Below are 144,179 nucleotides of genomic sequence, written 5' to 3' on the forward strand. Positions count from 1 at the left end.
GGAACCTGCAGGCCTTCCTGCTCTTACTTGTGTAATAAGTTCTTAATAACTTCATTCAGGGATGAAAAATGATGCCTTGCAAGTATCACCCATAATCTTGATGAAATGGTTTATTTGGAGATAGAAGAAGAGCAGCACCTACAAGAAACTTTGCAATGTAATTTGCTTGGCCCTTCCTATTTCAGTACCACATAATAGACCAAACTTCCACTCTCTTCTCCCCCCCACGCCCCCAACAATCTTACAGCTGCTTCTTTCCACCCTGAATAAAAAGAAAAACCTTACAGTCAAATTCTTACTCTCTCCCTATTCCCTCAGCAGCATTCTTTACGCCCACGCTTGTTTTCCTTATTCTTCCACATTGAAAATGCAGTGATATCGCAATAACAGATTTTCAACAGCACATTATTGAAACAGCTGCGTCTACATGCATGTCTCCCACTTGTAACTAAGGTGCTTCCTTGTTGTACACAATTTCAAAGGCTTACTAGAGAAGCTCTGCCTGACTGTTGTTTGGGTGCTCAGCCAATACCTTGCCAATAGCGCATTGAAAGCACATCTGAAAGGGCCTGCACAATAAAAATCTATCAGATTGCAATTCAAATCTTTGATCAGAAAACAATGGATTTTAACTCTGTTAAAAAGATTATGTAATACTGATTCTAGAGTGTCTCAAAATGTCAATTTCAACAGCATAACTGCTTCAGGATTCCTCCTGCAGTTATAAGTATTTGGAAGTGCCTGGCTTTCTCTCACCAAGGGCTTGTTCCCAAAGATTTCCATTGACTGTAATCAATACAAGCTTAAGCACTAGCTGAGGTCCTGGCAGAGCACACATGTCACATGCTTTGCTCAAATTGTGCAGAGGACAATCTCCCTCAATATCTATTGTGGACACAATCATGGTGGTCTTTATTTCTTGTTGGGTCAATGTCCAGTAAATGTACTCCAATTTCAGGGAATGGTAGAAACTGCAGGTCCTGACGGTGAACTTGCAAAGTTCTTTCACTACCACATCTTTCAATTAGTTGAAGAGCATCAGCAACGTGTAAAAAGTCTGGCAAATCCTTTCTGATGTGAATGTCTGAAACTATTACTATGCATACCTAGGTAATCTGAAGCTTGGAAGAAATTGCACTGTTTGAAATAACTTGCATTTATGTAGCACCATTCAGATTTCTAGGATGTCTTTACAGGAGATAAATTAGTGTTGCATTGACAAATATGACCATTTTTTTAATATGCGACCAAAGATTTCACCTTTACATGTTTTTCCCTCACTTCCAGGCAGGGGGTCGGTTGCATTGCATTAAAAGTTGATGTTTTAATTACTCATCTTCCTTTTTGAGCTTTAAATGACAATATGACTTCACCTACCCAGTATCTGTATTCCGCACCTTTCTTTAATAGTCGCAAAGCACACAATGCTCATCATTCTATTCCCTCTCATTTCAACAGACACAAGAGCCAATGCAAGTAATTAAAGTAAAAATTGTGTTTGATGCATCCGTGAATAATAAAACTTCAAAGCAAAGGGGTATGCTGTGTGATCACCTTTATTAATTCATGGAATTTTCAAGTCACAAGGGCAGCATTTATTTACCATCCCTTGTACAACCGAAGGCCATTTCAAAGACCAGTTAACCTCATTGCTGTGGGTCGGGAGACATATCTAGGCCAAACCAGGATGGCACAATGTCACCGTGGTGAGCACTGTTGCCTCACAGCGCCAGGAACCCGTAGTTGATTCCCAGCTTGAGTCACTGCCTGTGCGGAGTCTGCACATTCTGCCCGTATCTGTGTGGGTTTCCTCTGGGTGCTCCAGTTTCCATCCACATTCCAAAAGACATGCTGGTTAGGTGCATTGGCCATGCTATTCTCCCCCTGTGTACTCGAACAGGCATCGGAGTGCAGCGGCTAGGGTATTTTCACAGTAACTTCATTGCAGTGTTAATGTAAGCCTACTTGTGACATGATAAATAAATAAACTTTTATATATGGCAGATTTTCTTACCTCAAGGACGTTAGTGAATTGTATGGGTTTTTATGACAATTCAGTAATTTACTATGTGATTCCAGACCCACATCAATGTGGTTTATTCTTAGCTGCCCTGTGGAATAGTCTAATAAACTGCAGACATTTCATCACTACCTTCTCAAAGGAAGTTAAGAATGGACACTGAATGATTGCCTTGCCTGTGACAACCATATCCTGTGAATAAACAAATAAATCAAGTGTGTCATTCAAATACTGTGAGCAATGCCACAGCATTGTATGTGCCGAATGTTACAATTTTTAAAAATAGCGAAATAATGGCACTCAATTAATGCTGGGTGGTGTTAACTTACAATTTGAAACTTGGAGACCATTTCCAATCTGCAAATTCCCTGATCGCACAAGTAAAACTCAATTGACTGGGCCTGCATTTAGCTAACAAATTGACTTCGCTAATTTGAGAGGTTTAGCTCCATCATAAATGGAGAATAATTTATTATTAATGACATGATGTAACATTCTCAAGCTTATAAAACTGTGAACTGCATCATGACCTTTGTTGATTTAGTTTTATTTTTGTGGACTTTAAATTGAGAAATTAAATTATAATTGTTACCATTCTGAGTTTGTAATTTTTTTAAGTCACAATTTTACTCACCTCTATTCTTTAATTTTAGGGTATCAATGGAACTTCATCAGCACCCCGCCTTTGTCACTCGCACAGGCACTGCAACAGTTAGGGTCCTGGACTTTGGGCAGTCAGGTTTGCTAAATCCCAATCCAGTTATCAAAGATGAAACTGATTTCCTTATTGAAGAATATCTTTCTCCATCCAAATTGGTGAGACATTTTTTTAAAAAATTACAGAAGCAATTCTGTCTAAAGATTTTCAAAATCATAAAGCATACTTAGGTTACAGATTCCACTGAGAAGAATTTATTCTTTTAAAGGTTGTTTTGGACTTGTTCAGATGTTTTTTAGATGCTATGCTAAAATGTTATAGATAGTAGTCTGATGTTGTTGATGTAATCAAAGCATGTCCCAACTATGACAATGGGTCTTCAGCCCTGGCTATCTACCTCAAGAAGCTTAAAACTAAGTGAATGTTGTACTAACCAGTTTTTCCTGTTCCAATTTTCTTGAGCCTAGTGATTCTTAGTACTATCCATTGAATCCTTATGATGCAGAAGGAGACCATTCGGCCCATAGGGCCTTCACCAATCTCCAAAAGAGCATCATACCCAGGCCCATCCCACCCTATCTATGTAATCTTGAGCATTTGCTATAGTCCACCTAACCTACACATTTTTGGACATCAAGGAGCAATTTAACATAGGTAATCTACCTAACCTGTACATCTTTGGACTTTGTCTCAGTGATAGATTATTGCTGAACTAGAACTCCAAATCCATTAGTGTGGGTAACATGAGATATCTATAAATGCATATGATTCTAATTTATTATAGAATTATAGAAAAACTACAGCACAAACAGGCCCTTGTTGCGCCGATCATATCTCTACCTATAACCCTCAATCCCATTAAATCCCATGTACTCATCCAGAAGTCTCTTAAAAGACCCTATCGAATTTGCCTCCACCACCACCAACGGCAGCCGACTCCACTCACCCACCACCCTCTGAGTGAAAAACTTACCCCTGATATCTCCTCTGTACCTACTCCCCAGCACCTTAAACCTTAAACCTGTGTCCTCTTGTGGCAGCCATTTCAGCCCTGGGAAAAAGCCTCTGAGAATCCACCCGATCAATACCTCTCATCATCTTATACACCTCTATCATTATTATTATTATTATGTGGCCCACAATACAGCAAATGTGTAAACTTAAGTGCATCACTAAGCTTGGCTACCCGTGGTGTAATCTAATTGTGACACTAATGATGACTATTAGAAATGTTATGGCATTTAAACATATAACAAATGAAGCTGAAACGTTTGATGTTAAGATCACTGTTGCCCAAACCTATAGTAACAAGGTGCATATGCTTTGCAACAAAAGGTTGTGAATGTAGCTCAATCCATCACGCAAACCAGCCTCCCATCCTTTGATTCTGTCTACACTTCCCACTGCCTCGGCAAAGCAACCAGCATAATTAAGGACTCCACGGACCCCAGACATTCTCTGTTCCACCTTCTTCCTACAAAAAGATACAAATGTCGGAGGTCACGTAGCAACCGACTCAAGAACAGATTTTTCCCTGCTGCTGTCAGACTTTTGAATGGACTTGCCTTGCATTAAGTTGATCTTCCTCTACACCGTAGCTATGGCTGCACGTAACACTACATTCTGCACTGTCTCCTTTCCTTCTCTATGAACAGTATGCATTGTCTGTATAGCGCTCAAGAAACAATAGTTTTCACTGTATGTTAATACATGTGACAACAAAACAAATCAAACCAAATTATATGAAAGATTATTGACTTAGAGAAACAAAGGTTAAGGAGCGATTTAATAGAGGTCTTCAAAATCATAATACTTTTGATAGAATAGATTGGGAAGAATTGTTTCCAGTTGTTGAGAGCTGGTTATGGTAACTATAGAGGTTGTGAATTTAAGGTAATTGGCAAAAGAACATGAAGCTACATGAGGAGAAAAGAAAAGAACATTTATATGGTGAGTTGTTATGACCTAGACCGCATTGCTTGAAAAGATGGTGGCCACAGATCCAATTATAATTTTCAAAAATAAACTAGATATATACTTAAAAAGGAAATAAAAAAGCAGGTCTAATGGGATTATCTGGCTGAATCAGCACAGGTATGTTAGACTGAATGATCCTATGTACTGTATTTTTCTATGGTTCTATTTCAAAAGAATGAAAGGGAAAGAAAAGCGTTCTTTGCACAGTGGAAATTCTGCACTACAGTTGGTTGAAATAGAATCCATAAGGTTTTTTTTAATGAGATTGGAAAGTTGTATCTGTAAGAGAGACATCAAGTATTATGGGTTAGGGTTAGTGGAGCAGGATTCCTGTCAATGGCCCCTGGAGTACAGTAGGCTTGATGGAGCACATGTGCTTTATGTGCAATTCTAAACCTATGCAATTTACCTTGTAACAACATGAACAATTTGGTTTTATATTGTGCTTTTAATGTAGTAACATGCTCTAAGGTATTTCACAGTTGTTATCTGAAACAAAGTTTGACACCAAGTCACATTGGAGTATTTTTTTAAATTCATTTACCAAATGTGGCCATCCCTGGCTAGGCCGACATTTATTACTCATCACTAATTGCCCTTGAGAAGATGGTGACAATCTGCTTCTTGAATCGCTCCAGTCCCAGTGGTGCAGATACATCCACAGAGCTGTTTGGAAAGGAGTTCCAGGAATTTGACCCAGCAACATTGGAGGAACAGTAATGTATTTCCAAGTCTGGGTGGGGGGAACTTCCAGGTGGTGATGTTCTCATGTGTCTTCAGCCCATGTTCATGAGTTTGGAAGGTGCTTTCAAAGGAGCCACAGTAGGTGATGCACACTGCTGCCACTGTGCATGTGATGGGGGGAGTGCATGTTTGTGGAAGGAGTGCTAATCAAGCAGGCTTCCTTGTCATGGGTTGTGTCATGCTTCTTGAGTGTTGTTGGAGTTTCATTCATCCAGGCAAGTGGAGAATATTCCATTACATTCCTGACTTGTGCCTTGTGGACAGGCTTTGGGGAGTCAGGAAATGAGTGACTCGTCACAGGATTCCTAGTCTCTGACCTGCTCTTTTAGCCACAGTATTTACATGGATAGACCACTTCAGTTTCTGGTCAATGGTAATCCCCACGATATTGATAGTGGAGGATTTAACAATTGTAACGCCATTGAATGTCAAAGGTGATGGTCATTGCCTGGCACTAGTGTGGCACAAATGTTACTTGCCACTTGTCAGCCCAAGCCAGGATATTGTTCAGGTCCTGCTGCATTTTGCTGCATCCTGCTTCAGTATCTGAGGAGTCCTGAATGTGCAATCATCAGTTAATATCCCCACTTCTGACCTACCTGGATAGAATGCCATTGATGAAGCAGCTGAAGATAGTTGGGCCTAGGACACTACCCTGAGGAATTCCTGCAGTGGTGTCCTAGAACTGAGAGGACCAACCACAGCCATCTTCCTTTGTCCTGGATGTGAGTCTGACCAGTGGAAACTTTTCCCCTTAATCCTGTGGACTCCAGTTTTACTAGGACTCCGTAATGCTGTACTGGGTCACATGTTGCCTTGATGTCAAGGGCAGTCACTGTGCCCGCACTCTGGAATTCAGCTCTTTTGTCCATGCTTGAACCAAAGTTGTAATGGAGTCAGGAGCTGAGTGATCCTGGTAGAACTCAAACTGAACATCAGTGAACAGATTATTTCTAAGCAAGAGTCACTTGATAGCACTGTTGATGTCTCCTTCCATCACTTTACTGATGATCGACAGAAGACTGATGGGGCGGTGATTAGCCAGGTTGAATTTGTCCTAGTAGTTATGTACAGGCCTGACCTGGGCAATTTCCCATATTGCTAGGTAGATGCCAGTATTGTATCTGAACTGGAACAGCTTAACTAGGGGATTGGAAATTTCTGGAGTACAAGTCTGCAGTACTATTGATGGAATTTTGTCAGGGCCCATTGCCTTTGCAGTACGCAATGCCTTCAGCCATTTCTTGCTATCACATGGAGCTAATCAAATTGGCTGCAAACGGGCATCTGTGATGAATTGCTATTGAGTTGCTATTCAATTCTAGTAAACTGTAGTTTATTTCAGAAGCAAACTAATTTCAGGAAAGCAGGGAGAATGGGGATTGCAAATGTCTGTAAAACTGACACCAATGCAATTAATGAAATCACAATTGATTCCAGGGTTTTCGCTTCCACCACTTAATTCTCCATAGAATCCCTGCAGTGCAGAAAGAGGCCATTTGGCTCATCGAGTCTGCACTAACCACAATCCCACCCAGGCCCTACCCCTACATCCACCCGCTAATCCCTCTAACTTACGCATCTCAGGACACTAAGGGGCAATTTTAGCATCATCAATCAACCTAACCCGCACACCTTTGGACTGTGGGAGAAAACCAAAGCACCCGGAGGAAATCCACGCAGTCACGAGGAGAATGTGCAAACTCCACACAGACAGTAACCCAAGCCAGGAATCGAACCCAGGTCCCTGGAGCTGTGAAGCAGCAGTGCTAACCACTATGCTACCGTGCCACCCATTTTCATCTCTACCTCGCAGCTGCAGTGGAAGCTTGACTGGGAGACCTGCCGAGGAGCTACTTAACTACAAATTTGTTTCAATCTTTAGAATCTGAATCCAGGGCAATCACCTAAATCAGGATTACTGGAAATGATCACAAGGCACCTTTCTACCCAACTTTGTTCCTTCATGTGGCTGAACTCCAAGCTTTTGTGTTCCTTTCTCCTCAACCCCTATACCACATCGCTGCATTGATGTTTCTTAAATGATTCCAGGGTTTTCGCTTCCACCACATTATAGAGTCCAACTGTTGAACACACTCTGTATGGAGGAGAATCTTATATCTATTAGTTTGAATCTGTGCTGCTTGTACTACTCATTCCAGTTACTTTAAAGTAGTGTTTTGTACTAATCTTTCTATGCCAGTGAATACTTCATCTTTTTATAAAGATCTACTCTATTCTTCCAGAGGCTAGGAGCCTAAATTTCTCCCCTCATCTCAAAACTCAGACCCCATGGATTGAAGTTGTGACTCTGCTCTGCACTATCTTCAGCACACGACTATCTCTCTTCTGTCTTAGTGACCTGATCTGCACTCTATATTCAAAGTCTAAGCCTAAGGAGATCCCTATCCAGTTTGATCAATTTATTGCACAGCTCTGGCTGTGTAAATCAACTTGTATCGATTTTATTAATTATGATCAGCAGTGATTGGGGTAATCCAGAAATAGAGGTCACAGTTAGAAAATAAGGGGCAAACCTTTTGGGACTGAGATGAGGAGAAATTTCTTTACCCAGAGAGTGATGAATATGTGGAATTCACTACCATGGAAAGTAGTTGAGGTCAAAACGTTGTCTGATTTCAAGAAGAAATTAGAAATAGCTCTTGGGGTTAAAGGGATCAAGGCATATGAGTTTGATCAGTCATGATCAAACTGAATAGCTCAAAGGACCAAATGGCTATTCTATTTTCTAAATTTCTATCTTGGATGTTGAGTTTACTAAGACTCAAAAACTGCTTTTAACCCCTTTCTTTGTTATTGAAAGTTCATTCATTGAGCATGTCTGTCATTTATTAACTGTACTTCCTCTATTTTCCTATCAAAATGATAAACATTTTGGACTATCTATATTTCCAGAGAAAAGATATTTTAAATCCATTGACAAGTTTCCTATTTTAGAATTGAGCCAGTAAAATGCATTTCAAGTACCATAATTTCTTTTGGTACTTCTGGAGAAGCACTTTTCTCAAACTGCATTGATGATAGTTGAGGATATCCTTCCATTGTTATGTGTTTGTGTGTTCATTTCTTGCTTCTACAGGAAACGACCAATTTGCTTCACTTAAAAAAAAAACTTCAACGGTACATTGTCATCTCTTTGCAGATATGCATTTAATTTAAAATGGTACCTAGAAGCGTCTATCCTTTGGCGATGATAGCACTGAACTGTCTACACAATCCTTGGATCTTGTTTTAATAAATTACTGAAAAATATCAATTGTGGAGAAAGAAATAGAAGAATCCTCAAGTTGATCATAAAATGATGGAGCACATAGGAGACCATTTAGCCCATTCTGCCTGAGTAGGCTCTTTGAAATGCTATTGAATTCGCCTCTCTACTATCTCTCTCCGCATGATCTTTCTTCATAGCGCTGTAATTTTATTTCCTTTTCAAATATCTGTTCAATTCTCTTTTGAATTTACTACTGAATTCCACCACCCTTTCAGATAGGCATTCCAGATCACAGCAACTCACTATCTAAGTAAAAAAAAACCTCCTCATCTCCCCTCTAGTTCTTTTTCCAGTTATCTTAGATCTGTATCCTCAGGTTACTGGTCCACCTGTCCCTGGAAACAATGTGTTCTTATTTACTCCATGAAACCCCTTCATAATTTTTAACAATGCTATTGGACTCCCTTCAACTTTCTTTATCTGCTTTAAGGGGAACAACCTCAGCTTCTCCAGGCTTTCCATTTTTGGCAAATAACTTTACAACGAATGTCCTGGTAGATGATTGATTGAATGAATAATATCCTAGATTATAATCATCAGTTTTATAGATCTGTTCATAAACTATTCCAACGGCCCACTTCCCACCCCCCCAATTCCACCCCCCCCCCACCCCCATCCCACCCCGTCTATCCGAGGCATTGTAACTGCATCTGTTTTGTCCACATTTGGCATATGTAAAAAAAAACAAAAATGTGCTGAAATGTAGGACATGCAGCACTGAGAAATTAGCCAGTAGGAATAAAAACTGTCCGCTGCTAATTTCAAAATAAAATCATGAATAATGCAACAGTGACCAATTATAAAGGAGACATACCAGTCAAATCGCTTTAATATTCCTTGTAGAAGCTTTAAAATGTGCCTGGAGTTTTTCACTGGAGATCTGTGGCATTTTATCCCAGTGCCAGCAGCTTGCCTATAGATAGGACATTGTACATAGTAAAATAGCTCATGTGCTTAACAAGCAATATCGATAAAAACACTGATCCACAGAATGAGGTTAAGGACAGGTGCCCCAAAGCTTGATTCAGGTTATAGGCTTTATCTTAAAGGAGAAGGAAGAGATATAAAGATAGAGATTTAGGATGGAATTCTAGAGCATTTGAGGCTTAACTGGAAGCAAAACTAGAACCAGAGGGCACAACCTCAGGTTTAATACAGAGATGAGGAATTTCTTCAGCCAGAGTGTGGTAAGTCTGTGGAACTCTTTGCTGCAGAAGGCTTTGGAGGCCAGGTCATTGAGTGTCTTTAAGACAGAGATAGAGAGTTCTTGATTAGTAAGGGGATCAGGGATTATGGGGAAAAGGCAGGAGGATGGGGATGAGAAAAATATCAGCCTTGATTGAATGCAGACTCAATGGGCTGAGTGGCTGAATTCTGCTCCTATGTCATATGGTCTAAATGCTGCCAATGGAGGACGAGTGAGATCAGGTTTAAGCAGAAACTGCAGAGATCTGAAATGCTTGTAGCATTCAAGGAAATTACAACTAAAAGTGCTGGCAGTGGAGGCCCCAAAACGTGGGAATCAACCCTGCTTTAGTGGTCAGTGGGACCTGTTCATGCAGGCAGGTGGCACTTTTGCCGTGAGGTTGACCATTACTGTTGGAGCCACCTTCATGCCTAAATAAGAGGACCTCGAATCTGCTGGGAGGCTGGCAGATTTACCTGGTGGTCTCTCCATCCCCTCATCCATTTTTACATGCCAATGTAGCAGGAAGAGGCCCCTAATTGGTCACTTAAGTGGCTGATTGTTTCTGGACATGAAGGCTGTTTGCCACTGGCAAAAGGGCATAGCGATGGGATGACGGAAGGAATGCTACTAAATTGGCCAATCTTCCCTCTTTTACTGACCTTTCCACATAATACCCAAAAACCTGGTGCATCCAGCCAATGAATGGGCAATTTGAAAACAAAGGTAGGGATTTTAAAATTTAGGTGATCTGGGATCTGGAGCAAATGAAGTTGGTGTGTTGAAGGCTGCAAAATAGTTTGAGAAGCATGAGGAGGGGTAATTTATCCCATTCAGTCACAGAGAATGTAATGTGTGATTTTGACCGGGGCTATTTCAGTACAGTAGCTGGGCTGAAAACCTGATGGTAATAATTTGTGGTAAAATGGATATTGGTTTTCGTAATGCTATCAATAAATGAAAGAGTCATTGTGGTTATCGCAGGCTAGACCAGCATTTATGGCCCATCCCTGATTGCCCTTGAGAAAGTGGTAATGAGCTGCCTTCTTGAACTGCTGCAGTCCTTGTGTCCCTGTGGTGCAGGTACACCCACAGTGCTATGGGGAGGGAATTCCAGGATTTTGACCCAGCAACTGTGAAGGAATGGTGATATATTTCCAAGGCAGAATGGTGAGAATGGTGAGTGACTTGGAGGGGAACTTCCAGGTGGTCGTGTTCCTACATGTCAGCTGCCCTTGTCCTTCTGGATGGTAGTGTGTTTGGAAGGTGCTGCTTCAGGAGCCTTGGTGAGTTCCTGCATTGCATGTTGTAGATAGTACAAATTGCTGCCACTGTGCGTTGGTGGTGAAAGAAGTGTGTTTGTGGAAGGGGTGCCAATGCTCTGGATGGTGCCAAATTTGTTGAGTGTTGTTGAAGCTGCTCTCATCGAGGAAAATAGGCATATAAAATTCACAGCGGTAGGAAAAATGGCAATCAGTTTGAACTCAGCAAGGTACCAAGGTTGGTTTGGGGATAAATATTAGCCAGGACATCCAGGAGTACTCCCTGCTCTTTTTTGAAAGTGTCTGGGATTTTGTATGCTCGCTTGAGAGGTAGAGAGAGTCTTTGTTAATGTATCATCTGAAAGAAGACACCTCCAACAGTGTAACACTCCCTCAGTATCAGACCCAAGGGTCAGCCTAGATCACGTGCTGAAGTTTTTAAATTGACTGAGTTGAAGCTGACACATTCAATGTGATTATTAGCAGGTAATTTGCTTAACAAGTGTGAGGAACACCAGCTATAGCAGAATTGAGTTTGGGTTTTATCATAAGGCTTCAAAACAAGACACAGCAAGATACTTTTTGATGCAGGTTATTGACAAGAAAACCTTTTAATTGGCTTTTTTTTGTAGAAAGAGGGGTTCAAAGGTAGTGAACCAAAGTGCTTAAGAGCAGTGCAGGAAAGCACGGAAAAGAGACAGAAAGACATAACTGCAGAGAAAAAAATGAAGAAGTAGTGTATGGGGAGGCTTTTTAAAATTAAGAGCTCTAAAAAAGTAATTTTCTGTTGTAGACACTTCACAAATTCAAGATGTTGTATTAAGGCCAGAAAAAAAGGTCAAAGCCCGTTTTAATGAGCTGCATATGCTATATGCCCATGATCTGTCTGTGAAGCACGTAGTCTGTTTTGGTTAACTTGACAAAAAAAAAGTAATCTTTAGAAAACAATTCTCTTACCTTGGGGATGTCACAAAGTGCTTTACACTGTACACTTACAACATTGTCTTGCAATAAGGGAAACATGGGCTGACTTACGAATGACCACCTAAAACATTTCTTCACCGAAGAGATTGATGAAGACAGCACACTAGAACTTTTAAGACATGTTGCTTATTAAAATTGCCATTTCATGGTAATATAGTCCCAGTATTGTGAAACAGCATGTCCTCTGATTAGACCAAAAAGAGGATTCACTCCAGAGCAAAATATAAATGAATACTTCCACTATCTATTTAATTGGAATTCAAATGTGGAGCGATTCTGTGCTTTCCATTCCATTATTCCCATCACAAGCATGTTATCAGGATAGTTCAGCAGCAAGTCATTGAGAAACGATACTCCATTGTCTGTTGTCTGTACTGAGAGCTTTTCCACTCTGATGCAGTGTAAATGGGAATGCCTCCATACATGGTCAGGTGTGTGTCAGTGTAGTTCAGTTTGTAGCATGCTTACCTCTGAGTCAGAAAGATGTGGATTTGAGCACAAAAATTGAAGCTGATACTCTATTGCTGCATTGATGGGAGTGTTGCACTAATGGATGCTGTCTTTTGCATAAAATAAGAACTGAGCACCATTTGTCCTGCCTGGTGGACATACAAGATCCCACAACACTATTTCAAAAGAGAACAGGAGAATTTTGCCAACGTTCTGAGGTCAGTGTTCATCCTTCAATCAGCATCACAGAAACAGATTGGTTTGTCCTTGTTGCTTTTTTGTGAGAGCTTGCTATGTGCAAATTGGCTGCCACATTCCTACATTACAACAGTGACTGCATTCCAAAAATAGTTCATTGGCTATAAAGCATTTTGAGATGCCCGCTGATTATGAAAAACATAGAAATGCACATTTTTCTTATTTTCTTTCAAACAAAATGGAATTTATTTGCTTGTTTTTGATATTAAGTATAAATATAGTTATCAGATTCAGGCTCTTGGTTTCTCCCAGTTTATATGGAAAGTCTTGTTTTATTTTAATGCCCAACAAGGCTGTGATCTCAGCCTCTTATTCTACTTCTTCCATCCAATGACTTGCCAAGTTCCCTTCCAACTCGGTTTTCAAGTTTGCGGATGACACCACCGTAATGGGTAGGATGTCAAAGAATGATGAGATGGAGTACAGAAAAGAGATAGAGAATCTGGTAATTAGTGCGATGACAATAATCTCTCCTTCAATGTCAGTAAAACGAAGGAGATAGTCATCGACTTCAGGAAGCATAGTGGAGGACATTTCCCTGTCTACCTCAACGAGGATGAAGTGGAAATGGTCGTGAGCTTGGTTTCCAGATCATCAGCAACCTGCCCCGGTCCCTCCACGCAATGCTATAGTTAAGAAAGACCACCAATGCCTCTATTTCCTCAGGAGGATAAGGAAATTCAGCATGTCTGCTACGACTTCCACTAACTTCTACAGATGCACCATAGAAAACATCCTTTCTGATTATGTCATGGCTTGATATGGCTCCTGCTATGTTCAAGACTGCAAGAAACTACGAAGGATCGTGAATGAAGTCCAATTCATCACACAAACCAACCTCCCATCCGTTGATTTTGTCTACACTTCCTGTTGCCTTGGAAAAAAATCCTGCATAATCAAGGCCCTCGCAGACCCTGGACATTCTCTCTTCCACCTCCTTCTGTCGGGGAAAAGATACAAATATCTGAGATTATGTACCAACCAGCTCAACAGCTTCTTCCCTGCTGCCATCAACTTTTTAATGAACATACCTTATATTAAGTTGATCTTCCTCAACACCCTAGCTATGACTATAAAACTACATTCTGCACTCTGTCCTTTCCTTCTTTGTCTGTACAGAGTGCAAGAAACAATACTCTTCACTATTTACTAATACATGTGACAAATCAAATTTGTTTATTTTCTATATTCTAAAGTGGTTATGTAAAAAGGCATTCGTAATAGCTATTAAAATACTTGACAAGCACAGTACTGATGTGAAAGACTACTGCGTGTCTGTGTGCTACATAGGCAGTTGCTTTGAAGAGGTGATTGTTACTATTGCTATGGTGATGGAGAGCAGAATATGATGTAGTTGGTGGGGTCTCTTACATTGATTGCAGTGGAGAAGAAACTATCATTGTTGACCTGTATGTTGTTCTGTGCATGTGGTTATTTCTGAATCGTAAGAGCATAAAAAAACTTCAATTTTAAAATTCTCGTTCACATGTTCAAGTACTTCCATATCCTCAACCCCTGTCTATTTCTGTAACCATGAATGTGGAGATGCCAGCGTAGGCACCATAAGGAGTCCCACAACACCAGGTCACCTGATGAAGGAGCAGTGGTCCGAAAGCTTGTGATTCCAAACAAACCTGTTGGACTTTAACCCGGTGTTGTGAGACTTCTTACAATTTCTGTAATCTCCTCCAATCCATTGAGAAATCTACATTTCTCCAATTCTGGCCTCTAGTACATCTGGTTTTCATTCCAGCACCATTCATGGCTGTGCTTTTAGCTGCCTAGATCCTAAGCTCTGGAGTTCTCTCCCTCAATCTCTTCACCATTCTATCACTTTCTCTTTACTTAAGATGATCCTAAAACCTATCTCTTTAATCATAATTTCAGTCACTTGTCAATATCTCATTGTGTGGCTTGGTGACAAGTCTATTTTGTTAATTGCTTAGGTGGAGTGTCTTACACAATTGTTTTACTATACTAAAAGAGCGATAGGAATGCAAATTTTTATTGCTGACCGTACAAATTGAATTGTACTATACAGGAGGAGACCATTTCACCCATTGGGGTTGAACTGACACTTTGAAAGAGCCACCTATTTAGCCTCAAGCTCCTGCTATTTCTCCATTGTCGTGCAAATATTTCCCTTTAAAACATTTAGCCAATTCCTATTTGAATCTCCTTCCATTCCTTTCAGGCAGTGCATTCCGGATTATTACTTGCTGTGTGTAAAAAGAAATTCTTCAGTTTCTCTTCTCTTTGCCAACTATCTTAAAATCTGAGTCCTGTGATGCACAGGCCCATCAGCCAGTGGAAACAATTTATTCTTAGTTGCTCTATCAGAAACCATCATAACTTTGAACTAATCAATTAAATTTCCCTTTAACTTTCTCTGCTCCAAGGAATTAGAGTTCTTAAAAGATAATCATCATAATTTCCTACTCCTGCTGCTTTATCTAGTGAGGAGCTGGGCCATGCAGAGCAGGAAGATATTGGGTACGTTCCCTTAGTTCTTGCTGAATTTGTTGATCTGTCTCAGAATGGGAGGGGTGCCATGTTTAATTTGGTTTAGCAATGCTATAGTGCAGTGAAATAAAATCAGCTAGGCTTTCTCCTTGGGACAGAGAAGGTTAAGGAGAGATTTGGTGGATTGTTTAAAATCAAGAAGAAATCTGACAGAGTAAATTAGAACAAAATGGATGGGACAGTGGTTAGCGCTGTAGCCTCACAGTGCCAGGGGTCCGCGTTCGATTCTGGCCTTGGCTGACTGTCTGTGTGAAGTTTGCATGTGTTCCTGCATCTGGGTGTTCTGGTGTCCTCCCACTGTCCAAAGATGTGATGGTTAGGTGGATTGGTCATGCTAAATTGTCCAAAGGTGTATAGGTTAGGTCAGTTAGCCATGGTAAATGAGCAGGGTTGTGGGGTTGGAGGTGGCGGGCCTCAGTAAGATGCTTTTCTGGAGAGTTGGTGCAGACTTGATGGACCAAATGGCCTCCTTCTGCACTGTAAGGATTCTATGGTTCTAATATATTTCCACTGGCAGAGTGTCTTCCTTTCTATGATTGTATGGTTCCTATTCCTGACAGTGAGGGACAGAAATGCCTGAATTTCGATAGCTCCTTTCAAGACTTCAAAGCATTACAAAACAGCTGGTTAAGTATTTTTGAAGTGTAATGACTGCTTTAATAAATGAAATGCAAGTGCACATGTGCACTGCAAGCTCCCACAAACAGCAAAGACATAATGATAATTTGTTTTAGTGATGTTGATTGAGCAATGAATATTGGCCTAGACAGCAGGGATAACATGCCTGCCCTTCAAAATAGTTCCATGGGCTCTTTCACATCCACCTGAAGAAGAGGCTGATGGGGCCTCAGTTTAACTTCTGTCCAGAAAGCTAACACCTCTGCAGAGTACAGTGCTCCCTGGACCACTGGACAGTTGTTGAATAATGTCTAGCAAAAAATAACACCTTGAGGATGGAATGAAGAAGAGAAGCTTAGCAAATTAAGATACATTCCTTCTTGGTGAAGTATCTTAACTTGCCCTCCCATCTGGAACTGTATTTTGTAGCTGTAATAGCTATTAAATTACTCAAATTGAACATGTAGTAATCAACAATTGTTGCAGAGGAGAGACGATAAAGCATGGCTCCCTCTTTTCCTTCCTCTTAACTGAATGACGATGGATGTGTTTTAAAAGCCAAAGTATTTTAACCCCCAAGTGCTGTAACTATCAAGAACAGACAAATAATAGGTTTTCTCGTAAGTTTTAAAAAGAAAGATAAATGTTTATTATTCAACACCTGAATGTGACCACATCAACTCTCACACTCATACACATATTCAATGAAAGATTATGATTACAAAAGGTAGCATACACTTGGTTTTCCAAAGTTTGAAAGTTCTCAGTTGCACTTGCTTTTCCCAAGATGAGGTCTTGAAATGTTGCAAGCCTGTAATTGTTTTGCTCCGCTGAATAATAAAATCTGGCATTTTTGGTCTACTAATTTGCTGCAGTTTATTGCTTGCAGTAGCAATTTCTCTTGCTCTGCTCCAGTTGAGGTGCAATCAAAACTCTGTAATGAAAACCTGGTTTTAGTTCCTCAGATAAAGACATAAAGGCCGACCCAGAATTCTCCGCCTACTGATAATTCTTAATCAGATTCCTGTTCCTTTGTTGGTCTGGATCTTTCTTTTAAATGTCCTTAACTGAAATGTGGCTTCTGTCATATGACTAGAGTGTTTCTGTCTATTGTCCTCACAAATAGTTTCTGACATCTAGACCATTGTTCAACAATGGGGCCCAAGTGTAACTCATTCACATAATGTGACGAGAGAGTTTCTTCACAACAACCATTCACTGGAACTTCACTAAAGTTGAAAAGTCTGTAAGCAGTATTGTGAAACAGTTTTTTAATTATTTGGAGATGGGCAGCCATTAACCACAGGAAAGGTCTGTTGCATTTTAATGACTTCTCAAAGATATGTTTTGGAATTTCATTTGCATTTGAATGGCAAGTGTGATGGTTAGCCCAGGGGTCTTGTGTAGTTCTATGTTTAGTTTGGAAAGAAAACGTCACTCGGCCCCACATTCCACTTTATTTTAAATGCAAGATCAATTTTGAATTTATACACCATTAATCTATTTTGCATGAGAGTGATGACACAATACAACAGCAACAATTTGTGCTAGGGGAAATTCTCTTGCCTTCTGATACTTTTGTATTTGTACACTATTTTTGTATTTGTACTCTTACGGACAGCACAGTGGTTAGTGCTGCTGCCTCACGGTGCCAGAGACCCGGGTTCAATTCCTGACTTGGGTCACTGTGTGGAGTTTGCACATTGTCCCCTTTCCTCCCACAGTCTGAAGGACATGCTGGTTAGGTGCATTGACTTGAACAGACACTGAAATGTGGCGACTAGGGGAATTTCACAGTAACTTCATTGCAGTGTTAATGTAAGTCTTATTTGTGACTAATATACTTTACTATTGTATCGATGAATTGTTTTATTCTGGAAACCATCAAAAGTATTGGTAGTTTCAGCCTCCACTGACAGCTACACAAACATGGGGTCTCTAACTATTAATCTGGAATGAACAAACAGATCAACCAGTTGGTATAATTCAGTATGCTGTCACCTATAGTGAGTGTAGTGCTTGTGGGAGGAGTGGTGACTTTGAACCTCCAGTTCCCAAGGCCATCTCCACTGGGGTTCTTTTCTCTCCTCGTGTCTGGATGTTGTAGAAAGAATACAGAACAGAAGGAGGCCATTCAGCCCATCAAATCTGCACCAACAACAATCCCACCCAGGCCTTATCCCTGCAACCCGACATATTTACCCTGCTAATACCTCTAACCTACACATTCCTGGAGACTAAGGGACAATTTAACATGGCCAATCAACCTAACCCTAGATACAATTAACTAGATTTAATTTATAGAGATTGATTGTTGTGACTAGTCAACAACTCTATTATCATTAGATCATGTGACTTCTGGGCCTGTAGAATAGGAATACAATGGATCTTTTTGGGTCCAGCAATGCCTGTGTTATTGGTGCCAGTGTAGTGTGGTAGATCAGAGCTCTAACTAGACTCATTTTATATTTTGAGTCAATTTTTAAGGTGGCTTATATTATTGGAAAATGGAAAGGCAATGTTTTCAGTTACAAAAGCCATAGTTTGACTATATTTATCATTTTTATTGTTCTTTTATTATATTTACATTTTTGAAAGCGATCTAATCAGAACTGCAGTCGCTTTCATTGGATTAAAATAGAAATTGACGTTTTTAACATAACATTTAATCTTGGAAATGGAGACACAGTCTGGGTTGTCATAACGGAAATTAGATCTGTACATTGATATTATCATGCAACGCAGAGTTTCAGTTATTTCCTGGCTTTTCCTTTTGACATATTGCCAGGATTTATAAAAGCTAAACATATGACATTCAGACTGGATTTCACAGTGTCATCTGATCTTACAACAATAAAAGGTTCCTTTACAATTTCATGCTGTCACTAGCATTACAGAGCCCAAATAATGCTGTAAGTGGTACTTTTTTCTCACAGACTAGAAGAAATTGACCAAGTCATGCATGTGTTTGGTATATTGTTGACAACAGAATATATAATACCCTTTTTGAAACTAGAATATTAACCTATCATTTCAAGTATATGTGACTTGCTTCAAAAAAACTTAATCAGGCAGATTTTGATAAATTAGCATATTTCTTGTGGGCAAAACAAGTCAAATGTGCATAGTTTTCAAATTTTACTTGTCACATTAGGATATGTTTTAGTAATTTTACTTCTGGAGTAAATTAGATAATTGGAGACAGCAATTTGCAAATCATTTCTCCTGTCTGTAATGCAATTTCTCTTAATATGGAGGTTGGAACATTCAGGGCTGTGAATCTGTACATGGCAATGCTGAACATTGACTTTTTATTAACCTGCAGGATTTCTGCTTCTGTGGGGCACACAAGGTCTTGCTTGTGACAGTTTCACCCTAAAATAGCAAAACAGCAAACTTCTACCAGTAGTTAAACTTGGAACCCTGACGAGGACAGTACTTAACCTGATTTGTGGGCTTGGCGTTTGATGCTTTTTTAATTTGATTTAATATTGTCACATGTATTAGTATACTGTGAAAAGTATTGTTTTTTGCATGCTATACAGAAAAGGCATACTGTCCACAGAGAAGGAAAGAAGAGAATGCAGAATGTAGTGTTACCGTCATAGCTAAGGTGTAGAGAAAGATCAACTTAATGCATGGTAGCTCCATTCAGACATCTGATAGCATCACAGGAGAAGCTGTTCCTGAGTCAGTTGGTACGTGACCTCAGACTTTTGTATCCTTTTCCTGAAGGAAGAAGGTGGAAGAGAGAATGTCTGGAGTGCGTGGGGTCCTTGATTATGCTGGCTGCTTTTCCGAGGCAGTGGGAAGTGTAGACAGAGTCAATGGATGGGAGGCTGGTTTGTATGATTCACCGGGCTTCATTCACAACCCATTGTAGTATCTTGCGGTCTTGGGTAGAGCAGGTGCCATAGCAAGCTGTGATATAACCAGAAAGAATGCTTTCTATGGCGCATCCATAAAAGTTGGTGAGAGTCATAGCGGACATGGCAAATGTCCTTAGTCATTTGAGAAAATAAAAGCATTGGTGAGCTTTCTGTAGTGTTGGCACAGGGGGACCAGGTATTGGTAGTCTGGACACCTAAAAACTCAAAGCTCTTGACCATTTCTACCTCATCCCCATTGATGTAGATGGGCATGTTCTCCACTATATTTCCTGAAGTCGATGAATATCTCCTTCATTGGTTGACATTGAGGGAGAGATTATTGTTATTGCACCAGTTCACCAGATTCTCTATCTCATTCCTGTACTCCATCTCATTGAGATCCGACCCACTATGGTGGTGTCATCAGCAAACTTGAAAATTGAGTTGGAGGGGAACTAAGGATTCCTGGGTCAGTGAGAGATCTCATTTATCAGTGACAAAGCAATCCGTGTCCACAATCGGCTTACTAGAAAATGAATTGGCTCCAATTGCACGTATGTACAGGACGTCTGGCACAAAATGCACACACAGCAAACTGACCTGTTTATTCCTGCCTTGTGTGATCATACATTGTACTACAGTGAGAATTTGCCCAATGAGAAAATGGGGAAAAAAGATCAGGCAATCTTTAGGAACCATTTTTGGTGACCTATTTTTCAACTTTCTGTGAGTTGCGACTCCCACTTTGAAAAATGCTAGATTAGAGGTACATCTGAGATTTCTGCAGGAGTTCTCCATGGCAGGAGTTCGATAGAACCATTGAAGAAACAGTGTAAACAACTGTGTCTAATGTGTACTGAGGCTTTCCGTCAAACTTCTATTAAAGCACAGATTCAGGGGCTTTTTAAAAAATAGAACGTGGATTTCTATAATCTTTCACAATCTCAGGATGTAACAAAGTACTTTCCAGCCATTGAAGGACTTTTTTTTTATATATTGTAGTATTGTTACTGTTGTAAAGTAGGAAATGTCTAATGACCAGATAATCTGTTTCGGTGATACTTGTTTGAGGGATAAATTTTGACCAGGCACCGGGGAAAAGCTTCCTTTCTTCTTCAAAATAGTGCTGTAGGATTTTTTAGTGTCTATATGAGAGGGCTTTTGGGTCCTAGGTTTAATGCTTCATCCAAAAGATGGCACCTTTGGGAGTGCAGTGCTTCCTTATACTGTACTGAATGTTTAAGCCTGGATTGTGTGCTCCAGTCTCTTGAGTGGGCCTTGAAATCACAATCTAAGCCTGTTACATTGACACTGCAGCTTCTGCTGATTGGGCTACGAGGTTACTGGACATGCAATAAATTCCAAAGTACATACAAACTTTGCAAATGTTAATCAATCTAGAATACATTTCTGATTAAATGACATGCTTCAATGTGTATCTGTAAACTTAAGATGAGGTAGTATTTATGTGATTGACTTAAAGTGTAAGTTTATATGTCAGGTGTTGAAATTGCAGTAGTATTGATAGGAACTTTGCATTTCCTGTGCACTGAAGCTGTTTGCCTGTTGCTGTTTCTTTCCCTTTATTATTTTTAATATTTTACGAGCAACATTTCATGCTGCAGAATCATTCACTCCAGGGGATGCAGACTTGGAACTAATATGGCGCACAACTATGGTTTAGCCATTCACTACCAGATTTGGCTGAACCATGTAAAGCACTATGGGATCTTGCACTCATAAACTAACCCCAGCTTCTCTTCTCTACTGCAAGTCATCTTCTTAAGCTCTTTGTCTCCTCCCCCTTGCTCCAATGACAAATGCAAGCTTCTCATAGGTTTCTTTGCCACAGCTATTGAGGCCATGTCGTCAACTGCCTCAGTCACTTCCTTTCCTTTTTCTGGCCCATCCAACCAAACTGCCTCTAAGGTTCCCCATATATTAGCCCTGAACTGGTTTTCTTCTCTTGTTTCTCTCCCATCTCTCCATATGCCTTCTCTCGGCTTTTCTTGACCATTAAATCCACCTACTGCTCCTCAATTCTATTTCCAATAAACTATTGGCCACCTTTCTGTCCTAGCTCACATGTTGACTGACATTGTTAATGGTTCTCTCTCCTTAAACTCTGCCATCATCAGTCCTGTCCCCAAAAACTAATCATTAGCCCCTGGGCCTTAAATTGAGGAATTCCCTTCCTAAACCTATCTATCGCTCTATCTCACTTTCTTTTTATAAGACACTCCTTAAACCTACCTCTTTGACTAAAGTTTTGATAATCCCTAATTTTTTTTTATGTGACTTGGTTTTGTTTTGTAATGCCTTTATGAATGGCCTGAGATATTTCATTATGTCAATACAAATAGTTGAATGTACATCTGTCTTTGTTTATCCTTGCAGCGAGCCCTGACTGAGACAGAGGACCTACAACAGGTGAAAGTTCTGGAGATGTGCGTAGATACACAGGATAACAGTCTTGGAAACTTTGGTAGGAAATCTGTTTAACATGGATTTATTTAACCCAGCTCTTTATTCAAAGGGTCTTCTGGTTTGATGCTTTATTTTTTGTTGTGTCTTGGCATGTGTGAATTGCTGTTGCTTAGAGATTAATTTTAGGTATGTGAAGAATGTAACTACAAAACAGTTGACTGTGCAAAAGTTTTTAAATACATGCCCTTTTTCTCACAAAATTGATGCAATTAATTAATCCTAATGAGGACTGCAGTAACAAAGTGAATTGAATAAAACCCAGCCAAGCAATCCCAGTAATGTTAGATTGAGGAACACAAAGCTTATGTCCAAACTCAGAAAAAAATCCTCCTCTTAAGGAGGCAGAGATTTAAGGTGAAGGGGGGAAAGTTTAGGGGAGATGTGTGGGGGAAGTTTTTCACGTAGAGAGTGGTGGGTGCCTGGTATGCATTGCCTGAGGTGGTGATGGACGCAGGCACATTAGCAACACTTAAGAGGCATTTGGATGGATCCATGAATAGGGAAGGAATAGAGGGATAAGGACTGAGTAAGGGCAAAAGGTTTTTGAAAATTTAGTTTGGGCAGCATGATCAGCACAGGCTTGGAGGGCTGAAGGGCCTGATCCTGTGCTGTACTTTTCTTTTTCTTTGTTCTCTACATTTTTGTTATGTATTTAACTATTTCAAAATTTTTTTGGCCATCTTCCCATCTTCCACCCTTGTAAATTTCAACTCATCCAGAATTCAGTGCCCATGTTCCATTACAACAAGTCCTGTTCGCTCATTACTCTCTGCTTGCTTACCTACATTAACTTCCAGTCCAGTAGCACCTTGAATTTAAAATTCTCACTATTGTGTTCAAATCTGTCCATGGCCTCATCAATCCCTATTTCTGTAACTATCTCCAGCGCCACAACCCTATAAGAACTTTCCATCCCTCCAATTTTTACTTCTTGTATGTCTCCAATTTCCTTCATCCCATCATTGGCGGCTATTCCTTCAGTTTACCAGGCTGTAACCCCTGGAATCGTCTTCCTAAATATCTCCACCCTCTGCCTTCTTTACAATGTTTCTTAAAACTTATACCTTTGACTAAGCCCTGGAATAGGAAAATGCATTTTAGTGTCAAAATGTGTTTGATAATGCTCCTGTGAAGTGCCTTGGACTGTTTTATTACTTTAAAGTTATTGACTGACATTTCCCCTGGACTCTCCATGGTTGATGAGTTTCTCTTACATCAGATCTGACTTTGAGACAAATGAGAGTGATCTGAAAACAAGTAAAAGTTATTCCACCCCATAGAAACACACTTTCTGAAGAATGATCCTGACCATCATGACCAATGACAACCCAAATAATTTGCCCACTTGCCTTAAAGCTGGTATACTGTAATAGCAGTGAGGTATTAATCAAAGCAAGTGTTAGTGAGCGTTAGTTGATTTAACTGTTATCAGGAATTCTCTGGGACACTTCTGATGTATACCCAATGTAGAAGAGCTACATTGCAAGCCTTGAATACCCAGATAGATTTCTGAACACCAGGCAGTGATGTGAGAGGTGCCATTTGGGCAGATGTTCCTTGTAGAGGAAGAAGAGCAAGTGGGTAAGGGTAATGGAAATGCCAACCAGGGTGATGTGGAGATATCAGCCATTGGAGAGAAGGGGAAGATGTGTTTTGTGGTGGGATGCGTGAGGCCCTGATTCACGTGTCCATCTTTCCTTATCACCAGCCATTCTTCTAATATCTTCCTATGCTGGTGATCAGAGACATCAAATGCACATTTGTTGAGCACTTAGTTGAACATCTCCAATCTGCGTGAGATTACAATCTCAAACTCCCTATTGCTTGTCACTTCACTTCTTTGCTTTGATCCAATTCTGAGCTTTTTGTCTTTGACCTTCTGCACTGTTCTAATGAAGCTCAATTAAGCTGGGGAAATAACACCTCATCTTTGTACTGGAATTTTTTCCTGGATACCGTTGAATAAATTCAGACCTGAATGATAGTTCCTATTCTCTCTTTGCAAGTATGTGCTGGTGATGAAGGATGGGTGTGCTGCCTTTTGGAGATGGGAGAAGGGAACTAATTGGTGCTTGGGCAGAGATTCCACTGTGTGAACATTGTGCTAGCAAGATAGTCTGAATCTTTGGTGTTGATCTACTTTATCTTTCAACCACAGCTCTACACCCCTGGAAGGACCCTGTTCCATTTTGCCAGTTTTTCATACTTCCTGTTTTACTTGCCTCTTCAGCTCTTCTCATGTGATGTATCTTGTATATGTTTCTTATTTCTTTGATTTATTCCATTTATTTCCTGCCCAGCTATCACATCTGCCATTTAACCATTTCCTATTTCTCACTGAGGCACTTTACTGGTTATTCTACTTCCTTTCCTCTGTGAGTGGGTGGTCATTGTGTGTATTTTATCCCTCAACATTCTTCTCATTTCAGTTTTTAAAATGCTGTCAACCTATAATTCCTTGCTGTTCTAGGGAAGGGTCTATCTGAACTGTCAACTGTCTTGTGTCTGCCCTGTTTTTCATAACTTCAGATTTCAGCATCAACTTCCTTATCACCTACTTCTGTCTGGTTCATGTTTTAGATGTTGCTGTTCTTATGGGTGTTCTTTTTCATCAAAACCACTATACATAGAGACTGCATTTCTAGCAAAATGCATTTGCTATAAGCACATGGTCTGCTCCATGCCATGGTCCTTGACAGCTGTAGACACTCACCCAGCTCTTCCTTCTTGTGGATGTGAGAGTCTGAGAGCCCATTCCACACTTCCAGCAGAGAATTGTGATTACAGGGTGAGATAATCAGTGCTGTGGTAATGTAGTCCTGTTTCCAAGTTTTTAATACAGTGCTCAGTAAACCCGAGACTCAAAAAATTGCAGTTAGTTTGAGTTGCTATGGATTGCCTCTGTTCTGTTTCAAAATAGAAAATCTAAAATCCGAAATCCTACTAAATTGAGCTTGGTCGAAAGAATTGTTCCCCTTTTGCTTTGTGCGTTTTTGACTTTTTTTGCAAGTTTTCTTTAACTGATTGTTGCATCAGTATTTTGGGCCTCCACCCTGGCCAATTGTAGTGTGCTAGAATGGCTATAATTCAACACACCGCGAAGCTCAAAACTTGAAATTTGCTGCTACAGAAAGACAAGAGGCTGGCATTTGTTTTGCAATGAGAGAAGGAAAATTGAAAGTCTAATCATCTTGAACAGCACTTACTCAGCAAAAGAAAAACACTGACAGAAGTAGAAGCAGATGCTAGGAATACTGCAGTGAGTAACTCACCTCCTGACTCCCTAAAACCTGTCCACCATCTACAAGGCACAAGTCAGGAGTGTGATGCAATACTCCCCACTTGTCTGGATGGGTGCAGCTCCAACAACACTCAAGAAGCTTGACACCATCCAGGACTGAGCAGCCCTCTTGATTGGCACCACATCTACAAACATTCACTCTCTCCACCACCAACGCTCAATAACAGCAGTGTGTACTATCTACAAGACGCACTGCAGCAATTCACCAAAATCCTTAGACAGCCACGTTCCAAAACCACAACCACTTTCATCTAGAAGGACAATAGCAGTACATACATGAGAACACTACCACCGGCAAGTTTCCCTCCAAGCCACTCACCATCCTGACTTGGAAATATATTGCCGTTCCTTTGCATTTGCTGGGTCAAAATGCTAGAATTCCCTCCCTAACGGCATCATGGGTCAACCCACTGTACATGGACTGCAGTGATCCGGGAAGATGGCTCACCACCACCTTCTCAATGGCAATTAAGGATAGGCAATAAATACTGGCCAGCCATCAACGCCCATGTCCCACGAATGAATAACATAAAACTCTTTCATCCTGATGGGAAAAAAGACAAATCAATGTAATGCAGTAAAGAAGCACAGTTCTTCATTAAACATGGAAGCTGTATTAACTTAGCCTTTCCCTCTTATTCCTGCTCCTTTTTCATCATGACTAGACTGAAAACATGCCTAGAATTGTATTGTGTTCAGGAAATAGAAGAAATAGAAAAATGAACAGAAATGAGGTTTAAGTAAGTCTGCTTGCTGCATGTATTGCTATTTCATAAGTCACTATTTTGGTGCAAAATGGTTACACATGTGGACAAACTGGGCAAGTTAAACAAGTGAAATAAAACTTTGGAGTTTTCAATAAAATTCCTTCTGTTGTCCCTGAGTTGAACAAAGTTTTGTTCCAGTTCTGTCCTGTACAGTCCCTCAGTATGATTAAAAAAAGTCCTTTTTTTGTGGAGCTTCTGAAATTTTATCTCTGGGGTTTTCAAAGTCTTTTCATCTTTTTGTTTGAACTATACATTTTACTCAGTGGTATAGTGACAACAGCATGTGAAAACTTGCCATCAATTGCATAGTTTAGAATACCGAGTTATGAGATCAGCATTCGTAAGGAAATTGATCCCAAAATCTCTCTGAATGTATTGTTTGTTATTCTTATTATATGTGGGCTCAATGTGTGTAACTGTGACTGATTTAATGAACTTCAGGAGGAGGCCTCAGAAATAGCTCAATTTATTCACTGGTGACCAAGTCATGTTGGCATTCAGAGAATGCCATGGATCTTTGCCATTTTAAACTTGTGACTTTTTAAAACTTTAGACACATTCTCTCATTATGAATTAATACAGTAAGCCCTATCTATTTACAGGTGCTCATTTACCCAGTTTGGTTCAACTGAAGCTGAATAGTAGTTTTATTGCATCGGTAAGGTAGGTAACCAACTTTGTCATGAAATAATGAAAATTCAAGCTGCTCCTTTTCTGTGCCTCTGAATGAACCTAGATTAGTAGCAGATTTTATTCATGCTAATGCTTGCACTTTTTTTTTCTGTCTGCCCAGTTTGTTTGACTTATATTAGCAAAACATCTTCATTTATCATAAAACTAAGTACACTTCTCACTTTTCCTTTTCATATTTTGCACATTATTATTATATTTTATGCAGCTTTACAGAACCACAAGTTGGGATCAGCTGAGAAAGGTTCTTGGATCCATTTTTAAAAATCACACCCTTCCTTCCACAATTGACCCCTATAGTCTTCCCATTACTCTGTCCAGCTGTTTCATAAATGAATCCAGTGTCACTGCCTTAACCGTGGCAACCAATTCCAGCTGTTCAATAGCCTTTGTGCAAAGAAATACTTACTGGCATCTATCCATCCCTTGCATTTGATACCCACTGACCTTCCTACAAAAGAACACATGGAAGCTTTGATTGTTGAAAGACTTTTGAAAGTCTGGATATACTACATCCCTATAGTTTTTCCCACATGTCAGTTTGAAATCTGGCTGCCTCAAATATGCCTGAGGTTAGCTAGAGAAAATCAACCCTTTTTGAAGCCATTAGGTTATTATCATTGTCATAATTGAGGTCAGAAACTCCAAAAGTGTTTTATGAAGCCCGCCTGGATCACAAGTTTTACACTTTGAATGTGGCTAGGATAAGCAAAATATGTTTCATCTCTGGTATAATTCAATTGACCCACTGGGGAGCTTTTATCAAACAAGGTTTATCTAAGAATATAGTTAATGTGTGGAAATAAAATTAGCAATATGTTTTATCAATTATAAACAAAACAACCATGATAATGTATCTAAAATGTTCCAACCAAACAAAACTTCCCATAGACAATAAAACACTTTCCACAAGTTTAACATAGCAAAGACTAATGCTCATGTGATACTGGGACTGTGTATCCTTTGATGAATGTGCAGTTCTCTTGAGACAAACATAGACAAGCTTGGAGTCAGAGCAGTTTCCCAGAGCACCAGAGACCAATTCTGGTTGAACCACCAACAGCAGATTTTCTACTTCAGGAAGGCAAGAAACGTTGCTTTCAGGTATCCAGCAGAATTTCCAAAACCACAGAGAGAGAGAAATACTTCTTTTCAGTTTGATGTCCCTTCTAAAACTCAAACTGTTGCCAGCCAAACAAAAAATGCAACCTTAAATTCACTACAAAGGAAAGAACTATCCAAAAACACATGGTCTTCCTCCTGACAATGCAGGGTCATAAAAGATCCCAGAGTAAAAACACACAAATCCCATTTAAGTAGCAATAAAATGACTTCTACAGACAGCTTAGCAACAATGAGAGCTGCAGAGAACATGATCTTTTTAAAAAGTTACTTGAAGGTACACTATCATTAAAACATTCTTTGCATTTTGTTTCTGATGATGGATTTAATTTTTTTCTGATGTTAGCTTAATAGATTTGTAGTTAGCATGCATAGTCCTGCTAATGTATTTGTACTCACTATCTTTGGTTCTGTTAAAGTTCTGTTGGTGTCAAATTTGTGTCTTTTGTTACCCTTGAATTTGAAAACTACATTTGCCTATTAGCAAATCTGTCTGCTGGAATTTTTTTAGAATGTCGGCTCGGATGCTCTTCAAATAGTACCACATGTCTTTTTGATCAGGCAAATATGGTTACCTTTTAACATTGTGTCTGAAAGTGTGTACCTTCAACAAAGTAGCATTCTCTTGGAACTGCACTGAAGCATGTAGCTGTCTGCACTTCACTTTCATTTTTAACTCTTGTACAATTTCCTCTGTGAGCATCTTCTTACTGTTACAATATTGAAATAACTTTTTGCCATTGAATTTTGCATCTAAAGCTGTATTCCTCATCAGCTTTGTCTTGTAACCTGAAAGTTCTTTGTCTTGTATTTATCTCTCATTGAACTTCAAGCACACAGGAGGATGTGGTGGATATGAAACACACAAGCACACTTGGATTTTAGCCCCCAGTTACTCTCCAAAGCAGGAACTTAATTGTAGCAGCCAGAGGCCACTAACTAATATTTATCCTTTAGCTACATAACTAAAACAAGTTATCTAATCACCATCATATTACTGTTTGTGGGAGCTTGCTATACACAAGTTCATTGCTACATTACAGAAGTGACAACACTTCAACAGTAATTAATTGGTTCTGGAATATTTTGGGATGTTCTGAAGGATTGTGAAAGATGCTGCAGAAATGCAGTTCTCTTTTTCTTATTTTGACTGGCCTAACTAAAGGAAGGCTTGTTACCAAGAAGGTAAATTCTGGGAAAGTGGCTTTGGAAAACTTTTGTTGCAGGAGTGGTAGTTGGTAGAACAAAGTGGCTAAGTTGAAAAGGAGCATGGTGATGGTGGTGGTGAGGTGAAATGTGGGTTGGGGTGGTTAGGTGAAAGAGATTGAAGTTGAGAAGGTGAGTGGTGGCTATTTCCATATTAAGGGCTTTTCGTTCTGCTCTTCCTTACAGGTGAAAACATATTTTATGGCCCATCCTTCTGATCTTTCCCACTGCCAGTACATGACTGTAAAACCTGCTTCAGAAATGAGGGAGGCACCCATTAGACATTTTTCTTATTTCCTTTCCTTTCCCTCCACCCCAGTATAGTCTGGCCAATGCTGGTCAAACGCACACTTGAGACAGAAATATGAATCTCCAAGCTGCAGTTCAGGAGCAGTGATAATCATTTTTTAAAAAAGTTTTGGGAAAGGAAATTATTATATTGGATGATTATTAACTTGCGAGGAATGAGACAGGGGATGGGGAGGAAAGTAGCATTTATTGGGCTGGTCAATTCAATCAAAGCAAATCTGATTTGATCATTTTGGTCTGTAATAGTTCTGTGCAATGTCTCAAACACTTGCCTCACATGTGGTCTAGACTGTTGCCTCTCTAAGGCCTAGTTATTTGAACAGTAGGAACTTGCTGTCTGAAAACTATCCACCTGCTGAGTTCATAATTTCTGTTACAAGAAAAATATTCTTGGAGTCTGAAGTTCTCTGTATCCATCTACATTGTTTTTTTTGATGTTACTGTTTACACAAGTGAAAATGCAATGGAGCACAGCCTAGTTATATGAGTTGTGTAATAATAAAGAGCTCAAGTGTATGTAAGGCTGCGAATGAGCGATTTCTTTTGCAACCAACTTGAATCATTGTCAAACTGTTTCTTAGTGCAGCTGTAAGGGTGGGATAATCAAGGCTGTGAGGTTCTGCAGGGCCCCCTGTGGATAATGCTCCTTGCTGTCAGCTAATGGTTCAGTTCAAGCAGAAAAGCTAGGTCACATTAATCAGTTCTCTTTTTCTCCGCCCATCACCTTTAAAGCTGGAAGTAGGCTAGTTTTTACACTGCACACTTGATTACTCCAGCTTGGAGTGTGACTTGACAACTGACAGTACCCAGCCAATTGAAATAAATGTTGTTTCAGTGAGAGAGGGCTCTTGCAACATTCTTGTTGGAAGTCAAACACACACCCAATTGCCTGTTTGAGCAATGGGACTTCCTGTTTTTTTAAGTGAGATGAAGTATTACCTCTGCCTTTAAGATCAGAGTGTTTTTGCATGCTGTGGGCATGCTAACTCTACATTAGATTGCCTGTTTTACTACTTTGTGCAGAATGAATATAACATTTACTACCTTTCCAGCATTTTTTTTTGCAGTTCCAAAAGTTCTAAGAACATAAGAACATAAGAAATAGGAGCAGGAGTAGGCCATCTAGCCCTTCAAGCCTGCCCCGCCATTCAATAAGATCATGGCTGATCTGTCGTGGCTCAGTTCCACTTTCCCGCCCTCTCCCCATAACCCTTAATCCCCTCGCTTATCAAAAACCCATCAACCCGCTTCTTAAAAATATTTAGCGAGGCAGCCTCCACCACTTCAACGGGCAGAGAATTCCAGAGATTCACCACCCTTTGAGTGAAGAAGTTCTTCCTCAACTCCGTTCTAAACCGCCCCCCCTTTATCTTGAGGCTGTGCCCCCTAGTCCTACTATCCTTTCTGAGCGGGAAGAGTCTCTCCACCTCTATCCTATCCATCCCATTCATCATCTTATATGTCTCAATGAGATCTCCCCTTATTCTTCTAAACTCTAACGAGTACAAGCCTAGTTTATTCAGCCTCTCCTCATAGCTCAACCCCCTCAACTCCGTTATCAGCCGAGTAAACCTCCTCTGCACTCCCTCCAAGGTCAAAATATCCTTGCGTAAGTGCGGCGATCAAAACTGCACACAGTACTCCAGCTGTGGCCTCACCAGTGCCCTATACAGCTGCAGCAAGACCTCCCTACTTTTATATTCAATCCCCCTCGCTATGAAGGCCAGCATCCCATTAGCCTTCCTGACCACCTGCTGCACCTGCAAGCTGGGTTTTTGCGACTCATGCACAAGGACCCCGAGGTCCCTCTGCACCGTCGCCTGCTGCAGTTTTTCGCCACGTAAGTAATAGTCATTCCTACCATTATTCCTACCAAAGTGGACCACCTCGCACTTGCCAACATTAAATTCCATTTGCCAGTTCCTGGCCCATTTGCCCAGCCTATCTAGATCCTTCTGCAGACTCTCCACACCCTCCACGCAATTTGCCGTTCCACTAATCTTGGTGTCATCAGCAAATTTCGACACAATACACTCAGTTCCCTCCTCCAGATCATCTGTGTAATCTGCCCCTTGTGTAGTACTATCATTCATAATTGATGGTAATTGACAGACTCCTGGAGCTTGCTCTTGCCACTGATATGGTTCTGTTTCAGGGGAGCTTTACACAAGCTGATGATGTGCAGTTTTGAAGCAATCCCTTTTATGTTTATCAGTTTTCTTTCAAGTCTCTATGAGTGATCTCCCACAGGTATTAACAATCCAAATAGTTGCCAGTGCCTTACAGATGTATAATTGCAGTGAAGTCTCAGATATTCTCCTGAATGGAGCTATGTTATCTGTGTCTGATTAATTTGGTTTAAAATCTGGTGTACAAGATGATCAGACTTTACATGATGAACTGTTTTGAAGTATGGAAAATACAAACAGAAGCTCATTCCAGTTTACTTTTATTTCAACCCAAATTAGACTGTTTAATCTGGATGTTTTAAATAAATATATAAATGTGTAATTTATGAATTAAAATTTCTTCTTAATAATAAAGAATCACAGTTTATAGGACAGAATGAGGCCATTCAGTTGCTAATGCATTAGCAAGATGGCGCCAGAGTGAGGCAACTTCATGCAAACTGTGCCCAACATTCCTTCTAATTCTTTTACTCTCGTTCTATGCTTCTAAAACTTCATTCTAACTCTTTTAAACTTTCTAACCATGCTCATTAAGTTGATCTTTCTCTACACCCTAGCTATGACTGTAACACTACATTCTGCATTCTCTCCTTTCCTTCCCTATGAACAGTATGCTTTGTCTGTATAACGCACAAGAAACAATACTTTTCACTGTGTGCTAATACATGTGACACTATATCAAATCAAATAATGCCTTTCAACTGTTAGCTAGAGAATTTGCAAATTAAACCCACTGGTCTGCCTTCTGCATGGCCCTGTATCTTCCTCCATTTTAATCCTTATCTGGTGTTCGCCGAAAAGTCAGCAAGGTCAGCATTCTTTCTTCTAAGTTGATGAACATGCAGCAAATCAAATTCGTTTTGATGTACTTTTGCTGATGGCTATGGAGTCCAGCCTCTGAGAGGAAGGTTCTTCCACAACTGCCACATACAATGTAATTATTAGACATTACTGTTTCGATTTTGGTGCCTATAGTGGAACTGCTGTAGCAATGGATCTTCCTGGTGCACACCGACCCATAGGGGTCTGTTGCCATTTCCCTCTGTTTTTGGTTTGTGTCTTCTGAGTGTGAAAATCAATGTTCAGGGCACTTATGCCATGCTTGCAAATATCCCTAAATAGAGACAAAGCTATTTATCCCGGTCTCTATCCATAATAATGCTATTAATGATCCTGCAACTCTTGTAAATAAATTTCTTCAAAATGCTCTTCTCATGTCATTTAATGACAGTTAAATTGATAGCCTCTCATTACCATCACCAGTTATTATGTTGTATGTTGGTGAATGACACGAGGGAGAGTGGACAGTTTAAAAAATGGAGCTTTATTTAAAGGTGTGTACTCAGTTATATGGCTGCTTCTTCTTTGCCTGTTTCCTGTGCTGGGATTTCTGGTGAATACATTAATACAGTAGAGCTTAGTAAGCCAACAAGAATTAATACAAATTTATAACAATTCACCTGCCCTTAAATAGATCACCCCAACAAGTCAAAATGAACATAAGTGAGACAGTCTGGAGGTCTCGCTCTTGAAGTTGTTGGTGACAAACCTTTGGCATCTTCTTCTTTATGTTGGTGGTAACCTTGGCGTTTTTGTCTTATCAAAAATTTCATCGGTGGTGGATTTAACCAGCATTAACATAGGAGCAAGAGGTTGTCTCTCAGTAGATGAAGTGTTGCTTTCCTCAACAGTGTCTGTTGGGGTAGTAGGATGCTTCAGGCCAGCACTTTGTACTGTAGAATCTGGATTCCCAGCATGTTTCAATTCTGGCAAACCTGGTCTCCCAACCAACAGCTGGTCCACCTGTTTCCTCCAGATAATGTAATCTGTGGTCTGGACAGCATAACAGGTCCAGTTTGTGGAAAGACTGTGGCAGAAGCCCATTTCTCTCCTGTGGAGTAATTCCTAGCCAAAGCTCCTTATCCTTGGTGGAAAATTCTATTTCCCACTGCCCTTGTTGTTGCTGTTCTATGATCTCTTTAGTTTTCTGAGATTTTAACAGTTGGAAGACTGATTGTGGTTGTCTCTTTGTTAATGATACAGGTGAGGTCCTGGTGTGGAATCCTGTCCATCAGCCAACTTTTAATTAATGCTACCTCCACACCATACACCTACATTTTGTAATGAGGTTTTTTTATAGTGACTATGTATCTTGAGAAAACACATTGTATCCACCTCAAGTCCTTTATTGACCTAATCAACTTCTGCTGAATTATTTATTATTACACAATTTATGTAACCGTGCCATGTACTTTTGTTGATAGTAAATTGAAAACATTAGCATTTAGCAATTGAATGCTGACTTTTCTTGATAACCCCAAGTGTTTCTAAATGCTTATGAATTTAGGCTCAAATTTTGGATTAAATTTTTTTCCTTTTTTTTGAACAAGGATGTTTTGTTAGCTAGTTTCCAATCTCACGGTACAATTTGCATTGAAAATTGTGGTCAAAGCCTCTGCTATCGCCCCTTCGACTTTCAAAAGCAAAGGGTACAGCCTCAGAGCGGAGTAATTAATCCACCTCCAAGTTTGTTCCTGTTTTCAGAACAAATTCCTGGTCCCCATTAGTCCTAATAACTGCTTTACCTCTACCGCTAATTCACATACATTTTCATTTAAAATCATGTAGTGCTGAAGGGGGCTAATCTCTACCTATCTCATCTTTGCCAATTTTTTTTGCTGGAGCTATTCAGTTAGTCCCACTCCCCACTTGCCTCACAGTCCAAAGATTTATTTTTCCCTCCCAGTATTTATCTAATTCCTTCTTGAAAGTTATCGATCTGCTTCCACAACCCTTTCTGTTCCAGATAATCAGACTTGCTGGATATATTTTTTTCCTTGAGTTGCCTCTGGCTCCTTTGATGATCACCTCAAAGATTTCCTTTGATATCTACCATGGCAACGTTTCCCCTTCCCTTATCAATCTGAATTTCATGTCATAGAAACATAGAAGATAGGAGCAGGATGAGGCCATTTGGCCCCTCAAACCCGGTCCACCATTCATTACGATCATGGCCGATCATCCAACTCAATAGCCTAATCCTGATTTTTCTCCATAACCTTTGATCCCATTTGCCCCAAATGCAAATGGGATCCAGTCACCTCTTGAATACATTCAATGTTTTGGCATTAACTACTTTTTTTGGTAACGATTTCCATAGGCTCACCACTCTTTGGGTGAAGAAATGTCTTCTAACCTCCATCCTAAATGGTCTACCCTGTTTCCCAGACTGTGACCCCTGGTTCTGGACTCCCCCACCATTGGCAATATCCTTCCTGCATCTACCCTGTCTAGTCCTGTTAGAACTTTATAAGTCTCTATGAGATCCCCGCTCCTTAGTCTGAACTCCAGTGAAAACAATCTTAATCTAGTCAATCTCTCCTCCTACATCAGTCCCGCCATCCCCAGAATTAGCTTGCTAAATCTTTGCTGCACTCCCATGAGAGCAAGAACATCCTTCCTCAGAAAAGGAGATCAAAACTGTAGACAATTCTCTAGGTGTGGCCTCACCAGGCCTTGTATAATTGCAACAACACATCCCTGCTCCTGTACTTAAAACCTCTCACAATGAAGGCCAACATGCCATTTGCCTTATTTATCACCTGCTGCACCTGAATGCTTGCCTTCAGCGACTGGTGCACAAGGGCACCCAGGTCCCGCTGCACACTCTCCTCTCCCAATTTACAGCCATTCAGGTAGTAATCTTTCTTGTTTTTGTTTCCAAAGCGAATAACCTCACATTTATCCAAATTATACTGTATCTGCCATTGATTTGCCCACTCACCAAACTTGTTCAGATCATTCTGAAGGTTCCCTGCATCCTTGTCACAGTTCATCCTCCCATCCAACTTGATATCATCTGCAAACTTTGAGACGTTACATTTTGTTCCCTCATCCAAATCATTCATATATATTGTGAATAGCACTGATCCTGTGGCACCCTACTAGTTACTGCCTGCCAATTTGAAAAGCACCCATTAATCCCTACTCTTTGTTTCCTCTTTGCCAACCAGTTTTCTATGCATCTCAATACACTTCCCCCAATCCCTTGCACATGTCACCTGCAGACTTTGAAATTATGCCTTGTGTACCCAAATCCAGGTCACCAGTGTATATCAAAGGGAAATCCTACCAACAATCACTAGGGCAAACGCTACATATTTCACTCCAGTTTGAAAAACAGCCATTTGCCACTATTCTCTGATTTTTATCTCTCAGCCAATTTAGTAACCACGTGCCACTGACCCTTTAATCCCTAATAGCAGCTCTATTATGTGGTACTTTATCAAGCGTGTTTTGTGATGCATATACAAACAACATCAGCCATTTCCATTGCTTCATTGACGAACTCAGTCAAGTTAGTCAAATGTGTTAAGTCTTTAACAAATCTGTGCTACCTTACTTTTCCAGATTATTATCCCTGAAAGTTTCTTCACAACCAACATTATGTTTAACCTTCTTCACCAATATCTGTAAAAGCTCACATGATTTTTTTAAAATTCTAAGTAACTTTATCTTCTGCATCTAGATTTCCTATCCCCTTAATCCCCCAGCAATTCCATTCCCTCTTTGCCTGTTATAATCTGTGCTAATAAAAGCCTTGACTAAGTTATTTTATATTATTGTTAGCTCTGTGTCAGGTACCCTTTACAATTCTAAGCTTTTTCACTGTCTTCATTTAGGTATTGTAAACTGAATTCTCTTCCTCCTCCTTAATTCTGGGTATGAATTGTGTTTTAACGCAATCCCTTAGGTTCTAACACTGGGATCAAATCCTTTACCAACATAATCACTGTACCATTTGTGTTGCCTTCACTATCTCTCCTGAAAAAGTGAGCATATTATGTTCCCAGTCCTGTCTGATATTTTGTAACTATTATGTTACATCCTTCCATAATTACTAATGCTCCTATCTTAAAACATTGTGAAAATACTATAATCCCTTGTACTTATACTCCAGTCTGATAAACTATATCTCATCTTCGAGACACTGAATATCTGTGGTGATTTGACCACCCTCCCAGCACAGTTTCACTGGAATCCATTGGGTAAGCATTTTACAGCTGGTGTAACTGACCCATGTTTCTGGGGATTCTTCTGGTCTCATTTTTTTAAGTGGTTTACTTCGCCATGTACCATATGTCTGGGGCAGCTTATGTTGACTTTCACCTAAATCGTCATTGTCAGAAGGCGACTCAAACCCAAAAGTTATGTCCTTGTTTCGGAGATTTAAGTTTATAAATTTAGGTTGCCACTTCTCTTCAGTGTATGGCTGGATGAGGTGCATTCTTTCAGAGGTAGAGATTTAAACTGGTCCTGTCTCTTAACGGGACTGAAAGGATCCCATGGAACTATTTGAAAATAAAGTTCTTATTCCTCAAACAGATTATGCAGTAATTTAGTTGCTGTTTATGAGATAGTGCTGTGACCCTTTTCCTTTTATCTTCACATAGAACATAGGAATTAGGAGCGAGAGTAGGCAAATCGGCCCTTTGAGCCTGCCCCACTATTCTGTATAGATTCATGGAGTTTTACAGCATGGAAACTGGTTCTTCAGCCAACTCGTCCATGCCGCTCAGTTTTTAACCACTAAGCTAGTCCCAATTGTCAGCATTTGCTCTGTATCCCTCTGTACCCGATTTACCCATATAACTGTCTAAATGCTTTTTAAAAGACAAAATTGTACCTGACTCTACTACTACATCTGGCAGCTCATTCCAGACACTCACCACCCTCTGGACACTCTGAAAAAATTGCCCCTCTGGACACTTTTATATCTCTCCCCTCTCACCTTAAACCTCTAGTTTTAGACTCCCTTACCTTTGGGAAAAGATGTTGACTATTTAGTTGATCTATGCCTCTCATTATTTTATAGACCTTTATAAGATCACACCTAAGCCTCCTACGCTCCAGGGGAAAAAAGTCCCAATCTATCTAGCCTTTCCTCATAACTCAAACCATCAAGTCCTGGTAGCATCCTAGTAAATCTTTTCTATACTTTTCCTAGTTTAATAATATCCTTTCTATAATAGAACTGTACACTATATTCTATGTGTGGCCTTACCAATTTCTTGTACAACTTCAACAAGACATCCCAAATCCTGTATTCAGTGTTCTGACCAATGAAATCAAGAATGCCAATTGCCTTCTTCACCACCCGATCCATCTTGACTCCACTTTCAAGGAGCTATGAACCTGTATCCCTAGATCTCTTTGTTCTATTACTCTCCCTAACACCCTACCATTAACTGAGTAGGTCCTGCCCCAATTCAATCTGCCAAAACGTATCATCTCACGTTTAAGAACATAAGAACATAAGAACATAAGAAATAGGAGCAGGAGTAGGCCATCTGGCCCTTCGAGCCTGCCCCGCCATTCAATAAGATCATGGCTGATCTGTCGTGGCTCAGTTCCACTTTCCCGCCCTCTCCCCATAACCCTTAATCCCCTCTCTTATCAAAAACCCATCAACCCGCTTCTTAAAAATATTTAGCGAGGCAGCCTCCACCACTTCAACGGGCAGAGAATTCCAGAGATTCACCACCCTTTGAGTGAAGAAGTTCCTCCTCAACTCCGTTCTGAACTGCCCCCCCTTTATCTTGAGGCTGTGCCCCCTAGTCCTACTGTCTTTTTTGAGCGGGAAGAGTCTTTCCACCTCTATCCTATCCATCCCATTCATCATCTTATACGTCTCAATGAGATCTCCCCTCATTCTTCTAAACTCTAACGAGTACAAGCCTAGTTTATTCAGCCTCTCCTCATAGCTCAACCCCCTCAACTCCGGTATCAGCCTAGTAAACCTCCTCTGCACTCCCTCCAAGGCCAAATTAAATGCCATCTGTTATTCATCGACCCACCGGTCCAATTGATCAAGATCCCATTACAATCCTAGATTAACTTCTTCGCTGTCCACTATGTCACCAATCTTGGTGTCATCTGCAAACTTACTAACCATGCCTACTAAATTTTCATCCAAATCATTAATATAAATAACAAATAACAGCGGACCCACCACCAATCCCTGAGGCACACCGCTGGCCACAGGCCTTCAGTTTGAAAAACAACTGTCTACAACCACCTTCTGTCATCTGTTGGCAAGCCAATTTTGTATCCATTTAGCTTCCTCATACTGGACACCGTGAGACTTAACCTTGTGCAACAACCTACCGTGTGGTACCTTGCAAAGGCCTTGCTAAAGTCCATGTGGATAATGTCGACTGCACTACCCTCCTCTAACATCTTGGTTACCCCTTCAGAAAACTCAATCAAATTTGTGAGACATGACTTTCCACTCACAAAGCCATGCTGATTCTCCCTAATCAGTCTTTGCCTCTCTAAATGCCTGTAGATCCTGTCTCTCAGAATAGCTTCTAACAACTTATCCACTACAGACATTAGGCTCACAGGTCTGTAGTTCCCAGGCTTTTCCCTGCAGCCCTTTTTAAACAAAGGCACAACATTTGCTACCCTCCAATTTTCAGGCACCTCACCTGTGGTTGTCCATGATTCAAATATCTCTGTTGGGGGCCCGCAGTTTCCTCCCACTGGTTTGGTTAGTAAGTTTGCGAACGACACAAAGGTTGGTGGATTTGCAGATAGCGATGAGAACCATCAGAGGATACAGTAGGGTACAGATCAGTTGGAGACTTGGGCAGAGAGATGGCAGATGGAGTTTAATCTGGACAAATGTGAAGTAATGCATTTTGGAAGGTCTAATACAGATAGGAAATATACATTAAATGGCAGAACCTTTGAAAGTATTGATAGGAAAGGGATCTGGGTGTACAGGTACACAGGGTCACTGAAAGTGGCAATGTAGGTGGAGAAGGTAGCCAAGAAGGCATATGACATGCCTCCCTTCATTGACCGGGGGCATTGTGTTTAAAAATTGGCAAGTCATGTCGCTGCTTTATACAACCTCAGTGAGGCCGCACTTGGAATATAGTGTTCAATTCTGGTCGCCACACTACCAGAACATAAGAACATAAGAACATAAGAAATAGGAGCAGGAGTAGGCCATCTGGCCCTTCGAGCCTGCCCCGCCATTCAATAAGATCATGGCTGATCTGTCGTGGCTCAGTTCCACTTTCCCGCCCTCTCCCCATAACCCTTAATCCCCTCTCTTATCAAAAACCCATCAACCCGCTTCTTAAAAATATTTAGCGAGGCAGCCTCCACCACTTCAACGGGCAGAGAATTCCAGAGATTCACCACCCTTTGAGTGAAGAAGTTCCTCCTCAACTCCGTTCTGAACTGCCCCCCCTTTATCTTGAGGCTGTGCCCCCTAGTCCTACTGTCTTTTTTGAGCGGGAAGAGTCTTTCCACCTCTATCCTATCCATCCCATTCATCATCTTATACGTCTCAATGAGATCTCCCCTCATTCTTCTAAACTCTAACGAGTACAAGCCTAGTTTATTCAGCCTCTCCTCATAGCTCAACCCCCTCAACTCCGGTATCAGCCTAGTAAACCTCCTCTGCACTCCCTCCAAGGCCAAAATATCCTTGCGCAGGTGCGGCGCCCAAAACTGCACACAGTACTCCAGCTGCGGCCTCACCAATGCCCTATACAGCTGCAGCAAGACCTCCCTACTTTTATATTCAATCCCCCTCGCTATGAAGGCCAGCATCCCATTCGCCTTCCTGACCACCTGCTGCACCTGCAGGCTGGGTTTTTGCGACTCATGCACAAGGACCCCGAGGTCCCTCTGCACCGTCGCCTGCTGCAGTTTTTCGCCCCGTAAGTAATAGTCCTTCCTACCATTCTTCCTACCAAAGTGGACCACCTCACACTTGCCAACATTAAATTCCATTTGCCATTTCCTGGCCCATTCGCCCAGCCTATCTAGATCCTTCTGCAGACTCTCCACACCCTCCGCACAATTTGCCTTTCCCCCAATCTTGGTGTCATCAGCAAATTTCGACACCCTACACTCGGTTCCCTCCTCCAGATCATCTATATAAATGGTAAATAGCTGAGGCCCCAGCACCGACCCCTGGGGCACCCCACTAGTCACCAACCGCCAATCCGAATAGCACCCATTGACCCCCACTCTCTGCCTCCTATTTGACAACCAATCCTCTATCCACGCTAACACCCTACCCCCAACTCCATGTCCTCTGACCTTCTGCAGTAACCTCTTGTGAGGTACCTTATCAAAGAAGGATGCGGAGGCTTTAGAGAGGGTACACAAAAGAATTACCAGGATGTTGCCTGGTATGGAGAGCATTATCTATGAGGAGAGGTTGGAGAAACTTGGTTTGTTCTCACTAGAACGACAGAGGTTGAGGGGCGACCCTGATAGAAGTCAACGAGATAATGAGAGGCATGAACAGAGCTTCTTCCCGGGGTGGAAGAATCAATTACTAGGGGGCACAGATTTAAGGTGTGAGGTGCAAGGTTTAAAGCAGATGTACGAAGCAGATTTTTTATATAGAGGGTGGTGCATGCTTGGAACTCATTGCCGGGGGAGGTAGTGGAAGCAGATATGTTGGTGATTTTTAAGGGGTGTCTTGACAAATACATGAATAGGATGGGAATAAAGGGATATGGTCCCCAGAAGGATCGATAGTTTTAGTTCGGTCAGGCAGCATAGTCGGTGCAGGTTTGGAGGGCCAATGGGCCTCTTCCTATGCTGTAATTTTCTTTGTTCTTTGTTTGTTCTATCTTTAATTGCCCTTGAAAGGGTAGTGGCATGGTGCTGCCTTGAACCTAATCCTCATTAGGAAGAGGATATCAGGATTTTGACCTGGCAACAATGATGCCATGTCAATATAATTCCAAGTCACAATGGTATGTGTCTTGATAGAGATTTTGCAGTTGGTAGTGTTCCCAGGCATCTGCTACCCTTGACCTTGGTGGTAGAAGTTTTGGATTTTGAATGTGCTGTTGAAGGAGACTTTGTGAGTTGCTCACAGTTACGTTAAATAATGCTTAGGATCATATTCTGGTTTTGGCATAGTTTTGACAAAATATTCTCCGCCTGCTGACCATGCGTGATGCTGACATCATGTGCAGATAGTGAAAACTTTCCTCTCTCAGAGCTTTCATCTGTCATAATGCATTGTAGATTGGGCTTAATTTGCCTTCAATAGAAATCCTTAGAAATGACTTAGCATCATAGATGTTTAAAGAATGGAAGCAGGATCTTCGGTCCAACTTGTCCATGCCGCCCTTTTTTTTAACCCCAAAGCTAGCCCCAAATGCCTGCATTTGGCCCATTTACCATTTATATAGATGATCTGGAGGAGGGAACCGAGTGCAGGGTGTCGAAATTTGCTGATGACACCAAGATTGGGGGAAAGGCAAATTGTGCGGAGGGTGTGGAGAGTCTGCAGAAGGATCTAGATAGGCTGGGCGAATGGGCCAGGAAATGGCAAATGGAATTTAATGTTGGCAAGTGTGAGGTGGTCCACTTTGGTAGGAAGAATGGTAGGAAGGACTATTACTTACGTGGCGAAAAACTGCAGCAGGCGACGGTGCAGAGGGACCTCGGGGTCCTTGTGCATGAGTCGCAAAAACCCAGCTTGCAGGTGCAGCAGGTGGTCAGGAAGGCAAATGGGATGCTGGCCTTCATAGCGAGGGGGATTGAATATAAAAGTAGGGAGGTCTTGCTGCAGCTGTATAGGGCATTGGTGAGGCCGCAGCTGGAGTACTGTGTGCAGTTTTGGGCGCCGCACCTGCGCAAGGATATTTTGGCCCTGGAGGGAGTGCAGAGGAGGTTTACTAGGCTGATACCGGAGTTGAGGGGATTGAGCTATGAGGAGAGGCTGAATAAACTAGGCTTGTACTCGTTAGAGTTTAGAAGAATGAGGTGAGATCTCATTGAGACGTATAAGATGATGAATGGGATGGATAGGATAGAGGTGGAGAGACTCTTCCCGCTCAAAAAAGACAGTAGGACTAGGGGGCACAGCCTCAAGATAAAGGGGAGGCGGTTTAGAACGGAGTTGAGGAGGAACTTCTTCACTCAAAGGGTGGTGAATCTCTGGAATTCTCTGCCCGTTGAAGTGGTGGAGGCTGCCTCGCTAAATATTTTTAAGAAGCGGGTTGATGGGTTCTTGATAAGAGAGGGGATTAAGGGTTATGGGGAGAGGGCGGGAAAGTGGAACTGAGCCACAACAGATCAGCCATGATCTTATTGAATGGCGGGGCAGGCTCGAAGGGCTAGATGGCCTACTCCTGCTCCTATTTCTTATGTTCTTATGTTTCTTATGTACCCATCTTATCCATGTAACTGTCTAAATGCTTTTTACCCACCTCTACTACCACCTCTGGCAGCTTGTTACAGAGACTCACCACCCCCTGAGTGAAAAAAGTGTCCCTATGGACACTTCTGCATCTCTGCCCTGTCACCTTAAGCCTATGCCCTCTAGTTTTAGACTCCCCTACCTTTGGGAAAAGATATTGACTATCTTAGCTGATTTATGTCCCTCAATATTTTATAGACCTCTATAAGATCACCCCTTACCCTCCTACGCTCCAGAGAAAAAAGTCCCAGTCTAGCCAGCCTCTCCTTATAACTCGAACCATCAATTCCTGGTAGCATCCTAGTAAAACTTTTCTGCAATCTTTCTAATTTAATAATATCCTTTCTATTATAGGGTGACCATAACTGTACACAGTATTCCAGGTGTGACCGTACCAATGTCTTATACAACTTCAACAAGACATCCCAACTCTTGTATTCAATGTTCTGACCAATGAAATCAAGCATGCTGAATGCCTTCTTCACCACTCTGTCCACCTGTGATTCCACTCTCAAGGAGCTATGAACATGTACCCCTATATCTCTTTGTTCTGTAACTTGCCCCAACACCCTACCACTAACTGACTCAGTCCTGCCCTGGTTCAATCTACCAAAATGCATCACCTTGCATTTGTCTAAATTAAACTCCATCCGCCATTCGTCAGCCCACTTGCCCAATTGATCAAGATCCCGTTGCAATCTGAGATAATCTTCTTCACTGTCCACTATGTGACCAATCTTGGTGTCATCTGCAAACTTACTAACCATGCCTCCTATATTCTCATCCAAATCATTGATATAAATGACAAATAACAGTGGAGCCAGCGGTGATCCCTAAGGCACACCACTGGTCACAGGCCTCCAGTTTGGAAAACAACCCTCTGCAACCATCCTCTGGCTTCTTAGACACATTTTGTTTTTGCAAAGTTTTAACACAATTTTATAATTTTGCATATTATGTGAGAAAGGAATTAATCTTCAATATGAAATGCAAATCAACTTGTTTGTTCTGGACAATTTTAAATCCCAAGTTGGCAGCTGTCTTGTTTTTTTTGGAAAGCATGAAATTAGAATTTATATTTTGCATTTGGTTTCTCAGGTTATGTGTGGTGTAGTTTTGCAGTGGCCATGATACTGAATTAGCAAACAAGGCTGATTATTTCCTACCATGGCAAGCAGGCCACCCAGTTCCTGCTAGAAAATGGGGACCAACAATGACTCCTTTGCCTTGTGGAGAGGGTTACATCACCAGAACCATTTCCTTCCACCCCCAAGGAAGTGCTACTAGAAACAGATTTGTGGGCATCACTCAGGATGCACAATAAATACCAGCCTTGTCAGTAATGTCCAGATGTCCAGATCAAATATTGCCTATATGTTGTAAGCAAACCTTGTTAGAAATGCTGGTCAATTTCCCATGACACAGAATATCAAACCCATTACAGTCTTCTTGAATTGGGTACATTGTGGGCTTAGGAGAACATTAGGATGCCAAAGAGTGGAACATAGTGAGGGGGGAGTGGAAAGAATTTGAGCAAGTTGGAGGTTGCTGGAGTAATGTTGGAGGTTACAGGTAGATGGTAAAGGAGATTTAAAGATCATTGCAGAGGGAGGAGAGTAAAAGAGGATTAGTAAGGGTAAACTGGGGAAGAAAGTGAAAAATACTCATTGGGATAAGAGATCAAAGCACCAGATGTAAGGGGGAAAGGATAGAAGGGGTGAGAGGAGAAGTTCTAATCTTCCTATTTGTAAAATGCCAGTCATTAGGATGTGTTCTGTATGGAGTATCTAGCATTGATTGAGGGGAGGGGGCACCAGGTAGGAGACCCTTGCAAATTGTTTCTGGAATACTGGGTTGGAAGAGTGAGGTGGAAACACTCATAGACATCAAGACAGCCACATGGTTATGGGAAAAAGAGCCTACAAAATCTTTGAGGCCTGAGTAGACAAAGTATCAGTAGGTGTGGCCTCACCCAGAGGCCCAAAAGATTAATCTGTGAGACTGGGCAGAAATTCTTTTGCCTTGAATCTGAATGGATGGAGTAGGAAATAGTGACTCAAGTGAAGCAAGTTAAATTATTTTTAGAAATTATATCTGTAAAATGTTTTCAAGGCTCCATCATCTTCCCCTCTTGCACAGTAGAAAGCTAACATGGTGGCCATTCAGGACTGGGAGCAGACAGCAATCGGTGGTACAATATCTCCTCGTGGTCAGGGTCTGTAGTTGTGGTACAATTGACTTGTACCACAGATTAACACATTAATGGGGAAATCCTGAGATAACATGACCAAAATGGTGCCCCCAGATGTATAACATGTGTGGGTGTATTCAACATTGAAACGCATTGGAGCTAACCTAAAGACTTCAGAATGGAAAAATGAATCATCTACTGTAGACTTTTGGAGCAAGGAAGGGGACCATTTGGCCGATCATGTCTGTACCAGTCCTTTGAAAGAGCTTTCCAATTAGTCCTATTTTCCTACTCTTCCGACAACCCTTACAAATCTTACCCCTTCAAGTATTTGTCTAAATCCATTTTGAAAGTTATTATTAAATCAGTTTCCATGCATTCGGACTGCAAAATAATAACCATTCCAATATTATTCTGGAAGGCCTTGATAATAAGTGCAATGCTGCACACAAATGTATCTTTTTAAAAATATTTTATGACTTGGATTCAGCAACTTTGTAAAATACCTGAACTTGTGGTTGAATTACAGTGGACCCTTACTAGAATATCCTTGATGTCTTGTGACCTTGAATATAATCCATTTGTTCCTCAGTCATTGCCAGTCATCCAATTTCTATCTGATAGGACTATAGTCAAGTATCTTTATGTTGCTTCTGTGTTTTTATCTTTAATGCATTTGAATAATTACATCAGCTTCAAGTGTGTCACCCATGACCACATTGGCTACAACTAAACAGATGTATTGTTTTTCCTATTTTGCTCCTCAGACCTATGCATGTGCAGTTAGGAGAAAAAGCTCCGAAAGTTACGCTCTTCATAGGATCTTGCTGTGTGCAAGTGAACTGACATGTTTACGTACAGAACTGCAATAACTTTTGGAACTCTCCGGCTCTTTTTCTTAAAGTATTGTATATTTTCCCATATGCTTAGCAGGCGGCTCTAGCTGTTATAGTTGGCACGGGAGGTACAGTTATGGAAAGAGCTTCTGACTTGCTGCTACTACATCACCACTAACTGTTTGCTGCCATTCTAAATGTTTACATTGGCAGTTTTGATTAATGTATCTTCACACACACACACACTTTTTTGCCATTGGTAAATAGTGGGAAATGGTGGAAAGATTCCTGAGCTGATTGTCAGCCTGTTGAACCACGTTACAAACTCATCTTCTGCGGCCAATAGACTTGAACCTGGAGCTCTGGTCCAGAAATAGACCACCATGCCATAAGATCTTCTGGCAGTTTCTACGCTGAAAAGTTCACAAGTGTGATCACAAATCATTGACAACAGGAGGTAAAAATAGACATGAAACTTGTCATTTCTGTTCCACTGTCCCTGACAATGGTTTATTTCCATAACCCTGTACTTCCCATGTAATTGTCAAGTATAACAGCTTGTTAGGCATATAGGAAACTTTACAATACAGTAAGAAGTATAAAAGTACTATTCCCATAAGATATTCTGGCAAAGCTAAATGACCTGGAAAGCAATTTTTGCAGCGTTTGTACAGTTTTGAGGACATATTTAAGCTGCATCCCAAAACTAACAGCATTATTTGATTTTGTTGCAACCTTGTTATGTCTGAATGCACCTTGTGAAATTGTGTAACATGAATTGGTTTCTTTTTACGTTTTTCCAGTCTCCAATATCTAAAGAAATTTTCGATATTGCCAGTGTCACCAATGATTAACGATGGTCTATCATCTCCTCTTGCTCACCATTCATGAAATTGGGAGTGAGGAAGAGAGCACGATTTTTTTCTGTCTCTCCTGGCTGCCTTTCTGAATGGTGCACATCAAAGCAATAGTGTAAAATGTCAAAATTAGTAGTGAAATGGCAATGCAGGTATCAGTACATTTGAGTGTTTAACTTTTCCTAGATTTCAGTTGTACTGCAGGTTTAGATATTTTATTAACTTCCTACTGTACCTTAGCATCTGTGATTTCAAGTGGTCATTTCAAGCGTCATTTCTGAGACTGGAGTACAAAATCTACAATGACATTTCAGTACAGTTCTGAGGGAATGTGTATTGTCAGAGGCGCTATCTTTCAGTTGTGATGTTAAACTGCTCAGTCAGGAAGAGTTGAACAATCTCATGACGCTATTTGAAGAGCTGGGAGTTCTGGTGCCCTGCCTTGTCTTTATCCCTCAAGCAACACCACCAAAACTGTATAATTTATCCATTTGCTCTACGTGGGATCTTGTTCTGTACAAGTTGGCTGACATGTTTACCTACAAAACTGCAATAACTTTTGGAACTCTCCAGCTCTTTTTCTCCATTTAAAACTATTTCACAGCATTTCTTTAACAAACTTTTGTTTATCTCCAAATTTCTCCCTTCTAGCTTGTTCTCAAATTTGTGAAATCCATTTATGTTTTTCCTTATACTAAAGAAGTTATATGAATGAAACCTGTTAGTATTATTGTTGGCCACACTTCAAAAGTAACGTATTGGCTGCAAAGCACTTTGGGGTCACCTGAAACTATAAATGCCTCTGTATAAATTTTCATTTGTTTATTACTTACTGGCCCTAAGTAAGGCATTACATTGGTATGAACTGTCCTGGATTGTTTCCAATAATTATTCTAACAGAATAAAAAGTTGAGAGTTTTTTCTGTAACTTATCAAAACAATATTTAAGTTTCAATGGCTTAGATATTTCTTAGTAGAAATAATTGCTTTTCCACTTTCTCCAAATGAATATCCAGGGATCTTGGGACATCATTAACAAAATTAGAGGTGCTTTGGATGGCTCGCTGTGGTCTGACAGACTTGGATGGAATTCCCTCCTTCTGTTCTTTAAAGGTAATTGATTTGTGAAATTATTCTTAAGAGAGCAGTTGAGTGGGGTGATACAATAACTACTCAGGGCCACAAATTATTTATGTCTGTGTTTAAGGCATGGGAACTAAAAGCATTGAGCAATGAAGAAATATTAGCTATCTTGGGATTATGCTGTCTTAAAAATCTAAAGCTTAGGGGTGATTTCATAAACATATTAAGGTTATTTCTGTGTGGGTTTCCTCCGGGTGCTCCGTTTCCTTCCACAGACCAAAGATGTGCAGGTTAGGTGAATTGACCATGCTAAGCTGTCTATTTGTATCCCAGAATGTCTAGGTTAAATGTATTAGTCATGATAAATGTGTGGGGTTACGGGGGATAGGGAGGCAGAAAGGGTCCAGCAAGATCCAGTCGGAGAGTTGATGCAGACTTGATGAACCAAATGGCCTCCTTCTCACTGTAGGTATTCTTTGAATGTCTGTGAATGAATTATGCAGCAGCTCACCAAGCCTTACCAGCACCTCCACAGCCACATGGGACAGAACAAGTTCAGGTTAGCAAATCGGCTTCTGAGTATTACATTTGGAATTTGTAAATCAATTAAGTTTACAACAGGAAGGAGGCTAATTATGCCTTTATGTCCTGCCAACTCTTTACTAGTACAATCCAAAACTAATACTCTCCCCATATAACTGTATCAATCCTTGAGGTGGTACGGCAGCACAGTGATTAGCACTGCCACCTCATAACGCCAGGGACCTGAGTTTGATTTCTGGCTTAGGTTTTCACATTCTCCCCATGTCTGCATGGGTTTCCTCCAGGTGCTCCAATTTCCTCCCACAATCCAAAGATGTGCAGGTTAGGTGGATTGGTCATGCAAAATTGTCCGTTAGTGTCAGGGGGCTAGCTAGGGTAAATGCACAGGGTTATGGGGATAGGGTCTGGGTGGGATTGTGGTCGCTGCAGACTCAACAGCCCGAATGGCCTCTTTCTGCACTGTGGTGGGATTCTATGATTATTAACTAATTCTACTGCTTTGCATTCTCCCCCACAGCCCTATATCAATCCCAATCTAAGCTTGTTTCCCTGCTGTCTCTGTAACCCTGTTTCCATCCCAAACTAATCCCACTATCCTGCTCTCTATCTAGCCCTGTACAAATCCCAAACAGACCCACTGTCCTGTTTTCTCCCCACATACCTTGATATCAATTCCATACTAAATCACAATGTCCTATGCACATTCTCTCTCTCTCTCTCTCTATCCAAAGATCTGTGTATCAATCCCAAACTAATCCCACTGGCCACTCGCTCTCCATATTCCTTTATCAGTCTCAATGAAATCCCACTTGCCATGCACTCTACCCATAGCTCCATCAATCCAGAAATAATCCCACCCTTTGGTTTTCCTCTTCAAATATTTATCCAGTTTTCAGTTAAAAGGTGCAATGGATTTTGCCTCAATCACTGCCTGTGGAAAACATTCTATGTTCCTGAGTCCCCTGTGTAAAGCAAATCCTTCACACTTTTGCCTTCACTCGCTTTTAGTGACAATTTAACTTTGTCAATGACGTCTCATCCAAAGGAAATATTTTCCTTTACTCTGAATGTAGGCAATCAGTAAGTGGTTTATATATTTTATGGAGGTATTATTTAGTTAATAGGAGCACAAATGAAAAAATATGTGACGGGGAACTGGAAAATTATCGTACTTGAATTGTATTTGTGAAAAGGGGTAGGGATTTATTTGTAAGTCTGTTCTTCTTCCAATCGTTTTTCGATTGTGTATGTAATTTATATTAGAACCACAGAATCCCTCCTGTTCAGGAGTCTGCATCGACTCTCTGAAAGAACATCTTACTCAGGCACCCCCCCGCCCCCCCCCCGCCCGCCGACATTACTACATAATGTAATATTTTGTTATGTTGTCAAGTTCAAAATAACTGAGATAAATTAATCAATCAGCAAAGTGGGTGTAACCAGGAGCCAAGTGTTTAGGCATCCAGCCTTCTGTGTCACACGCTACTGGGACATGGGACGTTGTTGAGGCCACTTTCATAGTTTGTGATATGTTGCCATACACTAAAACAAAGGGACAGCGTTAACTCAAAAGCAAAATACCGCAGATGCTAAATATCTGAAAAAAAAACAGAGAATGCCTGAAATATTTAGCAGATCAGGCAACATGCATAGAGAGAAACAGGAGTTAATGTTTCGGTTTGACAATCTGAGTTTTGACAAAAGGACCTGAAACGTTAATCCTGTTTCTCTGTTCCCTGAACAATAAATTGTTATTGGTGTTTTCTGTTTTCCAACTGGTATGTATGTGTTACTCTTACATTTGCATGCACAGTAATAATTCTAGAATGCCCAAGTCCAATAAAGAAAAACATTTTAGTTAGGATTTTCAAATCACTGTTCCCTAGATAGTTTTTGTTTTTCAAGTTCATTGTGCAAAGAATAACAAGTGTCTATGATTGTTACAATCCAGGAACACTTCCTGAATCAGGAGACCAAAGGCCTTAGTAGTTTATAAGCCTGAAGTTAATACCTAGTTTAAGTCCAACTGATTTATTTGATAGTAAACTCACAAGCTTTCGAGGTTAAACTCTTCGTCAGGTGAATGGAGAGTTCTGGCCTCAGACAGAGCGCATAAAGCACAGACAGTTTACAGATTACTGATTTAGAATGCAAATCTTTACACCTAACCTGCTATTCAAGTCTTAAAGTGGCCAACAATGTGAGTGGAAGGAGCACTGATCACAGGTTAAAGAGATGTGTATTGTAGACAGTCGGTACAGTAAGTGAGGCTTTGCAAACCCAGGCAAGTCTCGGGGGTTACAGATAGTGCGACATGAACCCAAGATCCCTGTTGAGACCGTCCTCATGTGTGTGGAACTTGGCTATCAGTCTCTGCTCGGCAACTCTGCGCTGTCGTGTGTCATGAAGGCCGCCTTGGAGAATGCTTACCTGAAGGTCAGAGGCTGAATGCCCGTGACCACTGAAGTGTTCGCCAAGAGGAAGGGAACAGTCTTGCCTGGTGATTGTCGAGCGATGTTCATTCATCCGTTGTTGTAGCGTCTGCATGGTCTCCCCAATGTACCATGCTTCAGGACATCCCTTCTTGCAACATATCAGGTAGACAACGTTGGCCGAGTTGCAAGAGTATTTACCGTGTACCTGGTGGATGGTATTCTCACGTGTGATGATGTCATCCATGTCGATGATCCGGCATGTCTTGCAGAGGTTGCTGTGGCAGGGTTGTGTGGTATTGTGGTCACTGTTCTCCTGAAGGCTGGGTAGTTTGCTGCGAACAATGGTCTGTTTGAGGTTGCGTGGTTGTCTGAAGGCAAGAAGTGGGGGTGTGGGGACGACTCACTTTCTTGGACACACGCATCTCCATCAAGGACGGTCACCTCAGCACCTCACTGTACCGCAAGCCCACAGACAACCTCACAATGCTCCACTTCTCCAGCTTCCACCCTAAACATGTTAAAGAAGCCATCCCCTATGGACAAGCCCTCCGTATACACAGGATTTGCTCAGTTGAGGAGGATCATGACAGACACCTCCAGACGCTGAAAGATGCCCTCCTAAGAACAGGATATGGCGCTCGACTCATCGATCGACAGTTCCGATGCGCCACAGCAAAAAACCACACCGACCTCCTCAAAAGACAAACACGGGACACAGTGGACAGAGTACCCTTCGTCATCCAGTACTTTCCCGGAGCAGAGAAGCTACGACATCTTCTCCAGAGTCTTCAACATATCATTGATGAAGACGAACATCTCGCCAGGGCCATCCCCACACCCCCACTTCTTGCCTTCAGACAACCACGCAACCTCAAACAGATCATTGTTTGCAGCAAACTACCCAGCCTTCAGGAGAACAGTGACCACAGTACCACACAACCCTGCCACAGCAACCTCTGCAAGACATGCCGGATCGTCGACATGTTTGACATCATCACACGTGAGAATACCATCCACCAGGTACACGATAAATACTCTTGCAACTCGGCCAACGTTGTCTACCTGATACGTTGCAAGAAGGGATGTCCCGAAGCATGGTACGTTGGGGAGACCGTGCAGACGCTACGACAACGGATGAATGAACATCGCTCGACAATCACCAGACAAGACTGTTCCCTTCCTGTTGGTGAACACTTTAGTGGTCATGGGCATTCAGCCTCTGACCTTCGGGTAAGCATTCTCCAAGGCGGCCTTCATGACACACGACAGCACAGAGTTGCTGAGCAGAGACTGATAGCCAAGTTCCGCACACATGAGGACGGTCTCAACAGGGCTCTTGGGTTCATGTCGCACTATCTGTAACCCCCGAGACTTGCCTGGGTTTGCAAAACCTCACTTACTGTACTGTCTGGAGACAATACACATCTCTTTAACCTGTGATCAGTGCTCCTTCCACTCACATTGTCGGCCACTTTAGGACTTGAATAGCAGGTTAGGTGTAAAGATTTGCATTCTAAATCAGTAATCTGTAAACTGTCTGTGCTTTATATGCTCTGTCTGAGGCCAGAACTCTCCATTCACCTGACGAAGAGTTTAACCTCGAAAGCTTGTGAGTTTACTGTCAAATAAATCAGCTGGACTTAAACCTGGTGTTGTCAGACTTCTTACTGTGTTTACCCCAGTCCAGCGCCAGCATCTCCACACCCTTAATACCTAGTTCACCATAGCTTAGAACGCTGAGCTACATTTTAACAATTAAGATTTAAAATTTTTCGTGTATGCATGTTTACAGTTGTTTTGCTACAGAATGAGGTCTAGATTTAGTCACCACTCTTGAAAGGTTTTCCTTCCTGTCATTACTATGGTTGCTGAGTTTTATTTTTTCTGCTACTTTGTAGAATTTTGCAGAGGAATAGGTTGTTTCACTGAATTCTGTTACTCAAGTAATGCCATAATGGAGTGACATGACTAGGTTAGAGGCAGGAAAGTAAAATCCTGGGATGTGTTTGGGCATAACAAATGAGACCCGTTCGTAGAATGATTGAAATGTACAGGACTAAAGGTGGCCGTTTAGCCCATCATGCTTGTGCTGGCTTTTTGAAAGAGCTATCCAATTAGTGTTATTCTCCTGCAGCTCTGCATGTTTTGACTTTTCAAATGTTTATCCAATTCACTTTTGAACTTTTCCATTGAAGCTGTCTCCACCATCCTTTTGGGCAGTCTTTCCTGATCATTAGTATACAGATTGAAGTGCAATTTACTTGAGGTTTTTAAGATCGTGTTTCTGTATTTATTCATGGGATTATGAGTGTTGTCCATATGTAAGGCAGCATCTCCACAGGTGTTGCCTGATCTGTTGAATATTTCTAGCGTTCATTTGTTTTTGTTTCAGATATTCAGCACCTGCAATATTTTGCTTTTACGTTAATGGATCCCTTTGTTTAAATGTGTGCCAGCATATTGGTACAGTGGCATAGTGGTTAGCACTGAGGCCTCACAGGACCAAGGACACGGGTTCAGTTCCAGCCTCGGGTGACTGTCGATGTGGAATTTGCACATTCTCCACGTGTTTGCATGGTTTCCTCTGGGTGCTCCGGTTTCCTCCCACAGTCTGAAAGATGTGCGGGTTAGGTGGATTGGCCATGCTAAATTGCCCCTGAGTGCCAAGGGGATCTCCACATCATGCCAAGGGGATTAGCAGGGTAAATATGTGAGGTTACGGGGATAAGGCCTGGGTGGAATTGTTGAGGGTGCAGCCTCGATGGGCCAATTGGCTGCTTCCTTCCTGTAGGGATTCTATGATTCTATCTCACAAACTTATGAAAGTGACCTCAACAGTATTCCATTTTCCACTAACAAGGTGGCACAGACTACTAAATGCCTAACCACCCAGTTCCTGATCATACCCACCTAGCTGATTGATTGATTAATTTATTTTAATTATTTTAAACTTGAAAAGATCAACATTTATTGTCCATCCCAAATTGCCATCGGAAGGATGGCGTTAAGCTACCTCACATGCACTGCTGCTATCTGTGTAGTGCAGATAAATCCACGGTGCTTGCTTGGTAGGTAGTTCCAGAATTGTTACCAATAATCTGTGAAGGAACTGCAATATAGTTCCAAATCAGGATGATGTGTGTTTTAAGAGCAATCGGAAGTTGGGTGGTGTTCCTCTGCATCTGTTGCCCTTGTCCTTGAAGTTGGAGGAGGTAGTGGATTTTGGAAGATGCTGTTGAAGGAGCCTTGACAAATTGCTGTAGTGCATCTTGTAGTTAGTGTGCACAGCTGCCTGCCCCTGTAGGGAAGTGAATGTTTAAGCTGATGGATGGGGTGTTGAGTAATCAGGCTGCTTTGTTCTAGATGGTATTGAACATTTTGTGTGTTTTTGGTGCTGCACTTATTCAGGCAAATGGAGAGAATTCCACCACATTCCTGACTTGTGCCATGTAGATGCTGGACTGTTAAAGGAGATGGTTTGATTCCCTCTTTTGAAGGTGGTCATTGTCAGGTTCTGTGTGGTGTGAATGTTACTTGCCACTCCAGATTTGAAAGTTGTTATAGGGAATTGATGGGAGTAAATAGAATAAAACTTTTATCTGAAGATGGGACTCCAGTGCAAAGTTACATAACATGAAAAATAGAGCTAGGCACCGATGATCTGCATAAGTGGAGTTGAAATACAAATCAGTCATGATCTTGTTGGAAGGCAGCACAAGCCTGTGGGGTTGAATGGTTTACTTTGTTCCGATGTTACATTTTCTAATCTTTTCTGTAGGAGCTGTACATGGCATATAACAGTATTTCAGATGTCAGTCCGGTGAGCATGCTGGAACAACTGGAAGTACTAGACCTGGAAGGGAACAACATTGATGATATTGTGCAGATCCATTATGTAGCTCTGTGCAGCAAGCTGAACACACTCACACTGGAGGGGAACCCTTTCTGCTTGCAACAAAACCCAGGGTCCCCAGAGGTAAAAAAATGTAAATCCATGTTTTTGCTGTGTATGCTGTCATGATGCTTTCCATTTGACTTTATATTTCACCAACAAAATAATCTTGTAAAACGGTTCATATCTGCAAAGGAACAGAATATTGTATAACTCAAACATTTTTGCTCTGTGATTTTTGTTTGAGTTTTTATAAATTGTGAGATAATTTGAAAGACGGTAAGTACTTGATCTGTAGCCTCTCATGATGGGTGAAACCTTTTCACAGGGGAGTTTTGTGTGTTTGAGGAAATGTTGGACCTAACACTGTTTTATTCGCAGCTTCTCATTTTGCAGTAGTTTTGCATAATGCAATTTGCAAGAATGCCTGCAAACTTTAGAATAAGATCAGCAGGAGCCATGAAAGATATTTGCAAATAGGCCCTAATTAATTCTAACTAATTCAAAAGGAATTTTCTAATTTGATCAGCAAGCTTAACAAATCCAGATAAAGTGGGACACACCCTCATCACACTGCCTTACCTGTGGTCATTTCACCTATTAATTTTGGCCTTTTCATAACACACACTGGTGGCTACTGGCTTCTGATCATTTTCCTTTCTACAACAAAGCAGAAAATGAAGCTGCATACTGTCATTAGATCCAACCAGGCAGCTTGCAGTGTCACAAATGATTTATTGATTTTATGTTCTGTTTTAATGGGATGAATTTACCAGGCAAGAAGTGGGCAATAATTCTTCTCTGCCTCTTTTCTATTACCATAAGTTGAATATTAAAATGGTGAAGTGAAAATAAATAAATTATTGATGTAACTGAAAATGTTGACCATGCTGACGGTGACCTCTGTAGCACAGCAGTCCTGTGGAGGACTGAGGGCAGGCTGGATCGCTTGCCTTTCTGTGGAAGTGGGAGAGTGTTGATCATGATATGTTGCTCATACCAGAGACCACCATGACTCAAACCTGCAACGCCAGAATAGTCAGATAAGTATTAAAGTCTAACAAAAGTGAAGGATCTTTGACCTTCCTCCTAGGTGACCTGTGGTGTGCCTCAGGAGTCAGTGCTGGGACCACAACTTTTCACAATATATTATCAACGATTTGGAGGAAGGAACTGAAGGCATTGTTGCTAAGTTTGCTGATGATACAAAGATATGTAGAGGGACAGGTCGTATTGAGGAAGCAGGGGGGCTGCAGAAGGACATGGACAGGTTAGGAGAGTGGGCAAAGAAGTGGCAGTTGGAATACAATGTGGAAAAGTGTGAGGTTATGCAATTTGAAAGGAGGAATGGAGGCATAGACTATTTTCTAAATGGGGAAATGCATAGGAAATCAGAAGCACAATGGGACTTGGGAGTCATTGTTCAAGATCTGCTTAAGGTTAACATACAGGTTCAGTTAGCAGCTAGAAAGTCAAATACAATGTTAGCATTCATGTCGAGAGGGCTAGAGTACAAGAGCAGGAATGTACTCCTGAGGTTGTATAAGGCTCTGGTCAGACCCCATTTGGAGTATTGTGAGCAGCTTTGGGTCCCATATCTAAGAAAGGATGTGCTGGCCTTGGAAAGGGTCTAGAGGAGGTTCACAAGAATGATCTTGCTGTATGAGGAACGGTTGAGGACTCTGGGTCTGTATTCGTTGGAGTTTAGAAAGCTAAGGGGGAATCTTATTGACACTTACAGATATTGCGAGGCCTGGATAAAGTGAACGTGGAGAGGATGTTTCCACTTGTAGGAAAAACTAGAACCAGAGGCACAAGCGCAGGCTAAAAAGACGATCCTTTAAAACAGAGGTGAGGAGGAATTTCTTCAGCCAGAGAGTGGTGAATCTGTTGAACTTTTTGCTGTGGAGACCAGGTCATTGAGTGTCTTTAAGACAAAAGATAAATAAGTTCTTGATTAATAAGGGATCAGGGGTTATGGGGAAAAGGCAATGAGAAAAATATCAGCCATGATTGAATAGCGGAGCAGACTCAATGGGCCGAGTGACGTAATTCTGCTCCTATGTCTTATGGTCTTATGGCTCCTGTGTTTGGTTCAGACTAATTTTCCCTGACTTTGCATCTGGACACAAGCAATTCCCAAATGCAGAACAAAGATAAATTAATCATGTTGTGGTTGTTATTGCTCCTTTTTATCTGTGTTAATATCAAGGCCTGGGGAGCGTGTGTGAAAAAAGTACAAGTCACCTCAACTCCGCTTTTTCTTGGATAGGCATAGTGAGCAATCAGGAGATACCTTTTTATAATTTCTTTATATTCTCAGCAATTTGATCGTCTCTGCTCTGCTCTCTAACTGGGTAAACAGTCTGTGAGGGCACTGGTTCTCCTCCAGTGCTTGACCTGAGCAATTACTTCATATCCCTGAGCTTCCTTGGGAGTGTAATTGAAGAATTTTCTCTTATAGCCTCTTTTTTAATCTTTAAGTGATTATAATCCTCAGCCTAGACCCACCACCTTATTGGTTTAAAGTCCTGTACAGAGTCCTATTTATCCTTCTGCTAAGGTGTTACTGTGGTTCAGGTGGAGCCTCTTGCTGTCCCAGTATTGGCTCCAGTATCCCATGAAGTGGAATGCTTCTCACTCCAGTCTTGCAGTCATGCATTCCCTTCCCTGGTCTGATGGAGGAATGATGGAGGTTTTAGATTCTGGCATTCAAAGCCAGAAATCAGTGAATGGTAAACCAGTGGGAGGAAATTGAGACACCAAGAGTGCTCTCTCATGCTTCAACACATCTGCATGCCTACTGTTGGTACAGTTCCTGCTGTTCCTCAGGAAAAGGCAAAGGAGATAGAAGGACAGTGCATTTTGCTTTACCTTCCTGGACCCAAAGAATTAATGTATCTCGAGGCTTGATTGGCTTTTTAAAAAACGTTTTTTGAGGGATTTCTCTCTAGTTGTGAAACTTTCTCTAATCCAGTTCTTAATGTTGGACAGGCACTTAGAGAGCAGCCATGAACTTAGCTGATTGAGGTGGTAAGAGGGAGATATGGGTATCATTGGCATATGTGTTCAGTCTGATCCAAAACTTCCAGCTAATTGTTGCTATGATTTAGCATGTAAATGAAAAAGAGGCCGAGACCTTGGGGGAAGGCAGAGGCGACTGTCCAGACCCCGATGTGGGAGCTGTTGGAAGGATAAATTTTGGAAGATCAGTGCTACTGATCAAGTTTTGCACAAATCCAGTATTGGGTTGAAAGTAATAGGTACATTTGCTTGGAAAAAATTAATTCTACGTATATTGCAATGAAATATAAAGCTGGATTGATGACAACAGCTGTTAGAGGAAGATGAAAGCAGAATTTGAGGAGGACAAGGGACAATAAGTCAGGATCAACAGCAGGGTGTTTGTGACTTGAACCAGTGCAGGCAAAAGGTGGCTCTCTCCTCTTCCTCCTTGGATGGAACCATAGAAACAGAATATTGGTCCAAACAGCTCCATGCATTATAGGAACCTGCTCTCACATCTCTTCATCTCACTCTCATGTTTATCTCGCTTCCCCTTTAACAAATTGTTATTTTCCTCAATTGTTTCTAATGGTAATAAATTCCAAATTCTAACTATTTTCAGGGTAAAGGTGTTTCTCCTGAATTCCTCTTTGGATTTATTGTTGACTTTTATATATTTATGATCTAATTTTGGACTCCCTGCAATTTGAAGCACATTTTCTACATCTACCCCATTGAACCCTTTCATTATCTTAAAGGTCTGCCAGGTCACCCCGTGTTCTCTTTTCTGAAGAAGAGTCCAAGATTTCTTTTCCTTCTACTTTCACAGTCTCTAGCTCTCCATCATGTCATGGAGGAGAAGTATTACAAGTTGGCTGAGTTGAATACAAGCAGCCATAATAGCAATGCTGACAAGCCATCTTCAACGAAACCTAGAAAATAAAGATAATTGGCAATTCAATGTTGACATGGTGACGAACATGGCTGCTCACTATTGAGAATTGTGTAGGCCATGATTGATGGGATTCATTGAAGGTCAAGCACTGCAGAATGTCTGCTATTAAAAGGATAGATATTTATACCCAGAGGAAGCAATGTGATAAAATTCTGAAGCTCCATTGAAGTTCACAGAGCCAGCAGGATTGGCGGCATCAGGAAGGAATTATCTGATAAAATCTCACGTGAAGCTAAGATAGCCTGAAACTGCTTCAATGCAGACTCCAAACTTTCTTGTTTTGAAGCATTTACATTTTTAGTGCCAATCAGGATGTGACAATGGCATTTCTTTTTGTCAATGACAGCAATGGGGAAAAAGTCAAGATAATATTTCCCTTCCCTATTTTGCCTTCTTTAAGTGGAGGGAGGTTTGAACCATGCTTTGCCATCCCTGTCAGTTCCCATTCATGTAACTACAAGTAGGGAAGAAAATTGAAAAGGAAGAACTGGAGGAATCTCAGCCCTTGCGCTTGTCCAAAGGGTTCAAGGTTCTTGTGCATATGTGAGCGAGAACAGGGACTGCAAATGTCATGAGCAAACTGACCATAGCATCCTGGTGCAGGGAACTATTCAAATAAGGGAGGTAAAAATGAATGTGGCAGTAGTAGAAGACAGTATAGTTTGAGGGTATAGATATTGTTCTCTACAGCCAAGGGCATGAGTCCTAAAACTGTGTTACCTGCCCTTTGCCAAGGCTGAAGAGGAACTTGGATTGGGAGGTTAAGAAACCAGTTTTCGTGTTCCACGTGGTTATCGATGACATAAGTAGGACTGAGGAAAGCTGTTCTGCTGGGGCGGATTTCAAATGCGGACCAGTGTCCTGGCGAACTGAATAGTAGAGAGAGTTTTAAACCGAAAGAATGGGGGAAGCTTCATTTGAGAGGAGTTTTAGAAAGTTAATGAGAAAGGACAAGGCAATAATGTAAAGTGATGATATGGGTAATGAGAACCAGAGTGTGCCAGGAAGATACAGATGCAGAGCATGTAAACGTAAGAGCGGTACCAGGAAATGGTAAAAATAGAGAATTAAAGGATCTTTATCTTAATGCATGCAGCATTCATGGTCAGATGTACAAATTGAAAGCACAAATAGAAATAAATGGATATGATCGATAGCCATTACACAGACATAGTTCCAAAGTGACCAAGGCTGGGAAATTAATATTCAAGAGTACTTAACATTTTGAGAGGATGGGAGGAATGGAAAACTGTATTGCCAAATTATCTTGTCTTGGAAGGCCAGGATGTTGGAGAAAATTGGCACAGACATGATCGGCCAAATGATGACTGTATGTGCTGTAATCATTCTCTGTAGAATTTGTTTGGTTGGAGATAAAAGTTAGCTCTATGGGGATTGTAACGTTAAAAAGAAAAGATCCCACACATAGCCAAAAGAAACAGGAGTTCACTTTATCAGTTCTACTGTATCAAACCAACTAAAATCAACATAATTCAAATATAGAACACAGAACACTACAGCACAAACAGGCCCTTCGGCCCACAAGTTGCGCCAATCACATTTATACCTACCAAGCCATAGAACTATCTGTAACTCCCAATCCCATTAGATCCCATATACTCATCCAGAAGTCTTTTAAAAGACCCCAGCGAGTTTGCCTCTACCACCACCGACAGCAGCCGATTCCACTCATTTACCACCCTCTGAGTGAAAAACTTATCCCTAACATCTCCTCTGTACTTGCTTCCCAGCACCTTAAATCTGTGTCCTCTCGTAGCAACGATTTCAGCCCTGGGAAATAGCCTCCGAGAATCCACCCTATCTATTCCTCTCAACATTTTATAAACCTCTATCAGGTCGCCTCTCAACCTTCGTCTCTCCAGGGAGAAGAGACCTAACTCCCTCAACTTATCTTCATGCCTCCTAATCCAGGCAACATCCTTGTAAATCTCCTCTGTACCCTCTCAATAGCTTCCACATCCTTCCTGTACCGAGGCGACCAAAACTGTGCACAGAACTCCAAGTGGGGTCTGACAAGGGTCTTATAAAGTTGCAGCATTACCTCCCGACTCCTAAACTCAATCCCTTGATTAGTGAAGGCCAGTACACCATACGCCTTCTTGACCACATGTGAGGCCAATTTAAGAGTCCTATGGACCCAGACCCCAAGACCCTTCTGCTCTTCAACACAGCTAAGACTCCTACCCTTGATATTGTACTCCTGCATCCCATTGGTCCTGCCAGTATGGACCACTACACATTTATCCGCATTGAAGTCCATCTGCCACTTCTCTGTCCAGTCTTGCATCCTATCTATGTCACGCTGCAACTTCTGACTTTCCTCCAGACTATCCATAACACCACCAACCTTCGTATCAGTAAACTTACTAACCCATCCCTCCACTTCCTCATCCAGGTCATTTATGAAAATGACAAACAGCAAGGGTCCTAGAACAGATCCCTGGGGCACTCCACTGGTGACCAACCTCCATGCAGAAAAAGACCCATCCACAACCACTCTCTGCCTTCTGCAGGCAAGCCAGTTCTGGATCCACAAGGCCAAAGCCCCTTGGATACCATGCCCTCTCACCTTCTCAAGATATTCTCTTAATATCAATTAACAAGCAAAGAATATTTCAAATAAAAAGCCAAATTTCAGTTTCAATAGTTTATACAACAAAGATACATGCACCCCATGTAGTTCCATGCGCTTTCATTACTCCCCATAAAAATATGCCATCACATTCCATCTCTCCGTCTTCCTAACTTGGTGTCTGCTATGCAAAATCTTTCACTTCTCTCTAAATTATTTTGGCCTCAGTTTGCATTTACCAACAGGTATATTCCATCTGACATCCCCTGGACCTGGTTATGCTTGACAAGGAGCATGTCTACGAACCCTTGTCGCTGTGGTCATAACAGTCCTGATGGCGCAGAATCCCCAGAAATTTGCTTCTCCAACAACTTTAAATGGTCTAATGAGCTTTGGCATCACTGAAACAGCAGCAATGGGTCTTGTCCTATTGACAAGCCCTTACCCTTCCTGCCTTCAATGAACTGATTTTTCCAACTGTATAACACACACTTACTGCTCTATTCTCAGAGACCTACTTCCACACATATATTTGTTTAAAGACTGCCAAACAGAAAACCATTCTATTTGTAGAGAATCTTTTCACCTTTTACATAGATTGTCAGTACATTCTGAACTGCTAAACAAAAAAACACAGGCTGATCTAACCCCACAGCAATTAGCTTTATATTTACTCTTTGCTTCGTGGCTGTTCATCCCCATGGCAACTATGAGCATTTCTTGGAACCTAATGATGTCATAATCAGGAAACCAATTAAATCCATTTCACATTAATCCTCAATTCACCATAGTCTTAAAGGGACATCAATAAAAGAAAATTCAGGCTTTTCCAGCACATGGATAATTAAAGTAAGAATAGCAAGAGAAATAAGTCACTGGTGGGAATAATTTATAAGCCCCCTATCTGTAGCTACACTGTAGGACAGAGTATAAATCATGATTTATATGAAGTAATGGTGCTTTTTAAGAAAGATACTGAAATAATCATTGGCAATTTTAGTCTTTAAATAGCCTGGACAAATCAAATTGGAAAAGGCAGCCTGAAACAAGAATTCAGATATATTTGAGGCAGTTTCTTAGAACAATATCAACCCAGGTTTCAGGCTATTTTAGACCTGGTCACGTGCAATGAGATAGGATTAATTGATAATATCATAGTAAAGGAATGTCTAGGCAAGAAAGATTGTAACATGCTAGAATTTCACATTCAGCTTGAGGGTGAGAAACTTTTGTCTGAAACTTGTGTTTCAAACTTAAATAAAGGTACTTACAAAGATATGAAGATCAATTTGACTAAAGTAAACTTGGAAAATAGGTTAAAGGGTAAAACAGTGGATGTGCAGTGACAAACAATTTTCAACAAAGGTATATTTCATTGAAAAAAAATGATAGGATGAATCATCTGATTAACTAAAAGTTATGGATGGTATCAAATTGAAAGGAAATGAATACAATGCTACAAAGATTCATGATAGGCCAGAGGATTGGGAACAATTTAGAAACTAGCAAAGGATGACTAAATGGCTTAGATCAGTGTCTGTGCAGAGTTTGCATGTTCTCCCCATGTCTGCATGGGTTTCCTCCAGGTGCTCCAGTTTCCTCCCACAATACAAAAGAATGCTGGTTAGGTGCATTGGTCAGGCTAAATTCTCCCTCAGTTTACCCGAACTGCAGACTCCATCTCCCTGGCCCAACATACAACCCTGGAACACCTGGATAACGAAGACATCTATGTCAGACTCCTGTTTGTTAACGACAGCTCAGTCTTCAACACTATTATTCCACAAAAGTCATCTTCAAACTCCATAACCTGAGGCTCGGCTCCTCCCTCTGTGACTGGATTCTAGACTTCCTTACACACAGACCGCAATAATAAGGATAGGCAACAACATCTCCTCCACAATCATCCTCAACACTGGTGTCTCACAAGGCTGTGTCCTCAGTCCCTTACTATACTCTTTATATACCTATGATTGCATGGCCAAATTCCCGTCAACTTGATTTTCAAGTTTGCTGATGACAGCACCAAAACGGATCGGATCGCAAACAATGATGAGACAGAGTACAGAAAAGAGCTGGAGAATATGGTACGACAACAATAATTTCTCCCTCAATGTCAACAAAACAAAGGACCCAATCTTTGACTTCAGGAAGCGTAGTAGAGATCATGCATGCCCATCTACCTCAACAGGAACAAAGTAGAAAACGTTGTGAACTTTAAATTTCTAGATGTCCAGATCACCAACAACCTGACCTGGTTCCTCCATGCTGCACTATAGTTAAGAACGCCTCTACAACGCCTCTACTTTCTCAGGAGGCTAAGGAAATTTGGCACGTTTGCTGCAACTCTCACCAACTTTTATAGATGCACCATAGAAAACATTCTTTCTGTTTGTATCACAGTTTGGTATGTCTGCTGCTTTGTCCAAGACTGCATGAAATTACAAACGGTCGTGAACAAAGCCCAGTCCATTACGCAAACCAGCCTCCCATCCATTGACACAGTTTACACTATCCGCTACCTAGGAAAAGCAGCCTGCATAATCAAGACCCCACGCACCCAAGACATACTCACTTCAACCTTTTTCCATCAGGAAAAAATACACAAGTCTGAGGACACATACCAATTGCCTCAAGAACAGCTTCTTTCCTGCTGCCATAAGACTTTTGAATGGACCTACCTCATATTAAGTTGATCTTTCTCTACATCCTAGCTATGGTTGTAACAATGTGTATATACACAATGCACTCCCCATACCTTCTCTATAGTAAGTAGTCTCACAACACCAGGTTAAAGTCCAACAGGTTGGACTTTAAACCTGTTGGACTTTAATTTGGTGTTGTGAGACTACTTATTGTGCCTACCCCAGTCCAATGCCGACAACTCCACATCATTCCTTCTCAATGTATGGTATGCTTTGTCTGCATAGAGCGCAATAAACAATACTTCTCACTGTATACTAATAATGTGACAATAATAAATCAAATCAAAGAAGAGTAGGAAACAACTTGATGAAAACTTTAAGATTCTGAGCATTGTTGACAGGGTAGATGTGGAGAGGATGTTTCTTCTTGTCAGAGAATCTAGCTCTAGGGATCACTTATTAAAAATAAGGGATAACTGATTTAAGACAGAGGTGAGGAGAATTTTTTTCTCCGAGGGTTGAGAGTTTCTGGAACTCTGTTCCATAAAAGGCAGTGGAAGCAGTGTCTTTGTACATTTTCAAAACAGAGCTAGATAGATTCTTGATTAACAAGGTGACCGGGGTTGACAGGAATGTGGGGTTGAAGTTACTGGAGGATCAGCTGTAATCTTGTTGATTGGTAGAGTAGGTTCTAGGGGCCAAATGACCTACTCCTGCTATTCGTTTTTTGTTTGTACCTGCTGTCGGCTGGCATCTTGGAGAATGATGTGGAGCTGCCGGCGTTGGACTGGGGTAAGCACAATAAGCAGTCTCACAACACCAGGTTAAAGTCCAACAAGTTTATCTCGTAGCACAAGCCACAAGCTTTCAGAGCGCTGCTCCTTCATCAGGCGAGTCACCTGATTAAGGAGCAGCAGTCTGAAAGTTAGTGGTTTTTGCTACCAAATAAACCTGCTTGACTTCAACCTGGTATTGTGAGACTTCTTACTGATCTTGGAGAATAAGCAGGACTAAGATCAGATCAGCAATATTTTGCAATTACCTGTGGCTTTCAGAAGTTGGGTGAATACGATCTTCCATCATAAATAGCTTAAACAGTTTTGAATAAGTCAACCTCTGCAGCAGTCCAAATTCAACATGTTGAAGTACACCAATTATCACTAGAATGCGGACTGTATCTTCGACAGCACCTTCCAACTCATAATCTCCACTACCTAGCATTAAAAGGGCTAGCAGATGCATGTTGTTATGACCAGCTCCAGGTGAAGTTCCCCAAAAGTTGCTGATCCAGTAGAGACTCCTCAATTTGTCATCGTCCGACTGGGATACCCCAGATTGTTACAAGCCCAGGTGAAGATGGGTGACCAGCTCTGTGTCTTTATTCAACCTACTCTCTGCTGGTCACAACAAGGTTTAATCTTTCAAAGTTACCTTTTCTTGGATGCTTTTTCCAGACCCAATTGTTATGTTTAAAAAGGAGACAAATTAACTAGGCTTTCTTGAGTTAAGATAGTGTAAGTTTATTAATTACTAAAAAGGTAATGAGAAATGGTTAAACACAAGCATCTACATCCATATGGATTAGAAGTAAGAATTCAGTCTAATAGTAAATAAATATAAATAAAAAATTATGCAGAACAGTACTTGAGTTGAAAGGAGTAGATGTTGAAGCGTTGTGGCCATTGCGATTCCAGTATAGTTGACTTCTACAGGTGAGTAGATGATTCTTTGATTCAGGTTTTCAGTGGTTTGGTAGAGATATGTGAGTGCTTTTTTTCTAGCTGTGATCCTTCTTTGCTGGCTGGTTGGCTACCACAGTCAGAGAGAGAGGTTTTTAGATATTCCTGCAAGTTCACATAGTTCCAAGGGCACTTCTTCTGGTACTGTATCACACATCTTCAGTGTGGAAAATTTCCAGCTGCTTTTCCTTGCAGCACACACAAGCACACACACTAGCAGAACTGATGTAGGCAAGCAAGCAAGCTTTTTAAATCCCTTGTTTGTGTTTTCCAACAGATCCACAATCCACTCGTCAGCCTAGGTAGGCAATTATACTCAGGGACGTTTAAGTGAGATAGCCATTACGCTCCTTTGTCTTTATTGGAGATGTAATCTGTCTTTCAATGCTTTTAGAAATCCTTGTCTGAAAACACAGGGAAGAGTTCCAATGTCCCTTCAAGAAATACACTGCAGCTATTCCTGTTGGTGCCTAACTGTATATTGTCACCCATTTTACGTGGAAATATATTGTTGTCTATTCACTGTCACTAGGTCAAAAACCTGGAAATCCCTCCCTCACAGCACTGTGGGTGTACACCACATGGACTGCAGCAGTCCAGATAGGTAGCTCACTAGCACCTTTTCAAGGACAATTAGGGGTGGGCAATAAAGCTGTACTTGCTAACAAAGCCAACATCCTGTGAATGAATTTAAAAATTCTCCCCTCACTAAGAGAAATGTGTAATGGAGAAGGGAAACAGTTCTGCTATCACTTTGTGCACTTTGTCCACCTGCTGGAATGATTAGACCCATTACTGAAATAGGACAGGACTATAGAATCTCCTAGCTGCCCTATTCTCAGTTGTCCACCCTCTCCTGCACTGTTACTGGCTGTCTGTTTCCTATTTGCTGAAGGTAAATACTGTGGGATTGTGGGGCCTGGCCTTCCACCTTATGTTCCCACCTCCTGCAATATTGTTAGCATTGTTTCCAAAGACAGCGTGGTAAATGTGGTGTTAGCGGTGACCAACAGTGAACCTGGTCCTGATGGACTCCAATGGAGGAAAGGGCCTTAGTAGGGACAGGAGTAGACAATGTGGCCCTTTAAGCCTGCTCCACCATTCAGTACGATCACGGCTGATCTTGGGCATTGACTCCACTTCCTTGTCCTTTCCCCATATCCCTTAATTGCCTGAGGGACCACAATCTATTCCAGCCTTAAATGTATTCAATGATGAAGCATCCACAATCCTCTAGGGCAGATAATTATAAGATTCAAAATCCTTTCAGTGAAATAATTTCTCCTTTTCCCAGTTGTAAATGATCAGCCACTTATCCGAAGACTGTGATCCTGTGTTTTGGATTCCCCAGTGAAAACAATTTCTCAGCATTTACCCTCTCAAACCTTTCAGCATTTTGTATGTTTCAATGAAATTTCCTGTCATTTTTCTAAACTACAAAGAAAATAGACCCAATTTGTTCAGCCTCTCAGTGTAGACCAATTCCCTCTTCCCATGGACCAATTTAGTGACCCTTTGCTATCCTTTCTCCCATGCAAGGATATATGTTCTTAAATGTGGAGACCAAAACTGCTGACAGTATTCCAGATATGGTCCCACCAAAACCCAGTACAATTGCAGAAAAATGAAGTCCAATTCATTAGCAGTAAAGGCCAACATTCCATTTGCCTTATTGATTGCTGTACCTGTGTTATCTTTTGCATTCCTTGTACAAGCGCATCCAAATCTCTCTGAGCATCCACATGTAGAGGCTTTCACCTTTCAAAAAATATTCAGTCCTTTTATTCTTTAACCAAAATTAATAACTTCACACTTCCCTACAATATAATACATCCACTATCTGTTGCCCACTCACTTAACTTGTCTATATCTCTTTTAAGCTTCTGTGCCCCCCCCCACAGCTTACCTTTCTATCTAATTTTGGATCATCATCAAACTTAAATACGTTACTCTCCATCTCTTCATCCAAGTCATTAATATAAATTTTAAGTAGCTGAGGTTTCAGCACTTGTGGTTCTCCATTTTTCTGTACCTGCCAACTTGAAAAAGTCCCGTTTATGCTGACTCTCTGCTTCCTATCCGTTAACAAATCCTCTATGCATACTAATTTATGATCTCCAATTCCACTTATCTTGCTAATCAATCTCTTGTGTGGCACCTTATTGAAAGGCATCTTCCTCCAATCCTGTTCTCATATGCTTACCTGCCGCAGTTTCTGTTTTATTAAAGGCTTTCCTTCCCCTTTTAAGATCCATAACACTGTCTTTTGGTGCTGCAGTGGCATTCTTTCTGCGAAATCCACTTCTTTCCCTCTTCAGCACAGGTAGACTCCACCTTAATGGTGGAAATTTCATCTGGAATCTGCCCTTTAAATAACACTAGGGAAGATCATCCAATTGTGTGAATTACGAAATAAGTATCCTCTCCCTCCATGGCCTGTGGTTAACATAACTGTATGTAGGAGAGGGCTGTTGGACTGGCTGATCACTCCTGTCCTTCACTTTTATCTGTTTGTATAACATGTAAAGACATTTCCTGGCACCGTGCCAAAATCAGCGTTAGCAGCTGACTATGATTATGGATTTGCGTTTCTTGTCTACTTGGGGAATCTGCAAAACACAAATGGAGCTTTAACTACAAGCCAGTAATTTCTCGCTGAAGCACCAGAGTTTGCTTGTGATTCATCATGACCAATATCTGTTCTTGTAAATAGAGTTTGCTGCAGCATTGATGAGAAATGGAATACATCCCTCCTGGGGATGACCGTAACTCACTTGCAGCTTCATTACTTGTGAGTTATGACGAGCCTGACTTGTGCAGCAAAGTATCCAGACAGCTATAGATCAAATCTTAGACAAAATTGGCTTGTGCCATATTACTTCTCAACAGTGTCTTGATTGTGTACTGACCGTAGTAATCCATGTTCAGTGCTTCCAGGAAATCTGCTGAGGTTTTGTTTGGACAAGAACAACACCACTATTTACTGATCTTTTGTAAAACATTATTTATGGGTTTTTATGTCAAATTTGCATTTGTGTAAAACAATTCCACAGTTGCATTCAAAGAATTCTGTAACCTTAGTGAAGCACAAAACATTAACAATATTGTTTGAGTTTATTCTAGATTTATGCCATGAGTACTAACATATGAATGTTCAGGCTTCTGAAATTCCACCTCTTCTGAAGTGTTAATCACTTTAACTACCTGAGTTAACACCTCTGCTAATATGCAGCAGTGAGGAATTCCAGATTAATCATTAAGTATGGTGATGTCCCACAGAGTAAATTGGAGCATTTCTTTTGATAAAAGCAATGAGCTATGACAAATACTGTACTTATACTCTCCTAGTAAAATAAGTACAGTAAATTCTTAACTTTCTGTTATCAGCCACTTTGAGTGACCACATTGCTATCTAACAGAATGACCTTCCCACCTTCCCTCCCTCCCTCCCTCCCTCTTATGTCAGAGAAAGTCATAGAATCCCTACAATGCAGAAGGAGGCCATTCAGCCCATCGAGGCTGCACCGACCACAATCCTACCCATGCCCTATTCCCGTAACCCCACATATTTACCCTGCTAATCCCCCTGACACAAGGGTCAATTTAACGTGGCCAGTCAACTTAACCTGCGCACCTTTGGACTGTGGGAGGAAACCGGAGCATCCAGAGGAAACCACAGCACCTGGAGGAAACCCACGCAGACACGGGGAGAATGTGCAAACTCCACACGGCCAGTGACCCAAGGCCGAATTGAACCCGGGTCCCTGGCACTGAAGCGCAGCGGTGCTAATCACTCTGCCATCGTGCCTCCCGAAGTGTGTGCCCCATGTGTGTTTGACAAGATCCAGTTAGGGACCAATACGTGTTATTTAAAGTAGCTAAAGTTTGCAATTCGAGACATTTACTAAGTGACAAAAGCCACAAGATTCTATAGGATTTAAACAAAATCAAATTGACTACATAAGGTTAGAAAGTCAAATAATTCATAATATCTAGCTTGTACTCTAACATTTTGGGTTAATATGAGGTACATATGACACAACAGGTAAAACAGGTTGAACATCCCACAATTCACAATTAGCTAATGATATGAGGACTAGGGGACACAGATGTAAAGTTTTGGACAACAGGTGGTGAGGGATGCAAGGAAGAATTTTTTAACGCATCGAGTTATTGTCTGCTACATTGTGCCCACGAGTGGTGAAAGTGAAGAAAATCAATGAAAGAAAATTGATTGGGGCACTTGAAGGAAATAAACTTGAAAGTTATTTGGATTGAGAATGGAAGTGAATCATTTGCCCTACAGAGAGTTGTTGTTGAATGGATAGGCCGAGTGACCGCCATCTGTGCCACAAATGACTCAATGACTGCAAGTTCCCACAACTGCAAATGAATGACCAGTTAATTGTTTTGTGTGGTGATGATTGAGGGAGAAAAGCTGCTCACTGGAAGAACTCTCCTGTCCTTTTTAGATCAGTGCCAAAGAAGATATTTTAACCACATTCAAATTCAGGCTTCACTGTCCAGATGGTTTAAGGCTAATTTCAATATTGTTTTTTCTCGTCATTTTTCCTATTCACTCTGTTTGTTATTGATAACATTGATAACCAGGCGGTGGCACAAAAAACATTAATGGTTTCTAAAAGGAATTAGACAGGTTCTGGTCAACAAAACAAATTTGCCAGTTATTGGAGATGCACCAAGAAAACACTGGAAGGAGATGTCTTCTGCCTCAAGCTGTTATTATGTGAACACCTGACATTAAATGTGGAAATGATCAAGAGTTTCAGATTTCTAGGTATTCAGATCACCAACAACCCTGTTGTGGTCCCTCCACACTGATGCTATAGTTCAGAAAGCCCATTAATGCCTCTACTTTCTCAAGAAGCTAAGGAAATTCAGTATGTCTGCTATGACTCTCACCAATGCTTACAGATGCACCATAGAAAGCACCCTTTCCAGATGTATGGCAGCTTGGTATTGCTCCTGCTCTGACCAAGACTGCAAGAAATTACAAAGAGTTGTGAACGTAGCCCAGTCCATCACACAACCAGCCACCCATCCATTGACTCCATCTACATTTCCTGCTGCCTCGGCAAAGCAGATAGCATAATCATGCCGGTGCAAGAAACGTTACTTTTCACTGTATCCCAATAAATGTGACAATAATAAATCAAATCATTGCTATTTATCATTCTTAGTTAGATTATAAATGCATAAAAATACTTTTGAAACATTAGGTGTTAATTTTCTTTCTCTTCATGTTGTCCATGACATATTATCATCAGAGCAAATGCCAACATATCTTCTCCAACCCCTTTTCAAGCTTATTCCTTTGGTATAGGTAAATATACCACCTCACAATTTAATCTCTTAGCTGTGCTTGCACTTAATGTAGGTTACGTGACCCCACACAGTATTTATCTCTGAAGTCTGTTAGCATGTCAGTACTGAGCATAAATGGCTGATTGAAAGCTGTTTTCTAACCAACAGCAGGGTATTGTCTGACATTGATTTCTCAAGACCAGCTGGGATGCTTCATTAGCGTTGGAGGGTTTGAATATAGTTCTTTATTTCTCCTATTGGAAAAGTGCCAAGATCCATTGAGTAGGATACTAGCAAAATAGAACAGAGTAGATATGAAGATCAGGTAATCATGACTTTTATTCTTGCATAGCTTGTAGGCAAGATTGACATTTATTGCCTCTTCCTAATTGCACTTGAGAAGATGGTGGTGTGCAAATGATTGAACTGCTGTAGTTCATTATGGTGAAGGTTCTTCCACATTGGTGTTAAGTTGATTGCCCGCCAACAATCACAACCATTCTCCTTTGTGTTAAGTTTGATTCCAAACAATGGAGATCTTTCATCTGATTCTCACTGATTTCAACTGTACTCATACTCTTTGATGCCACACAGCCAAATACTCCTTAGTCAAGTGTAATCACTCACTTCACCTCTGGAATTCAGACGTTTGTCTATACTTGGACCAAACCTTTTTGGAACCCAAATTTAACATCAGCGAGCAGATTATTGGTGAGTGGATACCACTTATCGGCACAGTTTATGATCTTTCCCATCAATTTGTTGCTGAGGATAGACTCAGTGGTAATTGGCTAGAATGGAGCTAACCTGCCTTTTATGGACAGGATATACTTGGATAATTTTCCACTTTGCCAGCTAGATACCAATGTTGTAGCTGTACTGGAACACTTAGCTAGATACACAGTTAGTTATAGAGCACAGACTTTCAGCACTATAGGAAGGCACATAGCCTTTGCTGTATCCAATGCACTCAGCCATTTCTTGATATCACATGGAGTGAAGGCAACCTCCAGCATGTCAATGCAAAAGACCTGAGATCCATATTCAGTGCTATACACTGGGCAGTCAATATATGTACACACTCGAACTCATTCCCCAGCAGCACTGACTCACCCTATCTCAGGGTGGCATTGCTGCATCACAGCGCCAGGAACCTGGGTTCGATTCCTGGCTTGAGTCACTGTCTGTGCGGAGTCTACATCTTCTCCCTGTGTGTGGGTTTCCTCCAGGTGCTCCGGTTTCCTCCCACAGTCCAAAAGACAAGCTGCTTCGGTGCATTGGCCATGCTAAATTCTCCCTCAAATGTCCCCGAACAGGCACAGGAATGTGTTGACTAGGGGATTTTCAAGTAATTTCATTGCAGTGTTAAAGTAAGCCTACTTGTGACACTAATAAATAAACTAAACTAACTCAAAGCTGTCCTTGTCCTCAGTTCCATTTCATTCTTCATCTCATCCAGAAGCTTAACAAGAAGCTTTCTCTCTTCCTTTCAGTTGATTAAGAATGCAAGCTCCAATAACTTGCTGATACCAATGCCCATCTGAGACTCACCACACCTTTCCATCTCTCTGACTCCATTACTACTTCTAATTCCAGCCCTTATTGTGTATTCCTTATACCCTCTGACCTGCTCCTTTCTGATGCTGAACATTCTGTATTCAGCAAAGGACTCAGTTTCATCCTGTTAGTTCTCAACTCAGTGAATTTTGGGCACAAAATGATGCTGAACTCTTCTTCCGTTGCTTTCATCTCCATGGTCACTTCTTTGGGCCAGGGTTTCAAAGGATCTTATCGCTCATTCCTGTCTTCTCCTTTTACCTGGACTTCTCCCTCTGACCTCCTTCCAGCTCTTGATTTTTTGTTTAGAATTATCGGCACAGCATCGGACTTCTCAATTTTTCTGCTCCTCTCACCCACTCCAACCCGTCTCCTTCTGACCTTGCTGCATTCCATTCTGTCAAGTCTAAGCCTGACTTTGTTATCAAACCTGCTAACCAGGGTAGTGCCGTTGATGGCTGGCATACTGACCTCTACCTCGCAGATGTTAAGTGCCAACTCTCAGACAGTTCATCCTACCTTCCCCTGGACCATGACCCCACCATCAAACATCAAGCCATTGTTTCCAGAATGTCACTGAATTGTTGCCTCTGGAGATCTTTACTCCACAATTTCCAATCTCTTAGGCCTCCAACTCTACACAACCTGTTCTTCGTCCTTCCCAAAATCCACAAACAGGACTGTCCTAGTAAACCCATCAGCGTAACCTGTTCCCACCCCACAGAACTAATCTTTTCCTATTTTGATTCTGTTCTTTCTCCCTTTGTCCCTTTCCCACCTATATTCACAATTCCTCTGATGCGCTACAGTATCAACAATTTCCAGTTTTCTGGCCCTGACTGCCTCACTATGGACACCTTCTAGACCTCCATCCCCCATCAGTAGGGTCTGAGAGCCTTCCATTTCTTCCTAGAGCTGAAGTCTGACAATCTCCATCGGCCACCACTCTCCTACACCTAGCTGCACTTTTCTGTAATTCAATAATTTCTCCTTTATGCAAATAAAAGGTTTGGCTATGGGGATCAATATGGACCCCAGTTTGCTTGTCTCTTTTTGGGGTAATTGGAACATTTCTTCAAGTTCTCCCCCAATTCTTTTTCCATTACGTCAATCACTGTATCAGTGTGGCTTCATGCTCCCATCTGGACCTGGAAAAATTTATTGTTTTTTTTTTGTTTTCTTTCAATTTCTGACCCTCTCTCATCTTCATATGGTCCATCCATGACTCTTCCCTTCCCTGACTTCTCTGGCTCCATTTCCGGTGATTGACTGACCACCAATATTCATCATCAGCCCAGCAACTCCCACTGCTACCTCAACTGCGGCTTCTCACACCACATTTCCTGTAATGATTCCATTCCATTATCCCAGTTTTTCCACTTCTGTCTCATCTGTTCTGAAGATGCTACCTTTGAAAACAGTGTTCTGACATGTCTGCTTTTTTCCTTAACGGAGGTTCTCCACTCCACAATGTGATTGATGGTGCAATCAGCCATGTCCAACCCAGCTCCCATACCTCTGCCCTTGCCGCTTCCCCATTTTTCTCCTCTTCCCATTTTGGCATAAGTCCCTGGATGATAATGAGGTAGAAATGGCAGGTCAACTGGGCTGGGTGTGCTTTTATCATGTCCGGATCTGATACCTCATGATGCTGGCTGGTCAGTCTGGCTTTATTTTTATTGTACCAAAAACAGAATGCTGGAAAATCTCAGCAGGTCTGACAACATCTGTAGGGAGAGAATAGAGCCAACGTTTTGAGTCTAGATGACCCTTCGTCAGAGCCAAATTTATTTTTATTACATTTTGTTGTGGATTACTAGTCCAGTAACATAACCCATTGTACTTGGGCCTGGAACATGGTGATTTTGCCAATTTGGTTAAAATCATTTAGAGATGGAAATACAGTCTTGAAATTTTCCCAGCTTGACTGTTTGCAAACATTTCCAGTATTTGTTGCATCTTTATGAGCTTCCTTTATAAATAAATTGATGTTGAATTTTTATTTGTGCAATGGTTTGTACTATTTCGGTGACTGACCTTTTCTGATTCATTAATCTGACTGTTCTGATAGCCTTGATTTTTATTGCCAGCTGTAATAAGGAGAAAAGGGTTTTATTGTTCACAAGGGAATAAATAGCTAGTTACTGATCTTCACTTGGTATTCAGTGTACAGCAAAAAGCTGATCACCTTAAACATATAAATGATTAAGAGATATATATCACATACATAAAGTTAATAAATATAGTAAAATATATATGGTGTGAATATTTACTTATACATTAATATTAAATTGGCTAAACTTATTACTTCGAACCTATAAATAAAGAGTTTCTAGTGCTATGGGAAAGAGTTGGGGGGAGGGGGTAAGACAGTTTTGATCACAGAGTTTGCACAGGCACAATGCTCCGACCACCTTATGTGCATAATTTTACTGTGATGGTACTATGATATTGAAAAGACAGAACAGTTTTACTTCAGCAGGTTTCAAATGATCAGGCGCCAGATGTATTTATCTAATATCAAGCAACAAAATGAGCTAGTACTAGTCTGTCAGGCATCCAACCTTAGGGAAGATACAGCAATAACAATATTTACAGTATGTAGTTCCTTTAACACAAAATCTCTAACATCCTTACTGTAACATTATCAGCCAAAGTTTACGCTGACCTACTTAAGGAAATATTAGGGCAGATGACAGAAAGGTCAAAGCAATACATTTTAAGAAACTTCTTTAAAGTGGGTTGCGAGGTAGAGAGGTTTAGAGGGAATTTCATTGTTTAGCTCCTTGTCAGCTGAAAGCACAGCCACCAATGTTGGAGCAATCAAAATCGGGATTCTCGTGACATCAGATTTGGAGAAGTGCAGAGATGGGAGCACAGTGGCACAATGGTTAGCAGTGCTACCTCAGCACCAGGGACCCGGGTTCAATTCCAGCCTTGTTTATAGAGTTTGCACAGTCTCCCTGTGTCTGCATGGGTTTCCTCTGGGTTAGGTGTATTGGTGATGCCAAATTTCCCCTTAATGTGTAGTTTAGAGGGATTAACGGGGTAAATTTGCGGGGTGATGGGGATAAGAGAGAGGTTTGGGCCTGGATAAGATATTCTGTCGGAGAATAGGTGCTGACTCGGGCCAAGTGGCCTCCTTTTGCACTGTAGCATTTCTATGATTCTATTCTATGATTCCATGATATGTTGCAGGGCTAGAGAATAGATGGGGAGGCACAAAACCATGTAGGAATTTGAAAACAAGGATGAGAATTTTAAAATTGAGGCATTACTGGAATGGGAGCATTCCCATTCCAGCAATGCCTCAATTTTAAAATTCTGTAGGTTGGCACGCATAGGGTTGATGAGTGAACAGGACTTGATGCAGCTATGAATATGGGTTGCAGAATTTTAGATGAACTCAAGTTTATGGCATGAGTCCAAAGAGTTGGCTTCTTGGGTCAGTATAGAGGTTCCTGTTGTACATAGATGTGAATGCAGGGTTGTCCCTGGTGCTGTTATGTTTCTGTCTGCTGCAGCTGGCAATGCTTCAGTCTGAACTTGTTTCAACTGTCAAAGCCTTTATACTGTAACTGTTTGAATAAGTAGCATAGTTCTTGGATGCCTCATTTTCAATGACTGTGATCGCCAGTTCACTTCCTGTGGAGTAGACGTGTGAGCAAACTCTACTGGAAGAATACTAATCCTGTTTTTAAATTATGCGTATTAACTTAATCCAAACTCAAAGAAAGCAACTTGACTTCTTTCTTTTATTATGTTGAGGCTGCATTGCAGAACTAACTCAGAGCTAATTTTTGTCCCTTTAAAAACCCTGACATTGTCTTCACTTTATCTAATACTGCAATTTCATATTTGCTTTCCTTATTCAATCCGCACAGTCTGTCTCAGACAAAGGGGGATACACTGGGGGCGATTCTCCCAAAAAAATTCTAAGTATTAAGTTCATGTAAAAACTGGAGTAAATCGCGCTTGTTTTTTCGGTGGGCATTTCAAAATGAATCTCCCACACTCTGTGCACTGCAGAGGCCACGAGCGTGAATCACGCTAAAAATCCGGGGTGGGGCCTATGCCTGTTGAAGAGGCTGAAATCAGCGAGCTGAGTGGGCCCCTGCACATGTACAAATCTCTGGGAGATTACAGAACATACAGATTATAGACGTTGCTGGCCTCAACACTGGCCTCTCACTCCCCCACGGACATTGCTGGTCTCATCGCTGAATCTCATTTCCTCCCCCCATGGATATTACTGGTCTCTCACCAGCCCCCCACTTCCCCCCACCAAAAAATCACTGGCCTCCCTGCCTCTCCATCCCCCAGTGACCTAGACGTTGCTGGCCTCCCCATCCCCCAATGACCTGGACCTCACTAGCCTCCCCATCCCACAGTGACCTGGACATCACTGTTCTCCACATCCCCGCAAGGAACCACAAAAGGTTGTGAACGTAGCCCCAACCATCACGCAAACCAGCCTCCCTAGTGAACTGGACCTTGCTGGCCTCCCCATCACCCAGTGACCTGGACCTTGCTGGCCTCCACATCCCCAGTGACCTGGACCTTGCTGGCCTCCACATCCCCAGTGATCCGGACCTTGCTGGCCTCTCTATCCCCCAGTGACCCTGGCCTTGCTGGCTTCCCCATCCCCCTGTGTCTTGGACATCGCTGCCCTCCACATCCCCCGGTGACCTGGACATCACTGGCCTCCTTGAGTGCATCTGACGTGCACTCAGATCCTGTGCAGATCAGCTGACGGAGGTATTCACAGACATCTTCAACCTCTCTTTGTCAGGTAGGTGGGAGTTCTGATCCAGATGAATGAACACCGCTCGACAATCACCAGGCAAGACTGTTCTCTTCCTGTTGGGGAACATGTCAGAGGTTACAGGCATTTGACTTCTGATCTTTGGGTAAATGTTCTCCATGACACAAGACAATGCAGAGTCGCTAAGCAGAGACTGACAGCCAAGTTCTGCACACATGAGGACGGCCTCAACCAGGATCTTGGGTTCATGTCACACTATCTGTAACCCCCACAAACTGCCTGGACTTGCAAAATCTCACTAACTTCCTTGGAAACAATACACATCTTTTTAACCTGTGCTTAATGCTCTCTCCACTCACATTGTCTGTACCTTTAAGACTTGATTAGCTTTAAAGATTCACATTCCAATCATTATTCTGTAAATGGAGTTTGTGTTTTTATATGCCCTGTTAGTGATCAGAACTCCCACCCACCTGACAAAAGAACAGCCAGTTCCGAAAGCTAGTGGCATTTGCTACAAATGAACCTGTTGGACTTTAACCTGGTGTTGTGAGACTTCTTACCGTGTTTATCCCAATCCAGTGCCAGCTTTTCCACATCACGCTTACTGGCTCAAGCCAGGGATTAATCGTTTCTGAACTCAAGTTTCACTACATTGTGTTATTTCCTGTACTGAGACTTTAACTTAAAAGTTTGTAGCCACAGTGTTTACATAGCTAGTTCAGTTAAATTTTAGATCGATTGTAGCTGCCAGGATGTTGATACTGGGGGTTCTAATCCTTAGAACTCATGTATTTCTGGAAGCTGATCTTCAAATTTCTAACAATCATAGAATCCTTACAGTGCAGAAGGAGACTATTCAGCCTATCGTGCCTCTGTCAAGAACGATCCTAATGTGGGTATGCCGGCGTTGGACTGGCGTAAACACAGTAAAAAGTCTGACAACACCAGGTTTTAGTCCAACCTATTTATTTGATAATATACTCACAAGCTTTCGGGGTTCAGTGACTCTGCGCCCCAAAAGCTTGTGAGTATATTATCAAAGAACGATCCTACCCATACTCTATCCCTGTTACTCCATATAGTTACCCTACTAATCTCCCTAATACTAATGGACAACTTATTATGGCCAATCCACCTAACTCGCACATCTTTGGACTGTGGGAGGAAGCCGCAGCACCTGTAGGAAACTCATGCAAACATGGGGAGAATGTGCAAACTCCACACAGACAGTGACTGAAGCTGGGAATCGAACGCGGGTCCCTGGCGCTGAGAGGCAGCAGTGCTAACCATTATGCCACCATGCTGTCCAATGTTCAGCTATTAGAATTTGTCACATTTATTGATATTAAATATTAATATTCAAGAGAGTGTTAGATACAGGGAAAGTCCCAGTGCCCTGGAACAAGTCAACATTGTATCTGTTTTACAAAGGAAGATAAAAGAAAATGGAGCAACTACAAACCCATTCACCTCTCACCAATACTGAGCAAAATAATAGAACTGTATATTGGAATGCACCTGAGGATGGCTTGTCTGTAAGTAGCATTTTGATTTCAGAGAGGAATGAATCTTTTTCAACATCAGTGACATTATTTGAGATGGTGCTACCCTGTGAAGTGCAGAATCCATGATTCCATTGAGATTTGGATTTTATTACAACAATTCATATTTATACAGTGCCTTTAAAAACAAACCTACTTGCAATTATTTAGGACTTTTCACAATCGCCCAGTTGGACAACGGTGGAGGAGGATGGTGCATCATCTGTGTCAAAACATCAGACAGAAGGAAATGTTTACCTTTGTCGCAGTCACATTGATCCCTTTAGTAGGTCATGAATTCAGATTGTCAAAGGTGGTGTTATATACCTACAGTCTCAAGCACAAAGTATATACATTTATCTAATTCAGAACCAAAAATATGATTCAATTTTTACAGAAATAGCCTGCACAAATGCATACAAAGAATAGATAATTGATAAAATGAAAACAACATGTTTTTTTAAATTATAATGGGTTAAAATGGATCCAAAGATGTATGGGTTAGGTTGATTGGCTTTGCTAAATTGACCCTAGTGTCAGGGGGATTAACAGGGTAAATATATGAGGTTATGGGGATAGGGCCCAGGTGGAATTGTGGTCGGTGCAGACTCGATGGGCCGAATGGCCTCCTGCACTGTAGGGATTTTACGATTGTATGAAAATAAACAGTGAATGATGCTCATATTGAAATCAAAACATAACACAGACTTGCTCAAGATGGTCTTAACATTTGCAGGTCAAGACATTTTTTCTTACTGTGAAATTGGAAACAAAATCCAATTGCCTTTTCTTGAAAACGAAACATCCCACCTATTTCTCTGTTAGGAGTCTTTGTAACTTCTGAAAAAATAAAATATTGCAGAAACAAAAACAGAAAATGCTGGAAAATCTCAGCAGGTCTGAATGCATCTGTGGAGAGAGAATAGAGCCAATGTTTCAAGTCTGGGTGACCCTTCACCAGAGCTGAGCATCAATCAGGTCTGAATGCAAGTGTGCTGAATTAGAACCTTCAACACTGGATATGACCATGCAGACCCCACCTGACTCCACCAAATGCAACTGCATTGAACTTGTTCAGTCAACAGTGAATGGAACCATGTGAACTGGATTTTTCCACACTGAGTTATAAATGGGCTTGTGAATACAGGATATAACTGTGTTTAAAATCCTAAAGGGCTTAGATAGACTAATAAAAGAAACTGATTGCACTGCTTGAAGGATCTGTAACCAGAGGCCATGGATTTAAGGGATGAGAAAGAGCACCAGAGGCAACATAGAAACAGCTTTTTACTCAACAACTGTTAGGATTTGTAATGCACTGCCTGATAAGGTGGTGGAAGGTTGACTTTCAAGGGAGAACTGCATAGGTCTTTGGGAGAAGAAACAGCGCAGAGATATGGAGAAAGAATGGGGGAAGCAAGACTCACCAGATTGTGCTTCAAAAGAGCTAACATAGATTTGATGGGCTGAATGGCCTTGTTCTGTACAGTTATATGATTTTACGATATCCCATGAACAGGAGGGGGCTACTTGGTGCATCATATCTGTGCTGGCCAGCATTCATTCCATGCCAGATTTGTTCATTCTAATTTAATGATTCACTTGTACATGACGAAGGGTCATCCTGACTGGAAACGTTGGCTCTATTTACTCTTCACAGATGTGGTCAGACCTGCTGAGATTTTCCAGCATTTTCTGTTTTTGTTTCAGATTCCAACATCCACAGTATTTTGCCTTTACCTGAGTAAACATTTTTGTGGGTTCTGAAGTGCTTTGACACCCAAGATGATTTACTGAGAGTTTTGCTGGTACTTGCTATGAAAAACTCCAATAATCCACATATAAGCCAGGGTGAGTATAGGGCAATCAGCTCAATCCTTCATGGCTCTGGCCAATCATGAAGCATGCCAGGCAGGATAAAACTGGCAATCTGAAGTTTATTTTCTCGTACAAATACCAGGGATATGCTTACATCAGGACTTCTGATGAGTTCCGCTTCTATCTTTCAGGGTACCTTAGATGTCTGGACTATCAGGAGACCAGAAGATCCAGGCCGATATATTAGGCAGGAACCTTTAATTACTTCACATTATCCTCAGATGTATTACAGTAAAATGGGCAGGGTCCTAGCAGCACCAGTAGCAAGAGTTAATTGTGTCCAAATGGTAGTAGGTGTGAATTTCTTAGCTGCTGTCTCCTGCCTCTAGTAGATGGCTGGGTGGAATCTGGGAAGATAGCTTGCACTGCTTGAATTGCAACTTGTGGCAGACAACAGAGAAACAAAAACAATGAGGAGAAAATACCATTTTTCTTTCGGTAGAAACACATAAGCTTGCTCAGAAGAAGTTGGCCATTCTGAGGAAACTGAACATTTAGCTTCAGATTCTGGTTGTGACTTATTTTTAATTAAGCACTGTGATGCTTTGAGAATACGTGCAGACTATTATTGATTTTTGAAAAAAAATCAACTCACTTTGTACTTAGTGTTTTGAAAACACTCAAATTTTCCAAATGCATTCTTTTAGAGGTTTTATCAAAAATGCAGGAGGTGTCTCACAAACATTTTGCTACTAGAACACTATCCCAATAAAATTATTCCTAGTAACTTTACCTACTGAACCTACCCATGTAAGTTACATTGGAAGCACCAATTTAAGCTGAAGTGCTCCATCTACTTCAAGCAGAAATAGCTGTACTAAGGGTGTCAAAGATTTAAAAGCAGATTGGGTTTACAGAACTGGGAGCAATCCTGGCACTAATGTCATACACAGACAAGACATTAGATTAGAATGGCCAACTCTAGACAGTGTTCATCCCCACCCAAATCCTGTACACCCCTTGATGACAATAGCCCCTCACCCTCACACACACCGACCACTCAGTCCCAACCTACCAACCCATCCTACTTGCATACTTGCCACTTACGACACTTACAAATGTCTGGGACATTTAGACGTAGATAGATGGCAGCTGGTGCTGTAAAAAGGGGATGTGGCTTCATTTCTCCCAACACTCCTGCACTGCAATCACTGAAAGGACTCCAGGAGCAGCTATGCCGCACACTTTTCAGCAGCCTTGGGTCAGAAAAGTCGAAGTGAGAAATATGCAGCTCCAGTTGAAGGTACGGCCCAATAGGAATGTTGCTGACCCAACTTGATACAGAGCTAAACTTGCAAGTTTTTCCTGTAAAACCTTCCTTATGTTTCCTTTAGTAAAAGCTTGGCAAAGGTGTAGTCTGTTGTCGAGGCAAGCCAAGGTTTATACATCTGGGTCAGTTCTTGGATGTTTAGTTTGTAATTGTTACAAGGTGGCTGTGCACAAGGTTCATGCTGTTATAACAGCTTGTGAAATGATGATTGACATACTGGAGAAGATTTTCTATTTCAGCACTCCCACTAGCTGTCAGAAGCCCATATTGTGAAATTCTGCAGTCCTCCTCCATTGATTTTCCTGAAATTATTGGTTGAAAAAAATCACCGCATAACTTGTACCATTTCTCAATCTGTTAAGCAGGAAACCTCCCCTCTTTACTTTCCAGCAGTTTTATAGAAGTGTGCTGATAATTATCAGGAGCGAGGTCTTTGTGATCTTGCTTGCAATTCAGGAAACAATTGGTATATGATAACTTTGGCCCAGCCTGGAGTAGAGCAGCTGGAAATACAAAATAAATTCCAGCTGGTGTTTGGCCCAGATCGCCAATTGAATTTGAAGTTATTATCAGGATAAGTACAGCTCTGACACCACTCAAGAAGCTCAACACCATTCCGGTCAAAGCAGACCATTTAATCTGTAGTTCATCCACTACTTTAAACTTACATAAATGTGATTCCACAAGGTAGCAAAAAGTGCAGGCACTTTGGGAGTCTGTGAAATGTCATATCCTGCGATAATATGGGAGGTGATGGCCTGGTGGTATTATCGCTAGACTATAAATCCAGAAACTCACCTAATGTTCAGGGAACCTGGGTTCGAATCCCACCACGACAGATGGTAGAATTTGAATTCAATAAAAAAAATTGGGAATTAAGAATCTACTGATGACCATGAAACGATTGTCAATTGTCAAAAAAACCCCACCTGGTTCACTAATGTCCTTTAGGGAGGGAAATCTGCTGACCTTATCTGGTCTGGCCAATGTGTGACTCCAGAGCCACAGCAATGTGTTTGACTCTCAGCTACCCTCCAAGGGCCACTAAGAATGGGCAATAAATGCTGGCCAGCCAGTGACACCCATGAATGAATAACAAAAAAATTGCTGCATGCAACACCATCCCCTCTCAGGTCCTTAATGGTAAAAGGGAAGACTCCCACATAGAGGGACCTCATTCCCCCCTCCCCACTCCAGCAGACAGCAACAAGACAAATTTGGATGACGGGTGAGAGTAAGGAAGTGAAGGATGTACTGCAGCAACCCAGGTAGGAAACCCCTTGAGTGTCACTTTATATCTGCTCAAGTGAAACCCTGATTAATGGCCTCCACCTGCATATAAATAAACACAATTGGTATCTAATTAACACCTCCTGCACTGCCATCTCGATGTAACCTAATTTTATGCATTTAATTTGCTCAAAGTTTATGTAATTATTTCACTTGGTTTATTTTTAGTTTTTTTTCTAACAAATAAATTTTGCTAGTTTAAGTTAACTTAAAAGTATTCATTAATTAATATTAACAAAATACAAATTAATAAATTTAAATGCAAATTGTTCATTTTTATATTTATATATAGTGATCCATTTTTTGTTACACACTGCATATCAAGTGAGGATCAGTAACTAGCTATTCCCTTGTGAACAATAAAACCCTTTCCTCCTTATTACAGCTGGTAGTAAAAGCCAAGGCAATCAGAATGGTCAGATTAATGACTCAGAAAAGGTCAGTCACTGAAATAGTGCAAACCTTCACATGAATAACAAATCTACATCAATTCATTTAAAGTGGAATTAAGAAGCAACAGATACAGCAAATGCCGGCAAGCAGCTGAGCCAGGAAAATATAAAGCTTGCATTTCTATTTCAGACCAAACTGGCCATGGAATGATGATACAGTGGTTATGAATAACAACAGAAAATGCTGGAAATAGCAGCTTTGGCAATATCTATAGTAAGAGAAAAAGCATTAATGTTTACTGAACCAACAGTCCAGAGGCCTAGATTAATGATCCACAGACCTAGGGCAGAATTCTCCCATTCCATCCATGGATGGTTTGGTGGCAGGTGGGAATGGAGAATCTAGTGGCAGCCATAAAGTCGGAAATACACCAGTGAAAAATCATTTCGCAATTCTCCCAGCGGCAGGTTAATGGTGGGTCAGTCTTCCTACTGACTAGTGCAGTGAATGCAATTTGCATTCATTTGCACTTCATGAATGCTCATTAAAACAGCTGCTTGATGACATTGTGTCAGGCCTTTCAATCTTGCATCGTGCCAGTGTAAAATTACATTGGTCGAAAACACCATTGCTAAAGAGTGCCTGCCATGCACAAGGCTGTTCTCAGTTCACAAGAGACTTCAAGGTCAGTGCAACAATATTTTTGCCAAAGTGCAGTATTACTCCTGAAGTGCTGTTCACTCTGCCAGGGCGAGCTGGTTCCTGCCGTCCATCTCCATGCCAAGCTGGTCTTCATGGACAGCACCATACTGCTGGACCCCCTATGGACCCTCACGTATCATCATCTCGATTCAGTACTGCTCCTGGTGTTGGGGAGTACAAGGGTCTCCTTACCCTGGTGCCTCTGTTGTCTATGTGGACAGCATTGTGATGTGGAACTAGTAGCCATTGCAACAGAGATCCAAAGTTTGACCAAGGATGGAGTGTGAGCTAAGGCTGCAGGGGTGGTCTGTTGGAGACAAGGGGGTACTGTGGTACATGGTTGTACAACGAGCCAAGGTAAGGGCGAGGACTGACAATGGCAGACAGAGGGGCAAGGAGGTGGATGAAGAAGACAAACAATGGAAGGCAGAGAGAAAACTAAAGGGAGGGAAGCTGGACTCCTGACAAAGCTGCATGAAAAGCTCACAAAGAAGGGGGTCAAAGAGATACCACATTGTTTATGGGAAGGAGATGCACAAAGAATTCAGATGTGGTGGGCAGAGGTCCAAATGGCACATGGGCACCTGGCAGGCTGTGGGCTCATACGGAAGGTGATTGAATCGGGGAGCAGGCTTCTTGAGGCTGCTAGCCTTTTCCCTCTGTGTTGCTGATATCCTCTACGGTCTGATGAAGACAGGTGAGCTGAACAGAATTTCAGATTTTAAATTTAAAGATGGCGTCAGGAGTTCGAACTTGCCTGCTGATGGCGGGTAGACCAACCGGCTGTTGCCCCACTAAGTAATTCAGAGGGGAACATGCTTGTGTATAATTGTAGATATTCAAAGTGTGGGATCCATGTTTAGTCTCAAACTGGTAGAGTTTAAATCGGCTGTGATTGATTTTATTCACTCTTGGGTTCTGGACTGAGTATCACTGGCCAGACACAGTAAGAAGTCTCACAACATCAGGTTAAATCCAACAGGTTTAATTGGTAATAAACACCACTAGCTTTCAGGGCTTTGCCCCTTTGTCAGGTGAGCGGGGTGTTCTGATCACAAACAGGGCATATAAAGGCATATAAACCTTTAACTTTAACTTTAACCTGGTGTTGTGAAACTTCTTACTGTGTTTACCCCAGTCTCCACATTATCACTGGCCAGATCAGCATTCATTGCCCATCACTAATTCCTCTGGGAATAGCATCCCAACAGTGCAGAAGGATGCCATTTAACCCATCATGTCTGCACCAACTTTCCAACACAGCATCTCAACCAGGCCCACCTCTGTAACCCCATGCACTTACCCCACTAATTCGTCTAACCTAAACACCTAAGGACACTTAAGGGGCAATTTACCATGGACAATCCACACAACCTGCACATTTGTGGACTGTGGGAGGAAACCAGAGCACCCAGAGGAAGGCTACACAGACATGAAGAGAACATGCAAACTCCACACAGTTACCCAAAGCTGAAATTGAATCTGGGTCCATGGCACTTTGAGGCAGCAGTGCTAACCACTGTGTCACCGTGCCGAATTGCTGATGCTGAGCTATTGATGAGCTGCTGTCTTGTACTGCTGCAGTCCATGCGGATTTTCATCATTTGCAGCAGGCTTTGACATAGCTTGCTGGACATTTCAGAGTTGTTTATCAATCATGTTGATGTGAGTCTGGAGTTTCATATTGGTCAAAACAGCTAAAGGGCTTTAACCAGATGGTTTCATGGTCACCATTACGGATACAAGCTTTTTATTTCAGATTTATTTAATTAACTGAATTCAAATTCCCCAGCTGCTGTGTTGGGATTTGAACTTTTGTGTCCAGATTGTCAAAAGGTGTGTTGGTTAGGTGCATTGGCCATGCTAAATTCTCCCTCAGTGTACCTGAACAGGCACCTGGGTGTGGCGACTAGGGGAATTTTACAGTAACTTCATTGCAGTGTTAGTGTAAGCTTACTTGTGACACTAATAAATAAACTTTAGTTCAGGCTTCTGTTTACTAGTCCAGTAGCATAACCACCCTGTTACTGTAGTTTAAATTTAATTAATTAAATAAAAATCTAGAATAAAACATTGATTTATGCACTGTGAGTCCAGACGCACAGCAATATGGTTGGTTCTTAACTACCTTTGAAGTGGCAAACCACTTAGATGTATCAAACCTACGGCAAAATATAAGATTAAAACTGGACAGATTAACTAACCAGCATTGGTTTCAAACACAACAATGACACACTCAGCCCAGCTGACCTTACAAAGTCCTCCTCACAGATATCTGGAGACTTGCCCAGAATTCAGAGACCTGTCCCACAGATAAGTTAAGCAACAGGCTGATAGAATCATGCTCACAATGCCATTCCTTGCAGATAATGTCCACACTCCTCCATCATTATTCCTGGGTCTGTCCTGTCCCACAGGTCGCAGTAAAGTGCAATACTGTCTAGAGGGAATTGCGCTAAAAATTCTCAATATTAACCTGGACTCAATGAAACCCTAAGGCATCAATTCAAAAATAGACAAGGAAACCTATAGCTTGTAGCATACGTCACCCTCTTTCAACTGATAAATCAGCACTTCTTCATGTTGAACACTATGCAGAGGAAACAAAAGACAGCAAAGACACAAAATGCACTCATGAGTGTGGAATTTGATAGTGGTACAACTACTATGACATAGTGGCCAGATTTATCTTGTGGCAGACAGGTGGTTAGAGCACTAGCATGAGGGAAAAACTTACTTGGCCTGTTGTCACCAATCTACCTGTCGAAGATCTTGGTCTAGGTTCATAGCTCCTTGAAAGTGGAGTCACAGGTGGACAGGGTGATGAAGAAGGCGTTTGGAATGTTTGGTTTGATTGGTCAATGAACATTAAATACGGGAGTTGGGACGTCTTGTTGAAGTTGTACAAGATATTGGTAAAGCTGCACTTGGAATACTGTATACAGTTCTGGCCACCCTATTGTAGAAAGGATATTATTAAACTAGAAAGAGTTCAGAATAGATTTGTTAGGATGCTACCAGGACTTGACTGTTTGAGTTATAAGGAGAGTTTGGATAGAATGGGACTTTTCTCCTTGGAGCGTAGAAGGCTTAGGGGTAATCTTATAGATGTCTGTAAAATAATGGGGGATTTGGATAAGGTAGCAAGTCAATATCTTTCCCCAAAGGTAGGGGAGTCTAAAACTGGAGGGCATAGGTTTAAGGTGAGAGCAGAGAGATACAAAAGGGTTCAGAGGGAAATATTTTCACACAGAAGGTGATGAGTGTCCGGAAGCAGAGGCAGTAGTAGAGTATTTAGACAGTTACATGGGTAAGATGGGTATAGAAGGTTATGGGCTAAACACGGGCAATTGGGACTAGCTTAATGATAAAAACTGGGCGGTGTGGACAAGTTGGACCGAAGGGCCTGTTTCCGCGCTGTAACCCTCCATGACTCTATGCATCTGTTTATGACAATTTGGTGGGGGCTACAATCCATGGCAGAGACAAAGTGCCCTCTTCACCCGTAATACCATCTGTCATGTAATGTCACACTATCAGTGTATAATGAGATTGACACAGTCAGAAGTCTCACAATACCAGGTTAAAGTCCAACACGTTTATTTGGTAACAAACGCCATGCCTCTGGACGTCCTTTCCTGCGTTCTAATCAGTATTCTGTAAACTGAGTGTGTGCCTTTATATGCACTGTTTGTGATCAGAGCTCCCCACTCACCTGACGAAGGAGCAGCGCTCTGAAAGCTAATGGCGTTTGTTATCAAATAAACCTGTTGGACTTTAACCTGGTGTTGTGAGACTTCTTACTGTGTTTACCCAAGTCCAACACTGGTATCACCACATAATGAGGATTGATTCAGAACTGGGCATCCATCTAACAGTGTGGGCCATTATAGGCAGCATATTTGAATTCCATTAAAGCAAGTAAACTCATGTACCTTTGCCATCAAATCAGTCTTGGTTCAGTGAGAAGTGTAGGAGAGTATCTGCTCTATGGTCCTCCCAGTTGTAAGTGGTGGTGGACAATTAATCATTTAGTGGGAGGAGAAGACTGCATGAACATCCTCATATTATGATTACCTGATCATAATATGAGGATTACGGTAAGTGATTACCTGATTATGCTGGCTTGTACTGGTTAAATACACAGTGTTCTATATTCACAGAGGAGATTGGTGTTCCATGGTTTAGGTAGAGCATGTTACAAAATCCACTCATTCTAACAACTTTTATCATTTGTTCCATTGTCTTATGTTCTCTTTGATGCACTTGGGAACTTTTTAAAAAATTGTTACAGGCGCTTTATAAAAAACAAGTTGTTGTCATGGTTGATCAAAAAATAATCTGCAAAGTGCTTTGACCAGTTAGAATTTTGTTTTCCAAGTGTCTCAGTAATGTCCATTAATTGCATTGAAAAATAGTTGTAATTGTTTTTTCTACCCCATCCATTCCAGGATTCAAATTGTAACTACAGGGAGATGGTTAAAAAGTTAATCCCACACTTGAAGTATTTGGACGATATTCCCATGAGTGAGACCTGCATTCAATCCAACTGTACCGTCAGTAAGGATTGGCTAATTGTGAAGGAAGCCATTAAGGATGGCATCTCAGCTAAGGAGCTTGAAAATCTAGGTCTGTGGAATAACTCCCAAGCAATTATTAAAAGCACCGCAAGCACCTGTGAAATCTGGTCATTAACTGGAATATTCCTAGTGTCTTGTCGTAAGACTTTGCTTTAGATTAGGCTTGTCCAACCGTTGCATTTGAGGGGTGACATTTCCATTTTATTCTCACTCGGGGACCAATGTGTACATTTTGGAAAGATAAGGATTGGCACAACGTTAATCTGAATTTGAAAAAAAGTTATAAGAAAACAGATCACTTGCTAGCAAAAATAAAACAATGTCAAAGCAAAAAATTGTTTAACTTTTCAAAAAAGGTTAATTAATAAAAGTGACCGGAGTGTGAGAAGGTTATTGTGTGTGCCAGTCTCAGAGTGTTCATTCACTCAACCTTATTCACTGTGCGAGTGGGTGTGATGTGGTGAGAGTGAGCAAGAACTCTGAGATTGGGAATAAAACTCACTCACACTCTCTCATTCACTCTTTCTCACACTTGCTCTCACACTTTCTCTCTCTTTCACACATACACACAGAATGAGCAGGATTTTCCCACCCTTCCTGCCGACAGGATCTTCTGGTCCCGCCAATGGTTCACCTCTGTCACAGGTTTCCCATTAATAGGCAGGACGAGAAACTCCAACCATTGGCCAATGGTGGACCACCTCCCACCACCGAAAAACATACCATGCACGTACACATTCTCCCACACGCACATACTCATTCCCCACATATTCTTACTCACATAGACACACTCATTCTATCACTCCCACACTCGCTCACTCACACACAGAGTCACACACTCTCTCATTCCTAGACAAACATACCCATGCACTTTCTCATTTCCACAGACATACACACCCATGCATTCTCACTCCCACACACTAACACAAATATTCTCTCACTCCTAAAAACACACACTCACTCTCACTCCCCTACATACACAGTCACTCACTCACTTGCACTTTTGCTTTCACACACTCAATCACTCACTCCCACATACTTACTCTCTCACTCCCACATGCACACTCTCCTACAAACTCATGCACTCGCACTCTTACATGCACACACACACCCACTCAATCTCTCACTCTGTACACACACACGTTGTCACTCCCACACACGTACACAGATGTGTACTCACTCATTCCACACACACACACACACACACACACAGAATCTCTCCCTCCCACACATTGAATATCTCACTGCAACACACTCACTCTGTCACTCCCACACATATTGGGGGCGATTCTCCCATCCCATTGTGCTAACTTTTTAGTGGGCCGGGAGAATTGCATGTCGGCCAATTTGCAGGATTCCCACGAGCGTTCATGCCATGATTGCACCTTCCAGGCCCAGATTTCCAGTGGCCTCTGCGTGGCGAAGGAAATTGGCTGGGAGTCAGAGGGGAGGGCTAATATTTAAATAGCCTTTAAAATATAATTTAAATGTAATTAGTGGACCCAGGACTGAACTCTCCAGACCCGCTAGCATCTCCCATCCTGCCAGGAGAATTTCACTTCAGCTGGGTTCAAACTAGCTCCTCATTTTTGGGGAACTAGTGGACTGACCATATTGGAGTGCGGGGTCGGGGGGGTGCAATTTGGGTCCCCCAGGGGGTTGGGCGACAGTGGGGTGGTTACCCCTGGGCATGGGAACCCTAGCAGTGCCAGACTGTGCTCTGCACTACTCAAGGGGCAAAGTGCCCATGCCCAGAGAGCACCTTGGCACTGCCCATCAGGCTTGGGGCAGTGCAAAGGAGGCGTTGTGGGCATGGCCTGGGGAGAACCGTGGAGTGGGGGGGGGGGTCCTGCTGTCACTTTACATGGGGATTGGTCAGGGCTGGAGGAAGGAGGTGATCGGGCAGCTTTGAGGGGGCGGGGGGGGGGTGGGAGGGATGGTCAGCCAGGGGGTGTCTGCAGGAGGGGGAGTTGGGGGGGTGGGGATCGTCATTGCAGTGGGGGGTTCTGGAAATCGGAGTGCTCTGGGTTGGGAGGTAGGGTGGCCAGGGCTGGCATGCAAATAGATGGGGAAGCTGCGATCGAGCTGTGGGGGATGCTGGAGGGGCAGCATTGCGAGGTTCCTGAGCTGGCCAACGATCAAACTGGCCAGCAAACACCAGGCTGACAGTTTGGAGCCACTACGCATGCTCAGAGGCCTAGAACTGTCAGCCTCCAATGTGAATAGGGCCCGACCCCCGAGCTTTTAATGCTATTCCTGATTGTGATTTCTGCATTGCACAGAGTGTGGAAGTTCTTGTCTGAAAAAAACAGCGTGATTTACTCCAGTTTACACACAAATTCAACACTCATAACTTTTTTAGGAGAATCACTGACTCACACACACACACACACACACACACACACACACACACACACACACACACACACACACACACACACACACACTCATTCCCAAACGAATTCACCCAATCTTTCAAACATGGTCGCCTGCCTTTCCCACGCCCCATCCTCTGACCCCAGGCTCCGTAGCATCTCATGCCTTACAGTGAACCTCTCCTTTCCAAGGTCCTGGTTACTCCTCCTTCACGGGACTTCACATTGTCTCCCACTCTATCTCTCCTGTCTATCACATCTCCTCGCCCTAGCTGAAATAAAACCTCTTTGTCCTCAGCAAACTCAACACTGGGTGTTCACTACTCCTAATCACAGTCTATTTCTTTCCCACATCTGCTGCTGATGGGTTTAATAAGCTTATCGGCAAAAAATGTGGGAGAGGAATGGTCTGTGATTGAAGAAGCAGATCTTTGCAGAATCTTCCACTCCAATTTACCTGTTTGACCAACATTTTGAAAACTGGCTTTGGGGGCTACATGGAAGGACTTCAGGTGCTGGATGCGGCCCATGGGCCGCAGGTTGGACAAGCCTGCTTAAGACTCTCCAGTTAACTATTATATTCAATATATTGATTGCAATAGTCCATGCAGAAATGTTTGCAACTCCTTATTATCTCACAGATGTTTTATTGTTTAGACATGTATTTATAGTCTTCTGTAAATACTTTACTTTAAATACAGGTGATAATACAACCACTGGGATGCCAGCTTCTCAAAAGCATCAGAGTTACGCATCTCGAAAGGCACCAAACTCCCGGAGACCACATAGTGCTGGGAGACTCTTCACAGGGTCTACAGTTGGTGCCTTAAGGACAGGAATTCCTGATGCCAGGCTTCAGGATGGCGCGAGCGACCTAACACATGGTAGTGAAACAACAGTTCTTTCTATAATTAATCCCTTTTGAAGTAGTGCAATGATATTCGTTAACATAGTATGCAGTTGTGTTATGGAATGCACTGCCAAGAAGATTGGCAAAAGCAGATTCAGTAGTAACTCCCAAAAGAAAATTGGATAAATATTTGAAAATTTGAATATATAATGCTAAGGGAAAGAGTAGGGAAATGGGGCTAATTGAATAGCTCTTTCATAGGCACAATGAGTTTGATGGCTCCCTTATATGTGGAATGTTTTAATGATTCTGGTGTACTTTGGCATTAACTGCTCTTTTCAATTAAGTGGGAACATAGAAACAGGAGTTATCTATTTACCACCCTCCCGCCGAGGGCCACCATTTAGTGAAAACATGGCTAATCTATGACCTAACTCCATATGCCCAGCTTTTCCTTATATTTCTTCATACCTTTGGATAACAAAAATCTACCAATATCAAGATTTAAAGTTTACAATTCATCTAGCATCAATTGCCTTTTGAGAAAGAAAGTTCCTAACTTCTACCACACCTTGTGTGCTGTTTTTATACTACATCTCCCAGCCCTAGACTCCCCAACTAGCAGAAACAGTTTATCTTTCTCTAGCCTATCTATTCCCTTTAATTAATTGAAAACAAGTATTTCCTGTTAGTGCGTTCGATGTTATGAGGTGAAATACTACAAATGCACTTTGAGCATCAAGAAACATCACCTTCTATATCCTGTGAATATCTATAATGATGAAAGAACGGATGTCTTAGGAAGAACAATGGAATGTACCAGTGTGAGCAAATCCTAAATAACTTGAACTCAAAGTATAGAAGAATTCTGAATTAGATTGCCTTTTTTGATTTAAAAGAAAACTCGACTAGAAATAAATGTAAGGCAAATCATATCAATATGTGGTATACACAAAAAAATTGTTCAAAAGGTGAGTGTTTCATATGGGTGAGGCAGCCTTATCAAGTTCTTTGCACTGGAGTTTATATTGCATCAGAGCAACTTATAAAAGATGACTATGAATAAGTTAATGCTAGGTTCTCCTGATTTCTCAACTCTAAAATCATAACTAAAAGTTTTTTTGCAAAAGTATACTTTTTTTGTAAAATATCTAAAAAAAAATTACAAATATTTCTAAATGGCCATCATACACAGTGCAGTAATATTCAGGTTTTCTACATAGATCATGTTGCACTCCAAGGTACTTGAATGCAGTCATTTCAAAATGGTAATTACAAATGGTGCAAAGGTATTTAAGTTGTTTACATCAGTGGTTCCCAACCAGTGTGCCACAGTACATTGGTGTGCCATGAGGACCACCCCCTAAGAGTGCCACAAAGAAAGATTCAAAATGATTAAAAATTCAGGTAATTAAATAAAAAATAACCATTGTCTTCAAGCCAACTAGGGAGATTGTTTGATTGAGGATGTCATAGGGAAGAGGTTGGGATTATTTAAACATTGATACAAGTCAGTTCTACCAGAATATCATTTCGTAATAATTATGTGTCCAGAAATAACAGAATCACCACCTTTTACATTTTGCTTTTCTTTCCAGGTGCTGGCAGCATTTTTTGTGGAAATCCTGTCACAGCTCTTCGAGCTCGGAGGAAGAAGCAAGGCGTAAGAGTTTTCTGTGATTTTATTGACAGTATTTGCAATGGGTCTGACATGTGGTTATGCTGTGTATATCTGGTATGTGAATTGTGTGTGCTGTATAGAGGAATCCTCCAGCAAGGGTACACCTGTTGCCCAAGTCAGCCTATTTGAAACAAGTTCAGGATTCCACAGCAGCCTGAACACATGTGCTGTTACAAATATCATCTTGTGAGGTTTCTCTTTGCTTCTCTATTTTTCTGCTCTCAAAATCTACAATCTTCCCCTCAAATCAATTCTCTTCAGTTCCTTTTTTATCTTCAGTACATTTGGAAGTGTATTCTATAAGTTGATGGTAAAAAATTGCAACATGCTGCTGTGCAGAGGAACCTAGGTGTCCTTGTTCATGAATCACAAAAAGTTGGTTTGCAGCTGCAGCAGGTAATTAAGATAGCAAATGGAATTTTGTCCTTCATTGCAAGAGGGATGGAGTTTAAAAACAGGGAGATTATGTTGTGGCTATATAAGGTGCTGCTGAAGCCATACCTGGAGTACTGTGTACTGTTTTGGTCTCCGTACTTGAGAAAGGATATACTGGCACTGAAGGAGGTGCAAAGGACATTCACTAGGCTGATTCCAGAGTTGAGAGGGTTGGCTTTTGAGGAGAGACTGAGTAGACTGGGACTATACTCATTGGAATTCAGAAGAATGAGGGGGATCTTATAGAAACATAAAATTATGAAAGGAATAGATAAGATAGAAGCAGGGAAGTTGTTTCCACTGGCAGGTGAAACAAGAACTAGGGGGCCTGGCGTCAAAATAAGAGAGAACAGATTTAGAACTGAGTTGAGGAGGAATTTCTTCACCCAAAGGATTATGAATCTGCAATTTCCTGTGCAGGGAAATTCTCCTTAGTGTTGCAACTAATATTTATCCCTCTATCAACACACCGAAAACAGGTTACCTCATCATTTTCATATTTCTGTTTGTGGGATATTGCCACGTGCAATTTTGTCTGCCACATTTCCTACATTGCAACAGTGACCACACTTCAAAAGTACTTAATTGACCGTAAAGAACTTTGGGATGTCCAAAGGTGGTGAAAAATGCTACAGAAATGTAAGTTATTTCTTTAGCAGTGATATATATAATTTATCATATTACGTCATGGGGAAAACTTCATTGTATTTTATAACTGTACAGGGAGATTTTTTATTTTCCTGGGAAGATAACCCCCAGGTTTGTTGGTTTTGTGTCAGCCTTGATACCAGGCTGTTAATATTAGGATCCCTGAGATGGTTTCTCACTTGTATACTTCCATTCCTTTCCCCTCTTGTGATGAACTAGCACTTGCTCCAGTCTGTTCCCATGGGTCATGGCTGTTTCCTAGTCACTTACCTCAGTTATCATTGTGACAGGAAGACACAAAAGAAGAAAAAAAGTTTTTAAAAAGAATGACAAGATGGAAATCCAAAAGGTTCAGAAAAACACCCAAACCTACTCCAGCAAATTTTCTATTTAAGAAAATAGAAAAGAAAAACAAACAAACAGAGAAATTGGAAAAAAGAAAGCAGGAGGAGGCAAGGGAAGAAAGAAGTCGTTGTCAGCTAGAGAGAAAGGAGACTGAAACAACACAGAAATTGATCTTGTGCAGCAAAATGTTCCCCCTTGTTATCAAACAGAGTTTGTAGCATAAGATGGGAAAGGTGGACACAGATTTGGGAAGAATGCACAAATACAGACGCTTAAGAAAAATTATATTGGTACTAATATGCCTGGAAAGCAATATCACAATTTTTACAATCCATACCTCAGAATTTAATATTTTGGATTTGTCCTGGCATGTGTGGCTGGCAAGACCAGCACTTGTTGCCCAACCTTTATTGCCCTTGGGAAGCTGGTGATGAGCCAACTTCTTGCACTGCTGCAGTTCATATAGTTTAGGTACAACCAAAGTGTTGTTAGGGAGGGAGTTCCAGGATTTTGACCTGGAGACAGTGAAGGAACAATGATATAGTTCCAAGTTACAGTGATTGGGGTCATGAGGAATAAAGTCATATTAACCTCCCACCCTCTCATAAGAATAACTCCCCACATTAGACACATTGATTGACTGTTGCACTTCTGATCAAGCAAGATATGACATAATTATGCATCTACATTAATACAACAGACATTTCCCAGAGCAGGTTCATGGAGTTGCAGCAATAGAGAGGGTGTAGACTTTGTGACAGGCAGTAGCCCAGTCCTCTACTGAATTTCACCTTCATGTGATATAACATAAGAGCAAACTTTAATAATTATATACTGATGTTGATTTATTGGTGTTTTGTTTACATTGTCATCTGGGACTGTATTAATTTTTGAGTGTTAAAATGGAGTTATATTGGAAAACAGTTTGGAAAGTGTTGCGTTATACTTACTGTACAAAGCTAAAAGTATAAACTGCAGATGAATGTTGTAACAACATGTACCCGTTAATTGTTGTTCACCTTTCTTAGGCATCAAGTGATGAAGCAGGGAATTGCTTCAGTCAGTATATTCATTTGCCAGAACACACATATGACTCATTAGAAATTGACAGCAGAACCCGAGATGATATTTTCTCAGAGCTGAGGGCCTGGAGGGATGAGCATAACAGGTAGGTAGTCTCTGTAATTCTCAAGCTCAAAAAATAATAAACAGAGAAAAAGAAAATGCTGGGAACTTTGAATTTGATGAACTGTGCTGAAAAAGCAGAATTATAACATGAGCCGCAAGAGTATTTTGCACCAAAATGAAGCTAGTTGTCGTTCCTTCAGGTACATTCACGTACTGACTTGAATGATGGCTTGATAACATAAGGAAAGTTGCTTGGCTTGCAAAGTTATCTGAAACTTGCAAAAGAAAGGCATTCCCTGGAAGAGATTTAACATCAGTACATTTGGGGATCAGCTTTATGTCAATATGTAATGATGATAGTTCAATATAGGCACTGCAATAGCTTCAGCCTTTGCCCAACCCATTGCATTAGATTGTGTCTGCATGGCTGTATCCATGACTATTTGTGTCTGTTCCCTAACCACATGGCCACACCTCTCCTTGACAACAGTCTGAGGCTGAACCAGACTGTTTGCATTTTAGTGTTGTATCTAACTCCGAGATGAGCTTCAAATCACATATCCATGCCACCAACTAAGACAGCTGATTTGCGCCTTCATAACATCATCCAACTCAGCCCTTACCTCAGGTCACCTACTGCCAAAACCTTCACCCCTACCCTTCTTACCTCTAAACATCAGTATTCCAACATGCAACTGACCAACCTCTTATCTTCCAACCCCCATATGTTTGAGTTCCTCCACAACTTTTTGTGCAAAATCATAATTGACATCAAGTCCAGTCCATCACCCCTGTGCTCGCTGAATGGCAGTGGTTCCCAGTTATGCAATGGATTGATCTAAGATTTTCATTCTTGCTTTCAAATCCCTCCATTGCATCACACCCCACCCCCCCCCATTCCCTTCCTATCTCTATAATTTCCTTCAGCCCCACAATCCTCCGACATCCTGGTGCTGCTCCAATTCTGGCCTCATTCGCATCTCTTATTTTAATTGCTGTACGATTGGCAGCAGTGTCTTCAACTAGCTGGGTCCTATGCTCTGGATTTCTCTCCGTAAATCTCTCCATCTCACTGTACTGTAAGATACTCATTTAAACCTACCAATTGAGCATATCTGTCACAATATTTCCTCATGAGACTTGGGGTCAAATTATGTTTGATTACATCCTGTGAAATACCTTGGGATGTTTTACTTCATTAAAGGTGCTATGTAAGTGCAGGTAGTTTTTATTGTATGTGCATGGATGCACACATTTTGGGTGAGGACAGGATCAGACTAAGCAGTGATGCTTACTATGGTTGAAAAGTCCACAGCCACTCACTGAGGCCACAAGATTAGAGACTTGTTGAAGGTAGCAGAAGGCTGCTTTACCTTTAGGAAAGTAGAAAAAATTGGGGAGGATAAAATAATCTCACGAGACATCTACAGGAACAATCTGAAATAATCAGTCTCAAAGAATTGTGTTTATGTCTCCAGCCTTAATAACAAAATAAATCAATATTGAAGGGATGAGCAATGACACCTATATAACTTGTTCTAAAGGCGCCTTGAAGCTATTCTGAAGGAACAAGAAGCACAAGTGTTGAAGATTGATCACAATGATAATGATGTACTGAGTAACGGTTCTAGTGATGAGGACAAGAAGGATAACTGCTCCAATGAATGGAATGCTCCAATTTCACCAGAATGCCTGTCGCCTTTAGTCCCTTCATCCCCAAGTAAGTTTGTTTCATTTGATTTAAATACGCATTTCAGTTCCTGGCTTATTTAGGTGTAAAAGCTGTTTGGAAACTCCTCCAACACATTTTAATCTGTTGCCTAAGGTCCTAAACTTTCCAGGCAGTTTCAGTTGACTGTTTATATATTACAACAAAATCTAGCCATAGCATCATGAGTTCACACACCATAGAAGGAGGCTTATCATTATTCCCAGTCTCCTGCTCTTCCCCCATAGCCCTATTAATTTTCCCATTCAAGTATTTATCCAATTCACTTTTGAAAGCTTCTATTTGAATCTAATTCCCCGTGTCTGCGTGGGTTTCCTCCCACAGTCCAAAAGATGTGCTGGTTAGGTGCATTGGCCATGCTAAATTCTCTCTCAGTGTACCCGAACAGGTGCCAGAGTGTGGCAACTAGGAGATTTCATTGCAGTATTAATGTAAGCCTATTTGTGACACAAATAAATAAAACATCTAGTAGTTTATAAACATTTATTAAAACTTTCATGCTTTTGTACACTTTACAATGCCGAAAATTCCAATTGCTTTTTAAGCAGGCTTTTTAGCTTGTTTTGCACCTTCAATGATTTGTTTATATACACAGGCTGGTGTTCCTTTAAATTTGTGCTATTTAGTTTATTTTGTCCTGATTTTGCCCACCAAAATGAATCACATCACAATTCTTGCATTACGTTGCATCTACCATGTGTCAGCCCATTAGTCAGTCAGTCTTGTTAGTCTCCTCCTCTCTGTTTACTATGCTTGCAAGTTTCATGTATAAAACCAGAGGCCAGATATCCATTATTCTGTTGAAACAGCTTGCATCATGGAAAGTATTGGTTGATTAATTGTGCTTTTGCCCTGATCTATTTGGTCAATTGCATAGTGTTTACTTATGCAAGATAAAGAAGTTTCAAGTACTTGCAGTTTTTGCTACTGGTACTTTAAATAATTTGGATGATTGACACTTTTATTGTATTAAAAGCAATGGTTATGAATAAATGATAATAAATGATTGTTTTTAAAACTTTTTCACATGCTATCTATAGTTGAGTTCTGTGTTCTTTTCATCTAACCCATCAAGTCCATTAATTGTCTTAAATAGATTACTCCTTAATATTCTAAAAGGGAATATAAGCCTAGTATAAGCTCCCTGTGTGCATACTGTAACCCTTCTAAGATGCAATATCATTCTGATGAATCTGCGCTGCATCAGATCCAAAGCCAATATATACATCCTGAGGTGCAATACCCCGTCACTGAATGCAGTACTTCAAGACTAGGACTGGTATTTTTTGGCTATTCTCGCTGGTGGGCTCTTCAGGTCCTGCTGACAGCAAACTCCTGCCGTGGGTTTACCAGCAGTGGAGAGTACATAGCCCGCTGACAGCAGTGGGACCAGTAAATTCTGCCACCAGCCAAAGACTGCTGCCTCCACGAAATATGTGGAAAATCCCACCATAGAGCTCTAAAGTTAAAGTTATGTTTCGCCCCATCCCGTAATTGTATTTCTCTTTCAGCTTTTCCTCCCAATATGGACAGCTTGCTGGTTGCAGACTTTGATCGAATGTTGTCTCCCGTTCCTCCATCACATCAAGAAGCACCCACAAAGTCACATGAAGTACTTGACTTTAGGGTTAAAGGCTTAAGAAAGTCTGGCCAGATGAAAAGTGAACCATTGCAAAGAGATGATGAGGACTGTGCAGTGCTTGATGAAAGCAGAGAAGCTGCATGTTCACGTGGAGTTAAGCCAAAAATTATGCTCGACGATGGTCTGACTGTGTGCTCTGCTATCAACTGCCTAAGACCAGTTTCTGGACCAGCTGCTGTTGGACTAAGTGTAAAGTATGACTCCTTGCACAATACTGTGCCTTTTATTTAAAATTTTCATAACATCCATCTAAATCACTTTACCATTGAGTTTAATTTGCAAAGTTGATATAAGTTTAGAATAACTTATTTACAGTAAGGCAACTTTGATTTGTTTTATTCTTTTTGTGGGATGTGAGCATTGCTGGCAAGGCCATCGTTTTGTTGTTCATCTCTAATTGCCCTTGAGAAGCTGACGGTGGGCTACCTTCACAAACCACTGATACCAAAAACCATAGACGTTACAGCACTGAAAGAGGTTATTTGGCCCCTCAAACCTCTGTTGAGTTTCTGAGAGAGTTACCCAATTAATCCAACTCCTCTGCTCTTTGAACAATGTCAAAATGTTTGTTCTATTCAAACTTTTTAGCCTACATACAATGGAAACTTATTGCTAGAGGGAGTGGAAGAAGACAATCACAGTGTGCATATTATATCGCCGTGATCCTTTCAACCTCCTGTAACAAATGAGACCATCACACTTTACAAATATTGTGGTACAAAACTTTAGTGGGTTATACTGTTGAACTAGCAATAAAAAACATAGAGCCATGGAGCCATTTATAGTACAGAAGGAAGCCATTCAAGTCCATACTGGCTCATCACAGAAAAATCAAGTCACTTATATTTCTCCCACTTACCGCTCACTCAAATCCTACCATAGAAATTTGAGAGTTTGCATTGTGTTTTTTGTTAAAGCTGCATTCTAAAAGTCACCATGTAACTGTCAGATTGTCAAAAGAAATTCCTCACACACACAATGACTCTACTCCTTACACACACAATGACCCTACTCCTCGCACACACAATGACCCTACTCCTCGCACACACAATGACCCTACTCCTCGCACACACAATGACCCTACTCCTCACACACACAATGACCCTACTCCTCGCACACGCAATGACCCTACTCCTCGCACACACAATGACCCTACTCCTCGCACACACAATGACCCTACTCCTCGCACACACAATGACCCTACTCCTCGCACACGCAATGACCCTACTGCTCGCACACACGATGACCCAAATCCTCTCACACGCAATGACCCTACTTCTCGCACACACAATGATCCTACTTCTCGCACACAGAGTGACCCTACTCCTCACACATACAATGTCCCTACTCAAACACACAATAGTATTACCATATACAGTAATCAGTAGTTCTGTTTTCAGATTGATAATCCAGTGATTGTGAGTTAGATTTAGGAATTTTGAATTCATTTGAAAAATCTGGGAAATGAAAAACTGGTGTTAGTAAAAGCACCCAAATCCCAAATGGCTTACTAATGAATTCTTAGGAAAGAAAGCCTTTCTTTACTCAGTCTGAGCTTATATGCAAATCCAGTCCAATACCAGCATAGTTGACACTATATAGCTGCATATGATAGCTGCATTCCAAAATTGCTGGATTCTGAGCTGCCTGACTCACTGCCACTTCAAACCTTGTTTAGAAGAATGACGATTTAGTGTCCTGCTTGATGTATGGAAACATCACCATCTCAAAGTTTCTCTCCCTGGTCACAGATCATCCTGAAATATATCGCCACCTTCTCAAGGGAATTAGGGATGTGCAATAAATGTTGGCCTTCCCAGCAACACTCACGTCTCAAATAATGATGAAAAGACAAACATAAATGTTTTCACAACATCAACAAATTTCAATTTTAACTCTACTTCCAATTGTTACCCTGCCAAAACTTGGTGATGAACAATTGTATCAAATTTCTCTGTTTGAATTACGTGTAAGGAATAAATTTTCATTGACAGGTCAAAGGTTGACAGGAGGCCTCAAAAGGCTATTGACAGTCACCAGCCAATAATCCGTTCATCCACAAAAACACCTGAGAGACCACTCCCCCTGAACTCTGTAAGACCCCTGACTGCTAAGGCTGCATTACAACGATTGCCAAACAGATCATTGCTTCTGCCCAGCAGAGGAAACAAGACAACAAGCTGATGGCAACAGGTATAAACGCAGACTGTTTGAAGCACCTTAAGAACCACTAGCATGGTGAGGTGATTATTTGTGGTATGCATCAATCTCTTGCATTGCATACATAATACAAAATATTTCTTGTCCTGAGATAAAAATTGAAACCTTGTTGATTTCAGTTTCCTCGTCAAACTGCTTTTGCCCTCTCTCCTCAGAATTCAAACCCTCCTTTGCTCCCTAAACTTCCCCTGCGTTTTGCACTCTCCTATCCATATTCATGATTACCTTTCTGCTTTGCCATTTCCATGGTCTCAATCACTGGCAGGGCCTTCCTAACCACCTTGCATGCCTCGTGTGTCACATCCCCATATTCCTTCCCAACCCCACATTCTTCTTTGTTCTCCTCTCTTCGGGAAAAAAATATTTTCCCCACCCCCCCAAGTTGCTTGCAATGGCGCTTTCAAACTCCATGCTATTCCCTTTGACCTTCATTCACCACAATATCCCTACACGTGGTGTGACGAGCCTCTGGCTTCCACCTTTGATGCCCAGCAAAACCATTTGAGAATGGGATGGACCTCACTCCTCCACCCAGAGGTTCGATTCTGATCCCCGTCGTGCGCCAGCCCTCCCCATTAGATCTGACCTGACCCCCCCACCCCCCCGCCCCCTCCACTGAGGCATTGCACACTCCTAACCCTGCCCGAGGGACTGACACCCCACCCTCCACAAGCACGACCCAAACCTTATCCATCTGACCCCTCACCCTCCATGACCTCTTTCACCCCCCATCCACCTCCCCATCCCATAGATTCTATCCACTTACTTTAGTCACATACCTTCTGGCCTATCAAGGAAGTTTAAATTTCACTGGACGTTTAAACTTACCTGGTTTACAGCAATTAATGCATAGCAAAGGGGACATAGCCTCCTTCACTTCAACTCTGTTGCATTTTGACACTGGGCCCTGGGGTTACATTACACTGAGTCTGAAGTTCAGCCACAATAGGATTGAAAATAAATTATGGGAAGTAATTGGGCAGTGAGTTGCATTCCAGTGCTGATTGCCATTCTGAGAAAGCCCATTAACAACTGAGAAAGTGTACCTACTATGTCAGTGCATGTGGAGTTAAATGCTCTCACCGTACTTCCAGGAAATCAAATTACTCACCCCATCACTCGGGAAACCTTGTGCCCCATAATCAGATGTAGATCCATGATTTAATCATTTGTTCCAGTTTTCCATTTTGCTCAGCTAAAAATTATTGTAAAAATATTTTCAAATCATTTGTGATAAAGGAAGGAGCGCGTGACCATATTGAACAACATGTCCGCAGGCAGCTTAATTCATTATAGTTTTGGATGAATTGCAGTTTCCTGTCTACCCATCACCCCTGTGCTTCTTGATCTACAATGGCTCCCAGTCCTCTCATGCCTTGACTTTAATTCTCATCTTTGTTTTCAAGTTCCCCCATGTCTTCATTCTTCTCTACGTCCTTAACCTTGTGCATCCCTGGTTTCCATCACCTCATAATCAGCCATGCTGTCAGCTGCCTAACCCTAAGCTCGGGAATTCCATCTCGAAACTGACCTGTGTCTCTGCTTCTTTCCACCTTTCTTTTATGATGCACCTTAAAACCTACCCCTTGGGCCAAATTTTTGGTCATTTAATTTCTCCTATCTGGCTCAGTATCAGTTTTTTTGCCATGTTAAGCATTTTGGGACATTTTACTCAATTATAGATTGTATTTAATGTAACCTGTTATCATGTTTGTCACATTGTTAAAGCGTGTGTTCCACGTGTTAAAAGATGAGGGGAGGGGTTTTATAGAACTTACAACAACCTCTTCTTGACATTGATCCAAAGTGATGCTGCCTTTGTTTATTTTGTAGCAGTTCTGAATAATGAGGCCCATTTTGTGCTCCATTGTAACTGTCTGAAAACCTCTTAATTATGACTCTTGTGTATGGGAAAGAGAGAAAACACTTTTACTGCACTTGTCTTCCTACTTTCAACCCTAGTCCTGAAGATGTAAAGGGTAAGCCAGTTACACAAATGCATGTATTGTTGTACACCCACAGAGTTAATATATTTCCGTGTAAACGTTTAGCTTGTGTTCGCAGGCCTTTAAAAGCTAACACATGTACAGTTATATGACCAGATTTGCTGTATAGATTTCCTAACTCTACTGTATTTTCCTAGGAAGATTTAATGTTAACCAACATTTTGAAATGCTACAATTTTAGATGTTACTTAGTTATGGCGAAAATCAAATTGTGAAATAACGAGTGAAGTGATTGAAGGCAGATCAGTAACACGATTGAATGCACATTTTCTATGAAAGATTCTTGCGATTTTCAAAAGGAATTACATCAGACTAGTATAGGTTTAATTAACTTCTTGTATCATCATCCCCAAAAACATACATGTGTAAATTTGCTCGCATGCATACACTCTGACATGCATATATACTTAACGCACTTTCAACATATACAAAACAGTCAAGCGCACATCTAAGCGTGTACACACAATCCACTATCCTGTACCTGAAACCAACAAATACATAAAATACACACACAAATATTAACACAAATACACAAATGTGACAATATATTTACACAAATATAAAAATATACACACATACATAGACATATGTGCACTCAATAATTTGCTTTTATTTCACTATATAGTGGGTGTGTGAAGTGCCCACAGAATCACAGTGTGGGTGGGTGCATACTGCAGCCTCTGTTAAGGTTGTGCTCTACTTTGAAGTGTAAATTATGTTAGTTTCTGATGCCCAGAAAGAGCTGTAATATTGTTAATGTGGATTAATAAGCAGGCTGTGACATTCATGTGTAAAGTGGTCTTCTCTGTAGTGTACTTCTGATCAATTGGGGTTTATGCAGATGGGAGAGAATGGCAAAAACAAAAATAAAATAAATGCCCTTTGAAGACCGTGCGACTCTCACAGTTTCCCTGTTAATATTTATCACAAACATCCTTTAGCTATCCATACATTGTTATTTTATTAATACCCCAGCTGCTGACAGCTAATTATTTCATCTGGACTTTTATAAAAGATGTTAACACTCATCTGTTCAGTTGTTCATGAGTCAATTTTGTAATAAATTATCAGTAATTTTAAAACCAGTAATTCATAGCTTTATCCACAAAGTGCTAAATAGGTTGAGGTGAACTCCATTCATACAAACAGCAAGAAAGCAAAGTCATACAACCAGTGTCAATGATTTCCTTTTGCTATATATCCTTCAGATGATGACATGGTCATATCTTCCTCATGTTTGAATTAAATCCTTTCTCCATTATTTAAAAAAAAGCTTTCTAATGAGAAAAAAACTATCTTCATGAAACGACTGCATATTATACTGCCCTGTAAACCAATATAATTTTCTTGCACACTGAATCATCTCATCTGCTTGCCCATGCATATATTAATTCCTCAGAACAGCCAGCCTTTCCTGCTTCCCAGAAGTAGTGTTTTACAATGCTGCCCCTGCGCCCTCTCCTGTTCACTCTAGTGCTTTCAATAAGGTCAGCAGTTTCGACAAGGAGTCCCAGCATATTAAGCACACAGCTAACTCTGCTTACACAAGTAGCAGCTACCCAACCTGTTGAGGAAAGATGGGAATTGAAGCTGAGTGTTTAGTTTTCACTACGTCCTCAGCTGAGGATGATGAAGCCGTGTGGTAGAGTGCTTTGTGACCAATTCAGTACAGGGTGTTGGAACCAAGACATTTTCAGGGACTCGCCAAACAAAATGGGAATGCTGATGTGTTAAAGACATTTAGTTAAGCATTCTTTTCTCAAACATTCAGTGACCAGTGTTTAAATCGACTCACTCCTTCATCTTCAGAGGACCTGAAACAATGTGTGTTGTGTTATTCCTATGTATAACAAGATGTACATACTGATTACTGTGTACATAATGTAATTTGTGCCTGGTTCTCATGTACATCAGGTCACAAAAGGTGGAAGGGAACTTCATGTAGAATTGTATTATAACACTATTTATTTTTTACTGTAAATCGTTGGATTGTCAGTGATTATAAATGATTATTTTCATCGCATTTAAATAAAAAAATGAAATATTCCACTTTCCCTGGCATGTTTTGAGTTTGTAGAGTAAACTATTATTTTATCTGCAGGTTTTCTCTCTTCCAACCACCCACCTTCATTTCCCCAGCTATCCATATTTTTCTCGTATTCCATTCTTAAAGGTGTTGGGGTCCAGTTCCACCTGTACCAACTTCCACCTGATATTTTGCCCAGGTGACCACTTCTTGGGCTAGGTGAATTATAGTTCTGTGGGTGGCCCTTTTGTCTTTGAGTCAGAAGATTTGGGTTCAAGTCATTCTCCAAAAGCTTGGGCAGAAAACTCAATGTTGTCTCTGAGTGCAGCACTGAGGGAATGATGCACCGTTAAGTTGCAGCCTTTCAGATGAGTCAGTGAACTTAGATCTGGTCTACCCTCTGAGGTAACTAGGCATTATTTGAGGAAGAACAGGGGAGTTCTCCCTGGTTTCTGTTTTCTACATTCCAACAATGTCTACACTTCAAAAAAATAATTTGTTGACAGGAAGGTTCATGTAGGTTGTTATGCAATTGCAAGATGTTGCAATTTTTTTATAAATGTGACTCCTGTCTTTGTGTGTCAGACTGTATCACTCAATGTGCACTTTTGTACTCTTTTGAATGGGGGAGTTGATGATGATCAGGAGAGGGAACCTTGGCTGATTGCATATTGTGCTGCAGTCCCACACCACAGCAACAAAGTATGGCCCTGGGGAGACATCCTGTGACCTAGCTATGGCTTAGGAGAGCAAACAACTCCTTTTCTATGCTCCAAAATAGGGCAAGATCTTGGGTGCTGTGAGCTTCACATTCATTTTCCATCTTTACTGTACTGGTAGAGTAAGAAAATGGTCACATATACTCAAAACTGTTCTCGGTCCATGTGAGCAGAACTGCACAATACATAATGTTTCAAAGACAAGTGACTCATTCAGTGACCCTGAAGCTGTTGGATTGTGATTAAAAACTCTACTGCGTCCTTGACATTGTGTAAGGAAGAAACCTGCTAGCCTTACCTGTGATGTGGAGATGCCAGCCTTACCTGTTCCAGCCTATTAATACTCCAGTCCAAGCCAACATGGTTGACTGTTACTTGGTCTCAGAAGTGGTCTAACAGGACACTCACTTGTTTAAAACCTGCAACTAGTGGTTCAAGAAGAAGGCCCACCATCACCTTCTCAGGGCAATTAGGGATGAGCAATAAATGCTGGCCTTGCCTGTAACACCAAGTTCAAGAATTATTAATTTTCTATGTGCCGAACATTAATTGAGCAGGTTAAAGAGTGATCATTTACAATGATTGCTATTTTGTCTATTTTTCCCCTTCCTTTATCACACACCTTTCCTCAAATCCTGGAGTGTTGACCTGCAGATCATGGATTCCTTCATGACTCCTGGCTCCACGCTTCAATCAGGAACCAGCTAGTCATGGAGGGAGGCAGCCTCCCAGTTTCAGTTTCCAATGCCCCATCTCACCGCTGAAGCAACCACTGAACTCATTACTGTTAGTCAAAGGCATTTGGACCTCAAGAGCATGACTCCAGTGTCAAACTGGGATGCAGCATGTTCCTCACAGGGACATCTCCAACCTTCAGGTGGGGCATTGTGGCCAATTCTGGGGATTTAAGGAGGGTGCCAAGGCCTTGCCAAAGACGTAGAAGAGGTGTAAAGAAAGAAAGACTTGCATTTCTGTGGAGCCTTTCATTACAACATGATGTCCAAAAGTGCTTTACAGCCAATGGAATAACCTTAAAGTGTAATCACTGTTGTAACTTAGGAAACACATCAAACAATTTACACAAAACAACACTCTACAAACAGCAATGTGATCATGACCAGAAATTCGCTTTTGGGTATTGGGTGAGGGATAAATATTGCCAAGAACACTGGGGTAGAACTCTTGTACTTTCCTTCCAACAGTGCTCTGAGATCTCCTACATCCACTTGAGAGGATGAATGGGGCCTCAGTTTAACACCTCAACCAAAAGACGGTACCTCTGACAGGGCAGCATTCTTTTAGTGTTTCACTGGGAGTGTTAGCCTACTTTACGGGCTCAGGTCTCTGGTACAGAAATTTGAACCCATGATCCTGAGACAAGAGTGCTACCATCTTATTAATTGGCACTGCTGGTTGTAATGGAGGTTATAGTTAATGCCATTTTAGACAGAACAAAGCAGTAAAGCTCTTTTCACGCTAATGCAACAAGTGAATATAAATGCAATTCACATCTGCCTGAGATAAGAAAGGAATTTGGACAGCATTCCAACAACCTAAACTGTGTGTGTGATATTTTTGAACTGCCTTAGAGTGAGCACCAAAACATGGGTGTTTTGAATACCAACAAATGCAATCTGATTTCAGATAGGAAAAGCTAAGAAACCTACAAGGAATTCAACCATCTGAAACGAGATCCTAAGACTCAAAGACTTGCATTAATATCTCACCCCAAAAAAAATTGCAGATATTGAAAATCTGAAATATCTGCCCTAAATGACCCGCAATGACTGAGGTTTTTTTCCTGCCAGTCTGGATGGTGATGTTGGTACCCCCACAGTGGTGAGGGACACTGGATTAGCAATGATGGACTAACGGTAATGCTATATCATCCTAAATACAACTGAGCCCAGGGTATTCCCACTGCGTTTCAAACACAATCACGAGTTAGAGGTGTAAAATGTATCAAAAATAATTAAATTTAATCTTATAACATGAAATACAGGTATTGTCTTGAGATGGATAGAAAACTGGTTAGCAAATAGGAAGCAAAGAGTTGGTATAAATGAGTCATGGTACGTTGGGTCTTTTTCTGATTGGCAGTCAGTGACTAGTGGGGTTCCACAGGGATCTGTACTAGGACCCCAACTGTTCACATTATATATTTATGATTTGGAAGAGGGAACTAAATGTATTATCTCCAAATTTGCAGGTGATACAAAGTTGAGTGGGAGGGTGAACTATGAGGAGGATGCAGAGATGCTTCAGCATGATTTGGACAGGCTGAGTGTGTGGACATATGCATATAATGTGCATAAGTATGAGATTATCCACTTTGGTAACAATAATAGGAAAACAGATTATTATTTGAATGGGTGTAAATTGAGAGACCTGGATACTCAGCGAGACCTTGGTGTTCCTTGTGCATCAGTCTCTGAAAGTAAGCGCACAGGTATAGTAGGCAGTAAAGAAGGCAACTGATATGTTGGCTTTCATAGTGAGAGGATTTGAGTATAGGAATAGGGATATTTTCCTGCAATTGTATAGGGCATTGGTGAGGCCACACCTTGAGACTTGTGAGCAGTTTAGGTATCCTTATCTGAGGAAGGATGTCCTTGCTGTAGAGGGACTACAGCCAAGGTTTACCAGGCTGATTCCTGGGATGGCAGGTTTGTCATATGAGGAGAGACTAAACCGGTTAGGATTACATTCACCGGAGTTTAGAAGAACAGGAGGGGATCTCATAGAAACTTATAAAATTCTAACAGGGTACACTCAGAAAGAATGTTCCCAATGATGGGGGAATCCAGAACTAGGGGTCATCGTTTGAGGATAAAGGGTAAAGCTTTTAGAACTAAGGTGAGGAGAAATTTTTTCACGCAGAGGGTGGTGAATGTGTGGAATTCACTACCACAAAATGTAGTTGAAGCCAAAATGTCTGATTTCAAGAAGGAATTAAATATAGGGGCTAAAGGGATCAAGGGATATTGGTTGGGGGGGGGAGTGGGGGAGGTGACAGATCAGGATATTGAATTCGATGATCAGCCATGATCAAAATCAATGGTGGAGCAGGATTGAAGGGCCGAATGGCCTACTCCTGCCTCTAGTTTCTATGTTTCTATGAAAACAGACCTGGAAGTGTGATTAAATGCTTTGTGTTCATTATACTCCAGTTCCCCAAAACTCAAAATGAGGAATTTAACATACAACATTGACTGGAAAAAGCATCTTGTCTGTATAAAGTATTTATAATTGGTACAATATGTTCAGACAGAATGATACAGCACAGAAAGATCCCATTTGGCCCAATGTGCCTGGGCTGGCTCTTTGTGAGACCTACCATATGTATTCCATTCCCTTGCTCTTTCCTGTATCCCTGCAATTTTATTCTATTCAAGTATTTATTGAATTCTCTTTGAAATTACAATTAAATCATCAATCTTATCCCCGCTCCCTTTTCTCCTTCCAGCATTGCTGTCTGCCTTCCGGTTCCCTCCTTCTATGAAGCTGAGGTTGTACCTGGTTATTTACCTCCCTCCAATGCGTGATTTAACGAGTTGGACAGGAAAAGGAATGTGCCATAGTCTATTCGTAAAGAGCAGCATGTGGCTCGTGACCCATGGTTTGGCCATCCCTGCTATGGACACGTGGACTTGGATTTTGACTGACTCTGGATGACTTAGACCATGAGACTATAAGACATAGGACACATAGGAATTGGGAGACCTTTAAAAGTAGAGGGTGGACCCTGATTCCGAGATTCTCATCATGGTGGGGTCCGCTCACACTCTTTGTGGGATTTTCTCACACTACAGGTACCATTGTCCAACCTGTCTCGAGTTGCACTGACTCCGGGTGTGATTGGAGCCTCCAACCTGTGATGGGGCCAGGCTTATCCAATCATAGAATAGAATCCCTACAGTGCAGGTGAGTCACTGACGAAGGGGCAAACCTCGAAAGGTAGTGGGTTTACTAAAAAATAAACTTGTTGGACCGTAACCTGGTGTTGTGAGACTTCTTACTGTGTAACACTGGTAGACCAGACTGGAGTGCCCAGACCACTTCTCAGATGGTTGTGGAATGTAAAAGGTTAAGCGATATGTTAGCGTCCCAAACCAGATTCCCAAGGTATACTATGAAGTCAGACCAACGATTTGCTCTATTTTTGACATGAATGTGAAAATAAGGTGCTTCACTTCAGGAGTGATTTTGCGGACAAATTGGGAATCTTTTATCAAAACAAACTTTATTCATAATACAGTTTAAATATAACTCAAACAGAATCTTTAAAACATGAAAAAAAGCAATTTGAATTTCTAACATCACTATTTCAGTTCCAAATAAACAATAGTCTCCCCATTTAAATATAGGTAGCAAATCCAGGCATACTTGCTTTAAATTGTGGTAACAGCCATGAATCTTCCAGAGAGATTCTATAGAGAGAGAAGAAGCAGTTTGCAGATCTGTCTTCAAACCCCAGCTAGCAAACTGAAAGCTGTTTCTCCGTTACATACCTAGCTCCTCCCATTAACCATTATCACATGATGCCCAGCTGTATTCCCAGCTCCCGTTACATCCCTTTAATCGAAATAAATCCAGGGAAAATCACCACTTATATACAGGAGATAATTCATTCTAAATTAGTCAGTACTACATGGCTAAAATGACTAATTATCCTTTCACAGCATCTGAGCTGCATTCCTGCCAGACATACTGACTACCTGTGGAAAAATAACTGTACCTTAAAAGATTCCACAGAAACATAAAATATAATAGCACGGTATCATCACCAGTAACTTGATTGAAGTTTTTGAGAATTTTGAAAGGAATTGGTGGGATAGATAGAGGAAAGCTTTTTTCTGCTGATGGGGGAGTCCAGAACAAAGGGATAGAGCCTTCAAATCAGAACCAGGCCATCAGGAAAGCAGTTAGGAAACAATTCTTCACGCAACGGGTGGTAGAATCATGGAACTTTCTCCCATAGAAACAGGAGATAGTAGCAGTTAGAGCATTAAACATAACATCCCTACAGTGCAGAAGGAGGCCATTTGGCCCATCAAATCTGCACAGCCCACAATTCCATCCAGCTCTTATCCCCGCAATCCTATGTATTTATCCTGTTAGTCCCCCTGACACTAAGGGGCAATTTATCATGGCCAATCAACCTAACCCGTACACCTTTGGAGTGTGGGATGAAACAGAGCATCCACAGACAAAGGAAGAATGTGCAGACTCCATATAAACGGTGAACTAGGTCAGATTCGAACCTGGGTCCCTGGCGCTGTGAGGCAGCAGTGCTAACCACTGTGTCACCATGTCACCCAGTTGTTTTTCCCTTGGAGCAGAGAAAGCTGAGGCAAAGCTGATTTGAGATGTATAAAATTCTGAGGGGCATAGATAGGGTGGATAGGAAGGAACTTTTCCCCTTTAGCACAGGGGTTAATAACCAGGAGACATATGAAGCTACCAATAGATTTTTGTGCTAGAAAGCGTATAAAAGGATTTGAAGCTATGACAAGCTTGGGGTAGTGGGGGGTGGGTTTAAGGCAAAAATCAGCTCTGGTCTAACTGAATGCTGGAACATTCTTGCAGAGCCTCCTTCTGCTTTCCATGCTTCCTCATGTTCACAGTCTCACTTGTCCATGTCTGTGACATTTCCCTATCTCCTTGCAATGAGCGTGTCCGTTGTGAATCGTGGATAACTCATAAATCGAAGTCCATACTTCGGCCGTGCATTCTTTTGAGTGACCCACCCAGTCATTAAGCGAGCCTTATCTAGCTGTGATGCAGCGATCTGTGTGAACAGAAACACATCCAGAAATCGACTGAGTACAAAAAGGAAAGAGTTTGCAGTTCCATCATACCTTTCGCAAGGCGAAAGAGTGTTCTAGCTCACTCTGCCATTAATGAAGTACTTTTGAACTGCAGCCATTGATGTAATATTAGAAATGCAGCAATCAAAATGTGCACAGCAAACTCCCACAAACTGCAATGAGACTATGGCCTGTTATCTGTTTTTAGTGATCATTTTTGAAGGATATATACTGATCCGGACACTGGGCAGAATCCCCATGTTCTCCTTCAAATAGGATCTTTTACGCCACCCAAGAGGGCAGATGGGGTCTCCTTTAATGCCTCATCCATTAGATGGTACTTCCATAGGGTGCACCACTCTCACAGTATTGCCATTCCGACAGTGCAGCACTCCCTAAATATTACTCCTCTGACAGTGATGCACCTCCTCAGTTCTTACACTCTGATGATGTCACATGCCCTCTGACCATGCTGCACTCCCTCAACACTGATCCTGACAGTGCTGCACTCCCTCAGTACTGACCCTCTGACAATGCAGCACTCACTCAGTACTGACTATCTGACAGTGCAACACTCCATCAGCACTGACCCTCTGACAGTGCAGCACTCCCTCAGCACTGACCCTCTGACAGTGCTGCACTCCCTCAGTACTGACCCTCTGACAGTGCTGCACTCCCTCAGTACTGACTATCTGACAGTGCAACACTCCATCAGCACTGACCCTCTGACAGTGCAGCACTCCCTCAGCACTGACCCTCTGACAGTGCTGCACTCCCTCAGTACTGACCCTCTGACAATGCAGCACTCACTCAGTACTGACTATCTGACAGTGCAACACTCCATCAGCACTGACCCTCTGACAGTGCAGCACTCCCTCAGTATTGACCCCTATGACATGCTGCACTTCTTCAGTACAAAGTAATGTAAGCAAATTTATTATTGTCCCAGATGACCATTGGCAGCTCTCCCCCTCAAAGGGGATGCTGATTTAATCTGAGGGTCACTACACCTCTGGCAAGGGGCAAGATTGAGAAGTCAGGGTATGGAATTGAACCTGGGCTAATGCTGTTGCTCTGCCTACAAACCAGCAATCCAGCCAACTGAGCTAAACTGATCCCCGACTCCTTCAGTGCTGATCATATGACAGTGCTGCACTCCTTCAGTACTGCATTGCATCATTGACTGGGACGATGGGGCACAAATCTCTGGAGTTGGAATTGAACCCATAACCTTCTGACTCAGAGGTAAAATGAGAGATGGACACCAGAGAAGCTGAGGGAGCAGGGCAGGAGGAGGTGGGTGAATGAAAGCACAGGTTTATAAAAGAACATGAACTGGATAACTACTCTCAAAGAAAATAATGACAGGCTATGTGGAAAGAGCAGGGGAATGATTCAAATTGGAGTGTTCTTTCAAACAGCTGAATGGCCTTCTTCTACGTTATCTGATTCAATGATTCACTTTGTGGAGGCAGGAACTCTGCACTGGAAATTCTCACCATTGGGGTGGCACGGTGGCACAGTGGTTAGCATTGCTGCCTCACAACACCAGGAACCCAGGTTTGATTCCAGCCTTGGGTCACTGACTGTGTGGAGTTTGCATCTTCTCCCCTTGTCTTTGTGAGTTTCCTCCGGGTGCTCCAGTTTCCTCCCACAATCCAAAGATGTGTGGGTTAGGTTGATTGACCATGCTAAACTGCCCTTTAGTGTTAGGGGGATTATTTTTTATTCATTCGTGGGACATGAACATCACTGGCTGGCCAGCATTTATTGCCCAACTCTAGTTGCCCGAAGGCAATTGAGAATCAATCACATTGCTGTGGCTTTGGAATCACATGGAGGCCAGACCAGATAAGGACAGCAAATTTCCTTCCCTAAAGGACATTAGTGAACCCAGGTAGGTTTTTCTGACAATCGGCAATGGTTTCATGGTTATCAGTAAACTCTTAATTCCAGATTTTTTAAATTGAATTCAAATGCCTGAATAATTCATCTGCCATGGTTGGTAAATTAGAAGGGTAAATACATGGGGTTACGGGAATAGGGCCTGGCTGGGATTGTTGTTGGTGCAGGCTTGATGGGCTGAATGGCCTCCTACCGTACTGTAGGGATTCTTCTATGATTTTCAGTAGAGGGAGGTACTTTAACGAGAGGAGGGAAATACCAAGCCCCCTCTTTACTAGGAGAAAAGATGAAGTGTCATTAAGAGAGAAAAAGCAGGACTTGGAGGGGGAGGGATGAGGGAGAGGAGTAGAGGAGAAAAGTGGAAGCAGTCAGACACATCAGGTTTCCTGGTACACACATGTCCATGTTTTGCTACACTTGGAACATGATTACATGTTTTACATGTCTTGTTTTTGGGATGTTTTTGTGTCACCAGCTTGTTCAGAAGCTGTGGGTCAGACGGTGCTAATCTTTGATATGGTTTGTACATTAGCACTGCGCGGATCATGTTTCACAACTTTCAGCTTATACGTTTGGTCACTTACAGTTAAATTTAGTCCCTCAGCGTCACTCGATCGTCTAGACGTCTGAACTGGAGACCGCGGGCTAGAGGAATCGGGAGTAACTAAACCTGGGAATGAGAGGCAGACAGAGGATTTCATGTCAAGCTGACAAGAGCAGTCTTATTTTCCATTTCCTTAGCAAGTAAAACGGGGCATGTGGGTCAATGGATTGCACTCTCACCTATAATAATCAAAAGGTGGGATGTTCAAGTCCCACCTCAGTGCAGTACTGAGAGAATGCTGCATTGTCAGAGGACTTTTAGGTGAGATGTTAAACTAGGCATCATCTGCCCTCTCATAAAAGATTCCAGAGGCACTATTTGAAAAGGAGGGGAGTTCTGGCCAGTGTCCCAGGTAACATTTACCCTTCAACCAAGATCATTCACAACGGATTACCAGTCGTTATCTCACTGCTAATATGAAAGCAAAATACTGCATATGCTGGAATCTGAAACAAAAACAGAGAATGCTGGAAAATCTCAGCAAGTCCAACAGCATCTCTGGAGAGAGAACTGAGCTAACGGCCAGAATTTAACCAGCCTGCCAGCCACAGGAATCGGGGCAGGCGAGGGGTGGACAGTGGGAAGGTCCGTTGACCTTGGATGGGATTTTACGATTTCGGGACAAGTATGGTTCCAAAATGCCACCCAACGTTTCGAGTCTGGATGACCCTTCACCAGCTCTGACAAACGGTCATCCAGACTCTAAACGTTGGCTCTATTCTCTCCTCACAGATGCTGTTAGACCTGCTGAGATTTTCCAGCATTTTCTGCTTTTATTATCTTACTGCTATTTGTAGAAACTTTCAGTTCCCACATTACAAAAATGACTACGTTTCAAAGTTATTTTGTAGAATTATAGAGTCCCTGCAGTACAAAATGGGCCGTTTAGCCCATCAAGTCTGCACCAACTCTTTGACAGAGGATCCTACCCAGGTCCTTTCCCATATCCCCACTCATTAACCCCACTAATCCCCCTAACCTCTGCATCTTGGGTCACTAAGGGACAACGTACCATGACCAATCCACCTAACTGCACATCTTTGGTCTTTGGGAGGAAACCCATGCAGGCATGGGGAGAATGTGCAAACTCCCCACAGTCACCCAAGGCTGGAATCGAAACCAGGTCCCTGGTGCTGTAAAATAATTTGGGACATCCTGAGAGCTTTGGGCTGGAATTTTCCAACCTCCTCCCCATTTGGCAGGGCCAATGACTCATTGAAGTCTCTGTTTATATCAACGGGACAGGAAGATCCCACTGTGTAAAGGGCTGGAAAATTCCAGCCTTGCAGTTGGACTATGAGCCCACTGCATCCTGACTCAGACATGGACAGATATCAACTGTGCGAAGCTGAAACTCACACAGCTGACAGTGTTGGAGTGGGGTTGGATGGAACCACCTGGATTAAAGCACTACCTAGACGAGACGCGCCCAACTTGAAAATGCGACACCAGTCTGCTGGAAATCCTTGGAGGAAAAGGCATGGAACACACAGAGAGGAGACAGAATTGCAGAGGAGGTTACACATTTAATGAACAAATTTACCTGGTAAGGAATCGGATGGTAGAGATATAAGACTGGACTGTGGATAGGAGTAAATGTCTGTCTCTCCCAAACTATGAGACCACAGACTGCTGTGTTCTGTGAGGCTGGAGGTGTTGGACTGGGGCCGTGCACTTTTTGAATTAAAAAAAGCAGAAATACTTCCCCTAGGGTAAGATGTAAGAAGATGGTTATTAATAAATATCAGCTCGTTATTATTCAGCCCTCTCAGTAGTTTAAAACTGTTTTGTATTTTGCCCTGCTCAGGCTACTGCTCCGAGTACTTCTGGGTGCCACACCCAGCAAGACTATATTGGCTTTGGAGAGCAGTCAGCCTAGATTTACCAGAACAATATCTGGACTCCAAGGGTTAAATTATGAGCTTACACAATTATGAGCAGGTTGTATTCCCTGGAATTGAAAAGGTTAATGAAATGATGGTGATTGGATCAAAGTTTTCACAATGCCCAAGGAACAGACAGGGTTGATCGAAAGAAACTACTTCCACTGGCTGGTGTTAGGAATGGGTTAACTGACTTTCCGATTAACTCCTGATTTGATGTTTGTTAGCCAGAAATCACTGATATATAAAGTGGTTACAGGTGGCACTGTTTGTTGGTGGATAATTGTGTGTGGAGTTGGACCAAAGAAATAAAGGTAGTTTATGAAGAAGTTAAACTTGTGTCTCTTTTCCTGAACTACAACTGAGAGACTCAAACAGTTGGGAGTCCAGGATGAAGGGATACAAGTAGGTAAATTAGCCTTCCAGCAGTGAATGAGGAAAGGCTTCTATACACAAAGACAGGTAGAATTTTGGAACTCTGTCTTCCTTAAACTCTCTCTGGGATGGCACAGTGGTGAGCACTGCAGCCTCACAGCATCAGGAACCTGGGTTTGATTCCTGGCTTGGGTCACTTTGTGTGGGTTTCCTCAGTGCTCTGGTTTCCCCTGAAAGATGTGCTGTTAGGTGTATTGGCCATGCTAAATTCTCCCTCAGTGTACCTGAACAGGCAATCTTGTGATGATTAGGGGATTTTCACAGTAATTTCACTGCAGTGTTAATTAAGCTTATCTGGGACACTAATAAATAAACTTGCTTTTTTTTAAAATGGCAATTGATGCTAGGTCAGTTGTTAAATTTAAATCCTGAAATTGATTATTGTTATCCTAAAGTATTCAGGAAGATGGGACAAAAACTAGAAATATGGAGTTAGCCTGGATCTAAAGAGTTAAATGGCCTCATCCAATGCCCATGTTTCTACTTGTTCTGCTCACTGAGATAGAATGAATGGCAGATTGGAGAATTTTCCTGACTGCTCATGCCAGCTGGATTTTACTGTCCTGATGCAGTGAATGGAGATTTGGCTTGGCTCCAAATTCTGTCTTTGCTGCAGTGGGAGTGTGGCATGAATGGGTAGAGATCATGCCCAGAATGTCCACCAGCCTTTAAAGTTGGCTATATGTTATGTCTTAGTGTACGTGAATGATTTGGGTTTGACTAAAGGGAGTACAATCTTTAAGTCTGCTGATGATGCAAACAACAAGGAGCTTGTGGGAAATGTCAAGAAGACAGTGGACCAGTTAATGGAAGTGTGAGCAGAGAGGTGTGTGAGGAAGTAGATCTTGGAAAAATAAACAAGGACAAATGAACACTAAATGAAAAGACACTGGAGAATGAGGGTGAACAGAGACACCCTTTGGTTCAAGTATGGAATTCACGGAATGTGGAAATACAGGGAATTGAAGTTATCAAAAGGCCTTTCAAATTCTGGTTTTATTTTTGTTTTTCATTTGTGAGACATGGGTGTTACTGGCTGGCCAGCAAGAATTGCCCATCCCTAATTGCCCTGAACTGTGTAACTTGCTAGGCTATTTCAGAGTGCATTTGGGTCAACCACCTTGCTATGGCTCTGGATCATGTAAGCCAGATCAGGTAAGGATGGCAGATTTCCTAAAGGACATTAGTGACCCAGATGGGTTTTTCTGATGACTGACAATGGTTTCATGGTCATCCATAGATTCTTAATTCTAGATTTTTTCATTGAATTCAAGTTCCACCACCTGCTGTGGTGAGATTTGAACCTGGATCCACAGAACATTAGCTGAGTTTCTGGATTAATAGTGTTAATGATAATACCACTAGGCCATCACCTCCCCAATAAATTAATGTGTAAAGAAACAATAAGTTAGTACAAAATACTAGTTTGGTCACAATTAAGGACATTTTGGTGACCCATTGTGGGAAGGACACTCGGGCCACTTCAGAAAGTGGACTTTAGGATTATTTTGGGATTGATTCAGGGCTACAGGGAAAGAGTGGAACGATGGGATTAGTTTGTGATTGATACAGAGCTTCAGGGAGAGAGTGGGGTGTTGGGATTAATACAGGGCTATGCGGAGAGAGTGGGGCGGTGGGATTAGTTTGGGATTGATACAGGGCTATGGAGAGAGTGGGGCAATGGGATTGATACAGAGCTGAGAGGAGGGAATGGGGTAATGGGATTAGTTTGGGATTGATACTGGGTGATGGGGAGAGCAGGGCATTGGGATTAATATGGGATTGATAAGGGGCTACTGGGAGAGAATGGGGCAGTGGGATTAGTTTGGGATTGATTCAGGGCTATGAGGAGAGCGGGGCTGTAGAATTAGTTTGGGATAGATACAGGGCTGTGGAGAGAGAATGGGACAGTGGGATTATTCGAGCTAACAGTCAGCACATGCAATGGGATAATGGACTCCTTTTGTGCTGTAAACACTATTGTTGTGGGTGTTACAAATTGGAGGACAGCTGTACTACTTTAGTGTGTTCTTTGTGAAAGGCTTTTATTGAATTAGTCTTAAGATGTCTGTCTTAATTGGCAGAATCACATGACTATGGCAAGGCAGTTAGTCATACAGGACAGAATTGCATTTACAAAACCCAAGCAATGGAAACCAGTACAGTTGCACAGGTCCACAGCATCTAACTGGCCATTAGTTTTGGCTACTGGCCCAGGTATCCCTGAAGTAATTGTATATAGTTACCTTTTCTGTAATGGGACAAAGTCGATCCAATTGTTTCTCTGAGTATCAGATTGAATCACTGTTTCAGGACTGGGAGTCCAACCTTCACCCTTCATGCACTGTTCCTGTGGGGAAACTGCTCGAGATTTCTGCTGTTTGTCCAGAGGGATCCATTCATCCGAGGCATCATCTTTCACATCAAAGGAGTTAGCGGCAGCTGAGAATCTGTGCGAGGGGACGTACCAAGCAACAGCCTGCAGGGAATTGGAGTAGATAAAACACATTCAGAATCCAGTCCATCTCGTATATCTGTTCATTAAAGGACAGTGTCACATCCTAAGGCTATTACTTCAGGTAATCACTGGTCGCTCTTAACAAGTGGGCCTCAATTTATAATGACTTGGGGTACACTCCACTCATCACTAATGAATCAATCAATAGCTTGATGGAGAGACTGCAGCAGACTTTACTCCACTCACCCACATCTGAAGTGGATCCCCTCTATGAATTCTCCCTCTCTCTTAGCTCTGAGAGGCAATGTTTGACAACACAGAAATGGATCATAGTCCATGCTGGTGTTTATGCTTCACACAAACCTCCTCCCAGGCTCTTCATCTCACCCAATCAGTATGTCCTTCTCTTCATTTTTCCCATGGGTTTATCCAATTTTCTACTAAGTGCATCTATGCAATTCACTCCAACCACTGCCGGTGATAGCACGTGCCACATTCTCTCCTCCCTCTGGCAAAGAGAGTTTATTAATAACTACCTTACATTACAGACCATTGTTCTGACTTCCCACAAGTGGAAATATCGCTGGTGTAATTTATATAAGAAATCGGTTTGATACAATGAAAAAAAATGTCTGCACTCCTTCAATAGATCAAACAATAAAGAGGCAACTTGCTTTCTCTTTAAACATAAACCTTGAAGCTGAGATGAGTAGACTGGGACCATTCATTTGTACCTGGAAATGCTAACTGGGGTTTTACAGCCAGAATGAAGCTAGATTTGGGGATTTGATCACTGATTTTGAGAAAGGAGATGGTTGTTGGCAACCTTTAAACCTGGCACATTGCAGCAATTGGAGAGGCTAATGTCCCTGGCCTTTTCAGAGCAGCTTTTCTGGGATCCACTCCCCTCTCTCCTTTACCTGTCCATTTGATTTGCAGAGAGCTGTGGTACATTGTGGTCCACTCTGGAATCTGTGCTGCTCTTCCCATACAAGGTCGGATGGAAGTCTTTGGGAGATGTCAGCCTCTGCAGCCCACACCTGCTTAGAGAAACAAAGTGAAGGCTGGAACACAATGCACACACAAACACTACGGATATTTTAATGTGGGGCAATGATTTGCTTCTGAGGGAAAGTCGTGATTAGCACTGCTGCCTAATAGCACCAGGGACCCGGGTTCAACTCTAACCTCAGTTGACTGTGTGCATGTCCTTCCCATGTCTGTGTGGGTTTCCTCCGTGTGCTCCAGTTTCCTCCCACAGTCCAAAGATGCGCCGGTTAGGTGGATTGGCCACGCTGAATTGCTACTTAGTGTCAAGGGGATTAGCAGGGTAAATACACGGGGTTAAGGAGATGGGGCTGGGTGGCATTGTGGTTGGTGTAGACTCAATGGACTGAATGGCCTTCTTTTGCACTGTAGGGATTCTATTTTATTCTATTCTATTCTGTGTTCCCTATCTGGGTTATGATGAAGGGATCATGGGGCAAGAACAGTAAGAAAGGACTCACATTTATAGAGCACCTTTCACATCTTCAGTCCATCACAAAACATTTGACAGCCGATGATGTACGCTTTGAAGTATTGTCACTGTTCAGCAGCCGATTTGTGTGCCTCAAGACTCACAAGCGTTTATCTTATCAGCAAAAGTGACCGTTAAACTGTTGGATTGTCGTAAAGTCTCATTGGTTTCCTTTAGGAAAGGAAACCTACTGTCTTTACCCTGTCAGTAACTACACGTGATTCCAGAAGCACAACGATGAGGGTTGATTCTTAATTGCCCTCTGACAGAGCATCCACTCAGTTATATTACCACCTTCTGAGAGCAAATAGGGTTGGGCAATAAATACCCAAGCTTGACAATGACGCTCACATCCCAAGAATTAATTTTTAAGAACCATTCCAGATTTGAGGAGGATAAATTGCCTGACTATCACTAGTTGGACCTTCAGTCGTGTTAACAGACCTGACCTGTAGAAAAATTTCAACCCAGGACAGAATCTGGGGTTAAACTACCACTCTTTGATCACTTTGGTACTTTGAAATGTGACGCTCAAAAACCTCCATACAGATGGGTGAACAGCTTTATAGGCAGACAGATAGCAACAACAATGAGACAGATTATAGCAATAGACAGACTGAGACTGACAGTAATGATATACAGACAGTAGCAACAGTTTTACGCTTGGCTACACTTACCGTGAGATATTGGTGTTTTGGGAGCCATGTGTGCTGTGGGAAACGGTACAGGGAGATTGGATAAGCACCAATTCTCTGCTGCAGGGTGTAGCCACTAAGATCCACATTCTTGTCAGGAGAGGTGTTGAAGAGTCGAACAAAACAACCTTTGCGATCCACCTCCTCTATCTTCACACAGGCGGTTGCTCTGGAGGCGGAGAAGAAAAATAACTTGGATTGTTCTGACAATCTATCGTGAGTCTGGTGCGCTATTGATGCACTGATTGATGCTGAGCCCCTATCCCAGCAATCGAGGGAAAAGAGATAGTTAGTCAGGCTTGGGTAAAACCTGGGGTGTTCATAATTAGTCATTTCTAATCAAACATACAAGATAGAAGAAGGGGTCAGTCACTAACACCTTGAGCCTGATCTGTCATTCAGTAAGATCATGCTGATCTGATTGTGGTCTGTATATGCACATTTTGCCTAACCCAGATAACCTTGACTCCTTATCAGTCAAAATGATGCAGTCCAAAGATGTGCGGGTTAGATGGATTGGCCATGCTAAATTGACCCTAAGTGTCAGGGGAATTAGCAGGTAAATGGGTAGGGTTTTGGGAGTAGGGTCTGAATGGCCTCCTCCTTATATGTATAATAGGGATTCTATGAAAAATCTATCTTCCTCTGTCTTAAAGACATCCACTGTTCCTGCTGCCACTGATCTCTGGGGATGAGAGTTCCAAAGGTTCACAAATCCCTAAGAGAAAACATCTCTTCTGATCTCCGTCTTTAACAAAAAACCCCTTATTCTTAAACTGGTTATAGTCTTTTCCACAAGGAGAGACATCCTCTCAGCCTCCATCCCGTCAAATCCCCTTAGGATCTGATATGTTTCAATAAGTTCACCTCTCAATCTTCTAAACTCCAATGGGTACAAACCAAACCTTTCCTCATAAGACAACTCACCCCAGCGAAGGTATCAGTCAAGTGAACCTTCTCTGACCAGCTTCTAATGCATTTAAGTAAATGCCTTACTTAATGATCTTAAGTAAGGAGACCAAAATTGTACACTGTATTCCCGCTGTGGTCTAACCAATGTTCTGTACAACTGTGGCAAAACATCCCTACTTCTCTGTTCTCTTCCCCTTGCAATAAACAATCAACATTCTATTTGCCTTCCTAATCACTTGCTCTACTCTTATACTAACCTTTCGGGATTCATGTTTCAAGACATCCAGATCCCTCTGTACATCAGAGTTCTGCTATCTCCCTCCAACTAAAACAAAACACTTCTTTTCTATTCTCCCTGCTAAAATGGACAAGTTAACATTTTCCCACATTATACCCCATTTGCCAAATTTTTGCCCACAAACTTAACCTACCTGTGTCCCTTCCCAGGTTCCTTTCGCACAATCTGACCAGCTCACTACCTGGTTTCTCACCTCTCCCGATCTTATCTGCACTGTTTTGCCGGCAAACTCAGCACGAGGCTGATTTCAGTATTAATGAATTTATTTGCTCATCAGTTGAGGCCCTCACTGGCAAGAATCACAGCTGGTCCCCAACAACGGGGATCAGTCATGATGGCCTCACTGGTGGCACCAAAGGCCATTGAAGTCCCCGGGTGGACAGGGGCAGGGCTGGGCAGTGCCCCTTGGGATTGCCAGCCTGGGAGTGCCTGCTGGACACCCTGGCACTGCCCACAGTAATGTGATCTGACATCGCTATTAGACAGCATCATGTATGCTTCTGATGTTAACCATTTACTCTCGAAACAATCATCAACAGAGTTAGCAAAGTGTCAGAAAGTTTGTGTCTAAGTAAGGATCATGGGGTAACACTTCAGTAAAAGTAGCTCACAACTCAATGCCATGCCTCATGCTGCTTACTTTGAACAACTTGTTTGGTGTTTGAAACTTAACCCAAAGTCTGATGGAGTTTTTATTGTTCCATCAGGTTGTTGAGAGAGGGATTATGCAGCAATCACAGAACAGGAAAGTACATAAACCACGGAGAGGGAGTGAGAGCACTGACTGATACACCAAACACAGAGAGGGAGAGCAATGACTGATACACCAAACACAGAGAGGGAGAGCACTGACTGATACACCAAACACAGAGAGGGAGAGCAATGACTGATACACCAAACACAGAGAGGGAGAGCAATGACTGATACACCAAACACAGAGAGGGAGAGCAATGACTGATACACCAAACACAGAGAGGGAGAGCAATGACTGATACACCAAACACAGAGAGGGAGAGCAATGACTGATACACCAAACACAGAGAGGGAGAGCAATGACTGATACACCAAACACAGAGAGGGAGAGCACTGACTGATACACCAAACACAGAGAGGGAGAGCAATGACTGATACACCAAACACAGAGAGGGAGAGCAATGACTGATACACCAAACACAGAGAGGGAGAGCAATGACTGATACACCAAACACAGAGAGGGAGAGCACTGACTGATACACCAAACACAGAGAGGGAGAGCACTGACTGATACACCAAATATGGTGCGTTAACACCAGATTCATCAGCCGCACTCACAAGACAGCCCCGAACATCACCCAAGCACAACGCAACGCCATCCACGCTCTCAAGACAAACCGCAACATTGTCATCAAACCAGCAGACAAAGGAGGGGCCATCGTCATACTGAACAGAACGGATTACTGTAAAGAAGTGTACCGACAACTAAACAATGAGGAACACTACAGACAATTACCCACAGATCCGACCAAAGAACACGCTCGTCAACTCAACAATCTGATCAAGACCTTTGATCCGGACCTTCAGAGCACCCTCCGTGCTCTCATTCCACGTACTCCCCGCATTGGAGATCTCTACTGCCTCCCAAAGATTCACAAGGCAAACACACCTGGCCGTCCCATCGTATTGGGCAATGGGACTCTGTGTGAGAACCTCTCCGGCTACGTCGAGGGCATCCTGAAACCCATTGTACAAAGAACCCCCAGCTTTTGTCGCGACACTACGGACTTCCTACTGAAACTCAGCACACATGGAGCAGTTGAACCAGGGACACTCCTCGTCACAATGGATGTCTCAGCGCTCTACACCAACATCCCCCACGACGATGGCATTGCTGCGACTGCATCAGTACTCAATGCTGACAACTGCCAGTTTCCAGATGCAATTTTACAACTCATCCGCTTTATCCTGGACCACAATGTCTTCACCTTCAACGACCAGTTTTTCATCCAGACACATGGAACAGCCATGGGGACCAAATTTGCGCCTCAATATGCCAACATCTTCATGCACAGGTTCGAACAAGACTTCTTCACTGCACAGAATCTTCAACCGATGCTGTACACTAGATACATCGATGACATTTTCTTCCTCTGGCCTCATGGTGAACAATCACTGAAACAACTATATGATGATATCAACAAATTCCACCCCACCATCAGACTCACCATGGACTATTCCCCAGAATCAGTTGCATTCTTGGACACATGCATCTCCATTAAGGACGGTCACCTCAGCACCTCACTGTACCGCAAGCCCACAGACAATCTCACAATGCTCCACTTCTCCAGTTTCCACCCTAAACATGTTAAAGAAGCCATTCCCTATGGACAAGCCCTCCGTATACACAGGATTTGCTCAGATGAGGAGGATCGTGACAGACACCTCCAGACCCTGAAAGATGCCCTCGTAAGAACAGGATATGGTGCTCGACTCATAGATCGGCAGTTTCGATGCGCCACAGCGAAAAACCGCACCGATCTCCTCAGAAGACAAACACGGGACACAGTGGACAGAGTTCCCTTCGTCGTCCAGTACTTCCCCGGAGCGGAGAAGCTACGACATCTTCTCCGGAGTCTTCAACATATCATTGATGAAGACGAACATCTCGCCAGGGCCATCCCCACACCCCCACTTCTTGCTTTCAGACAACCACACAACCTCAAACAGACCATTGTTCGCAGCAAACTACCCAGCCTTCAGGAGAACAGTGACCACAATACCACACAACCCTGTCACAGCAACCTCTGCAAGACATGCCGGATCATCGACATGGATACCATCATCACACGTGAGAATACCATCCACCAGGTACATGGTAAATACTCTTGCAACTCGGCCAACATTGTCTACCTGATACGTTGCAAGAAAGGATGTCCCGAAGCATGGTACATTGGGGAGACCATGCAGACGCTACGACAACGGATGAATGAACATCGCTCGACAGTCACCAGGCAAGACTGTTCCCTTCCTGTTGGCGAACACTTCAGTGGTCACGGGCATTCAGCCTCTGACCTTCGGGTAAGCATTCTCCAAGGCGGCCTTCACAACACACGACAGCGCAGAGTCGCTGAGCAGAGACTGATAGCCAAGTTCCACACACATGAGGACGGTCTCAACAGGGATCTTGGGTTCATGTCGCACTATCTGTAACCCCCGTGACTTGCCTGGGTTTGCAAAACCTCACTTACTGTACTGTCTGGAGACAATACACATCTCTTTAAACTGTGATCAGTGCTCCTACCACTCACATTATCAGCCACTTCAGGTCTTGAACAGCAGGTTAGGTGTAAGGATTCGCATTTTAATCAGTAATCTCTAAACTGTCTGTGCTTTATATGCTCTGTCTGAGGCCAGAACTCTCCATTCACCTGACGAAGAGGGTAACCCCTCGAAAGCTTGCGAGTATATTATCAAATAAATAGGTTGGACTAAAACCTGGTGTTGTCAGACTTTTTACTGTGATACACCAAACACAGAGAGGGAGAGCAATGACTGATACACCAAACACAGAGAGGGAGAGCAATGACTGATACACCAAACACAGAGAGGGAGAGCAATGACTGATACACCAAACACAGAGAGGGAGAGCAATGACTGATACACCAAACACAGAGAGGGAGAGCACTGACTGATACACCAAACACAGAGAGGGAGAGCACTGACTGATACACCAAACACAGAGAGGGAGAGCAATGACTGATACACCAAACACAGAGAGGGAGAGCAATGACTGATACACCAAACACAGAGAGGGAGAGCACTGACTGATACACCAAACACAGAGAGGGAGAGCACTGACTGATACACCAAACACAGAGAGGGAGAGCACTGACTGATACACCAAACACAGAGAGGGAGAGCACTGACTGATACACCAATGATGTGGAGATGTTGGCGTTGGACTGGGGTAAACACAGTAAGAAGTCTCACAACACCAGGTTAATGGCCAACAGATTTATTTGGTACATGAGCTTTCAGAGTCTCAGGCTCCTTCTTCAGGTGAGTGAGGAGTTCTATTCACAAACAGGGCATATAGAGACACAAACTCAATTTACAAGATAATGGTTGGAATGTGAGTCTTTACAGGCAATCAAGTCCCCAGTTGATGTTCCAGTCGATTCTGATCTTCAGGTAAGCATTCTCCAAGGCAGCCTTCACGACACACGACAACGCAGAGTCGCTGAGCAGAAATCGATAGCCAAGTTCCGCACACGTAAGGACAGCCTCAACCAGGTCTTGGGTTCACATCACACTATCTGTAACCCCCCACGACTTGCCTGGGCATGCAAAATCTCTCTAATTGTACTGGCTGGAGACAAACACATCTCTTTAACCTGTACGGACAATGTGAGTGGAGAGAGCATTAAGCACAGGTTAAAGAGATGTGTTTGTCTCCAGCCAGTACAATTGGGGGTTACAGATAGTGTGATGTGAACCCAAGGCCTGGTTGAGGCTGTCCTTATGTGTGCGGAACTTGGCTATCGATTTCTGCTCAGCGACTCTGCGTTGTCGTGTGTCGCGAAGGCTGCCTTGGAGAATGCTTACCTGAAGATCAGAAGTGACTGGAACATCAACTGGAGAACACTTCAACAGTCACGGGCATTCATGTCACGCTATTTGTAAACTGTAATCTGTAAACTGTCTGTGCTGTTATATACTCTGTCTGAGGCCAGACCTCTCCATTCACCTGACGAAGGGGCAAACCCCGAAAGCTTGTGAGTTTACTGTCAAATAAATCGGTTGGACTTAAACCTGGTGTTGTCAGACTTCTTACTGATGCACCAATCACAGAGAGGGAGCACTGACTGATGCACCAATCACAGAGAGGGAGCACTGACTGATGCACCAATCACAGAGAGGGAGCACTGACTGATGCACCAATCACAGAGAGGGAGCACTGACTGATGCACCAATCACAGAGAGGGAGCACTGACTAATGCACCAATCACAGAGAGGGAGCACTGACTGATGCACCAATCACAGAGAGGGAGAACTGACTGGTGCGCCAATCACAGAGAGGGAACACTGACTGATGCGCCAATCACAGAGAGGGAGCACTGACTGATGCACCAATCACAGAGAGGGAGCACTGACTGATGCACCAATCACAGAGAGGGAACACTGACTGATGCGCCAATCACAGAGAGGGAGCACTGACTGATGCGCCAATCACAGAGAGGGAGCACTGACTGATGCGCCAATCACAGAGAGGGAGCACTGACTGATGCGCCAATCACAGAGAGGGAGCACTGACTGATGCACCAATCACAGAGAGGGAGCACTGACTGACGCACCAATCACAGAGAGGGAGCACTGACTGATGCACCAATCACAGAGAGGGAGCACTGACTGATGCACCAATCACAGAGAGGGAGCACTGACTGATGCACCAATCACAAAGAGGGAGCACTGACTGATGCACCAATCACAGAGAGGGAGAGCACTGGTTGCACCAATCCTGAATCATCAGCACAGTTAATGGACGGTGACAGATCCACACAGATACCTGGACATTGGGTTCCCGTTGGCTGTGAGATGTGAGGAGCTCCAGTCCTTCTCTGTTGATGACCCCTGGGTGATTTGTGAATCTGTTAAAACAGACAGATATTTACAGCATTAAGAGTGTGGAGAAAACTCCACAATGTGCAAGAAAATGCTGGAAAAAATCTTTAAACAGGCTGGTTAGGTGCATTGACCCGAGCAGGTGCTGAAGTGCGGTGACTGGGGGAATTTCACAGTAACTTCATTGCAGTGTTTATGTAAGCCTTACTTGTAACTAATAAATAAACTTTAAATTGAAAGTCACTCAGTGAATTGAAGTTACACAAGATTAAAGCAAAATATGCTGGAATCTGAAACAAAAAGAGAAAATGTTGGAAAATCTCAGCAGGTCTGATAGCATCTGTGGAGGGAGAACAGAGTCAACATTTTGAGTTTGGATGATTCTTGGTCAGAGCTGGTGAAGGGTCATCCAGACTCGTAATGTTGGCTCTATTCTCTCTCCATGGATGCTGTCAGACCTGCTGATATCTTCCAGCATTTTCTATCTGTTTGTGAAGTGAAACAGCTATGTCCTTCCCTCCAGCACACTGACACTTTGTAAAAATCAGGGGACTAATTAGTGTGCTGAGTTTGAAACTGAACTTGGATACCGAAGTGGATATTTCACCCGTACCTCGCAGCTTGTCACCCTGGGCAAGTGCAGAGGCTGATGGAGAGAAAGCAGGACCAAACATTCCCCTCTCAGAGTCTTGGCCAGTCCCTGACACCTTCCCCTCGCTCTCCTCCTTCTCTAGAAAGTCAGTAGCTCTTTTGACAGATTCAGTCTGACCCCACGTTTCGGAACAATCCTCTCTGGAGCTTTTCCAGAACACATCGGCCAACTCTTTGTGTCGTCTGGATTTAGAGGAAGAAAGGCAGTATTAACAGCAATCCTAGAGAGTATCTAATCAGCGAATAATAAACTCACTCATTGTATCATTCATTAAGTCAGCTTTCTTTAAATGTTGATTGTGCCTTGTTGTCAACCCTGGATCAGTGAGTCGCACTCTCTCTCTCACTTTCTCTGCACCCAGCACTCAGGTTTTACCCCAATTTCCTCTGCAGCTCAAACTGGCCAATGTAAGGCAAGAGAGAACTTGAAAGATCCAGTGAAGCATTTTGGGATAATTATATTAAAAATGCTAAATAAATAGAAGTTTTATTTAACATGAAAATAATCAGAACATGGTGTTACACAGAGAGTTTACTGTGTGTCATTATTCAGTGGACAGAGAGATAGACTCTGATAGACTCTGGTACCTGGTCTCTGCACTTGCTCGCTGTCTCATCACCACTTCTGTCTTGTCTTGTGGAAGGAGTGGTGTTTGTACAGCTGACCTTTCCCCAAATTCACACAGCCGCTGCCACAAGCCCTGGGCATATTAAACAGCACAGAATCGTCAAGATACATTTACAATCACAGGACATTCCATAATGAATGAAACACTTGGGAAGTACTTCCTGTATAATCTACATATAATACACTCCTCTCATTGCCCCATCTCCCCCCCTCATTGCCCCATTTCCTCCCTCCCTGCCCCATTCCCCCCTCATTGCCCCATCTCCCCCCTCGTTGCCCCATCACCCCCCCACTGCCCCATCACCCCTCCTTGCTGCCCCATCTTCCCCCTCGCTGCCCCATCTTCCCCCTCGCTGCCCCATCCCTCCCCCCCTTGCTGCCCCATCTCCCCCCCTCGCTGCCCCCTCTCCCCCCTCGCTGCCCCATCTCCCTCCCTCGCTGCCCCATCTCCCCCCCTCGCTGCCCCATCCCTCCCCCCCTTGCTGCCCCATCTCCCCCCTCGCTGCCCCATCTCCCCCCTCGCTGCCCCATCTCCCTCCCTCGCTGCTCCCTCTCCCCCCCTCGCTGCCCCATCTCCCTCCCTCGCTGCCCCATCTCCCCCCTCGCTGCCCCCTCTCCCCCCTCGCTGCCCCATCTCCCTTCCTCGCTGCCCCATCTCCCCCCCTCGCTGCCCCATCTCCCCCCTCGCTGCCCCATCCCTCCCTCCTCGCTGCCCCGTCTCCCCCCTCGCTGCCCCATCCCTCCCCCCTCGCTGCCCCATCTCCCCCCTCACTGCCCCATCTCCCCCCTCGCTGCCCCATCCCTCCCCCCTCGCTGCCCCGTCTCCCCCTCTCACTGCCCCGTCTCCCCCCTCGCTGCCCCATCCCTCCCCCCCTTGCTGCCCCGTCTCCCCCCCTCACTGCCCCATCTCCCCCACTCGCTGCCCCATCCCTCCCCCCCTCGCTGCCCCATCTCCCCCCTCGCTGCCCCATCCCTCCCCCCCTCGCTGCCCCATCTCCCCCCTCGCTGCCCCATCTCCCCCCCCGCTGCCCCCTCTCCCCCCCTCGCTGCCCCATCTCCCCCCTCGCTGCCCCATCTCCCTCCCTCGCTGCTCCCTCTCCCCCCCTCGCTGCCCCATCTCCCCCCCTCGCTGCCCCATCCCCCCCTCGCTGCTCCATCTCCCCCCCATCGCTGCCCCATCTCCCCCCCTCGCTGCCCCATCTCCCCCCCCTCGCTGCCCCATCTCCCCCCTCACTGCCCCATCCCCCCCCTCGCTGCCCCATCCCCCCCCTCGCTGCCCCATCTCCCCCCTCGCTGCCCCATCTCCCCCCCCTTGCTGCCCCATCTCTCCCCTCACTGTTTATTTGGAATCACGAACTTTCGGAGTGCTGCTCCTTTATCAGGTGAGTGGAGTGTTGGGTTCACAAACACGGACACAATTACAGGATAATGGTTGGAATGCGAGTCTTTACAGGTAAGGCTTGCTTGAGACAATTCACATCTCTTTAACCCGTGATTATCCCTCTCTCCCTTCGCACTGTCCGTACCCGTAAAGACTTGATTACCTTGATTACCCTTCCAAAGGGAATTAGGAATCAGAATTTACATTCAACAGAATGACAATGGATTAACAGGGTTCATTTATGAGGATAGTTTGCTTTGACATGGTTTGTATTTTCTCAAGTGGACTAAGGAGTAATCGAAATTATGTATTTTAAAGAGATGTGGAATCAATGTAGTAAAAGGGTTTAAGATCTAGACCAGCACTGATCTCATTGAATGTTAGGACAGGCTCAAGGGGCTGAATGGCCTCCTCCTGTTCCTATGTTCAGCCCAGAAATGAAATGTGGGACCTGGAATGACATGGAGTCAGCACCACTAAGGTGCTCATTAAACAATTGCAAGATTGATCAGACAGTTTAAGATACACTGAAACAGGAGATGAACATCTGGCACATCTGCTTAGCCAACAGCAATTGTAAGCTGACCTCAATCTGTTCCTGGAGAGCGTGAAGACAATGTTGATTGTAACGACGTTCCCGTTCAACCATTCCAGCTAACATCTGGCACTGAGTTTCCTCTGACAGCAGCTACAACACAACAACATTCCCCTACTCAGCAGGTGTGACGTCTCACCGATATAGGCAAAAGCCAATGATTGAGTTCTTTACAGAGGGTGGTGGGAGTAGGATGTTAAAATTAAAACTGTTCTGAGGATTGATTGGAACGGTTGGGACTGTTCTCTCTGGACAGGAGAAGCATAAGAGGAGATTTGATAGAGATGTTCAAAATTATGAGGGTGCTGGACAGAGTGGATAGGGAGGAACTGTTCCCGCTTGTAGAAAGATCAAGAATGAAAGGGTACAGATATAAATCAATTTTCAAAAGAAGCAAATATGATGTGAGAAAACTTTTGTAACACATTTAGTTGCTGGTTTTTGTAAAACACTCCTGGAAGTGTGGTGGAGGCAGGGTTCAATCGAGGCATTCGAGAGTATTAGATGATTACTTGAATAGAAACAATGTGCAGGCGTGTGGGGGATAGCCAGGGGAGTAGCATTAAATCATGATACTCATTTGGAGAGCCGATGCAAACACGATGGGCTGAATGACCTCCTCCTGTGCCAAAACTTTTAAGTTATTTTTATTCATTTATAGGAAGTGGGCATCACTGACTGGACCAGCATTCATTGCCCATCCCTAACTCCCCTGCATTTGAGAGTCACCTTGCTGTGGGTCTGGAGTCACATGTAGGCCAGACCAGATGAGGACAGCAGATTTCCTTTCCTAAAGAACATTAGTGAACCAGGTGGGCTTTTACAACATAAACAAAAACAGAAAAATGTTGGAAAACCTTAGCAGGTCTGACAGCATCTATGGAGAAAGAATAGAGCCAACGTTTTGGTTACAATTGACAACGCTTCAACAGTCATCATTAGACTTTTTAATTCCAGTTATTTTTTATTATTGAGTTCCGATTTCACCATCTGCCATGGGTAAATTCCAGAATGATGTAATTTGTTTCCATGTCTGTTTTGATAGAGATGTACTTTCACAATCTGACCAGAGTAGAGAAGGAAACTAGTGAGCAGAAATTACTTTACCACTTTGATAGTTGAGGTTTGTTACTTAACAACTACTGATCCTGAAGTGTAACACTGTACAATTAGATTTACAACTGGTTGCTGAGTCCTCACTGCTATCTGAACAAGCTTTTCAGTTTGTTCATATTTGGTTAGTATGTTATATAATTGGTAATAGTTTAATCAATTCAGTCATTGCCAGTGGCCCTTTGGATTGTGGCTAATTAATTCTTTATTATCCAGAGGGAGTTGTGATGTCCTGATGTGACACTTGCAGTAGTGACACCTTCGAAAGGTGTGACCCATGCTAAATGCAAGATTCGCTTAAAGGATTTCTTGACCTACTTCAATTATATCTAAAAATATTTTGCCACATCCTCAGATTATTTGAGGTGCTACAGAAATGTCAGCCTATCTTTATAATTTTTATCATTTACCCTCCAAACTGCTGCAGTCGAATGTTCCCAATCCAAATGAATTTAGTGCCCCTGTTGCCTCAGGCCTTATCTCACCTGCTCTAAGGAGGAGGATGAGATCCCAGACTTGTTTCTATCACCTGATCGCATCTGCCAGAAGCCTCTCACCCATACGCCTGCAGTCAAACAGAATTCTGATGTTTTGGTATTTGAGGAATAGGCAAAGATTCAGGAAATAAAAGGAAGTCTCAGTGCATCAAACAAAACAGGAATTGGAAATTCCTGACACAAATACATAAATATTGCTTAACTATGGACGCTTTCCAATAACAATGACTTATTATTGATTCATATAGTTACAGAAGCAAGCCACTCCCCGGACATACTCTCCTCCACCTTCTTCCTTTGGGAAAAAGATACAAAAATCTGAATGTACCAACCGACTCAAGAACAGTTCCTTCCCAGCTGCCATCAGACTTCCGAATGGTCCTATATTATGTTGATCTTTCTCTACACCCCAGCTTCAACTGCAACACTATGGGCAGGATTTTCTGGCCTTGTTTGTCCTGAAACCGTAAAATTCCACCTGAAGTCAACGGACTTTTCCGTGGCCAAAAGAGAAAATGCTGGAAAATCTCAGCAGGTCTGGTAATATCAGCAAGGAGAGAAAAGAGCTGACATTTCCAGTCCAGATGACCCTTTGTCAAAGTGTTCCATGGACCTTTCCATGGTCTGTCGCTCACCCTCTCTGATTTGCGAGGCGGATGGGATGGTAAAATTCGCCCCTGTATTCTGCACCCCCTCCTTTCCTTCTCCCCTATTGAACCTATGAAAGGTACTCTGTCTGTATAAAGCACAAGAAACTGTACTTTTCACAATAATAAACCAAATCAAATCATTTGACCAATTCTGCCCATGCCGGATCTTTGAATGAGTTATACAATTAGCCCCAGTCCTGCATACATTCCCCTATATCCATGCACATTTTCCCTTCCAAGTATTTATCAATTTTTTAAAAATATGTTATGGAATCTGCTTCCACCATCCTTTCGGGTGGTTCATTCCAGATTAATACAATTGAGATTGGTATAGCTTTGTGCAAAGTTCAAGATAGGGTTCATTAGAGGTCAGTCATGGTCGAGGAATACCAACCTTACTGTGTAGAGCAGTGGCGTGCTGTCTGAGAGTCTCGGTGCGCTGGAGAAGCTGTAGGTTTTCAGATTTTTCGTGGTCCAGCAGGATCTGATCACTGGTTTGCAGCGCAGTTAACATCGCCACCTGATAGAGACAACAGGTTCAGTGAAAACACTTGCTGGAAGTTATTTTGCCCCTTCAATAATCACCTCAATGCTTTAAGTGGCACCATGGTGAGCACTGCTGCCTCACTGGGTTCATTCCAGCCTCGGGTGACTGTGTGGAGTTTGCACTTTCTCCTCGTGTCTACAAGGGTTTCCTCCGGGTACACCCATTTCCTCCCACACTCCAAAGATTGGCAGATAAAGGCAAAATACTGTGGATGCTGGAATCTGAAACCAAAACAGAAAATGCCGGAGAAACTCAGCAGGTTTGACAGTATGTGTGGAGATCCACAAATACTGTCAGATCAGCTGAGATTTTCCATCATTTTCAGTTTGTGTACCAAAAATGTGTAGTTTGAGTGGATTAGCCATGGAAAATTTGTGGGGTTACGGGAATGGAGTGGAGGGCCTGGGTAGATACTCTTTCAGAAAGTCAGTGCAGACTCAATGGGCTGGACAACCTCTTACTGCACTGATCAATAAACCAGCCCCTTAAATTCAAAAAATCGCTAGTACGCTTCAGCTCAGTGGGAGCGTGGCACTGCTGCTGGGTCAGTACTGAGGGAGTGCTGCATTGTCTGAGGGTCAGTACTGAGGGAGTGCTGCATTGTCTGAGGGTCAGTACTGAGGGAGTGCTGCACTGCTGCTGGGTCAGTACTGAGGGAGTGCTGCACTGTCAGGGGGTCTCTCTCTCTCTCACAGCTCAGTGCGGTCTCTTTCTCTCACTCACAGCTCAGTGCGGTCTCTCTCTCTCTCACAGCTCAGTGCGGTCTCTCTGTGTTTCTCACAGCTCAGTGCGGTCTCTCTCTCTCTCTCACAGCTCAGTGCGGTCTCTCTCTCTCTCACAGCTCAGTGCGGTCTCTCTCTCTCTCTCACAGCTCAGTGCGGTCTCTCTCTCTCACAGCTCAGTGCGGTCTCTCACTCTCTCTCGCAGCTCAGTGCGGTCTCTCTCTCTCTCTCACAGCTCAGTGTGGTCTCTCTCTCTCTCTCTCACAGCTCAGTGTAGTCTCTCTCTCTCTCTCACAGCTCAGTGCGGTCTCTCTCTCTCTCTCACAGCTCAGTGCGGTCTCTCTCTATCTCTCACAGCTCAGTGCGGTCTCTCTCTCTCTCTCACAGCTCAGTGTGGTCTCTCTCTCTCTATCTCTCACAGCTCAGTGCGGTCTCTCTCTCTCTCACAGCTCAGTGCGGTCTCTCTCTCTCTCACAGCTCAGTGTAGTCTCTCTCTCTCTCTCTCAAAGCTCAGTGCGGTCTCTCTCTCTCTCTCTCCCACAACTCAGTGTAGTCTCTCTCTCTCTCACAGCTCAGTGCGGTCTCTCTCTCTCTCTCACAGCTCAGTGCGGTCTCTCTCTCTCTCTCAGCTCAGTGCGGTCTCTCTCTCTCTCTCAGCTCAGTGCGGTCTCTCTCTCTCTCTCACAGCTCAGTGCGGTCTCTCTCTCTCTCTCTCTCACAGCTCAGTGCAGTCTCTCTCTCTCTCTCACAGCTCAGTGCGGTCTCTCTCTCTCTCTCACAGCTCAGTGCGGTCTCTCTCTCTCTCTCACAGCTCAGTGCGGTCTCTCTCTCTCTCTCACAGCTCAGTGCGGTCTCTCTCTCTCTCTCACAGCTCAGTGCAGTCTCTCTCTCTCTCTCACAGCTCAGTGCGGTCTCTCTCTCTCTCTCACAGCTCAGTGCGGTCTCTCTCTCTCTCTCACAGCTCAGTGTAGTCTCTCTCTCTCTCACAGCTCAGTGCAGTCTCTCTCTCTCTCACAGCTCAGTGCGGTCTCTCTCTCTCTCACAACTCAGTGTAGTCTCTCTCTCTCTCTCTCTCTCACACAGCTCAGTGTCGTCTCTCTCTCTCTCTCTCACAGCTCAGTGCGGTCTCTCTCTCTCACAGCTCAGTGTAGTCTCTCTCTCTCTGTCACAGCTCAGTGCGGTCTCTCTCTCTCTCTCACAGCTCAGTGCGGTCTCTCTCTCTCTCTCTCACACAGCTCAGTGTAGTCTCTCTCTCTCTCTCTCACAGCTCAGTGCGGTCTCTCTCTCTCACAGCTCAGTGTAGTCTCTCTCTATCTCTCACAGCTCAGTGCGGTCTCTCTCTCTCTCACAGCTCAGTGCGGTCTCTCTCTATCTCTCACAGCTCAGTGCGGTCTCTCTCTATCTCTCACAGCTCAGTGCGGTCTCTCTCTCTCTCACAGCTCAGTGTAGTCTCTCTCTCTCTCTCTCTCACAGCTCAGTGCGGTCTCTCTCTCTCTCTCTCACAGCTCAGTGCGGTCTCTCTCTCTCTCTCACAGCTCAGTGTAGTCTCTCTCTCTCTCTCTCACAGCTCAGTGCGGTCTCTCTCTCTCTCACAGCTCAGTGTAGTCTCTCTCTCTCTCACAGCTCAGTGCGGTCTCTCTCTCTCTCTCACAGCTCAGTGCGGTCTCTCTCTCTCTCACAGCTCAGTGCGGTCTCTCTCTCTATCTCTCACAGCTCAGTGCAGTCTCTCTCTCTCTCTCTCTCTCACAGCTCAGTGCGGTCTCTCTCTATCTCTCACAGCTCAGTGCGGTCTCTCTCTCTCTCACAGCTCAGTGTGGTCTCTCTGTGTTTCTCACAGCTCAGTGCGGTCTCTCTCTCTCTCACAGCTCAGTGCGGTCTCTCTCTCTCTCACAGCTCAGTGTGGTCTCTCTGTGTTTCTCACAGCTCAGTGCGGTCTCTCTCTCTCTCTCACAGCTCAGTGCGGTCTCTCTCTCTCTGTGTTTCTCACAGAGTTCAGTGTAGTCTCTCTCTCACAGCTCAGTGTAGTCTCTCTCTCTCTCTCTCACAGCTCAGTGCGGTCTCTCTCTCTCTCTCTCTCACAGCTCAGTGTAGTCACTTTCTCTCTCACAACTCAGTGTAGTCTCTCTCTCTCTCTCACAGCTCAGTGCGGTCTCTCTCTATCTCTCACAGCTCAGTGCGGTCTCTCTCTCTCTCACAGCTCAGTGTGGTCTCTCTGTGTTTCTCACAGCTCAGTGCAGTCTCTCTCTCTCTCTCTCACAGTTCAGTGTAGTCTCTCTCTCTCTGTCACAGCTCAGTGCGGTCTCTCTCTCTCTCTCTGTCACAGCTCAGTGCGGTGTCTCTCTCTCTCTCTCACAGCTCAGTGCGGTCTCTCTCTCTCTCTCTCTCACAGCTCAGTGCAGTCTCTCTCTCTCTCTCACGGCTCAGTGCGGTCTCTCTCTCTCTCTCTCACAGCTCAGTGTGCTCTCTCTCTCTCACAGCTCAGTGCGGTCTCTCTCTCTCTCACAGCTCAGTGTAGTCTCTCTCTCTCTCTCACAGCTCAGTGCAGTCTCTCTCTCTCTCTCACAGCTCAGTGCGGTCTCTCTCTATCTCTCACAGCTCAGTGCGGTCTCTCTCTATCTCTCACAGCTCAGTGCGGCCTCTCTCTCTCTCACAGCTCAGTGTAGTCTCTCTCTCTCTCTCTCACAGCTCAGTGCGGTCTCTCTCTCTCTCTCTCTCTCACAGCTCAGTGTGGTCTCTCTCTCTCTCACAGCTCAGTGCGGTCTCTCTCTCTCTCACAGCTCAGTGTAGTCTCTCTCTCTCTCTCTCACAGCTCAGTGCGGTCTCTCTCTCTCTCTCTCTCTCACAGCTCAGTGCGGTCTCTCTCTCTCTCACAGCTCAGTGTGGTCTCTCTCTCTCTCTCTCTCACAGCTCAGTGCGGTCTCTCTCTCTCTCTCACAGCTCAGTGCGGTCTCTCTCTATCTCTCACAGCTCAGTGCGGTCTCTCTCTCTCTCACAGCTCAGTGTGGTCTCTCTCTCTCTCTCTCACAGCTCAGTGCGGTCTCTCTCTCTCTCACAGCTCAGTGCGGTCTCTCTCTATCTCTCACAGCTCAGTGCGGTCTCTCTCTCTCTCACAGCTCAGTGTGGTCTCTCTGTGTTTCTCACAGCTCAGTGCGGTCTCTCTCTCTCTCTCACAGCTCAGTGCGGTCTCTCTCTCTCTGTGTTTCTCACAGAGTTCAGTGTAGTCTCTCTCTCACAGCTCAGTGTAGTCTCTCTCTCTCTCTCTCACAGCTCAGTGCGGTCTCTCTCTCTCTCTCTCACAGCTCAGTGCGGTCTCTCTCTCTCTCTCACAGCTCAGTGTAGTCTCTCTCTCTCTCTCTCACAGCTCAGTGCGGTCTCTCTCTCTCTCACAGCTCAGTGCGGTCTCTCTCTCTCTCACAGCTCAGTGCGGTCTCTCTCTCTCTCTCACAGCTCAGTGTAGTCTCTCTCTCTATCTCTCACAGCTCAGTGTAGTCACTCTCTCTATCTCTCACAGCTCAGTGCGGTCTCTCTCTCTCTCTCACAGCTCAGTGTAGTCTCTCTCTCTCTCTCTCTCTCTCACAGCTCAGTGCGGTCTCTCTCTCTCTCTCTCTCTCTCACAGCTCAGTGCAGTCTCTCTCTCTCTCTCACAGCTCAGTGCGGTCTCTCTCTCTCTCTCACAGCTCAGTGTAGTCTCTCTCTCTCTCTCACAGCTCAGTGTAGTCTCTCTCTCTCTCTCTCTCACAGCTCAGTGCGGTCTCTCTCTCTCTCTCTCTCTCACAGCTCAGTGCAGTCTCTCTCTCTCTCTCACAGCTCAGTGCGGTCTCTCTCTCACAGCTCAGTGTAGTCTCTCTCTCTCTCTCTCACAGCTCAGTGTAGTCTCTCTCTATCTCTCACAGCTCAGTGCGGTCTCTCTCTCTCTCTCTCACAGCTCAGTGCGGTCTCTCTCTATCTCTCACAGCTCAGTGTGGTCTCTCTCTATCTCTCACAGCTCAGTGCGGTCTCTCTCTCTCTCACAGCTCAGTGTGGTCTCTCTCTCTCTCTCTCACAGCTCAGTGCGGTCTCTCTCTCTCTCACAGCTCAGTGCGGTCTCTCTCTATCTCTCACAGCTCAGTGTGGTCTCTCTGTGTTTCTCACAGCTCAGTGCGGTCTCTCTCTCTCTCACAGCTCAGTGTGGTCTCTCTCTCTCTCTCTCACAGCTCAGTGCAGTCTCTCTCTCTCTCTCTCTCACAGCTCAGTGCGGTCTCTCTCTCTCTCTCACAGCTCAGTGTAGTCTCTCTCTCTCTCTCTCACAGCTCAGTGCGGTCTCTCTCTCTCTCTCTCTCACAGCTCAGTGCAGTCTCTCTTTCTCTCTCACAGCTCAGTGCAGTCTCTCTTTCTCTCTCACAGCTCAGTGCGGTCTCTCTCTCTCTCACAACTCAGTCTGGTCTCTTTCTCTCTGTGTCCCTCACAGTTCAGTCTGCTCTCTCTCTCTCTCTCACAGCTCAGTGTAGTCTCTCTCTCTCTCTCTCACAGCTCAGTGCGGTCTCTCTCTCTCTCTCTCACAGCTCAGTGTGTTCTCTCTCTGCCTCTCTCTCACAACTCAGTGCGGTCTCTTTCTCTCTGTGTCCCTCACAGTTCAGTCTCTCTCTCTCTCTCTCTCTCACAGCTCAGTGTGTTCTCTCTCTGTCTCTCTCTCTCTCTCTCACAGCTCAGTGTGTTCTCTCTCTGTCTCTCTCTCTCTCACAGCTCAATCTGTGGCCTTTTTGGATGTTTATTATCTGGAGGCTATTTGCTTTTGCAAATGAAGGCCCAGATTGGAGTTGCTAAATGTTCTCCTCCTGTTACAATGTTTATGATGAGTGCCTAACGGTTAAAATTACTATATAAAAAAGTTGAAGCGTACGTTTTGATCATAAGCCTCTGTGATGTTCTCCTGAAACGTCTCCAGTTCAAACTCTGTCTTCTCCCTCAAGCCGTCAAGAATGTTTTTTAAAGCAGCTTCATCGTAACCTCTTCCAATTCGATCGTCAAGTTGCTGAACCAAAATCTTGGACCTTTCGATTCGTTTGTTCATTCCCTGTAAATCCTGTGGGAAAAGCGTTGAGAGTGTAAAGCTGCAGACATTTAGTTTGCCGTTTCCATAGCGCTTTTTACAGATCTGTCCGGTCAATTCAATATCTACAAAGTGTAACCATTGTGTAAGGTTGGAAACGCAACATGCCGTTTGTGCACAGTAAGATCCCACAAAGCACAGTTTGGAAATGACTGAATAGTCTGTTTTGGTGATGTTAAGCAAAAGATAGATGTTGTCCAGGGCAATGTCCTCTCCTCCTCTTCAGGTACCCCCATGGGATCTTGTACCTCTGTATGAAGGGCCAGACAGAGTCTCAGTTTAGCATCTTACTCAAACAGCAGCATCCTTTCTGTGCGACATTGAAATTGTTAGTCTAGATTGTAACCTCGCTATGGTTGGAGTGGGACTTGAGCCTACAAACCTCTCTGACTCAGAGGCAAGAGTGCTACCCCTGAGCCAAGGGTTGGCATCATAGAATCCCTACAGCGCAGAAGGAGGTTATCTGGCCCATTGAGTCTGCACTGACCACAATCCACCCAGGCCCAATTCCCGTAATCCCACACATTTATCCTGCTAATCCCCTGTCAATTTAGCATGGCCAATCAGCCTAACCCGCATGTCTTTGGATTGTGGGAGGAAGCCGGAGCACCCGGAGAAAACCCATGCAGACTTGGGGAGAACATGCAAACTCCACACACACAGTGACCCAAGGCCGGAATCGAACCCGGGTCCCTGGAGCTGGGAGGCAGCAGTGCTAACCACTGTGCCACCGTGCCGTCCCATCAATGAGAACATAAGAACATAAGAAATAGGAGCAGGAGTAGGCCATCTAGCCCTTCGAGCCTGCCCCGCCATTCAATAAGATCATGGCTGATCTGAAGTGGATCAGTTCCACTTTCCCGCCCTTTCCCCATAACCCTTAATCCCCTTGCCTACCAAAAACCTATCTACCCGTGACTTAAATATATTTAGCGAGGTAGCCTCCGCCACTTCAACGGGCAGAGAATTCCAGAGATTCACCACCCTTTGAGTGAAGAAGTTCCTCCTCAACTCCGTTCTAAACTGACCCCCCTTTATCTTGAGGCTGTGCCCCCTAGTCCTGCTGTCCTTTCTGAGTGGGAAGAATCTCTCTACCTCTACCCTATCCATCCCCTTCATTATCTTATACGTCTCTATAAGATCCCCCCTCATCCTTCTAAACTCCAACGAGTACAGACCCAGTCTATTTAGTCTCTCTTCATAGTCTAACCCCCTCATCTCCGGTATCAGCCTAGTGAACCTCCTCTGCACTCCCTCCAAGGCCAATATATCCTTGCGCAAGTGCGGCGACCAAAACTGCACAAAGTACTCCAGCTGCGGCCTCACCAGTGCCCTGTACAGTTGCAGCAAGACCTCCCTGCTTTTATATTCTATCCCCCTCGCTACGAAGGCCAGCATCCCATTCGCCTTCTTGATCACCTGCTGCACCTGCAGACTGGGTTTTTGCGACTCATGCACAAGGACCCCCAGGTCCCTCTGCACCGTAGCATGCTGCAGCTTTTCTCCCTTTAAATAGTAATCCCTCCTACTATTATTTCTAATGTAATGTATTACATTAATGTAATGTAATTAATGTAACGTAACATCAACTTATTATATAAGGCGTTTAACATAGGGAAACATGAGTATTGCTGAGAAGCTTTTCGTTTTACACTCACCAGGACAATCAGAGTAATATTAATGTCAGGTAAAGACAAACACTTTCAACTGTGTGGGAAGAGAGTGCTGATTGGTTGCTAAGTGGACTCTGATTGGGTGAGTCATACAGAACATACCTGTTAACAGCGACACCGATTTCAGATCAGCCCCAAAGAATTCAGAATTCCAGCCAGAAAAAGCGTGGAAACCAAATCCAGCAAGAAGAGACAGAACACTCACTGGCTGTGGGAATGGGCCAAAGGAATAGGAGAGCCAGCATGGGCAAGATAGGCCGAATGGCCTTCTGCACTGTCAAATCTTCTGACCTTCTTAAAAGTTGAAGTTTATTTATCAGTGTCACAAGGAGGCTTGTCCCTAGCACTGTGAGAAATCTCACAACACCAGGTTAAAGTCCAACAGGTTTATATTTCAAATATAAACCTGTTGGACTTTAACCTGGCGTTGTGAGACTTCTTACTGTGTTTACCCCAGTCCAATGTTGGCATCTCCACATCATGCCTAGCACTGTGGGGCAGCAGTGCTAACCACTGTGCCACCTGTTGCCCACTGTATCACTGTACTGCCTATATTCAGAATAAATGCATTTTTTTTTGCTAGGACTTTGAGTTGGAGAGGGAACTTGGATGAAAGAATTGAGGGGGCTTGCTGAATTATGGCTCTGAGGATTAGTTTGGCCTGGTGGGAAGGGAAACCAAGGCCTTCAGGAGAGGGAGGAGGAAGATTGGGGTGATGAACAGTGGGTCCATCCCCTGCACAGCCGCCGTTACTTTACCTTGCTGTGCCGTTCACTCTGTACCTCCAGCTGGTGATTCAGGTGTTGGATTTGTTCCTGTAGCCTGACTTTCTGAGCTGCCTCTTCTTCCTGCCTTTCCCAAGAGAATGTTACAGAATGGTTATGACATGTTTCCACAGCACGAAGCTTGATCAATATTTGTAGAGAATATTATATAGATGCTGTCACAAGCTGTCTACATCAATCAGCTTCTAATCCCATCGTGCTGAACTGAATGTTCTTTGGGGAGCTGTGTTGGGCTGGGATGGCACATTGCACATCTGGTAAGGATGCTGAATAAAATGGCATTGATATAAACAATATGCCATCTAACCTGCTGATTACAAGATGGTAAGAAATGGGAGCAGAGGTAGGCCAATTGGCCCATCAAGCCTGTTCTGCCATTCAATATGATCATGGCTGATTATGGTCTTAACTCCACCTTTTTTGTCTGTTCTCCCATTATCTTTCACTCTCTTATAGATCAAAAATTTGTTTAAGTCAGCCTCGGGTATATTCAAGACACAACCTCCAGTGCACTCCGTGGAAGAGAATTCCACAGACTTAATGGCTCTCACTTGGGAGAACGGAACTTGAATATTGCTGAAAAGAGAATTTAGAATTTAGCACAACCAGTGCACCTAACCAGCAAGTCTTTCATACTGTGGGAGAAAATCAGAGTGCCCGGAGGAAACCCGGGCAGACACAGGGAGAA

The 144,179-nt window shown here is 42.6% G+C and overlaps 1 protein-coding gene and 1 long non-coding RNA gene across 2 annotated transcripts; one reads left to right on the top strand and one right to left on the bottom strand.

The window, feature by feature from the left end:
* Positions 1–2,679: 2,679 nt before the first annotated feature.
* lrrc56 (leucine rich repeat containing 56) lies at positions 2,680–106,308 on the top strand. The gene is made up of 13 exons (XM_080190094.1): positions 2,680–2,836; positions 22,239–22,326; positions 26,999–27,059; positions 48,061–48,157; positions 54,884–55,081; positions 89,111–89,288; positions 92,316–92,498; positions 94,063–94,127; positions 96,602–96,741; positions 98,246–98,421; positions 99,942–100,266; positions 102,067–102,265; positions 104,126–106,308. Exons 1-12 carry the CDS (start codon positions 2,681–2,683, stop codon positions 102,254–102,256), a joined length of 1,857 nt encoding a protein of 618 aa, XP_080046220.1. The 5' UTR covers position 2,680; the 3' UTR covers positions 102,257–102,265; positions 104,126–106,308.
* A 23,484-nt stretch (positions 106,309–129,792) lies between these two features.
* LOC145344429 (uncharacterized) lies at positions 129,793–132,503 on the bottom strand. The gene is made up of 3 exons (XR_013886862.1): positions 132,407–132,503; positions 130,400–130,512; positions 129,793–129,994 (listed from the first exon to the last, which is right to left on the bottom strand). It is a non-coding gene; the product is annotated as an uncharacterized LOC145344429 (long non-coding RNA).
* Positions 132,504–144,179: the final 11,676 nt, after the last annotated feature.

Source organism: Carcharhinus amblyrhynchos, chromosome 6 (assembly GCF_965287045.1).
Source record: "Carcharhinus amblyrhynchos chromosome 6, sCarAmb.v2.hapA, whole genome shotgun sequence".
NCBI lineage: Eukaryota > Metazoa > Chordata > Chondrichthyes > Carcharhiniformes > Carcharhinidae > Carcharhinus > Carcharhinus amblyrhynchos.

Excerpts from the sequence above, each read along its gene's own strand:
- lrrc56 (XM_080190094.1), top strand. The coding sequence starts at position 2,681 with ATGGAACTTCATCAGCACCCCGCCTTTGTCACTCGCACAGGCACTGCA. Across the intron at positions 27,060-48,060 it reads AGTTTTATTGCATCGGTAAG|GGATCTTGGGACATCATTAA; the intron begins GTAGGTAACCAA and ends ATGAATATCCAG. Across the intron at positions 100,267-102,066 it reads GCTGTTGGACTAAGTGTAAA|GTCAAAGGTTGACAGGAGGC; the intron begins GTATGACTCCTT and ends TTTCATTGACAG.